Source organism: Pteronotus mesoamericanus, unplaced genomic scaffold (genome assembly GCF_021234165.1).
Source record: "Pteronotus mesoamericanus isolate MK-2021 breed Mesoamerican mustached bat unplaced genomic scaffold, CSHL_Meso_final contig_1189, whole genome shotgun sequence".
NCBI classification, from domain to species: domain Eukaryota; kingdom Metazoa; phylum Chordata; class Mammalia; order Chiroptera; family Mormoopidae; genus Pteronotus; species Pteronotus mesoamericanus.
In genome coordinates, this window is record NW_026555038.1 from 1 (window position 1) to 133067 (window position 133067).

At 41.8% G+C, this 133067-nt stretch overlaps 2 protein-coding genes and 2 non-coding genes across 4 annotated transcripts; 3 read left to right on the top strand and 1 right to left on the bottom strand.

The window, feature by feature from the left end:
- The first annotated feature begins 3802 nt into the window (after positions 1-3802).
- Positions 3803-15398, top strand: EIF4G2 (eukaryotic translation initiation factor 4 gamma 2). Its single transcript, XM_054582648.1, has 23 exons — positions 3803-4103; positions 4361-4372; positions 5742-5868; positions 6194-6259; positions 6747-6887; positions 7424-7526; positions 8194-8325; positions 8415-8481; positions 8564-8715; positions 9075-9185; positions 9376-9459; positions 9551-9649; positions 9890-10031; positions 10125-10285; positions 10652-10765; positions 11362-11487; positions 11625-11729; positions 11821-12036; positions 12122-12380; positions 12836-13040; positions 13155-13366; positions 13450-13571; positions 14570-15398. Exons 1-23 carry the CDS (start codon positions 3803-3805, stop codon positions 14633-14635), a joined length of 3123 nt encoding a protein of 1040 aa, XP_054438623.1. The 3' UTR covers positions 14636-15398.
- LOC129078356 (small nucleolar RNA SNORD97) lies at positions 10818-10958 on the top strand. The gene has a single exon (XR_008529957.1). It is a non-coding gene; the product is annotated as a small nucleolar RNA SNORD97 (small nucleolar RNA).
- A 16992-nt stretch (positions 15399-32390) lies between the features above and the next one.
- LOC129078364 (U6 spliceosomal RNA) lies at positions 32391-32492 on the top strand. The gene has a single exon (XR_008529958.1). It is a non-coding gene; the product is annotated as a U6 spliceosomal RNA (small nuclear RNA).
- Positions 32493-36538: 4046 nt separating this feature from the next.
- Positions 36539-68515, bottom strand: CTR9 (CTR9 homolog, Paf1/RNA polymerase II complex component). Its single transcript, XM_054582792.1, has 25 exons — positions 68259-68515; positions 66728-66826; positions 64389-64628; positions 63765-63882; positions 63204-63293; positions 55403-55551; positions 54376-54483; positions 50046-50153; positions 49695-49931; positions 49377-49466; positions 48871-48999; positions 48583-48766; positions 47338-47426; positions 46231-46416; positions 46055-46142; positions 45739-45887; positions 44564-44680; positions 44259-44404; positions 43244-43315; positions 42611-42746; positions 42304-42450; positions 41726-41883; positions 40593-40689; positions 40246-40358; positions 36539-37616 (listed from the first exon to the last, which is right to left on the bottom strand). Exons 1-25 carry the CDS (start codon positions 68301-68303, stop codon positions 37178-37180), a joined length of 3534 nt encoding a protein of 1177 aa, XP_054438767.1. The 5' UTR covers positions 68304-68515; the 3' UTR covers positions 36539-37177.
- Between the last annotated feature and the right edge of the window lie 64552 nt (positions 68516-133067).

A 133067-nucleotide genomic window follows, 5' to 3' on the forward strand; every position in this document is an offset into this window, starting at 1 on the left:
GGTATGTACCTAGGAACAGGGAAGTAGTCTGAAACCAGATTGCAAAGGGCCAAACTAAGGAGTTCTGATGTTGTTCTATTAGGGGAGACCTACTGACATTTTTTAGCAGGGCACTTATATATTCATATTTGTGCTTCAGGAATAAATAGGTAGAAGGGATAAATGAGGATGGTTTCAAAACTGCAAGCTATAGCACATTAGTGGGAGTGAATTCTTTGAGGCAGCAATACCAGCCTAACTGGCTCTAGGAGAGAAGATTGGGTGTCAGGGAGTGGTGAAAAATAAGACCAACAGAAGAGGTAGGGTAGGACCAAAATATGAAGGACTTCATAGCCAGGCATAAGTATATGAGCTGAGATCCCTGGGTTTCAATGCTCATTTCCCTGCTTGAAGAATGTCCCTTTTCTAGAACCTAGTTCCCTTTTCCTTTCTTTTTTAGCTGTAATGTTATCATTTTCTGCAATATTCTGACAGGCTACAGTGGTTCTCAGACCTTGACTGCACATTGGAATCACTTGGAGAGCTTTAAAAGCTGTTGATGCCTGGATCTCACTCTCAGAGATTCAGATTTATCTGGTCTTGGATGCAGCCTGGGCACTCAGAGTTTTAAAAGGTCCCAGGTGATTCTATTGTGCAGCCATGGTTGAAATCAACTGATGTAGAAAATAGTGAGGCACTAAGATTCTTAAACATAGCAATCATATGTTGTGGCAGGGGGGGAATGTTTTAAGAAAAACTAATATGAGGAGGGAGAGGTGAGTGGAGGTGGGAGAGGGTATATGGGAATAGATGGTGATGGAAATTAATAAAATAAATAAAATAACATAAAACAAAAAAGACTGACGTGAGTGTTCAGGATAAAGGGTAAAGACTATAAGAGACTAACTAGACTTTTCAATAATCCAGGAGAAAATTTTATACTAAGGCCTAGATTAGCATGCATGAACGACGTTGTAGTATAAAAGATGTATGTAGGAAGATTACTTAGACGGAAATAAAAGCAGGACTCAGTAACTGACAGAATATTAAACCTGATCAAAAGAAAGAGAATATGTGAGAGTCAGATTTTTAGTATGGAAAAATAATGGGATCCTTATCAAAACTAAAATAGTTGTGAAACAGTTGATTAATCAATATTATTGATAATGTAGTAATTGACATGTAATTACTATGTCAGGGACTATGCTATGTGCTTTCCATTCATCATCTTATTTAAGCTTTACAACAATTATATGAATAATGTTATTCCTATTTTATAAATCTAGGAACTAGGAAGAGAGAGCAGTTACATAACTTGCCCAAAGTTACATGGTAATAGAAAAGATATTTGAACTAACTAGTCTAATTCCTTTTTGATTACAATAGGAAGATGATCAGTTACATATGGCATCTGTTGAATGTGAACAAATAATTCAAAAAGCAAAATGGCTATAGAGGCCAGACAGGAACATAAATGAATCAAGTGAGACTTAACTATGGTGAAATTAAGAAAAAAATATCTAGATGAGGCTGCTGCTACTCAGCTATACTTGAACATCCGTTGCAATTTCAGGCCCTATATTGCCATATTTTAAGATATTTCTTGAAAAGATGGAAATCTGGATTTGTATGTAAAATTTCCTAAAATTTAAATGTCAACTAACTCAAATGTTTAAAATTACTCAGTGGCCCTAAGTAATTATGGCTGCAATTTGCACCTCTGATCAATATGCTTTTGGAAATTCAGAATTGAAGTTAGTGAGAGATCTGAGTTGGAGACGTACGATTAGGGAATCCTTAAGTGCAGAGGGGATAGCAGATGCTCCAGGAGCTATATATGTTAGAATAATAACCAGCATTTAATATGATTAGTTAAAATAATGTAAAACTATGTGAGTTAACAAGTCAGGACTAGAATAGGCTTTAGATCTTAGAGAAAAATGACATAAAATAGAAGAGTTAAACCTAGCATGATTAAAGTGGGTATTATTGAAAATTCAATTTTCTATAAACTAAAAGCTAAATTCCACACAATGGCTTGAATTTTCATACATCCATGATGTGATGAAAATATATCAAAACTATGAACATCTCTCTCTCCCACTAATTGAAAGATTATGTTTTATCTATATTTCCACTTTTTCTACCTTGGGTTACTTTCTCCCAGCCCAGTTTCTCACATACACTCACACTTGCAAATCCCATATCAGAGAGGGATTTACAATTAGCAAAGATTCTTTTTAAATTGTTAAACCTTTTTAAAATTACTGAGTTGCAAGTTCCTCAGTTAAAAAAACCACTCAGGTTTCAGGGCTCAGTAAATATTCTCTTCGAAGTCTAGACTATAATAGTGTTTTTCAACACTATTCTTTCTACCAGATTAATGTATTAGTCATGAATAATGTAAACAAGTTATGTAAAAATAAAGTATCACATATATGAAAGCATTTTTGCAAACTGTAAAATCCTACAGAAACTAATAAGAAATACTATTCTGGTGTTATTTTGAAAGCTAGAAGGGTCCTGAGGTTATAAAGGGGGAAACTTTTGTATTTGAAACACAATTTGCACTTCCCCCAAAAAACATTTTATTACATGTAACTAACTCCAAGAGTGAATATCTTTCCCAGTTGTTAAAGTTTAAGTGAAGTTGACAATAGCAATAATTGAGGTAACATAATTAAGAGGGGGGATAATCCTACTATGCGGCAAAGATCTAAAGATGCTAGAATTGTGTTTCAAACCTTCGGTCACACCACATCCTAGGAGTCCTGTGATCAGGTTTAAATGTCCTGGGAAAAACTGCAACTTTCTTGAAAATTGTATTAAGGACTAGGTGTTTTCAGCCTTAAGAGCTGTTTTGGCACGTCAAATATAAGTTCGGGTCTTTGAAAATTCTGCCCTTTATCGAATGTTTTCTTTAAGTCATGCGTGTTCACACACACACACACACACACACACACACCCCTACCCCCCCCTACTTTTGATTATACATTGTATCAAGGACTGAACATCCAAAATGAAGATGGGGAAATATCTGTTGGTTGTTTAGAATATGGAAATATGACTCCATTTTTGGATAACTAAAATGTCGAAAACCATGTAACACTTCATTTTACAGTACCTACCCCTCCTTTAAAATATTACCTGAGACGTATAAACAGTTCTCCCTGCCGGCTTTGAAAAGCCTAATCCTACTTGTTACGTTGGGCCTTACATAAAATAGAAATACACAGTGGATAATCTTCAATTTATTTGGGGGGTAAAACAAAAAAACCCAGAAGCTAGCAATTAAAGTCCTCCAACGCTCGCGCTCCGCAAACACTTCTTCCACATTGGCCTGGCATATTCTAAGTATTCCTCCGTGACCGCTGGCCGGGCATATTTGGGAAAAGCTGTTTTTGTGTGAGGTACTAAAACAGACAATAGACTCCTCCCTTTCAATCTTTTCTCATTAACTCTGCAGGGGTGGAATAAATAGAGAGCTAAAAGAACCCTTCTTTACGCACTGGGGTGCACCGACTTGTCTCCTGAACCCTACTCTCCCGGATCCCCTACCCTAAGACAGCCGGAGCCGAACAGCCCGAGACCAACAGTGATTCCAGGCGCTGCGCCCCGGGGGCGCCAGGCCTCAATCCTACAGGCCCGCTCCAGGGGAGCCCCGTCTGCGAGGAGCAATCACGGCTCCTTGGAAGCGCCAAGAAAATCAATGCTGGGACAGGCTACAGATAGGAATCGGATAAGGCAGGAGAAGGGCGAGTTTTCTTCCCACAGTCCAGTGAGAAAACGAGGTACAGGGGAAAGAGGGTTTTACAACTCCAGCATGGGGTACGGACTTAGGGAACAAAGACAGGAGGAAGATAAGACAGCCACGCCAACGCACACTCAGAAAGGCTCTCGAACTTTACGCAAGTGGCCCGCAACTCGGCAGCGCTCGGTTCCCCTTACGCCACTGGCTTGGCCTCAGAGCCTTCGCGAATACGGCTTTGCGCACTGCGGCGGGGCTGCGCCGCAACCGAGCTTGGCCCTATGGCTCCTCCCCGCCATCCTGCGCGGATTGGTGGCGAACAGCAGCCAGGCTGCTGATTGGGTGGCGAAGGAGCCATTCGGGGCGGCTCTAGTGGGTTCCGCTGCTCCAGAGTGATAAGTTCGGCTTCAGACACGCCTAAGCGCCAGCAGTGAGTCGGAGCTCTATGGAGGTGGCGGCGAGTACCGGGTGGTGGCTGCAGCAGCGAGTCCTCTGAGCTGAGAGTTTTCAGCCGTTCCCGACTCCTTCCTCCCCCTTCCCTCCCCCTTTTTTGTTTTCCGTTCCCCTTCCCCCTCCCTTCCCCGTCCCCGACGACCGGATCCCGAGGAGGCAGCTGCAGTGGCAGCTGCTGAGTTCCCGGTGAAGGTGAGTGGAGCCACCGCTGCTGGCGCCGCCGCCGAGTAGAGCGCTTCAAAATGGCCGCCGTCCACAGGCCACTTCTTCTCGAGTGGTACAAAATGGCGGCCGCAGGCGGACTCGGGCGGGGCGACCCTTTTTAGCTCTTCTTCCGCGCTTCGGGCTCCTGGATATTCTTCGCCTTTGTTCTCCCTTCCTGTTGCCGACGGAGTAGAAGACAGCAACCCTGGTGACCCCGGCCGTCCTCGTGGCTGCGGGGCTGGGATCCGGGCGAGTCGGGGCGCGGGTGTGTTCGGACTGGGAGAGAGCGTGGCGGGGCCGCACGCGCCACAGCGGGGAGGGACGCGGGCCGGCGCAAGCGCCCGGCCGTTGGCGCGGGACCATCCGAGGCACAGGAGTCCCGGAGACCGGCCTCCCAGCGGGGAGGTGTGTAAAGTCCCGATGCCGGCCAGGAGCGGCAGGGCCATTCTTAGTGGGGAGAGCGAAGGGCATTCCCCGCGTTCCCTTCCTTAGACTGGAGAGGAGAAAGGAAACAAGGATTTATGTCCTTTTCCCAGTTAGGAAGGGAATGGAGAGGCGACTGTCTGTCCCGGGGGGATTTATGGGGTGGGAGGGGGCCCTTTTGGAGGCAGTGGGTGGGAAGGAGGCCGCCTTCCCGTCTGGAGAACAAAGAGCCGGTCGCTGCTGGGCCGGCCGGGGCGGCCACCTCTCCTCGCCGAGGCTTGCCCCCGACGGCTCCGTGGGGAGGCTGTCGGAAGCACTTCCCTAACTCAGGCCCGGCTGGGAGGAATCCACTACTCTTTTGTTCCCAGGAAGGGAAGAAATGGGGCGGAGGTTCCTGCTGCCATGTTGTGGCCCTCGTCTTCCGCCCGTTTAGTACCCGCTCCTGTACACCCTTGTCCCTCTCGCCTGTCTTTCCTGTTGCCCCCTGTGCCGAGGAGTTAAAAATATAGACAGTGAAGAAAACTGCTAGACAGTGTGGTTGTCCCTGATCTAGTCACTTTCACTTGTCACTGGGACTTTATTACATTTTTCCACATAATGTACCCGTGTTGATAGTTAGATTTTCAATATTACTGATCTCAGGACTCAGTTTTAAAGGAGGTAGAATGTGGCTTTTTCAAAGACTCAGTCTTAGCAGTTGAGATTTCTGTGAAGATTCTTTTTGTGTCCTTGAAAACAAGGGGATTTCCAAGTGGCTAGACAAAACAAAATTTTACTGCCCATTTGTTTGAGTACCTTGTATTTTAGTCTTATGAGATCTGCAATGCAGTAAAAGTTTGATCAACTGCAGTGCTACGATCTGAAATAAATTATAATTGGAGGGTTTAGATTTGTGTGTTGGCAGTGTCTGATTTTGGTACTTTTTTCATTCTAGGTTTTTCATTTCTCCCATCCCCATCCCTCCCCACCCCATCCATTAATATTATTCTTTTGAAGACTCTTCATTGTCAAGCCGCCAAAGTGGAGAGTGCGATTGCAGAAGGGGGTGCTTCTCGTTTCAGGTTTGTGTCGATTTATTTTGGGCGATTGTTAGAAACCGATCACAGAATCAAAAGAATCACCACGCCAAAAAATTCTGAATAAATATGCTGTACATTTAATTTATAACGTGTTGTGTTTATTTTTATTAAAGTCCTTAAATTTTCATTATCTCCTATTGCCATATGAAAAATAAATGTGATCGATTATTTGGCTTTCCATTTGGCCCACGTTCAGTGTCCGTGTGTGGTGTAATTTCTAAAATACAGAACAGTTAGTGAGATGCTTTCTCTCTCTAAATGAAAGATATTTGGGGTATAGATTTTTAAAATGTTTTCTTTTAATTAGTGCTTCTTCGGGCGGAGGAGGAAGTAGGGGTGCACCTCAGCACTATCCCAAGACTGCTGGCAACAGGTATTGTAAAGATATAAAAACAATGAGTTTTTCAAATAACAAATTTGTATTAAGTCTTTGTCATGCATAACAATATAGTTACAGCAGTAGATACCAGCAATCCTAACCTTATTGGCCATGATTTTTGCTACATAACCTAAATTTAGGTTAATCATGCAACATGGTCCATACAAAACGAGAAAATGTTGGTTCCCAAGGTGTGGCGGCATTGGCATCACCTGGGAGTCTGGTATTGGAAATGTAAATTACCAGGCTCTGCTCCAGACCCACTAAAGCAGAAACTGGGAGTGGTCCCAGCAGTCTGTTCTTAGAAAAGCTCTTCAGGTGATTTACACGCACACTGTTGTTTAAGAAGCACTGATTGTGAGATTTGGTTGTAAGGGAATTGAGTGAAATTTCTGTATTTAGAAGGATTTCTGATTAGTACGACATTTGATTTGTGTGGCTGGATGCAGTGTTTTAAATTGTCATAATTAATTTTTACTAGCGAGTTCCTGGGGAAAACCCCAGGGCAAAACGCTCAGAAATGGATTCCTGCACGAAGCACTAGACGAGATGACAACTCCGCAGCAAACAACTCCGCAAATGAAAAAGAACGACATGATGCGATCTTCAGGAAAGTAAGAGGGTAAGTTTATAGGTCTCTTTGATCCTTTTACTAAAAGGAGGAAAGAAGGAGGGATTAGCTGCATTTTCTTTTGTGGAAAGGCTGTGTTACTCAGAAGACAGTTTTCATGCTCAAAGCATGTATTTTAACGAATGCCAATGTTGACAGTTTTAAAGAGTAGTACCATCAGTATTTGGGGGCTGAGTTGCTTTCTGCCTGTTGTGCTGACGTTGCCTGTCCGATGTGTGACGCAGTGGAGCACACAGCAGGCCGTAGCTCCTGCACCTAGCCTTGATAACAAGGAAGCTCTTGTTCTCTGGGTTTTGAGCATGTACGAAAGAGTTGTCAGACAGTCAAGGACCCCCAACCAGGTACAGATATTATAATCTAAATAACAGTGATGGGGTTTATTTAAACATCCCTTTAGTTAGATGGGTAAGAAGAAATGCCTTGATGTTTAATGGGAGATGATAGAAAAAAAAATTTTAAAGTTGTTACTCAGCTCAGTAATTCTTGATGTTTGCTGACACTTAAAGTGTGGTTCCTTTTCCCCCCAGCATACTAAATAAGCTTACTCCTGAAAAGTTTGACAAGCTATGCCTTGAGCTCCTCAATGTGGGTGTAGAGTCTAAACTCATCCTTAAAGGGGTCATACTGCTGGTAAGTTAAAAGTTGACTTAACTGAAAGGGGGAGGAAAATATTTAACAAACTCAAGTTGGTTTCTTTACACTTTTTTTTTATTGCTTAAAACTATGAGATACAAACTAGATAAAAGTATTTCTAAATAATGATGATTTTTTAAAAGACCCACTGATTAGTAATGGCTTCAGATTTAAGAGGCGAATTTTAAATTGTTCATACTATATATGCTTGGAAAGTTATCATAAGCAAGCTGTTTGCATTTTTTTCACGCTGTGGGAAACACCATATTTTGATCTTGGGGATGAATTGTATGATAGTTGATACAGCATTCCAGTATCGTTTACATTTTTTATTTTCAGCATATTTTCAACTTTGGGAAATGGGATGGGTTCTGACTAGTATGAGATCTGTATAACTACTTGTTTAATACGCTTTAATAGCTGACATTTCAATACTTGAGTTTTTCCAGGCTGTGTACTATGTGCTTCATATGTATTATCTAATTTGGTTTACATAGTAATCCTTACAAAAGAGGTATTCTTATTCCCAAATTATAAATGAGGCATGAAGAATTAGTAAGAAATGTGGGATTTAAGATTATTAAGATTGCAGAGAATTATTAAATTATAACAGAAGGGTTCTTTAAGTTACTGTATTTAGTTTAAAAAATGTTGTTTCCTATAGATTGTGGACAAAGCCCTAGAAGAGCCAAAGTATAGCTCATTGTATGCTCAGCTATGTCTGCGATTGGCAGAAGATGCACCAAACTTTGATGGCCCAGCAGCAGAGGGTCAACCAGGACAGAAGCAAAGCACAGTAAGTGGTAGTGTTTGCCTTGCCTATTTTAAAGTTGATTTAAAAGATTTTGTTAGTAAAACTTGCCAAATGTCTTTTATTTCTAATAGACATTCAGACGCCTCCTAATTTCCAAATTACAAGATGAATTTGAAAACCGAACCAGAAATGTTGATGGTGAGAATTATATTTGAAGCTTAATAGTACTGTACATTTTCAATTTAATTTTGAATGTTGACTTTATTTCTATTTTTTCCAGTCTATGATAAGCGTGAAAATCCCCTCCTCCCTGAGGAGGAGGAACAGAGAGCCATTGCTAAGATCAAGATGTTGGGGAACATCAAATTCATTGGAGAACTTGGAAAGCTTGATCTTATTCATGAATCTATCCTTCATAAGTGCATCAAAACAGTAAGTAATTTAGGCTTAGATGATAACTGGGTACACAGTTATTTGCCGGAAATGAGTCAGTTATATTGCACTGCCTCCCCCCGCAAGAATGTTAGTAGGCTAAGTATTTTAGATCGTCAGCAAAACTTATTACAGTGTTTTAGACATGGAAGTAAGTATGCAGTATAGTGAGGTGTAGGGGTAGAACTGATCACCAACCCATGTTAAATTGCTTAATTTGGAGGGATTTCTTCAATAGGGACCAAATAGAAAGTACTGTGTTAGATACTGTGGGAACTATGAGTCAGTGCAGACATTGAGGAAAAGTACTATATCTAAACAGAAGATCTTTGTTAACGGCAGGCTGTTTCTTTTGGTAGCTTTTGGAAAAGAAGAAGAGAGTCCAACTCAAAGATATGGGAGAGGATTTGGAATGCCTCTGTCAGATAATGAGGACAGTGGGACCTAGATTAGACCATGAACGAGCCAAGGTATGTATGTTATTAACAGAAATAATGTAAGTAGTTTGTCTTTTATTCAAATCAGGTGACTTCTTTTGTGATATAAGGGATTATTCTATTTAGTCATTAACTTTGATTGTAATCTAGAAGTCTTTAAAACCCTTAGTAGTATACATTTGCCATAGCACTTTCTTTTAACTATTTTTTTCTCTCTCACTAGTCCTTAATGGATCAGTACTTTGCCCGAATGTGTTCCTTGATGTTAAGTAAGGAATTGCCAGCAAGGATTCGTTTCCTGCTGCAGGTAAAACTGGTTTCTTTCATTATGTTGGTGAGCTCACTTTTTCTGTTCAGAGTATTAAGTGAAATTTATTAAAAATATTATTAAATTTAAGGATACAGTAGAGTTGCGAGAACACCACTGGGTTCCTCGCAAGGCTTTTCTTGACAATGGACCAAAGACGATCAATCAAATCCGTCAAGATGCAGTAAAAGTAAGTGTTTAGGGGGGAGGGGGGTGGTGTGTGTGTTTCTTATATCATGTGCACTTTTTAGATTATAATGGCCAAATGACCCTCCTTACACTTTTTTGAGACTCCCCTGGTGGGCCTCGGAAATTATATAAATAGTACTCTGGTAGTCTACAAGTATTTCTGTTTCTTTCCCCCAATATAACAATTTTAGTTTTGCATAAAATGTTGAAAAGAAGTATTTTATTCACTTTGTTTCTAAAGGATCTAGGAGTGTTTATTCCAGCTCCTATGGCTCAAGGGATGAGAAGTGACTTCTTTCTGGAGGGACCTTTCATGCCACCCAGGATGAAAATGGATAGGGACCCACTTGGAGGACTTGCTGATATGTTTGGACAAATGCCAGGTGATTTGGAACAAAACAGTGGTTGGTTAAATTTAAAAATCAGCATAGCATAGTAGTAGAGTTGTAAAAAGTTGTCGATATATGTGTTTTAAGGTAGCGGAATTGGTACTGGTCCAGGAGTTATCCAGGATAGATTTTCACCCACCATGGGTCGACATCGTTCAAATCAGCTCTTCAATGGCCACGGGGGACACATCATGCCTCCCACACAGTCACAGTTTGGAGAGATGGGAGGCAAGTTTATGAAAAGCCAGGTAAGAAAACACTTAATGTTCTGGTAACAAGTATTAAATCCCGTAACGTGTGATTTAGTTTTGCTTTTTAAAAAATGCAAACACTAGGGTTATGTGTGTTTTTCTAAACCAAATATATATCTGTGGCACTTACTTGAAACTGGATGAAATGCTTAATCCTTAAGATTAGTCAAGTACTAGTAAAATCACATCGCTTTATTTGAAGGTTAGGTTAGATTTTTTTATTCTTCCCTGTTTCATCTTGTACTTTCTCTGGGCAAATCCAGTTACGCTTTCCTTATGGCTTGGCTCATCCCTTTGGTACTTTATTACCATAATTTGTGGACCCCTTTTTATCTAGACTCTCTCTCTCCCTTTCTGAAATAGGGGCTAAGCCAGCTCTACCATAACCAGAGTCAGGGACTCTTATCCCAGCTGCAAGGACAGTCGAAGGATATGCCACCTCGGTTTTCTAAGAAAGGACAGCTTAATGCAGATGAGGTACATTTGCCTATGTTACTTAATATACCACAGTTGTCAATTTAGAAATCTATTGCCCGATGATTATAAAAAGATGCGTTAAGAGGACTTAATGCTGGAATTCTTTACCTTCTTTTTCTCTTTTCTGTACTGTTTTTTCTTTCTTTTGTATATCCAGCGTCCTATGAGCGACGATTATGAGATATGAGGGCAAGCCTCTTTAAATAAAGTCTTTAGTGAGAGCAGGAAAATGTTGAGATTTTGATTGTGATTTCCCTCTAAATAGAATGACTAAGAATAAAGCAATGTATTTTCTAAACTTTTAATCTAGTTTTCTGGTTATTTAAGTGATGCTAATCCTAGGAGAAATCTGATACAAATACAAGATTTAACAGTCTTATTCTTGTGTGGATCAGATCTTTAGTTTTATTGTAAGAAATTAAACCTGTTCACATGGAATGCCTTTTTGGTTATTAGTTAAACTTATATTCCTGTCCTAGATTATCACATTTGTATAGACTGAATTAATCTTAGGATTTGAGAATGTTGCATTTAGTAACCTACTCAACTGCATTTTGTTAACTTGGATATCTATTTTAATTTGTTTTCAATTCTAGATTAGCCTGAGGCCTGCTCAGTCCTTCCTAATGAATAAAAATCAAGTGCCAAAGCTTCAGCCCCAGATAACTATGATTCCTCCTAGTGCACAACCACCACGCACTCAGACACCACCTCTGGGACAGGTATTTGACCATAATATGATTACTTTCTCTACTTAGGACTTTCTGAAGATGTCTGATGATTTTTTAAATGTATTCCTTCTAAATTCACAATTTTTTAAAAATTTGTTACTAAACATAACGATGTTACTATTTTTTAGACGCCTCAGCTTGGTCTTAAAACTAATCCACCACTTATTCAGGAAAAGCCTGCCAAGACCAGTAAAAAGCCACCACCTTCAAAGGAAGAACTACTTAAACTAACTGTAAGTTGCAAATAGTTTCGTAGTCTAAATATGGAGTACATTCGAGTTTTTTAAAAAAGCGCTTAAGACATGTGGATTGTGTTCTTTTCAGGAAACTGTTGTGACTGAATACCTGAATAGTGGAAATGCGAATGAAGCTGTCAATGGTGTAAGAGAAATGAGGGCTCCTAAACACTTTCTCCCGGAGATGTTAAGCAAAGTAATCATCCTATCACTAGATAGAAGTGATGAAGATAAAGAAAAAGCAAGTTCTTTGATCAGTTTACTCAAACAGGAAGGGATAGCTACAAGTGACAACTTCATGCAGGTAAAACGCTTTCCTGATTCTGTGAGAACTCTTCCCATTCAAATTTGACAGCGAACAAACTGACCATGTGTATATTCCTTTTAAGGCTTTCCTGAATGTATTGGACCAGTGCCCCAAACTGGAGGTTGACATCCCCTTGGTGAAATCCTATTTAGCACAGTTTGCAGCTCGTGCCATCATTTCAGAGCTGGTGAGCATTTCAGAACTAGCTCAACCACTGGAAAGTGGCACCCATTTTCCTCTATTCTTACTTTGTCTTCAGCAACTAGCTAAATTACAAGATCGAGAATGGTTAACAGAACTTTTCCAACAAAGCAAGGTCAATATGCAGAAAATGCTCCCAGGTAAGAGAATGCTCAACATGTTGTTCCTTAAATGCAAACTCTAGATTCCTTGGTACTTTGAATGGATTTGTATAGATCAGACAGTGTGGTTATCCTGTCCACATAATGGTAGGCATTACCTACCACAAATAAGATTTCACTTCCATTAAAAGTTAACAAGTTTTAAGTACCTTAATTTGCTGCTTTTTTAAGAAGGTTTTATACAGAGGGGAAGGGAGGGAGAGAAATACCAATGTTTGGTTGCCTCCCACATGCCCCCACTGGGGACCCAGCCCACAACCCAGGCATGTGCCCTCATTGGGAATTGAACCAGTGACCTTTTGGTTCACAGGCTGGCACTCAATCCACTGAGCCACACCAGCCAGGGCTGATTTGCTTTAAATGTCAGGAGTTTGGTGAACCTTGTACATTGAGGGAATCATTACCTGATGATGCAAATGGCTTTGTCTCTTCAGAAATTGATCAAAATAAGGATCGCATGTTGGAGATTTTGGAAGGAAAGGGACTTAGTTTCTTATTCCCACTCCTCAAATTGGAGAAGGAACTGTTGAAGCAAATAAAGTTGGATCCATCCCCTCAGACCATATATAAGTGGATTAAAGACAACATCTCTCCCAAGCTTCATGTAGATAAAGGGTTTGTGAACATCTTAATGACTAGGTAAGATAAAATCGGTCTTGTATCAAAAGTCTGCAGGGCAAAGGATTAAGAATTGTCTGTTTCTTAAGGTGGAATATTGGCTTTTGCATTCTAATACGATCTCTTTTTCTGTAGCTTCTTACAGTATATTTCTAGTGAAGTAAACCCACCCAGTGATGAAACAGATTCTTCCTCTGCTCCTTCCAAAGAACAGTTAGAGCAGGAAAAACAACTGCTTCTTTCTTTCAAGCCAGTAATGCAGAAATTCCTTCACGATCATGTCGATCTGCAGGTCAGTGCCCTGTATGCCCTTCAGGTGCACTGCTACAACAGCAACTTCCCAAAAGGTGAGATGACCAATAGCAGAGTAGCAAGTGTGGGGTGATTTTTAAACTGTGTACTAAATAATGAGATTGCATTCTGTCTTTAGGCATGTTACTCCGCTTTTTTGTTCACTTCTATGACATGGAAATTATTGAAGAAGAAGCTTTCTTGGCTTGGAAAGAAGATATAACCCAAGAGTTTCCAGGGAAAGGCAAGGCTTTGTTCCAGGTAAATCTTTTGCTCGAGAAAAACGGTGTTTTTTCTGATTTACTTGGTATTTTACCAAAGAGCCTTTAAAACTGAAATACAAGCAAAATAATCGGTGGTTTGTACCTCATTCTGCACTGTTACCCACTACTGTAAAGGAGGCAGTTAGTAACAAAATGGAGACCAGCTATGAAGTGAAAGGCCTCAGTCCTAGTGCTGGTTTATGTAAGATGTTAAAGCAGAGGTGGCTAATTTTTTTTAATTTTTTTTTTTTTTTAAGTAAAGTCACTTACAAAGATTGGGTGATTGTGCAAGATTGGGTATGCTTAATGCCAGTAAAGAAGAGATTGCTTCTAGATTTCTTATAGCTTGATTTTCAATCTTACGAAGTGGAATTGTAGCCCTAGGGGATTCTAAAATGACAAAGCAAGTCCCAGTCCTTAACCCCAGAGATTCTGGTTTAATAGGTCTGTGGTACATGATCCGGGTGATTATTACACCAGTTTTCCGGGGGCCAAGCTTTGAGGAACACTGGCCTACAATGCCTTGTGTTTTACTTCACAAACTAGTTTCAGTCAATCCTTGCAGCATTTATACTTTAGCTCTGTTCTTAGAGAATCTGATCATGTGGTTTTGGAATAGAACTAGAAATCTAATTTATAATCTTACATTCTTCCCCTTTCCCCTCCACAGCACTGCTTTAACACATACAGACTTGGAAAGGGCCACTGTCTCATACTAAGATGATCCTGAAATACAGTTGGAGCAGTGCCAAGGAAGGGCATCTAAGCTAACTTACATAAATGGCTTACATGTTATCCCAAATCTAAATAATGAACACTTTTAAAAGTAACTTAAAAGCTAATATACAAATAATACACTTGCAGTATGTCCTGGAGGCTGTTCGCACTTATAAAAGGCATAAAACTTGAGTAGGCTGCTAGTTAGGTCCTGAATCAAAGCTTCTGCTTCTGAGTTTTTCTCTGTAATACCTATTCTTTAAAATTACAAATTCACAGGTCAATCAGTGGCTAACCTGGCTAGAAACTGCTGAAGAAGAAGAATCAGAGGAAGAAGCTGACTAAAGAACCAGCCAAAGCCTTAAATTGTGCAAAACATACTGTTGATATGATGTAACTGCATTTGACCTAACCACTGCGAAAATTCATTCCGCTGTAATGTTTTCACAATATTTAAAGCAGAAGCACGTCAGTTAGGATTTCCTTCTGCATAAGGTTTTTTGTAGTGTAATGTCTTAATCATAGTCTACCATCAAATATTTTAGGAGTATCTTTAATGTTTAGATAGTATATTAGCAGCATGCAATACTTACATCATAAGTTCTCAAGCAGAAGGCAGTCTATTGCAAGGATCTTCTTTGCTGCCAGTTATCATAGGCTGTTTTAAGTTAGAAAACTGAATAGCAACACTGAATACTGTAGAAATGCACTTTGCTCAGTAATACTTGAGTTGTTGCAATATTTGATTATCCATTTGGTTGTTACAGAAAAATTCTTAACTGTAATTGATGGTTGTTGCCGTAATAGTATATTGCCTGTATTTCTACCTCTAGTAATGGGCTTTATGTGCTAGATTTTAATATCCTTGAGCCTGGGCAAGTGCACACGTCTTTTTAAAAGAAACATGGTTTACTTGCACAAAACTGATCAGTTTTGAGAGATCGTTAATGCCCTTGAAGTGGTTTTTGTGGGTGTGAAACAAATGGTGAGAATTTGAATTGGTCCCTCTTATTATAGTATTGAAATTAAGTCTACTTAATTTATCAAGTCATGTTCATGCCCTGATTTTATATACTTGTATCTATCAATAAACATTGTGATACTTGATGTAGTTGAGTGTGACTTCGAAGTTAGCATCCACCAATCTGCAAACAAATAAGACTTAGAATTTTTAAAATCTTATTACTCTGTTTCCATGAGGAGACAGTTTCTCAGGTCACGTTACTGGAAGTAACCAATATACAAACATCTATAAACACATTTTGTGAATTTGGACTGAGTCGTTGCTAATGCATGGTAACAAACTTGGTGCACTTGCCTTCTCATTGTCACGCTGAAGTACACAGTAGCCTCAGGCTAACCACCTTCATGGCCAAGACAGCATAGCTGCATCATGCAAGCATCCCAGCAGCTACTGCTGAGCCCTGGTTGCCGCCTTAGGGGAGAGCCTCTAGGCAGACGAATGAACCTTACTGTGCTGCTGTGCCTGACAGAATCTGGATGTCTGAAATGTTCTGGAAGTTGGCTTAATCTAAGAGGGGTAATGAGTAGAAACAATATTTGTGTCTTCCTGATTCAGTAAAGCGAACCCACTCTATTTTAGCAGTGCTCTTGACTGAAATTCTAACAAGTCAATTCATAGCTTTTGGTGGGTAGGAGTAAGATAAAGCCACACAGACTTGTGCAAATACTTCAGAGAACTTTAGGGACTGCTAGGCTGTGGAAATGAGCTATAAATTGCATTATTCCTAGCCTGCCCAGCCTCCCCATCAGTGGGAATGGGTGAGGACTGAGTTTAACAGCAAGTTGTGTGGTTAGGAAAGTGGGTCTGCTTACACCAGAATTCTAGTTCAGCTAGGAAAGTGGGCTGGAGTGAGGCCTGACAGCCAGGTTTTCACAGCCCCTCCTCCACTCCACCAGTGCTTCAACGCCACCTCGTATACTGACGACCCCTGGAACAACGCCCCTGTCTTGTTACAGACACTGAGCAGTGTATTTTAGAACCTACTATGCTATGGAACATAGTGGATGTACCCAGCATGCACCTTGTATGAGTAATGATGCGTTTAGCATCAGCATACAAGTAGGCAATGACTTGTTTTTCAAGAGTCCACATCTTTAATGCCCCTTTGAAAGAGTTGGCTACTCCACCAGTTCATTTTACATTCACAAACTGCAAACACCAAAGCTTTCTCAAGATCAGTAACCAGTGCTATATACAGTAGGGTTTCATTCATTCTATAGGTGGCCTTTGACAGTAAATAATTTCTTGAGACTTCTAAGACAACAGTTTCTACCTCATTGGCTGTTCTCAGTCTCTAATGGCAAATGCCTGATAGCAAAAACCAAAAGACTTCAGTTGCTTAACTGTCAAATTCTATGCCTAATATATAAAATCTATTGGCTCTCCCTCCAAAACAGTAGAAATCTGTCTCATCTCCTCTCTTCTAGATGCCAGCATAGCCTTAACTGGATTCTCTGCTTAGCCCTTTGCTCCCTTTTCAACACGGCAGCCAGAGAAAGGAATCCTTTAAAAAGAAAGGGGAAAAAAAGCAACATGGCCCAAAACCCACCAAATGGCTTTCCACCTGGTTAGGTGGTTCAGCTGGTTGGAGCATTGTCCAACCAAAAGGTGGTGGATTCAATCCCCAGTCAGCACGTAATTTAGGGAGCAGGTTCACTTCCTGGTCAGGGCATGTACAGGGAGCAAGTAAGCAATGTTTCTCATGTCAATGGTTCTCTCCCACCCCATCCCTTCCTATCTTTAAAATCAATAAATGTATGCTCTGATGAGGATTTTAAAAAGTAAAAATACTAAGTTTGGTCTACACAGACCTACATTTGGTCTATTCTCCCCTGCTCCCTGTTACTCCATACACTTTTTCTCTGCTCTAAATTCCTATGATGATAATCCCTTCTCATTCCTCGCCCGCCACACTGGCCTGGCCTCCATTTGGATCCTGGGAGATGCCAGGCATTGGAGGTTTTCTCTTCCTCCTTAACCCCCAGATAACTGGATGACTGGCTACCTCTGCCTCATCATGTCTTGGCTCAAACATCACATTTACTAGTAAGATCCCCACTGTCTACCGTATTTAAAATGTAACCCCTTCTTTCCTGCTTGAGGAATCTCCATGCCTACCGTTATTACACAACATACTGCAATATTTATATCTGACCCCCTACGGAATGCAAAGAGATTGAAATTTTTTCTTGTTTAGCACCTAGAACAGTACCTAGCACACAGTAAAGTCAAATATTTGTTGAACCTAATCACAAACTAATAAAACTATCCTACATGGCAGGATCTGGACATAGTAGTTGTGGAAAAAACTCAGATGTGAGTTCTAGGTAGATCTAGGATTCATTCCTACCACTTATGAGCAGTGTGAAGTTAGGCAAGATATTTTCAATTGTCTTGATTTTTTTTTTTTTTTTTAATGGGGCTGATGGTTAAGGATTGCTGGGAGAACTAAATAATATGTGAGTCACTAAACTTAGAACCTCATACCTAGCAATCCTCCAATATACAGAGTGGGGCAAAAATAGCTTTACAGTTAGTATGGAAAATGCTACAATAATTAATAGATGAATAAACTCTGTGTCTCATGTACTCACAACTGTAACCCTACTTTTTCCCCATCCTGTGTGTGAATTCACATCTTACCTTCTCAGTAGCTTTTCCAAAACGTTTCTCATAAAAACTTCCATCCTGAGTTTACAATCACCAGCCAAGACCTCATGGGCATTTCTTGGTCTCCTTATTTGACCCCTTGGGGCTTCTCAGTCTCCTTTTCGGCTCCCTTTTCTGTCCTGGCTCATGAACGTTCTGCTTTCCTCCCTCAGCTCACCTCGCTTACTCTTGTAGCACCAGTCGGCATCTAGGTGCTAATGTCATCTGTATCTTGAATCCAAACACCTTTCCTGAATATTAAACTTGCACATCCAGCAGGTCCTGGACATTATCTGAATGTGCCCCAAGCACTTTAAACTGAACATATCCATCATTAAACTCTTTACCCAAAAACCATTTCCTCCTCTCCTGGCTCTCAATGATACCCCCATCCAAGCCAAAAGCATGAGTCCTCTTTGTCCCTCTCAACCAGCCACTGCATTCTATCCATTTAACGTCCATTGTAGCTATTGAGGCAACTTTGCCATCCTTCTCCATTGCTCTACCCTAGTCCAAGCACCGTCATCTCATGCCTGAACACGCTTCAAGTTGGCCTCCCTGCCTCTCTTGCTGTTCTAGTCCATTCTCCACATTTCAGAGTGGTCTTAAGAGTCTGATCTTCCCGCTGTCCTTCAGTGTCTCCTGGTTTCCCTCAGGAAAAAACTCAAGTTTCTTAATGTAACAAACAAGGCCTCAAGTCACTTGCTGTTTCCCCCCTTTCATGTTTTAGTTTTTCACCTCCTAGTCTCTGGGCCTTTGCACAAGCTGATTCCTCTGTGCGGAACATTGCGCTCCCTGCTATTCCCACCTCTTCCTCCCACATTGTCATCTAACTTATTCTTATTCTCCTTCAGATATTAGCATAGATGTTCCACACTTGGAAAGCTTGCCTTCCTCTGCCAAGGTTCAATTAGGAGTTTGTTCCAATCAGGGTTCTGGTTGCCAAGAAGAGAAACTTACTCTGGAAAAACTAAGTAGAAGGTAAATTTATTGGAATTCCACTTCAGGGATCCACAAGAAGCCCAGAGAACCAGATGAAACGAATGGTGACTAGGAGAAGCCGGATAGCCTAAACCACAGGAACACCTTGGCTACGACAATGATGTAACTGCCCCCATTAAACCCTGAAGCTTCTCCTGAGTGAATTCTCCAGTGAATTCAGGACTCTGAACCTGAGCATCAGGTCCAGGTTCAGAGTCCCAGGCAGAAGACCACAATTAATTGAGCTTATATCATGTGTCTACCTCTGGCTGCCTTGGTTTTCTTTAGCAAGCAAGGATCTGGACTTTTGGGCCGCTGTTTTATCAAGCAAGCCCAGACTCCCACCAAGACGTACAACAAAAGCAAGAACGAAAAATTTTGTAAGGGGTCTGGATGGATGACCAAAAAAAAATAAAATAAAAAAAAATAAAAAAAAAAAAAAAAGGAGGCCTCTGTACCTCATTTCCCCCTCTAGCACTATGCTTTGCAGTGACCTCCTGCTTATTGCCTGTCTTTGCGTTGTACTGAGAAGAGTTCCAGGAGGGTTTTATCTGTTACTCATTGCTCTATTCCCAGTGCCTAGCACAGTGCTGGGCACCTATTAGGGGATAATAAGTAGTTATTGAATGCAACAGTGAATCCAGGTTTTGCAGATTCTGAATTTGATACAACTGGGGGAAGTAGGTGTAGCTTCTAAAAATACAAAATTAGGTTCAGGGTCTAGAGAGAGTCTTGTGAAGAGGATGGCCTTGAAACTTCATTGACTTCATGGTAACTATGAAAGACTGACCTTAGTAAATACGGTACATTTAAAACATTTTTGTATCTACCTGCACCAGTGCACTAGATGGATGCTTGTTGAAGTGACTTGAGTCTTTTTATTTGTGCTTCCCTGGCCTTCCCATTTCCCAATGCTTTCAATTCCATTATGAAGCACCCAGTTTCCTACATTAAGTTAATTTATTCACTTGTACATGAAAGTGTGGGCACCTCATCCCTGCCAGACTTGTGTCAGGGGCTGGGACACAGCATGGGTAAGACAGGGTCTCTCCCCTGAAGGAGCCCACTGTTCCACAGGGGAGACAGACAGGAGCAGATCACGTGGACACGGGGCAGGTCATGGGCCACACTGCGATGTGGGCAATGTGTCTTCTGAGCTGAGAGAAGGAAACATCTGGAGAAGCCAAGACTTCAAGGGAGAGTCACTTGCCCAGCAAACATTCAAGGAAGAGCTTTCCAGGCAGAGTTAGGAAACTAACTTTGTTTTCTCCCGGATCCACAGAGCTATCTCCCTACTGCTCTGTGCCGGAAAGACAGGTCTGAATGAGGGGGCATCCATCTTTCGCTGGAGGTGGCTGTGCTGAGCATATTCAGATACCAGCTGGGTAATGGGGCCGGAAGGACTTACAAAGCTCTTTCCCACTTATCCCTCTAGGTTAGGACACAGACTTCCAAGGATGGTTCTCCAAGGAAAGCCAGGGCTCTGGCCAAGGAGATGCCTAAGCACAGGGCAGAGAGGAGAGGAAACAGGACACTGAAACCAACACAGTCTCTCCAGACCCACAGGCTGTCCTTCCCTATGGTACTGGAATTATTCCAAGAGTGTGGAATGCTGTCTCTAGTGCCCACTGCTGGGAATCCAGGAGTAGACACGCCCACCCCTTCTTGGCAGGAGAGAGAATACAAGGGTTACTTGTCCAGTACATCCCAAGGGAAAAAAAGACCAAGATCTATTGGAGATGCTCATCAATGGAAGGAGGGGAAAGTGAGAGATTTGGCCTCAGCATGGTCCCCCTGTCAACTGTGGATGATGCAAAGATGTGATCAATAAGCAGTGAATCTTTGAGGGCTGCTCAGTTCAGCATGGGACATGCAGAGTCACAGACCAGAGCCCCATTACTTAAGAGTTCCATGAGCTTAGGCCAATTGCTTTACCTCTCTGGGCTTCATTTGTCTTATTTGTGAAAAAATCCTTGGTGTGTCTACCTCCTAGGGTCGCTGCAAGGAGCCAGATAGGTAATGAAAAACAGTGTTGGACAGGTGTGGGATTGCTCTACAAGTCCATTCATCTCATTAATATTTACTGAGTACTAACTACATGCCAGGCATCATGCCAGTGCAAGGGATGTGGCAGTGAACGAGATGAAGCCTTCTTTTAAAAAAAAAAAAAAATTGTTTATTTTTAGAAGGTAAAGAAAGGAGAAAGAGAGGGAGAGAAACACCACTGTGTGGTTGCCTCTCGTACACCCCTTACCTGGCCTGCAACCCAGGCATGTGCCCTGACTAGGAATTGAACTGACAACCCTTTGGTTCACAGGCTGGTACTCATTCCACTGAACCATGCCAGCCAGGCCTATTTGTACCTCTTAAACCTCTCACCTCCTCACACATTCTCTCCCTCCCTCCTCCCATCTGGCAATGATCTGATAACTTCTTTTCTCTTGCTTTTAAGAGTTTCTCTTTATCTTTAACCTTTGGCATTTTAATTATGATGTGTCTTGGAGTGGGCCTCCTTGCATCCCTCTTTTTTGGAACTCTGTGCTTCCTGGACTTGCATGTTTATTTCCTTCACGAAATTAGGGAAGTTTTCTTTCACTTTTTTCAGATAGATTTTCAATTTCTTGTTCTTTCCCTTCTCCTTCTGGCACACCTATGAGGTGAATGTTGGACCTCTTAAAGTTGTCCCAGAGACTGCTTATACTATCCTCATATTTTTGGATTCTTTTTTTTTTCTTCTTATTGTTCTGATTGGTTGCTTTTGCTTCCTTATGTTCCAAATCATTGATTTGATTCTCAGCTTCATCCATTCTGTCGTTCCTCTGTAAATTGTTCTTTATTTCAATTAGTGTATCCTCCATTTCTGACTGGGTTTTTTTATGCTGCTGAGGTCCTCACTAAGTTCCTTGAGCATCCTTATAAACAGTGTTTTGAACTCTGCATCTGAGAGATTGCTTATCACCATTTCATTTAGTTCTTTTTCTGGAGTTTTGATCTGTCCTTTCATTTGGGCTGTGTTTCTTTGTCTCCTCATTTTGGCAGCCTCCCTGTGTTTGTTTCTAGGTATTAGGTAGAGCTTCTCTGACTCTGTGTCTTGGTAGTGTGGCCTAATGTAGTAGGTGTCCTGTAGGATTCAGTAGCACAGCCTCCCCTGTCACTCATGCTGGGTACTTGAGATGCACCCTTCATGTGGGCTGAGTACACCCTCCTCTTGTACTTGAGCCTTGATTGCTGTTAGCAGATAAATGGAAGGGATTTACACAGGCCAGTCAGCTGCAAGGACTGGCTGTGACCACTGACCACCAACCTCTGCCCTCCGTGGAGGATGAGCTGTGCTGGGACAGGGTGGTGGTGCTCCAGCGTGATCTGTAGCTGTGAGACAAAGCCTTCTAATGGAGCAAACATTCTGTGTGGAGGGAGGGAGGGAGGGAGGAAAATAAATATACAAATACAGTGTATTAGGTAGTAAAAAGTGTTAACATATAGAGAAAACAGAATAGAAGATAGAGGGAGATGTGAGTGTCACTAGAAATAGGATATTTAGGGAAGGTCTTAGGAGGAAGCCTAGAGGAAGAACTTTTGGGGCAGAGGGGAAGCAAAATCAAAGACCCTGAGATACAAACACACATGACTGAGGAACAATCAGGGGCCAGTGTAGCTGAGCAGAGAGTAGGGCCTGAAGCTGGAACGTGGCAGGAGCAGCAGGTAGACTAGTTTGACATAGCAAGGACTTGGGCTTTTTTTAAAAAAAAGTTATGTTTTATTGATTATGCTATTATAGTTGTCCAATGTTTCTCCCTTTGCCCTCCTCCACCCAGCATCCTCCACTCCCTCAGGCAACCCCCACACCATGGTTCATGCCCATGGGTCATGCAAATAAGTTCTTTGGCTACTCCATTTCCTATACTGTACTTTACATCCCTATGGCTTCTACATATTTGTGCTTCTTAATCCCCTCACCACCTCACCCATTCCCTTACACTCCCCTCCCATCTGGCAACCATCAAAATGTTCTCTGTGTTCATGATTCTGTGTCTCTTCTTGTTTGCTTAGTTTGTTTTTTAGATTCAAGTTGATAGATATGTATTTATTGCCATTTTATTGTTGATATTTTGATCTTCTTAAATAAGCCCCTTTAATATTTCACATAATAATGGTTTGGTGATAAGGAACTCCTTCAGTTTTTTCTTGCCTGGAAAGCTCTTTATATGCCCTTTGATTCTTAATGATAGCTTTGCTGGATAGAGTAATCTTGGCTGTATATCCTTGCTTTTTATCACTTTGAATAATCTTTGCCAATCCCTTCTAGCCTGCAAAGTTTCTTTTGAGAAATCAGCTAACAGTCTTATGGGGACTCCCCTGTAGGTAAATAACTGCTTTTCTCTTGCTGCTTTTAAGATGCTCTCCTTATCTTTAACCTTCAGCATTTTAATTATAATGTGTCTTGGAGTAGGCCTTTTTTCATCCATCTTGTTTGGGAATCTGTGCTTCCTGGACTTGTATGTCTATTTCCCTAACCAAATTAGGGAAGCTGAGGCTGTTGCTTGAGCAATGGGAGGAAGGGAGGAAGGAAGGGAGGAAGGGAGGGAGGGAGGGAGGGAGGAAGGAGAATGAAAGAGAGAGAAAGAGAAAGACAAATTCAACCCAGAGGCAGTGAGCTCCTCCTTCCAGAAAGAGTGTAATCAGGACTGGGTGAGCACATGAGGTGAGGAACAATCAGCCTCCAAATCCCCCTATAATGAGTTGACTTGTGTCCCCTCAAAAGATATGTTGAAGTCCTAACTTCAGGTATCTGTGAATGTGACCTAGTTGGAAAATCAGGTCTTTGCAGATGTAATCAAGTTAAGATGGAGTCATTAGGATGGATCCTAATCCAATATGATGGTGTCCTTATGAGAAGAGACACCTACAGGAACACAGGGAGAAGGTCAGATGATGACAGAGGCAGGGGCTGGAGTAATGTCTTTACAAGCCAAAGAACACCAAGGATTATCAGCAACACTGGAAGCTAAGAGAAGGGCCTGGAAGAGATTCTCCCATTGGCCCTTTGGAGGTTGACCTCTTGATTTTGGACTTCTAGTCTCCAGAACCGTGAGGGAATAAATTTCTCTTGTTGCGCCCAGTTTGTGGCACTTTGTTTCAGCAGCCCTATGAATCTAACATGCAGCCCCCATCCCGGGCTACCATGCAGCCTTCCAGCCCCCTCCCCTCCTGCTTCCTCACAGAAACCTACTGCTGCTTCACTACTCAGCTGGGTGCAAGAGATGAGGGAAAGGTTTGGACGAATGGGTGAATGAATGAATACGCGGCAGAGCTCCATTTAGTTCTGAGAAAAATGAACTGTTAAAAAATTACTGCACTAGTGATCCACTTTAGCACTGAAAAACTAGAAAATAAAAATAAGTCAAAAGAAAAGATATAAAGTTAATCATATTTAAAAATTTCATAATTTGAAGAGGAGTGGCCTTTCTAAGCATGATATCAAGGGCAGTTCTAGATTTTGTGGGGACTGAAGTTTACCTAAGCTGAGCTCTTTTAATAAAAAGAATACAAAATTGCAAATACAAAATTAAGTACAGGGCCTTGGGAGAGGCTGAAGCACATGATGGGTCCCGAAGCATAAGCTTCTTTAACTTCATGGAAAAAAAATCCAGGATCCCTTAGGAAAATGTTGATGGATTTATCTATTAATCTGTTTGGCTCAAAAGAAATAGAAGACAAACTAAGAAAAATATTTGGCATACTCACAATAAAGGGTTAACCACAAAAGTCTCTTAAAAATCAATAGGAAAAAGAGCTAAGTTTTTTTTTTTTTAAGATTTTATTTATTTTTTAGAGAGAGGGGAAGGGAGAGAGAAAGAGGAGGAGAGAGGCAAAAGATAAATCAACTGGTTGCCCCCAGTGGGGCACCTGGCTCACATCTTAGGCATGTGCCCTCACTGGGAATCAAACCAGCAACCTTTTGGGTCTCAGGCTGGTGCTCAATCCACTGAGCCACACCAGCCAGGGCAGCATTAACTGTTTTGAACCCAAGTATGTGCCTGGTCCATGTCATACATTATTGCATTTGATTCTCAAACAGTCCTGGGATGCAGACATTGTTATCCCAATTTGAACAGCAGGAAATTGGAGCTAAGACAGATAAAGCCACCATTCAAATAAAGCCAGTACCCGAAGTCATATAGTTTGCCACTGGAAGAGCTAAGATGTAGAGTCTGAATAGCTCTAAAGCTCATCTCTTCTACCAGACATGGTCAAATTGAAGCTGATTTCCAAAGGTGGGGAAAATGAAAGAAAACATAGCAACCCATAAACACAGATACTTCAAAAAGGGAGTGGCCTGACATTTTAGCTCTAACAATTTGTTTCCAATTATCTGAGGCCCTCTCACCTACTTTTTTGCAGAACGATGTACTATTTATTTGGGGATGACAAATGTGAACACTGAATAAAAAAAGATACCTACTAAGAAGGGCTCCTCGTGGTTAACTGGGCTCAAATTAAAAAAACACACAGCCTAGCAGCCATTTCTGCAAAGTGGCCTCTATTGCAAACTGTACTTCACAGAGAAGCTGGCACCGGACTGCCTGTCTTTGAGCTAAACTGCATGCACTATGTTTCTGCCATCTGAGCCAGCCCTTTAAAGGAGTTTCTGGAATCCTATTTTCAACTGATATGACTGAAGCTTTCCCCATCCAATCAAGGCTGTGTAGCTCCAGCCAATCAGAGTCGCTCTATTCTAGCCTGTCAGGACAGTGCCTTTTGGACCAGTCAAACTGTGAGGATTTGGAGTCCTCATTTGCATAAGAACAGACCAATCAGGAGCCAGGGGTAGGGGCTTCTGTCCATATAAGCCAGCTAGCACCCTTCTGGCTCAGCTGAAACATGAAAGATGTCTCACCAGAGTGGGGCAGGCCAGCACAGCACAAAGCATATTGGCATAGAGCAGAGCACAGCAGACTACTGAGGAGGAGAGCTGTCTAGCCGAAGAGGCGCCTGGCCCCAGGGCCGCCTGGCTCTGGGGCTGCCTCACAGCTGTACTGTTTTCCTAACTATGCTGTATCACAGTTGAGCTGTTTTGCACTGAATAAAAAGTTTCCTTCTTCTCCGCACCCCAAACTGGGGCTTCCTGTTGGCACTGAATTAGTGCCAACGACCATCTGTCAACGCACATTACCCTGACATGGTCCAACCATTGCTAGTTTTCAATATTTATGGAAGACCCTTGGTGGGCTTGGTGAGAAACAAAACAAAACAAAAAAGCACAAAGAAATTTAACACAGATTTAACCACTATTCTTGGAAACATGATCACACAATCTAGAGTTAGCAAAAGTTATAAAACAAGCATTTTAAGGATTGCTTTAAAAATCACACACTAAATGAAGAGTGAAAATACCCACTTACTGTACAAATAAAAAGGCCAAATGTCCTGATGTGATCCAGATGAGCACTTGTGGCTCATGTAATGTTTCCAGTCAGATTCTCAGGCCTGGATCTCAGACAATGCCATGAAAGGAAAGGAAACGTTCGCTCGAAAACCATGTTAGATGATGTGGAAAGCAACTCGAGACCAAGACTCTGGTCAAAGATTTTGTCATGAATTTGAAGAAAGTTATTTTATGAAATGTGAATGTTATTTTATATGTGCTTTCAAATGTGCATTTGTAATTATATTAAATATTATTAGTAGACATTGGACTATTTTGCCTACATCTCAAAAGTTTATAGTTCTTTTTTTTTTTTTAAAGATTTTATTTATTTCTTTTTAAAGAGAGAAGAAGGGAGGGAGAAAGGGAAGGAGAAAAAACATCCATGTGTGGTTGCCTCTTGCACTCCCCCAACTGGGGACCTGGCCCACAGTGCCCTGACTGGGAATCGAACCTTTGGTTCCCAGACCAGCACTCAATCTATGGAGCTATACCAGCAAAGGCCCAAAAGTTTTATAGTTTTAAGTTAATCAAAAACATCTCAGGCAGTGAGGGGACTTTTATAGTGAGAATGGGGCTTTGATTATGTTATATTCAGGCCACCTTATATTTGGGCATATATGATATTTGGGGCTCAAAACACAATTGTCACTTTACCTTTGGAAATGTTGAGCAGTGAACGCTAAGTCACCAGTGTACTGTAGACACTGCATTGTTTAACTACATTGCTTTAGAAAAGCAGTATCAATAACATGCCAGAGAGAGAAAAAGTTGCATCCATATGCCTCATGCACCAGGCCACAGTACAACAGGGCCCTAGACAAGGAATGGGCCCAGCCTCCTGTTCCAGGAGTGACATCACTCCTGTAGTTCTCATGCCCTCTCCCTTCTGCCCCTGAGAAAAGAAATGTGTGTTACTGGAGCTGCAGGAGACAGTACCTGCCAACGAACGGCCCCTCTCTGCAGCCTGAACTTATTACCCATCTTCCCATAATGCCTCACTCCCACCTCAGATCACCAGAGCCTAAGTGCCCTGGTCCTCCACCCTGGACCCTTACCCCATAACTTCTCCATAGCTATGAACTTGTCCCAATTCCCCACCCGCACTCTCTTGACTCCTTCCTCCACACAGTGTGTCCCACAGCCTATCACCAGCAAACATGCCTGTATCCTTAATCTCTCTCTCAATATTCCCGTCACCTTCTTGCTCTGAAGGAAACCTGGCTGTCCCTTGATTCCAGCGCTTCCTCTGCTGTTTTTCCTTTCATACCAAAGGCCCTGGTGTGGCCAGTGTTCGCCTTGCTTCACACCTGTGCTTTCAACCACTTCTGCTCTCCTTTCTTCCAAAGATTCAGATCCTTCGAAGTTCTCACCATAAGACTTTACTACTTCCCTGGTATGTTCACCTTCCTGCGCTTCAAAATAACCATTTAACATCTTCTCCTCTTTCCCTAAGCCTTCTCTGGCTTTCCCCTCCCTTTTCCTTGTCTTTTTACACCCAACCCTACCTTATGAAAAAAAAAAATTTAGGTGTTCCCCCAGCAAGGATGCATTTAGAATGATATACAACCTTGCTACTCAAAGTGTAGTCTCTGGACTAGTACCACCTCAGAGCTTGTTAGAAATGCAAAATAGCCGGCCTCACTGCAGACCCACTGGATCAAACTTTAATGCGCTAGGTTCTTCATTAGCACATTAAAGTTTGATGAGCCCTAATACACAACCTGATATGGACCCCTTGCTGACCACCAATGAGTGCACTGTAGACCCAGCCCCTGAGTCCTAGGACTCAGCTTCCACTTCATCGAGAATCAATTCTATCCTCTTCATTTCTTCCTACCATCGAAACTACCAACTTGCCAACAATTGCCCTGATGCGTGACTTCCCCTCTTTTTTCTCTGGGTGAAAGGTCGTAGTTCTTTCCAAAGATCCCATTCACTGGGGCCAAAAAACTGTGGGGCACTTGCCACCCCACTGCAGGGAACAAGGGGCCACTTGCTAGAGCATGACGGTCATTGGGAGCAGACATTGCCAGATCACGTGACAACGGAGAGCTTCAAAGTTGCCTTGAATAGGGGGCTGTGAAGATCAGCTGTTTGCAATGTGAGATTCCAGCAGGAAGAACCCCCGAGTCCTCGTGGGTGATCAGAAGAGTGGAAACTTGATTTCTGTGGAAAAGAACACCTGGTTCCAATGCCAGCAAATTCAGGCTAGACCAGCAAGAGAGTCGCAGGTTGCTGAAGCAAGGTTTCAATACCCATTAAACTTCTGGCCCTCACATAATTGCTCAAGGCCAAGGAGTATAGTGGTACTCTCTTGTCTCCCTGGCCCAAAAGTGATCCTTTGCATCGCTTCAGTTGCCACTCTAAGCAGCTGGAGGAGAGATAGGTGAGGAGAAGTGTGTCCACACAGGCACAAGCTCACAGGTGGGAGCCAAGACAACTCAGCGGCAGGCCAGGCCAAGACAGGAAATGAAGTCTCCACTTCTTTCCAGTTAAGGAAATTGAAGCACTAGCTCCCATTGGAGAAATCAAAGCAGCATTGTTTCAAAGAACAAAACAGTCCAGGAGAGAACAAAGGTTTTGGCATTGATCCTTCTCTGGAGAAGATGCTATCATAGACGCTCCACCCAACTCAGATGAATCCAGCCTGTTTGGGACTAAAGACCAATTTACAAGTTTGTTTATTAGGATCATGCTCAAGAGTAGTGATCCTTTGGTTGTTTGAGTAACAGTGCCTTCACAGTTGTCAAAAGGAGAACAAACTCTGGTGAGCGGTAAGCATGGTTTCTAAGAAACAGCAACCTGAGGATTGACAGCCACGTGGAGAGCCTGGCAGCACATCCGAGGGTCGCCATGCCTGTGACTCACCAAAAGGCTGCCGCTGATACAAGTGTACACATCACTTGAACCGAATGAATTTGCTAAAACACATTGTAGGCGAGGAGGTTGGAGCTAGCAGAGACCGCAGCGTACAGAGTCTAATCTTTTCCTGCAACCTCTATTTTTAGGTAAGAAATTTGGTTCTAAGAACAAAATATAAATTAGCACCCCCTTTCTTGCCAAGTCTTATGCTTGGCCCTTGGAAAATAGGTGAAAAAGATATAATCCATGCCCTTGAGCTCACTGTCTGGTGGGGGACCTCTGAATAGATCATTTCAATCAATGGGCTGGGGTCATTTAGGGCAGAGGTGAGGCGGCTGACGCACTTCACTCTCTACAGGAGCACACAACAATAACCAGTGTCCAAATTATGGCCCTGAATCATCGAGAGAGTTAAATACCTCACTCAGAAGTTTCATATATGGGAATGGAGAGCGGCGCCACTGAAAAAGGGTACACAGGAAGCTCCTAGGGGTAGACGTGCTATACTACTGTCACATTTTTAAAAACTGTATTTTACTGATTATGCTAATGCAGTGGTCCCGATTTTCCCCCCCTTGCCCCCCCCGCCATTGTCACATTTTATTACATCACATATTCTTCTGTATGTGTGACAAAAAGAATGAGTGAGCTGAGACTGACAATGCTGAGTCTTCTGACTGAACTGTACCTTCTTTTCCCCAAACCCCTCGACATCCAGTGCAGGATCTTTCCATACTGTTCACTCATTTTCAAACAGTTTTCTGTGATTGTCACCAAAAGCATCCTAATTGTAATAGGGCTATAGAATACAGCATTTTTCTAACCTATTTGGCTATCACATTCTTTTTTTTAAGGAGTCTCTTTTAGGGCTAATCTTTCATAGAAAACATTCTGGGGAACACTGGGTTAGAGATCTAGTCAGGAGATAGAATTGATAAGAATTCAAAATTTAGTGACTTCTGGATAAGAAACTTGAAAATCCAGCCTGATGTTCTGCACCTTAGTGTTCTCGTCACTACTTAGCTGTGGGCCACAGGAACAAATACAGATTTGCTCCCACAATGTTGCAATAATGGCAATCTACAATCGTTCAACTATGTCAAGGAAAATGCATAAAAAGTTGGGATATTTTCCAAATGAAAAATGTTACAATAACATTTTTGCTGAAGTAAGGAGAATAAAAAAAAGCAAAAGGCAAGAGTAAATACATATATTTCAAAAGCAAGAACATAATTTACCTATATCTTTGAAAATATTAGGCGTCAAATAGCAGACATGGTTTTCAATTACTTGCAACAGAAAGACCTCGTTACTAGTGTGACTGAGACAGACTAGACAGTCTGTTTAAAATTCTCTGTAATGGAGACAACACACTAAAACCACAAGCCATGCAGTGGAAGCATGTGCAGAGAAGAAAATGACCTCCAGCTGCACTGGAACCAAAGACCGTCCCCTGCCCCACCCATGAAACCAAAGGACAGGGACAGAAATGGAACTTCAACACCAGACCCTTTCAGAAGTGAAGGGTCTGTGTCCCGGAAGGTTCAGTGTGGACCCCCCTTACCATGAATGGCTAAGTTCCAAAGTCCTCCAATTAAAACTTCCACAGCATTTCCAATACCTATTCCTCCTAACCCCTTAAAAACCTTTAATCTAGTCCAGTGAGTGAGATGGATTTGAGGCAGTATCTTCTCGGTTGGTGACTTCTCCACCAATAAAACTTTTCTTACCCTCCCACCCCAAATAAATAAGTAAAATATAATAAAACTCTGCAATGACCCTGGGATATATAACTTAGAAGGATCTCCAACAACCTTATTTTATAGATAAGGATACTGAGGCTGAAAAGTGAAGCATTTTGTCACATCAATGCGCGTCAAAAGCCAGGGCAGCCTTCTTATCGTCAGGGCCTGTTGCAAAGTGAGACCCTGATGCCAGGGGGGCAGTCTGTTCACTGCTCCACTCAAGTCACAGGACACACGGAGATCTACGTGAACTTGGTGTACCTGTAGCACATCCCCTTTCCTGTGTTCCTGAGCTATACGGCAAGCACCATGACTGACGTGTGCTACCGCCCTAACACCCAGAACACCAGAGCATCAGGAACCTCCATTAGGGAAAATCTGCACTGGCCTGTGATCCAAATCCTAGTTTAAGGAGTTGATACTCCTCTCCTTTAAAAGGTCTTTCTTGCCTCCAAGGGCTACATTCTCTCCCAAGGAAGAAATTGTTCATTAGTGGAATGAAAACAAGGGATACTTAAATAGTGGCAGGAAAGTCATATTGCCTGGAGATTAAAAATATTCTTCTCAAACCCTGGCCGGGTAGCTCAGTTAGTTAGAGCATCGTCCCCAGACGCTAATGTTGCGGGTTCAACCTCCGGTCAGGGCATGTGCAAGAAGCAACCAATGAATCCATAAATAAGTAGAACAACAAATCTATCCTTCTTTCTTGCTCCCTTCCTCTCTCTAAAATCAATCAATAAATTTTTTTTTTCTTAAGGGGAAATAGGAAGAAGCAAGAATTTTTAAGAGAAGGACATATGAAAGAATAACCGACCCAGTCCCCTGTTGGTCTAAACAAGACTCAGTGAGCTTGATGACCACTGCCAGACATTCCGAACCAACCTGATCCCAGAGGGGACTTTTCTGGGAACCTACCATATGCTCACCACTGAATCTACCTTCCTAATCCTTGCAACCATCCTATGAATTAGATAGAGACTTCTGCTATAATGGGATAGTTGCTCACTTAGGAAACCTCATGTTATAAAAATAGTAATGTCAGCGGAGGAAGTGATTTAGCTAACAGAGTCAGAATAACAATGTGGTTTTTCTTGCCTAAATTTAGGCAAAATTCATTTTAAAACTTAACAGCTCTAATTATGGTGTGGTACTTGATGTAGTGCTGGATGGCCCATGTTTTTGCCATGTATAATGCACACGTTCTTGCCCAAATTTTTGAGGGAAAAATAAGGATGTGCATTATACATGGGTATAATGGTTACATACCAGGGGCATATAATGCCATGTATAACACACACAAAAACGTGGATGCACATTATACATGGCAACATATGGTAACATCAAAGCCAATGCAATTCACATTCTCCAGTTGTGATAGATCCAACTGAGGCTTTCAAAACTTACAGTGCAGTGCTCACTTCTCAGCGCATATACTGAAATTGGAATGATACAAGATTAGCATGGTCCCTGGGGAAAGATGACATGCAAATTCGTTAAGTGTCCCATATTTTTAGTAAGAAGCACAAATTGGTAGTTAGAAATAGTCACGGAGAAGTAAAGCATAGGAAATATAGCCAATAATATTGCAATAACTATATATGGTGCCCGTAGAGGTACTGAAAATATCATGGGGCACACTACATATATGATTGTCTAAGCACTAAGCTGTACACCTGAAACCCATACAAAATAAAATTAAAAGGAAAAAAGTTGAGGAGAAATGGCTTGTTTTAGATGAGGAAGTGACTTGCCCAAGGTCACATAGATGCAGCGAGATCTGGGCAGATCCTGTGGAGAACTAGGGAGGGGCCGTAGGAGGAGGTTGCCCAAGACAATGGTAAACAGTCTCGGCTGAGAAGCTGAAAGCCTCCAGAACCAGAACCCAAAGAAATAACAAGGGCTGGCACTCTGGGGCTCTTCTACGAGGGCCAGGGGTGATCGTGCTGCAGGTGCCAGAGTTTCCCAAAGGACAGTATTTTGGATGGGAAGGAGCTCTGGGAGCAGCCTAGGATCAGGCTGGCCCAGTGTTCTAGAGGGGACGAGCTGTGAGGCAGAAGCCTGCCGTTCCTCCAAAACTGGGTAGTTTCTTTATTTTATGTTGTTTTAATTTGTAAACTACCCTATTAGAAATAAGATAATTAAAAACTAACAGGGGCAATGCTAGGGGAACTCAGGTGTTCAAGAGTTTAGCTTTCATTGATAGGTTTAAGCGAGAGAGCTGGAACTAAAGAGCTAAAGAGTTTAGCCTTAACGGATAGGCTTACATGACTAATGCCTGTGGGAAGCGATTATTCCAAAATTGTGAAGCTTTTAAATAAAGACTCCTTTCCTTTATCACCAAACCTTTGCCTCTGGAATTTTAGAGGGTGGTGGTGGGCAGCAGGACCCCAACCGCTGTTTGGTAACAACAGGACTTGCCAGCGTGACAAAATGAGATTTTGGGACTGTTCCAGGGACTCCTGGATTCCAGTGTGTCTGCCCTTAACCAGGTATTCAGGTGTTGATGCCTTCTCCTGCTCACACCGACCCCCAGAGAAGGGGAAGGCTGAGGTCCAGGGTCAAGGTGGCAACATAGGAAGATCCTGAGGTCAAGCCCTCCAAGGAGGCATCAAAACTACAGCTACATATCAAACAAGTTCCCCTAAAAAAAAAAACAACCCTAAAAACTAGCAGACTGATTTCTTCAGGCAAATGAGAAACAGAACACATCAGAGAGGATAGGAAAGACTGGCATAATCTCGCCATAAACCCCACTCCCACCCACAATCAGGAGGGAACTCACAACCCAGAGCTGCTCCAAGGAGCGAAGAGTTTGTACCCCATGTAAGACACCCCAACTTTTAAGACTTGCACCAGAAAGATGAGCCTCCAAAACATCTAGCTATGAAAACCAACAGGGCTGGTGCCCAAAAGACCCGGGGACCACGGCGAACTGAGAAACAGGCTTGTGAGCACTCACTCACCCAGGGTCCAGTGCAGAAGTAGCCCCTGAAAGGTGCTGGCTCTAACCCTGACCGGTGTGGTTCAGTGGGTGGGGTGTCATCCCACAACGCGAAAGGTCACCCGTTGGATTCGCAGGCACTGGCACAAGCCTGGGTTGCGGCTGGGTCAAGAGGACGTCTGCAGTTGCTTCTCTCCCTCTCCTTCTCTCTCTAAAATAAATAAATAAATAACATCTTTTTAAGAAAAGAAAAATGCTGACTTTAAGTGAAAGAGGCTCACTTGCTACCTTTAAAGCCCCAGGGGAGAGGGAGAGGCCTGAGGGGATACCCTCCGGGAAGCTGGGCCACGGGCGCCATCTTTTTCTCCTGGGGCTGCCGCCTTCCTGCTCCAGCCGGCCGGTGCCCTCTGTCCTCCTGCTCTCTGCCTTGCTGAAGCTAAAAGGCTTTTTTCTTTCTTTTCATTTTTGCCTTTTTTGATGGGTGCCATTTTTGCCTTCACCATTTTCAGTCCCCCCATTTCCTGCCGTTGCCCTCCAGAGCCCCAGTATCTTCCCGAAGGGAGCTTCTACACGTGGCTGGTGCCCTGGTTCTTACACCTCTGGGCCCAGTTTTTGTGGTTGCTGCCTAAGGGACACCGCGTGATCCCCTGGCTCTGGAGAAGGGCTTGTGTTCCTTGGTCCCACAGAACTCTAACATCAGAGATAGCTCTTGGTCGGCCACCAACTCCTGGGCACTGCACAGACAGCGGGACCCTGCCCCTGCAACCCCAACCCTGCCTTTCTGTGAAAGAGACCTGTTTGCGTGCCTCGGAGCCTGGGCCTAAGGGGAGGGCGCCTGGTTTGGCACACACCTGGGGATCCATGGAGCTGCTCTCTGAGAACAGAGGCCTGCAATGCAGGTGCCTGCAATCTCTGCGTTCTCCCTCTGACTTCATCCAGTGGTATCTCACACAGCTGTACCTCCCAGGGCTCAGCAAGAGTTAATAGGCCAGGACCCCAGTCTTTCTGTGACAGAGGCTATGATTAGCTTATCATCATAGCTGCTGCCTGAGGAGCTGCCTGCCAATGTGCTTCACGTTTTCTTTAGCCAGCCAGCCAGCCAGTCACTTAGGCTGTTTCCATTATATAGGTTGTAAATAACACTGCAACAAACACAGGGGTGTAGATATCCTTCTGTGTGTTTCCTTTTTATCCAACAAATCCCCAGAAGTGGAATTGCTGGGTTATATGGTAGTTTTATTTTCAATTTTTGGAGGAAACTCCATACTGTTTCCCATAGACAGTGTGTAACTGGTGACAGATGTTACACTTTATGTGGTGATCATTTTGCCGTATGAACAAATATCAAATCACACTGTACACCTGAAACTAATGTTATGTCAATTATACTTAGAAAAACAAGGAAGGCTAATCCTGGCATGCAGGCTCAATGCAGGACAATGAAGCTGCTCTGAGTCTGAGGACAAGTGGCAGCAGAGCAAACAGGTCAGTCAGGTTTCCTTTGTCAGATGAGGGACCCTCCCCTTCCTCAGTGGGGCATCCCCCCTATTTGTGGTATCTGTCATCTCCAGCCTCCAAACTCTGGCCGAAGGGGAGCTGCACCTGAAACCACAGTGGCTTCTGACATGGGCAACCACGTGACTCTGGAAAACTAGTGCTTTTCTGCTAATCTGAGGGTACACCTGGGAGAAATATCCATAGTAATGTGGAATTGCCTCCAAAATTGCAAATGAGGACATACACTCAAAAGCGCCTTTTAGCCCAAACCTGGAGCAGGTAGTGAAACAAATTACTATCAGCATCAGGTTAAATCTCTCTATAAATAGCTCTCCAAAGGATGATTTACCAATATACTTTTGTTTAGATACTGCTTAAAGCTGTGAGCTATCAGTTGGAAAATGCTTTTTAACTTTGATAGATTTTTGTTATTTGGGTATGAATTCATCTCAGTTCCATGGGACACTGGAAAAAGCAGACAGTCTGAACCTCACCTTCTGAATCTCAGGCTCTTTACCTTTCAAAGCCTCGCCTCCCTCAGTTGTTTCAGTTCCTAGAGCTGCACATGCGACTACCACTGCCTGTAACACCCTCCCTGGATCCTCCACTTGGCTGTTCCTTGGAGCTATCTCAGCTCTCCCGTCCATCAGGGAACCTGGTCTTGACTTCGCGCTCCCTTGTGCTCCCACAACCTGTGCCAGCGCTACCTGATTTTTCACACCATAGGGACAGTGACCTTACCTTCACCACTAGATTTTTCAGGGCAGGAAAGACATTCTCTCTCTCCATTCTCAATACCTAATAATGTATTCATTACCTGTTGACTATATTAATTACAGCTTTTACCAACTGTATAGTGCTACACAAAAATTTTGCTCTTAAATTGTTAATGACTAAATTATTGAAAATAAAATTCATACTAGTACCTTCGTTTTCTTACATCTTTCAAAAAACTCCACAAATCTATAAAGATGTACAAATGTTTCGAGCAAACCACCTTTGGCATAATTCAGGTTCTTCCAAATATTAGCCTAGTTTATTTCTGCTAAATTTTCATATACAAATGTACTGAGAAAAAAAAAGGCACAGTTACCCATAAAAGTTGGTAAAAGAATTTTATTATGTAGCTTAGGTAGCTCTTTACATTCTACTAACAGAAAAGCATTTTTCTACATCTTATTCAACCTAACAAAGTATATATTTGTGATTTTATCTACATGGCTGCAGTATTACACTACTGAGGAAAACCTTCCTTTCATTTGTACTTTGGTGCAATTATACAGTAGATACTGCTTCCTCCAGAAAATAAAATTCTCTCACTCTAAGATTAAAATGGAACACAGACATTAATGCCAAGTTTCTTGCACCACTTGGTAAAGGATTGCAATAAAAGTCAAAACTGGATGCTGCTTAACACACAAAGAAGATGAGACTTCTGCCACAGTTTCAGTCAAACCTTTGTAGGAATGATTTAGCAGCTGCGTTTATTTTTACTGCAGTTTTCACATATGATAGGTGGAATTGTACCATAATGAAGAAGAGTCACATTCTTCATCTGCACAAGAGATTCAAATATTGGATTCTAGCACAGGAAATGTCTTGTGGGGGCTCAGCAATATACAAACAGATAGAAAAAAAATTGTTTTAGGAAAAATTTCACAACTGTTTGACTAAACATTTGAAACTTTTTTTTTTAATCACAGCTTTCATATATTAAAAGAGTTTCCTCCAGAGATGAGACTTATTTATGAAATAAAGCCTAGTCACTATCATCTGACCCATGTTCTGAGCCCCGATCGGAGGCTTCATTGTTGGATCCCTCTGGTTCTGATTCATTTCCAGAGCCTTGGCCAGAACCCTCATTATCAGATCCTCTCTCCGAATCTCGATCTGACTCGGCGCTTGGAGAGGCCGGATGAGAGTCAGCCTCAGAACCTCCCGAGCGACTTCTCCCAGACTGCAGCGATTCATTGTCAGACTGTTCAGAACCCGAGGGCCTTCTCTTTCTGGATGGCTGGTCACTGTCTGAATCCTCATCTGACCTCTGTCTCTGAGGCCTTTGGGGACTGCCAGCCTCACTACCAGACTTATTCTGGTTGTCATCTGAATCGCTCTCCGAAGAGGCACGTTTCTTCCGTGGTTCACCCTCATCTGAGTCGCTGTTGCTGTTGCTATTGCTGTTGCTGTTGCGGGGATGTCTGGCAAAAAGACAAACACTGGTTAGACACCAGGATTCTGGCCAGCAGAGAGCTTGACAAGTAGAGAACGTTCTTGTAAAAAACAAGGGCATTTAACGTTCTATCTCTTGACCTGGATGATGTTTACACAGATGTTCATTTTGTGATATTTGTTTTGTGTACTTTTTAAAATAAATATGATATATTTCACGATAAAAAAGGAAGAAAGAATAATAAGGCACTTTAGTTATAAGACAATTAACTAGTGAGGGGCGATTCTCATTAGGCTTTATTAGGTACCATTCATCAGAATGAAGCATTTCTCAATTTCATATATAAAATTATGAAAAAGAAGGGATTTTTTTCCCTTTTTGTTTATTTTTATTAACAAGGTAAAACCCAGGATCTCACTTTGCTGTAGAAACTTTGAAGACCAGACTTACTCAAGACAGGAAGTTTCAGCTCAAAGATTTCTGTAGCCTGTTAACTTTTGCTTTGAGTCCCCCTCTCCTTCTCCGTTGTTAGACTGAAGGAAAGGATACTTGTGCCTATGCTTGACATGGTGGTACCCAGGGAATCTTGGCCCCCTGGATGCAATGGAGCAAAGAATGTTCCTTTAACTATTTACCCCCAGAGCTTTGGAGAGGACAACATACTTCTCGTCTGTCATATTCTTCAGTTTTGGTTCCCAAGACAGGTATTCCAAGAAAGGAATATTGAATCCTACTGGGTTCAGTCTAACAAGGGTAAGGGGGTAAATACATGACCTTCTCCTGAAACCTACACACACATATTATGTAACTGAGTTCACTCTGAGAGAATATGAAGAGTGACTAAGACAAGACACTATGTATCATTCCGTACCTATACTAAAGGCCAGTGGCCCCCCGGGATCCAATTCACACCATTCCACCTGGCCAAATAAAAAAAGCACTTGACAGTGGTCAGGACAAAGTTTACCTGATGCAAGGGGCTCAAATCGACGTGGCCTTGGCCTCAGGTGTAGGTTTGGCAGCGGCACAGGCTCTCACACCGGACCTTTCTGGCTACACATATTAACAATGCCCACTCTAAGACCACACTTTGCACTGCTCTGATCACACAAACTTGTAACCAGCGGACCAGGGCAACACTGGGCATGGGCAAAACAGTGTTGTAGGGAAAGGCAACCTCCATTTGTGTTAGCCAGTGTCTTCCGAGAAAAGGGGAACTGCAAATCTCTACGGATGGTTCCCTACAGATCTCTCCCCTGGGAGGCCTGCCTCTCACCACACCCTAGCCCCCCAGCAGGCTAACCTCTCACCTCTGCCTCACCTCTAACCAACCAGGACTATCTGTTCTTTTTGTAACACTCTACTCAAACAGCCTCTCTTTCACAAAAACACGTCTTACAACTTCTCCACCAGCCCAACTCCAGAGTAGGTATGGTCCCTGGAGAACCATAAATGCAAAATCTACGGTAACACTTAACTTACTATAATATGTTTTTTAGCTTATCTGTGATTCTCCACTGCCTCTAAAGCATAAATTCCTTGGAGGCGGGGTTTACGTCTTTTCCCTCTCTATCCCCAGCCCTTGGTACACTATCTCATATAATGGTTGTTCAAATGTCTGTTGTATGAATGAGTGAAATGATGGCTTTCAGAAGAGCAAGGCGTATTACAGCAATTATGAGTCCTAGTCTTAAGATTCCAGATGGGGGGCAAGTTCAGGACAAGTAAAATTAAATATTATGTCACTGGTCATAATGTGAGGAGAGCACTGGACAAGCAGTCTAAGATGAACCCTGCACAAAGTGGGCAGAGCTGAGTCACCATTGCTCAACATGGGAGGAAAGGGTCAAGGAAGTCCCTATCTCCATATGACCAGCATCAGGCTACTCAAAATACTTTTAGCCAGTCAGTGACAGTGTAGCAAAATAATATATTCAGGAGAATGTCATGTAGAAAATTTCAGGTAATATTCATGAAGAAATAAGATTTCAAAATAGGCTTTCTCCTTTAGGGTACAAACACATCATGGGACAAAATCACCAGGTTAGAATAAGATGGGTGTGAAGGTTTCTTCCAACTATAAGATTCTAAGAAGCAGAAGAGAAGACATTTTGGCAGTGACTGCTCACTGTTTCCTTCCTCCCTTCCTTCCTCCCTTCCTCTCTCCCTCTCTTTTTTCCTCCCTCCCTCCCTTCCCTCCTTCCCTTCTAGTCTTTTAATTGTTTTTATTACTCAAACAAGCTTCATTTTAAAATTTGGCTTTCTGACTCTGTGCTTGTGCCTTCAATACTTTCACAACGATTTTCTGCTCCTCAATAAGAAAAGCACGCTCGATCCTGTCACGGATACATTTAGGATACATGGGCCCAACACAGGCCCAACCATGAGGACATGGTTGTTCGTTTTAGACAACCTCATCAGAACTTTCGGTCTCACAACATGTACTCAGCGAAGCGTGCCTAGGCACACACAACATGCAGATTTTGGTGTTTTCCCACCCTTTTTGTTATAAAAATAAATAACTCCATTACCAGGGGTCCAGACCAGCCTACGATGCTGTGTCAAATGCTGGACCATTCTGAATCCCTGTAGACACCACCCCTGGAAAAGCTTGGTTAGCTTTGATTCGGAGAATGTACCAAGGAAAAATTTCCTACCCTTCATCAGCAATCTTAAGTTTATCCTCATCTGAAGAATCATCACTTGATGATATAATGGCTTTGGATTTTATTTTTCCCTTCATTGAAGGAGGCAGACGTTCTGGCTTGGGCTAAAGAAAGAAGATCAAACATAACAAATTAGTCAAGACTCTCATGTCAGAATGGCGTGTTCAGGTGGATTTGCCCTACAGTGATACAAACAGCAAAAAATATATCTCAAAAACAAGAATCTGTGCTTGAAGAAATTGCAGGGGAAGAATGTATACTAGTATACTACAATCTTTTATGTAGTCATAAAATATTGTATGTATGGGGACAAAAAAACCACAGTATTATAAACTTACTGCCTTCTTCTTCTCGGCTCGTGGTGGACGACGCTTTTTCGGTTTTGGGCCATTCTCTGTATCTTCATCATCAGATCCTTCTTCTCCCTTCGGAGGTCTTAAGTAGTGAACACCAAGAAAAAGTTTGTCAGAATTCATTCATACACATAAAGTCTAAGACTACTTGCCATCAAAATGTTATTTATTCTGAATATCCTTTACAGGTGCTGTCTTCAACCGTAACAGCAGTCATAACTTATTCTTGCTATACATGGGTAAGGGATCTGCAGAAACCATGTATTTATGCAATGCTTGCTAATTCACTCTTGAATCCTTTTACTTATTAATCAAAAATAAGTTTGAACCTTGCATTTGGTAGAGTGATATAAAGGATGTGAGAAAAGGCCCAGGTTCCAGACCTCAACATCTCCCTCTCCTCTTTCTTCCTTCCCAACTACTCCTGGCAGGCCTGCTAATGTCCCTGTTAGCTTCAGTTCTATGGGTTTGTGTCTGAATGAGTTCATCAGGTTCTTTCCCAAGGACAGCCATCCAAGGGTTGGGAAGAACAGATCCAGGGAAGATAGCCCATTGGAGGTTCCTGGACAGGGGAGCACCATTGGAAAGGGAACAGTTCAGGGGCACTTCCAGGTGAAAGACGGGCAGGACCCCACTTATCGTAATAGTAGATGGCACTGCAAGGATTAAAAGGCCCTTCTTTCACTTTAATTCACTTTTAAAACACCCAGCAAAACCATGAACTGGGTATCATTATTACCATTGTACAGAGAGGAAGCAGGCACAATGACTTATTGTAAAACTGCACATGGACTGGCAGTATGGACAGACTAGGTTTTCTCATTCTAAATTGCATACATCTTCCAATAAATATTATCAATTTAAAGACATAAGAAACGCAATTAATCCTGACTAACTCTCAGAAAGAAACTGGAGATGTGTGGTGATTCCAGTATGCACGGGACTTTGTAGCGGGGTATATCTTAGGATTGAAGTAGGAAGTAGGATATCAAGAGGCTTTACTGTATGAAAGATCAAGTGATTTCCAGGCATTTGTAAATTCTAAACATAAGCAAGATTCAGAAAACTAAAGGTCTTTTGCCACCTTTATAAGGTAATTTGTGACACATTAACGATACCTTCTCCTCTTTTTCTTCTTTCTCTCACCACTCTCTTCTTCTTCGCCTTCTTGTTCACTACCGCTGCCCTTCCTTTTTTTCTTCTTTTTGGATATGGGCAAGTCTTCATCGGTGTCATCATTGACAAATTCATCAAACTCTCCTCCTTTCTTAGAACGCTGAAATCCAAATAACACTAGAATCAGCTCTTTCCTGGCTGATGGAAAGTGGCTGGAATTCTAAGGTGTAGAAAGAGGCCCTATCTTCTTAGCCTTGTGACAAATGAAGGATCTTATTATACCAAGTCACTTGGAAGAGTGCTTGGTGAGGTCCGTATTTTAGAGACTTCTAATTAGGATAAATGTCTCAAAAGGCAAAAATCATCAACTATTATACTTAGGTCACCATAAGGTAAAATGTACTGAGCGAACACTGAAATGCACTTCTAACTACTGGATGCCATTTAAAGCTCTCCATCTTCAAAGACTGTCTTCAGCTAAGGACTAAGTACAGAGAGAATATAATCATTTCTGTCTTCACTCCTGAAAGTCAAAAGACAGAGACTGGGGCCATCAGGGTCAGTGGGAGGCTTCTCTTACCCGCCCACCACCACCACCTCTTTTCTTTTCTTTTGTTGCTTCAGTCTCTCCAGTAAACATAAGAATATTTTTGGTCTTCTCAACATACTGGGCCCGCTGTTCTAAAAGTTTCTTTTGTTCTTCCTTCTCTTTGAGACGTTTCTCTTCCTATGAGAAAGCAATGGCAGAAAAAAAAACTTCATCAAAATTGTTCTTATCATGAAATAAATCATGACTACTATCAGAAGGACTTCTCTTTTTCACCATACGAAGTATATGTATGCACATAATTCTTTCATTCTAGGATAAGTGAAAAGACAATAAATACCTGTTCTTTAAGAAGTTTTTGCCTTAACAGTTCTTTTTCTTGCTCTTGTTTGGCCCGCAGCTCCCTCTCTTCTTCGTCCTGTTTGCGTGCCCGGGCCACATGGTACTGGGCCTGGCTCAGTAAGTCAGAGCATTGCCTAGGACATTTCAGATTTCAGAGAAACATGAATGCAGCCAGCGTCCTTTCTGCTCAAAAACTGAGAGCATCTGTTTTCCTTACACAAACTGAAAAGTCTGAAGCAGGATCATTAGCTTGTATCTATGGGAAGTGTTAATTAGCAAAATTAACTTTGTTTCTCATAAGCCAATACTGTCAACAATGTTGTTTCCAAATTTAAAACATTCACCCAAAGCAAAGCTATAAGGATTTCAGTATCATCTTCACATGTGACTCAAAGAGTTAGTAATTATATCTTGATTCTGGTAACACAGCTGATGTAGTTTCCCAACCGACCTGAAAAGAACCCTGAAAGAACCCTTTGACAAAGCCGTGGTCCAGGGCAGGGTGTCCGAGGGAGGAGTGTGAAAGACCGACCCCCGTGGGACGAGGACGCTGTTTCCTGCTGTGTCACTCTCCCAGCCCACATGGCTATCACTGCCTCACGCCAAGTCACCATTCCCAAACAGTAATTACCTGGCTTCTGTGGCAGCAAGGGCCAAATCAAATCTCATTTTATCTCCCACTTTACTCAAGTAGCTGAAGTATCTAAAGAAAATGAAAAAATAAAATACTTAAAAAAATTTTAATGAAATAGGTCCTCCAGACTTGTTATCTATTGTTCAAAAACAGTCTGAGAAAGGCTCATATATTAACTGACTTACATGCACATATTTAATACATGAAGGGCTAGCATCTCAATAGGAAAATTATATATGCAACTCACTTAAAAAAAGACTCTCATCAATATGCCACTCAATCTGTTTAATAAAAAACAAGTTCATTAAGAAAAGCCAAGTTACATTTAGTTTTATCAGTAAATTAACAAATAACCAAAAATCAGTTCAAGCAATGAATCTTTACTAAACACTAAATTTACTAAATATGTCAGCATGGAGGTTAGGACGTTCAGGCCATGAAAGCACTGACAATCTACCAAGCAAGGCAAGAAACACTTAAACAAGAATTCAAGTAAGGCTGAACAAAGCCTGAAGAGATGTCAGGTTTTAATTTTACTACACACTGAATTACTATGAAATTATATACATCTTAAGCTGAATAAACCTATTCATTATTTAACAGGGAAGGCCTTAATTTTAGCTCAATGAAAACTAGTACTACATAAAAATATACATTGACATAACAAATAAAACCAACAAAAGTGGAATCTAAAAGTTTCAAGTGTGTAAAATGCGGGTCATATTATTGCCAGGTTGATGAAAGATCTAGGGCAAGCTTGCAAAGCTAGCCAGCCAGTTCTTAGGGTCTGGCTTCATGATTCAAATCTGGCAGGACCCTTGCAACAGTTTTGCACCACCTGGTGGCAGCTATCTGCTCTGGTGTAAAAATCGTGAGAATGATTAGAATAGATTCCCTTTTGGGATTCCCTTTATCTAAAAGGTTCCCGAGGGAAGTGATTTTGGACACCTTTTGAGACACGTGTGTCTAAAGAAATAAAGCATTTCAAAGGTTGTTTCTATGAAATTTTTACCTATGTGCAAGCTCCAGTTCTTTCACAGCATTAAGTACTTCCTTCAGATTACTCTTCTCATCTTTCAGGACAGAGGTAGCTAATCTTTGTAGGACCAAGGCCACATTAAACATAAGAACTGTATCACTGGGTGCCACATGTCTAGCCTATAAATAAAAAACAAGGCAAATACTGCATATGATCTAATGATGCAAAAAGGATTTGTCAAATAAAAGTGTCAAATATGTGAACATGCATAAATCAGAATAAAAAATATATGTGATGGAGCACAGAATTAAGTAAGAATAATAATGAATTCTTTTTACCTTCAGCAAAGTTTGTTTGCATTCCTGCAACTTGCCACACTTGAAGAGGGCCCGGGCCAAATAGAGCACAACTTCAGTGTTCTGGTGCTTATAGAACTTTCTGAGGCAGTTTTCATACTACAATAAAAGAGTAAGTTAAAACACAGCAAGGATCAAATGATATTGTTATTTTGTAATAAAATTGCAAGCAATTTTAAAGTTATATGAAAAAGTATTTTTATCCTTTAAATGGTTAATTTCAAAGAATCTGAGAATGATTTTGAATATTTACCAGGATACATTTTCACAACATAAAAATCTGATCAAAAGAAAAACTACTTACAATAGTTTTTCCGTTTGAAATTTGGACCAACATAGAAAGGATAAGCAGACTGGAAGGCTGTTTGTATCTTTAGGCAATACTATCTAGAACCAGCTATTGACAACTTACTAGAAGCCATGCACCTAGCTCCTCTGGGTTACACTGTCTACTACCTTTTCTAAGGACTGGTGGAACTTACTGGTAGTGGGCCTGAGAAGTCTCATGTTTCTGGCTGTTAACTTTTTGGTAAAACCAGTAATATAGCAACACTCATGTTAATTCTGCTGTGAACATGTCACTTTTTGACCATGGAATATATCTTGCATGGGTAAGATCTTTTTCATGAAAGATGATTAGACAGTTTTTTCCCATATATCCCTAGTAGTTAACTTGCATTTTAAAAGGCCACATTATCAGGAAGGCTCCCCTCCAAAAATACAACTCTGAGACTATCATATGCAACCAGGGTTCTGTAAGAAAGTCCCTGTGACTAGTGCCTTTCTTAATATTCTAAATACAGTAATAATATCTACCTTTCTTAGAAAAAGGTAACTCTTCTACCTATAGTAAGAAGCTTATTTTTTCTGACCCTAATATTTCCCATAGAGCCCAAAAGTCTTCTAACTTTTTAGAGCAGTATGACTCTTACTTTACGTTAAAGCACTCAACAAATACGAAGCCATCAGTGGTGGACCCAGGACCCATATATCTGAACACCAAAGGCAGGCCTTAACATTATATAATTATAAACCTCTGAACAGACACAGTGTCACAAGAGATAGCGTATCATTCCATGATAAGGCCAGAACAGTTAAGAAAACATCTGTTCAACAATGAACAAGACATAAAAATATCTTGAAAGATAAGACGTTACCATCTGAACAGCACTGATATATTGCTTCTGTTCCACATAGATGTGTGCTAGGTTCAACCACACATCACTGATATCTGCTGTTGCTTCTCTTACTTGGGCAAATACATCACGAGCTTCACGGAAATATCCTTTGTGGGCCAAAACAGCTCCTAAAGTTAGAAAAAGATTCACAGTGAAGAATTTTCTGATTGTGGCCAGAAAAACAACTATTTGAAAACAACTGACTTCATTATATTTAGAGGAAAATTCTGATCTACAAACAGTCCTCCAAAAGCATTCATTTCAGGAATTATTGATATCCAAATCCGATAATCACCTATTCCATTAGCGGCATACAGATTCTTCGCATCATTTCTGAGTACTTGCTTGTAGATGGCCAGAGCACGATCTTGATGACGCTTTTCCTATTAAAAACCCCAAACATTACTTTAAAAATTCAAACAAGAATAAAACAAGTATCAGTTTTGTGTTAAAGAGACAGAAAGAAATTACTTTTTCTCGATCCCGAGTGGGCTGATGCAAAGTTTGGAGCCAGACGTTGCCAAGGGCTAACATAGAGTAAGTGTCACTCTGTGTAGATGGTTGTTTTAATATCCTCTCAAATTTCTTCTGGCCTGGACCCCATTCTTGTTTTGCCAAATGAAGATTACCAATCAAAGACCAAGCATCTGGATGGTCCTGAAACACACATAAAGAGAAGCGAAATCTGTAATTTGGACTCAAAGACCAGTCATCTTTCCACAATAGCTGATTACTGAAGAGGTTTACAAGCTACATCTATATACAAGTGTTTTTCAAACTAAGAGTTGAGATGGATTAGTGGGTTGTAAAATCAATTTAGTGTTTAACTATCAGCAAAAGTAATGCAGTAGAATAGAATACAATAAAAATATTAGTGTCATTCATATGGCAAGACCACGTAATGATCTGCAAAACTTTCATTTCAGTTGTTTATATACACACATTTGTGTACTAAGTTATGATGTGAAACCTATTTTTTTAATTTACTGTTGTTCAGTTACAGTTGTACCGCCTTTTCCCCCACTGCTTTCCTCAGCCCCATCCACCCCTCCGGTCCCACAATCAATTCCCCCCTCCTTGAAACATATTTCTTACTGTGGGTAATAATCAAAAAGAATGAATTAATTCCATATTATTTAATGTCTTTAACAAGTAAGTGTAAAAAAAACCAGGGAGATGCCAAGATATTAGAAATTAAAAGGAAAGATTGATTTACTGATGGTGGGGAGGGAAAGATGAAATAATTTTTCTTTTTAAAAATATTTTGTTTCGGTTATTACAGTTGTCCCAACTTTTCCCCCTTTGCCTTCCTCCACCCAGCACCTGCCCACCCACAGTCAATCTCCACACCATTGTCCATGTCCCAGGGTCCTTCATACCTGTTCTTTATCTAGTCTCTTTCCCTTCTTTCCACCATTATCCCCCTCCCCACTTCCCTCTTACAGCTGTCAGTCTGTTCCATGATTCTATGCCTCTGGTTCTATTTTGATCATTAGTTTATTTTGTTCATTAGATTCCTCTTAATAAGTGAGACCATATGGTATTTGTCTTTCAAACCTAAGAGTTAATATTACCAACCTGATTAATCTGAAGAGCTTCCTTAAACCAATCCGAAGCTTCATAAAAGTTTCCTTTATCTCTAGCCATGGCTCCTAGGCGCAGATAGCCTGAAAATATACATTTAAGAGTTTTTGGTTAAAATATTAGCTACAAAGGTCATAATTTTAAAGTCATACTTTTGACATGACTAGTTTTTTATTAATAATTCATACAATGAACAGAGGAAAGTGCCACAGGTGAAAAAATATCAAGCAGCAATATAACTAATTAATAATCTAACAAGTTAAGGCAACTCAGTAACCATCAAGTTTTACTGTACAAAATCTCTGATTTATCTCTTCTACTCCAATCCCAATGTTAGCGCCCAGTTCCAAGTAATGATCTCAAGTTACGTTATTTTAGAAGCTTAGAGCTGTTCTGTTTCCAATTTCTCTCTGATGCATAATATTGTCAAGTTACTTTTTCTTAAAAATCTTCTTGTATATGGCAAAATACATGGACTACTAAGGATTAATTGTGTGAAAACCTGGACTCTAATTATGGCTCTTTCACTTAAATAATAAAAAAAAAGTGCCACATAAATGTAAGTTATTTTCTCCAGAAAATGTCACTCTCCTCAAGAAATCAAGCATGGCTTACTACTACCTATCAATCAATTCAAATTCAGTCTGGCATTTAACTAAAATCTTATTTATTATTGCATCTATAACAGCATGTTAGGGGCCAAGTTAATTGCTCCTTATTTGGCCAGAGTCAAAACACCATAGCTTCAGGTTCTTTTAAGGGAAATACAAGGGAAAAGGTAAATAATTTTTAATTAAAAAACTTTCTAAATTATACAATGCTTAGGTTGTAAAGATTCATGGTAGAATATTTTTAGTAATGATTACTTCAAGAAGAAACACTTCTCTTTGTCACTATTACAAATATTGCATAGATATTTATATGAAATGATAGCAGGACCATCATAAAGGTAAATCGATCACCAAAGAGTTGTTAAAAGTCTAATAAAGGTGGCAGACCCACTACAGACAGCTTCATCTATGAAGTATGGTCCAACTGATTTTTAGTTGTTTTAGTTTCTAGCATAAATGTAAGTAAAGCTGCATATTTTTTTAGGCTACAAATTTGCCTTGAAGAAAAGGGGACATGATAACCTTCAAAATATTTTACTATTTTTTTAAGAAAGACTTTTTTATTAGGCTAAATTTTTTGTTGCTGTCATGGAATTTTAATACATTTTAAAAAGTTTTAAATTCTTACAGTCAACATAGTTAGGGTGTTCCCGTAAGATGTTTTTATAAAGTTTTTCTGCTTCATGGAATTCACACATTGCCTCATACAGCCTGGCTAAATTGTATGACGTTGTAACAGAAATGGCATTATAATAATGTTCATCATGCTCAGCTTCTGCCTTAGCACGATCCAACGATGCCAAAAAATATTTCTATGAGAAAAGAAAATTATTTTGTTAAAAGACTTTGTTGATACATCTAAAAACATGTGCATTCAACTTAATAGCATAAAAGGAGGAGATTTTTATTTTCCTACCTTTGCCTCCCCTAGATTTCCAAGTCTAAAATGGAGAGCACCCACATTATTCAGAATCTCTGGGGGGACATCAGCCTGTACTTTTTCCTGAAGGATCCGTGTTGCTGTTCCATAGGCTGAAAGGGCACCCTGTAGTTTCAAGGTGGACAGAATAAGGCGTAAGTGAAAGGGAGACGTACATTGCACCAGGCTTACAAAAAATACATTAGGTAAGAGATAAAAAATATTGCTGAGCTCTAGCTGGCGTGGTTCAGTGGACTGAGCGCCAGCCTGTCAGGCCAAGGGCCGCCAATTCAATTCCCAGTGTAGGACACATGCCTGGATTTCAGGCCAGGTCCCCAGCAGGGGGCACAGAAGATGCAACCACACATTGATGTTTCCCTCTCTTTCTCCCTCCTTTCTCATCTCTAAAGATAAATAAATAAATAAATCTTAAAAAACAAAAAAACTGGCTTCCTTCTCTTGATAGAAAGCCAAGTGATTTAAAAAAAAAATTGCTGAAATACCTGTATATCAGTCTGTTCTAAGATTTGTGCCAATTCAATCCAAGCTTCAACATCATCAGGATATTGTTCTGTGACCTTCTTCAAATGGCCCTGGAGAAAAAGAGATCATTAAGCTAAAGTATTCCAACTACAACCTGTCAAAGTAGAAAGTGGTGGCTACTCTACTCTGTTTAAGAAGTCAACTGTTACTTCAACTGAAGCTAGCTGAGCTAACGAAACTGCTCTCATCATCTCTCTACTAGCCATAACAAGAAATAAGGAATGAGACTCTAGGTAGAAGTAGATTAACAGGAAGTAGCTAAGATGTCTAAAATGTACCTTGGCAATATCTCTTTTTTCTTGATCTTCTGAGGCAGCATACAGAGAGCCAAGAATTTTCATAGTTTCATAATTATTAGGATATGCTTTCAAAACTTTCTCAAAGCACTGAGATGCATTTTCTTTGTCACCTCGATAAATATACATTTGTCCCAAACCAAAAAATGGCAACACAAAAGAGGATGAGGCAAACTGTGTGGCTTGATAGTAGTACTGGAAAGCTTGGTCATAATCTTCCTAAAAAAATGAAAATAAAACAAAACCAACAATACATACAAAGCTTTTCAAAGACTTGAAAAACTATAAAACAGAAAGGATTAGATATTTAGAGAAGGCTGTAAATGATCTTACCTGAACATGGAATGATCTAGCCAGCTGGTAGCAACTTTCTGCTTGCATGGCCTCTACTTCTGTGTTATGGAATGCATGGAGAGCCAAGTGCTGGACTTTACTATAATCCTGAACAATGAAGATCCAGAAATCAATTGAGTTAATTCAAACAACTCTAATAGTCTCAACTCTAAGGCTTCTTTTAAAATGTTAACTGAATTAACAATAACAGCACTGCATCCAGAAGTACGAATCACACCTCTCATTTCCCTTGCTGATAAATCCGGGGGAGATGGGAACTAACATCTACCCAGTATTTAACGTTTACCCATTATATCTATTACTTTGTTAAATCCCTACAACAATCCTTTGCAGTGATCAGCCCTATTTTTGTGATGAGAAGACCGAAGAGAGGTTCAGTCCCTTATTAATGGTAATGGGAGCAGTTAGAATTTATTGAGAACTACTACATGCTAAGCATTACACTAGGTATGATACTTACATTAGTTCCAAGTACAATCAACACCCTGCAAAGAGTATCATTATTGCCCTTTTATTGATGGGGAAGTGGAGGCTTAAAGAGATAAAGTGTGTTGTCTCAAGTGGAAAAGCTAGAATCTGAATTCAGGTGTTTTTGACTCCAAGGTCACATGAGAGTAGCAACTGCCAGAGCTGGATTTGGATTCAGCTCCATTGGAACGCATGGGTCAGGGCCTTCCCAACAAACCTGACTTTCATTTGGATCAACCAGCTAATCTCCTTAAAGTCCCAGAGTCGGAGTTTCCACTTCAGGAGTAGGAGAACAACCTTCCAATTTTAACAGAAATGTATTTTATTCATTCAACTAGAAATCCAGTCTAAGTACAGCTTTTGTTTGATCAATGGCCAGTTTTGATTTTTTTTTTAAACATTAGGAATAATGCCATTGTAGTCTTTAACAGTAACTGAGTCCTTTTTGTTAGATAAGTATTTAATGTGCATATTACATTTAATTCTACCATTCCTCAAACTCTATAAAGTATTATTGTTTTACAAATGAGAAAATTAAAATTTAAGGAAGTTAATTTATTCCCCCAAAGCCACATAACCATATAATGGTGATGCCTGAATTTGAACCAAGTGATTCAAACCCCACACTTTAATTAGGTTATACAGACTTTTAGCTAAATTTATATATTTATTGTTCAACTGAAATGAGAGTATGAGCTAAATGCTGGGTTTGTCTTGCTATGGAATCTACTATAATTTTCCTATTTTTATTATTCAATGACTCATGACACACTTTTAGAGAATAGTTTTATTTGAACTACTAAAGAGTAGATTCTATTTTAAAATCCTCATTCATATCTTTTTTTGCACAACTGGACTTCTCTTTTGTAGTACCCCCCCACCCCAATTTTTGTCCTTAATCCACTTTGTATTCTGGCTGTTTCTCTTTCCAATCAAAAGATCAAGCTCAAGTCTCAGCGCTTTCTGGAAGTCTATGTTAATTGCTCCAGGAGTCACGGTAGTTCTCACCTCTAAACCCACTTCACCACACAATTACTGACATGTCTGGGATGTTAGTTAACACCTTTTCTTCCCAGATAAATTATTCTTCTGTATGGAAGGCAACGTAGTGTGATGGGCAGAAAAGTAAAAGATAGCATTTCAACTTTACTATCTGCTAGCTGAGTAAATTTTGGCAAGTGATATTACTTTGCTTTGCCAAGCTTCAATTTTCTTATCTATAGAAAGGGAAATAGAAATAGCCTGCTTACCGTCTAGGGCTGCTAAAATGACAAACTAAGAAAACCTATGTTACATGCTTTGTAAACCTGAAAGAAATATATTCAATGCAAGATGACCTCACATCACCTTGCACAGTGCTGATCACAGATCAAATATCCAGTAACACTCAGAATGGCTTGATTTACCTACTTCACTTATGAAATCTGTAAGGTTATATGTATACTGTGTTAAATACAAGTCATTTTTTTTTTAATCCTCACCTGAGAATATGCTTTTATTTTTTTTTTTGAGAAAGAGAAAGAAACATCAATCGGTTGCCTCCCATATGGGCCCTGACTGGGGATCGAACCCGTAACATTTTGGTGTACAAGAAGATGTTCCCATCAACTGGGCCACCCCGCCAGGGCCAAATGCAAGCAGTTCTTTATCTTCAGCAGTGGAAGGTGACTAGCAATGAATATGAAAAACGGAATAATTCTGTTTTGGTTCAAGGAAGCTGTCCTAACAGCTGAGAGCACTGATTATTAGACATGCACCCAAGTATTTAGAATCAATCCTTTGTTCTTTTCCAGTAAAAACCAAACTAACTTGTGCAACTGTTTTATATTAAACAGTACACTTCATTTGTTTGTAAGATACATTTCTATCTTCTCCCTAAATAGTTGCCTTTTAGTACCATAACAATGATAGCATAAAGCTTAATTAATAATTCACTATGAAAGGGGAGTATGCTTCCATAGCAAGAGGGAGTAAAGCATCATGGTTAATAGCTGTGTGACCTGAGGTTATTAACTGTCTCATTACTCATCCATAAAATAAGAAATAATGCTACCCTATACTTCATAGAATTGTTGTGAATATGATATAAATTCAAGGAATGCACTTTTAACACTGCTTGGCATTTAGCAAGCATTGAATGCATACTAACAGCAACACAGTACTTACTAATGGGGATTGATACAGTTTTGTAAACTTTTACCTAAATCACTATTTAACTAGTCTAAAGTTCTTAGTATACTTTAGAACCTGGTTTCCATATGGCAAATTAAACTTTCATGCTTACTGTATAACTTTGTCAATGAAACCCTGGCTTCAGTACTTAAGAAATCTAAAATGCTATTGTTTCTATAGTCTTATTGACAACTTTAAAAATTATATCATAATCAATATGCAAAAATTTCAATGACTCTTTGTTGCCTACATAAGTGGGTGCGAGCTCCTTACATTACACAAGTGCCCCACTTGGATGCCATGTATCACCTATCATGAGTCCGCTGTACGCTTATGCTGGTATGAACTAAACTACAAGGACTATCTCACTGAGCTGTGCCTTTCCTCTTTCAACTACCTAGTGACCTCCTCTTAAAATCCTAGTTTAAAAGATTTTCTTTTTTGGTGAAAACCCCCTTTTAACCATGTGATCACTTTCAGTTCTCTACCACAGTAGGGTAAAGACCTTTATTTTTACATTCACATTAGTTTACATATTGGTTTTCTACAAAACTTCTTGAGTGCAGAAACCATGTCTTACTGACCTCTACATTCCTACCACAGAGTTGGGTACCATATAAAGAGTCAGTAAATGTTAAATGAATAAATAAATGAACAAATGTACCCACCCCCAGATACAAATTCTAATTTGAAGCAACCACTATGGAAAGCAATATGGAGGTTCCTCAAAAAATTAAAAATAGAATTATATATGACCCAGCAATCCCACTTCTGAATATTTATCTGAAGAAATCCAAAACACTAATTTGAAAAGGTAATGCACCCCTATGTTCATTACAGCATATTTACAATAGCCAAGATATGGAAGCAATCTAAGTATCCACCAATACACCACTGGGTAAAGAAGATGTGGCACATATATACAATGGAATATTACTTGGCTCTAAAAAAGAAAGAAATTATACCATTTGTGACAACATGGATCAACCTATAGGGTATTATGCTAAGTGAAAAAAATCGGACAGAAAAAAACAAATACCGTTTAGATTTCATTCATATGTATAATCTAAAAAAACAAATGCACAGACAAAACAGAAACAAACTGATAGATACAGGAAAAAAAACTGATGGTTGTCAGATGGGAGGGAGACTGGGGAGCTGGGCGAAAAAGGTGAAGGGATTATGAAGTACAAATTGACAACTGTGAAATAGTCATGGGGATGTAAAATACAGCAAAGGGAATATAGTCAATGATATTGTAATAACGATGTGTGATGTCAGGTGGGTACAAGACTTAATGGGGGAATCATCTTGTAAGTTATATAAATGTCTAACCACTACGCTGTATACCTGAAACTAAAATAATATTGAATGTCAACTGAAAATTGATTAAAAAAGTTTTTTCTTTTAAATTAAATTTATTAGGGTGACATTGGTTAATAAAATTACATAGGTTTCAAGTATATAATACTATATCATCTGTATATTACATTCTATGTTTATTGCCCAACATCAAATCTCCTTCTGTGGCCATATATTTGAACCCCTTCTACCCATTGCTATCCCTCCACCCTCTTTCCCTCTGGTAACAACCATACTGTTGTCTGTATCTATGAGTTGAAAAAAAATTTTTTTTTAAGTAAAGAACTTAAGAAATGACTTATCCTACCTTTTTGAAGAAAAAGTGATTTGCCAAGTGGTTCAATACCATAGGGTTGCTAGGGTCAATAGTATAGGCTCTGGAAAGAAGCTGGACACCGTTTTTGATGGAATCAGCCTAAAAGAAAAGCAAGGATGACAGGGCTGAGTGAAAACATTACTTAATTTGACTTTTTCTCTTTTCTTTATAGTCTGAGGAAATAAGGTTATATAAATCTAAGTTCGGTACCAAAATATAGCTCTTGTTTTAGTTGACCTTCACCAGGAATAAAGCATTTCAAATAGTGAGTCAAATTCTGAGAATTTAGTTTTCTTAAAATTAATTGCAGAAGCACCTCCACTGGAAACCTTGTCTAGGCAATTACACACAGGGGAAGGCATGACGGGGAGCTTTTTTCTCAATACAGCATAGAACTTCTCTAAAAGAAAGCCTTTTATTCTTTCCCTTTCCTTTCTCCTTATAAGGCTGATAAAATGAAATGCCTGGGGATTAGCAGCTATCTTGCAACTATGAGGTGACAGATACCATAAGGAAAGGCCACGTATTAAGGGAGGAGAAAAAAATATAAAACCCTGGGTTTGATGATTCTGAGGTGCCAAATTCAAGTCTAGCTGATTCAGTATATTTAAGTTACTACAGTGCGTGCTTTTTGTTTGTTACTTGCAATCGAAAGCATCCCAAACTCATACACAGTCAACAATCTCATATCTGAGATTCTGAAATCCAAAAACCTCTAATAATTAAGGTGGCTTTTTTTTTTTTTTTAAATCTTGGTGCAAGCTCACTCAGTGGCAAACTTTACCTGAATCGTGGGGGCTATCCTATTAGTGTGAATAGTCACTCATTTGGCCAGAGAAATATATGTTCGCATTTGGACTTATGTCCTAATAGCTGGGTGTTCTATATTATGTAGTGCAAACACCATATTACAGTTCTATAACCTGAAATCTTGATTTCTAAAACACTTTGGCCTCAAGAGTTTTAGATAAGGGACCATCAGCCTGACAAATGAGCCAGGATTGTTTCACTCACATACCTCTTTATTGTTGAGCTCTAGAACAGCCAGTCCAACCAATGCTCCCACACATTTGGAATTGAGTTCCAGGGCTCTGCTGAACGCAAGACGAGCTTTCTCCAGTTTGTTAAGTTTCACAAAACAATGGCCCATTCCTAAACGAACTTCCGCTAAAAAAGTGAAATCAAACTTGAGCATTTTTAAGATTTAATTTTTTAAAATGCTTTGCTTAAACACCTTCCATTTATGAGTTGCAAAAATCCTAAAATTAACCTCAGTATAACTACATTAGGAAATCTCGTAGTATATCATAAATTTGATTTCACTGACGGTTACTACTCTCATTATCTCCCCAACCCTGACCCTTCATCATGGACACCTATCTCATTGAAGAATAAAACACCTATAATACAGGTGTTTTTCTTGTCTTCCAACACTCTTGGCTACACTTGACCTTCAATATCCTAATTTTTGAAGAGCAGTTTTAAAATAGAGAACAAAAAACTTTCTTAAGACTGTAAATAGTGTGACAAACTATATGCACATACTATCACTCCCTTCACAGCTATACTTACACACACTACCCAGTTTCAAGGCCATGCCAAAACACAACCACATGCCTACCTAAGGAACCTTTCCTCTGCTCATTAGATCCTACCCCTTCTCATCTATTTAAGGATAGTGCTCCGGCAACCCTCCCCTATTTTTCCTTCATCATCAAACTTCCATTCTCTACTAGATCATTCTTATAAACATCCACCCATCTTTAAAAAAAATCTTAATTCCATTTCCCTTTCCAATTGTCAACCCTCCCATTTCCTGTTCTTCCCTTAATAACAAAACTTGAGATCTATCTACACTTGCTACCTCTAATTCCTTTCCTTCCATTTTTTCTTGAATCCACTCTGAGGATCTCACTCCCACCATTCCAGTAAAACTGCTCTTATTAAGGTCACTAATAATCTGTATGCTGCAAAATCCAATGATCAATTTTCAATCCCTATTTTACTTTGCCTAACATCAAAATTTGATACTGCCCGACACCTTCTTCTTCTGAAAACATTAAAAAAATTGTTCTATTTTTTGCCCTGACCACCGTGGCCCAGGGTGCAAACCAAAGGGTTGCTGGTTCGATTCCTAGTCAGGGCATATGCCTGGGTTACAGGCCAGGTCCCTGGATGGCAGCATGCAAGAGGCAACCAACTGATGTTTCTCTTGCACATTGATGTTTCTCTTCCCTTCTCCCTCCTTTCACTTCTCTCTAAAATTAAATATATAAAATCTTAAAAAAAATAATTTATTTCAAAAATTTTTATTTTTCATTGACAGTTGACATTGAGTATTATATTAGTTTCAGGTATAGGGCACAGTGGTAGACATTTACATAACTTACCAAGTGATCACCCTGGTAAGTCTAGTACACACCTGGCACCATACATAGTTATTACATTATTATTGACTATATTCCCTATGCTGTACTTTACATCCCTGTCACTACTGTCAACTGCCAGTTTGTACTTCTTAATCCCTTCACCCTTTTCAACTAGTGCCCCAGTCTCCCTCCTCTGTGGCAACCATCAGTTGTTTTCTATGAGTCTGTTTTTCATTTTTTTTTCATCTTTAGAATCCACATATAACTGAAATCATATGGTATTTGCCTTTCTCTGTCTGATTTATTTCACTTAGCATAATACACTGTAGGTCCATCCATGTTGTTGCAATGGTAAGATTTCATTCATTTTTGTGGCCAACTGATATCCCGTTGTAGTCCAATTTGTTAATTTTTTCTTTTGTTTCCCTTGCCTAAGGAAATATATCAGGAAAAATATTGCTAAGAGAAATGTTGGAGAGTTTATTGCCTGTATTTCCTTCTGGGAGTTTTATGGTTTCCAGTCTTACATTTAAGTTTTTAATCCATTTTGAGTTTATTCTCATAAATGGTACACGAAGATGGTCTAGTTTCATTTTCTCCATGTGTCTTAAAGTTTTTAACCCATTTGAGTTTATTCTTGTAAATGGTGTAAGAAAGTGGTCAGTTTCATTTTTTCCATGTGTCTGTCCAATTTTCCTAATACCATGTACTGAATAGACTATTTTTACCCCATTGTATATTCTTGCCTCCTCTGTCATATATTAATTGTCCATATAGGAGTGGGTTTATTTCTGGACTCTTTATTCTGTTCCACTGACCTATGTGTTTGTTTTTATGACAGTATCATGTTTTGATTACTATGGCCTTGTATTTTGATATTAGGTAGTGTGACACCACCAACCTTGTTCTTTCTCAAGATTACTTTGGCTATTTGGGGCCTTTTATGGTTCCATATAAATTTTTTTATTTTAATCCTCACCCAAGGATATGTTTATTGATTTTAGAGAGAAACATTTATGTAAAAGGGAAACATCAATCAGTTGCTTCCTGTGTACACCCCAACCAGGGATCAAACCCACAACATTTTGGAGTATGGGACACTGCTCCAACCAACCAACCGACCCAGCCAGGGTTAAATCTTTGGATTATTTGTTCTAGTCCTGTGAAGAACACCATTGCCATTTTGATAGGAATTTTACTGAACCTGTAGATTGCTTTGGGTAATATGGACATTTTCATGAGGTCAATCCTTGCTACACTTGAGCACAGTAAATGCTTCTATTTATTTGTATCTTCTTCAGTTTCTTTGTTCAATGTCTTACAATTTTCTGAGCATAGGTCTTTTACCTCCTTGGTTAACCTTACTCCTAGTTTTTTGCTTTTCTGATGCAATTATAAATGGGACTGTTTTCTTAATTTTTCTAATATTTCATTATTGGTATATAAAAATGCAACTGATTTCTGAATATTTATTTTGTATCCTGCTGCTTTACTGAATTCATTTATCAGTTCTAGTAGTTTTTCAGAGGAATCGTTAGGGTTCTCTTCATATAGTATCATGTCATCTGCAAATAATGACAATTTTACTTCTTCCTTTCCATTTGGAAGCCTTTTCTTCATCCAGAATTCTTTGGATTTCTTCATTTTGTCTGATTATTGTGGTTTGGACTTCAAACACTGTGTTAAATAAGAGTGATGAGAGTGGACATCCCTGTCTTGTTCCCGATCTTAAAAACGCTTTTAGTTTTTTCCCAATTGAGTATGATGGCTGGGGTTTGTCATATATGGCCTTTATTATGTTGAAATGTTCCCTCTATTCCCACTTTACTGAGGGTTTTTACCATAAATGGGTGCTGGATTTTGTCAAATTCTGTATCTATTGATGCAATCATATCATTTTTATCCTTCATTTTGTTTATGTGGTGTGTCACATTAATTGATTTCTGTATATTGAATTAAACGTGCATCCCAGGAATAAATCCCACTTGATCATGTATGATCTCTTTAATGTGATGCTGAATTTGGTTTGCTAATATTTTGCTGAGGATTTTGCATATATATTAATCAGGAATATTGACTTATAATTTTCTTTCTTTGTAATGTCTTTGTCAGGTTTTAGAATCAGGATATAGCTGGACTCATAAAATGAGCTCAGGAGTCTTCCTTCCTCTTGAATTTTCCAGAATAATGTGAGAAAGACAGGTGTTAATTCTTTGAATGTCTTGTAAAATTCACCTGTGAACCCATCCAGTCCAGGACTTTTGTTTGTTGGACCCCTTTGATTATTGAATCAGTTTTGTTGCTTGTAGTCTGTCTATGCAGATTTTGTTTCTTCTTGATTCAGTCTTGGAAGACTGGATGTTTCTAGGAATTTATCCATTTCTTCCAGATTGTCCAACTTGTTGGCATATAATTGTTCACAGTACTGTCTTATACTACTTTTTCTGTGGTGTCAGCTGCCACTTTTCTTTCTTTTCTGATTTTATTTATTTGGGTCCTCTTTTTTTTCTTGATGAATCTGGTTAAAGGTTTATCAATTTAGTTTATTTGTTCAAAGAACCAGCTCTTGGTTTGGTATTTCATATTTTTTTTTTAGACTTTTTTATTTTCACTCTGATCTTTATTATTTCCTTCCTTCTACTCACTCAAGGCTTTCGTCTGTTGTCCTTTCTCTAGTTCCTTTAGGTGTTAAGGTTAGATTGTTGAGATTTTTCCTCTTTCTTGAGGTAGGCCTGATAGCTACGAATTTCCTCCTTAGGACTACTTTCACTGCATCCCATAGGTTTTGGGTTGTTTTGTTTACATTTTAATTTGTGTCAGGGTATCTTTTTATTACTTCCTTGATCTCATTGCTAATCCACTCATTGTTTAGTAGTATGTTATTTAGCTTCCATGTGTTCAAGTTTTTCATTTTTTTCCTTGTAACTGATTTATAATTTCTTAACATTGAGCTCAAAGATGCTTAGATATGGTGTTGATCTTCTTAAATTTATTGAAACTTGCTTTGTGGCCTAACAGGTGGTATATCCTGGAAAATGATCCATGTGTACCTGAAAAGAATGTATATTTTGCTGCTTTAGGATGCAATCCTCTAAAAATCTATCCAGTGTTGTCCCCAGGGTGTTAAAGTCCCCTACTATAACTGTACTATTGTTGCTCTCTCCCTTTATGTCCTTCAATATTTGCTTTATATATTTAGGTGCTCCTATGATGGATGCATAAATGTTTACAAGACATACCCACTTGTTGGATTGGTTCTTTTATTATTATGCAATGTCTTTCTTTGTCTCTTTATTATAGCCTTTGTTTTAAAGTATATTTTGTGTGTCATAAGTATTGCTACCCAAGCTTTTTGTTCTGTTTCCATTTGCACGAAATATCTTTTTTCATCCCTTTTCTTTCAGTCTTTGTGTTTTCTGACCTGAAATGGATCTCTGTAGACAGCATATACCCGGGTCTTGTTTTCTTATCCATTCAGCTACCCTATGTCTTTTGATTGGATCATTTAATCCAGTTACATTTAAAGTGATTATTGATAGGTAGATAGTTATTGCTATTTTATTATTCATATTTATATTCCGCTCTCCCCCCACCCATCTTCTTCTTATAAAAGTTCCTTTAACATTTTTTGTAATATTGATTTGGTAGTGATGAACTCATTTTTCTCATCTGTGAAGCTCTTTTGGTCTCCAATTTTAAATGTTATCGTTATTAGGTAGGGTAGTCTTGGTTATAGGTCCTTGCTTTTCCTCACTTTGAATATTTAATGCCAATCCCTTCCAGCCTGCAAAGTTTCTGTTGAGAAATCAGCTAACAGTCTTATGGGAGCTCCCTTGTAGGTACCTGTCTTTCTCTTCCTGCTTTTAAGATTCTCTCTTTGTCTTTCACTTTTTCCATTTTAGTTATAACGTGTCTTGGTATGGGCCTGTTTGGGTTCATCTTGTTTGGGACTCTGCACTTCCTGGACTTGTGTCTGTTTTCTCATCAGATTAGGGGAAATTTTCAGTCATTATTTCTTCAAATAGGTCCTCAATCCCTTGCTCTTTCTCTTCTCCTTCTGGTATCCCAAAGATGTTAGCATTGTTATGTCTGATGTTGTCCCCGGAGGTCCCTTAAACTATCCTCATTTTTAAAATTCTTTTTTTGCTTCATCTATTCTACTGTTGATTCCTTCTAGGGTCTTCTTCATTTGTTATTGTATTCATTTGTGACTGGTTCTTTGTTATGGTTTCTATGTCCTTTTTTTATGCTTACTATCTCTCTGTTGAAGTTCTGAGTTCATCTACTCTTCCCCTAAGTTCCATAAGCATACTTAGAAGCATTATTTTGAGCTATGTATCTGACAGAATGCTTGCCTCCATTTCATTTAGTTTTTTCTGGAGATTTCTCCTGTTCTTTCATTTAGGGTATTTTTTTTTTGTCTCCCCATTTAGGCTGCCTCTTTGTTTCTGTGAATCAGACAGATCTGCTGTCTTCTAGTCTTCACAAAGGAGGCCTATGTAGTGTCTTGTGGGGCCCATTCTCCCTGATCACTTAAGCTGGGTGCTCCAGGAGTACCCTTTGTGTGAGTTACGTGTGCTCTCCTGTTGTAGTTGAGCCTTGATCACTGTTGGCACATCCACAGGTGTTGACCCTCAGACTGACTGTGAGGATTGGCCACAAACACAATGCATGAGCTGCTATCTGAGGGTTTCCCCATGTAGTGGAATTTAAGCCAGCAGGGTGGGAGGCCTGCCAAGATTTCCCTTTGGGTGTGCTGCTTGTGAAGCGAATCAGTTGGTGCTTTCTTGTAGTCTAAGGCCAGCCCCCTGCGTGTTTTTTCTGGGATCTCTAGCAAGGGACTTGATGCAAATAAACGTCAGATGCTGCATGTGACTGGCCCTGGGCTACCTGTTAGGAGCTACTACTAATCAATCCAGAGTTGGTGGCTGCCTCTGCTGGGCCTCAGTGTGCATGGAAGAATCTAAGCTGTGAACCCAAGATGCCATCAGTACTGGGCCTGGGGCAATATAGCAAAAGGCCAAGGCAAACTGAAACCTACTATCACTTCCAGCTGTCCATTTGCACAGCGACTGAAAGAACCCCAGGCAGTAGGTAAGTATTCACCAGGTAGGTGTAACTGGTGTTTACCAGGTTAGCATAGTTTCAAACTTGGCACCAGTGCTGGGTCTAAGGCCATTCAACAAAGGTCTCAAAAGTACAATGAAGCCAGCTGCCACCTGACTGGGGCCTTTGTGGTGGGGTGGGTTCTCAGGGATTCATCATGGTGGAGCTAGTAGAGTTCATCAGGCTAAAGGAGATTAAGATCTGGCCTATGAAGGGAGGGTTCTGCACAGGAAAGGTGGTGCCTGCCAACCATGTGGAAAGACAACCCTTACCCTAAAGTCATACAACTTAGTTTCTCCCTGTGTGTCTCTGGCATGCCACAAGCTTGACTGGCATTTCTGGAGAGCTTTTCTGGAAAGACTACAACATGGTACCAGGCTGGCTGCCTCTGACAGAGCCCCCAGCCATGCAAGAGTTGGCCTGGGTGGGGCCCCAGGGGGTTGTCAGGGTGAAGCTAGTGTAGTTCACCAGGCTAATGCTATGTGAGGGGAGTGCTTAACCTAGGAAAGATGGTGCCCATGGACTATGAGGTAGGACTCAACAAAGGGGCATTGGAGGCTGTCCCTCTAAACCTAACCCTGAAGCCATATAACTCAATTTCTCCCTGTGTGACTATGGCCACCATCCCTCCACTCAGGGTGAATGCTTACAAGAGTGGGTTTGTGCATTGTCCCTTTAAGAGGACACATGAGTTTCTGGAAACATTTTACATTTGATTTCAAGAATATTGTACTTATTCTCTTTTCCTTCTCTATTTCTGGCTGCTCCTTCTCAGGCACCTTTGCTGATTCTTCTTCATTTCTATAACCCTTGAATGTTAGAGTGCCCTAGGACACCATCGCTGGACCTCTTTTCTGGCTATTCTTACTCTTATGATTACTGTTTCAATGATGCATTTCCCTGGTTAACCTTTCTACGCAACCTACCCCCAGTGCTTCTTGTATTCCTTTTCTGCTTTATTTTTCTCCTTAGCCCTTACCACTATTTTATATAGTATACATTTTATTCATTTTGTATTTCTCACTGGAAAATAAATTCCATGAGTGCAGGGACTTCAGTTCTTTGCTGTATTCCCTAGGTCTAGAACAGCGACTGGCACATAGTTGGTACTCAATAAAATTTTCTAAAATAATGAGATTTTAGAAAGAAAAGTAGTATATGGAAAAAAGACTATAGTATGATCTACTATTCAGCTTCTGAATCAAACATGTTTTTAAAAGTCTCAATTCTGCCATTTCAACAATCCTACAAGTATCTTTTCACAACTAACTTTATAAGCAACTGCCAAATCCTTAATATTTTAAGTCTAAAAATGTTATTTTAGACTTAAGGTTTTCCCCTTACCTGGACATCCTGGGTTAGTACGTAATGCTTTTTTATAGTAAGCAAGAGCTCCTCTGTAATCCTTCTTGTTGAATGAAATGCAAGCTTTACCTGTAACAATTTTTAAACATAAACATATACTAATTAAAGAACACAAGTCTCATATGCTCTATACTCACCTAAATCAAGTACATCTCAACAAGAAATACCTGAGAATGGTGAAAGTGATTTCTTATTAAAACTTATTTTCCATGAGGGTATATTAACTTATACCTATAAATAGAAGTCCTGTCTTTATATTAAATGTTAATAATATTGAAAATAGCTTAGAGTTGTCCAAATAGAGACTGTTTACTAGCTCTTTAGAAGTGGATAACAAACTGTTTTTAATTAATATAAATTTATTTCTATAATTTCAATAGAAACAATGATCTATTGCAGATAGTTACATTTTTATAAGGTAAAGCTCTTCTACTTTGGTGTCCAGCCCATTACTTAAGGAGCTATTTATTACAAAGAGATATATTTCAGGCATAGGCTGAAAAATATAGATCCATAAGGTGGTTGCTGAAAATGACTTACCAAGAAGGGCTGGAATATTATTTGGAGACTGGTTGAGTACAAAATGAAACTGTGCATCAGCCTGATCCATTTTGTCACCTTCAAGTAGGCAGAAGCAGGCTCTTCCCAACAAATGGTTCTGAGAAAGTAATGCATCATCTTAGACGACTTTGCCAAGGACTAATCACAATTGAACATGAGCGTATAACACAAAAATGAAAAGCATATAGAAAGGAGGTACAGCATCACCAAAATTCCTCTACCAACTATAAGGTGTTTGAAATAGTAATAAGCAATTCTTAATAACAAACTGAGAAATTACCCTCAAGTGCAACAAGGTTTCTGTGAAAAGAACAATGACAAAAAGAAAAGTTCAAACTCCTTAAAATATGCTTGAAATCACCTGGAGATATTGAAATTACTAACTAAACATGTGGATAACTTTTACCTGTTAAATTACTTCAACAGTACAAGGATCAAAGAAATTCCAGTTTTAACAAGGGACCCCTCTTAATTTTGACTATTTATATCAACTAGGCTACTTTAGGAAAAATCTTTCAAAATAATCTATTGCCTATCACACACATTTTGCTTTCATGTGGTATTTTTCCTTTCATAAATTCAAAGAAATATGACTTATTTTACCTGATCATACATAATAATTTTATCAGCCATTGTATACAACAGGGTTGCCTGTGTAATAAGATCTTTCTTATTGTCCTTATTCTTTTCCTTCCGAGCCTGCTGTACATAGTAGGCCGCCAATGTATCCAAGCACGTCATCTGGTCTTTTTCATGGTCTCTGTAGTCCAAATTGCCATCTATACGTGCTGCTTCTAACAACTTTACAAACTCTTCTGTTTTTCCTTGCTTGTAGTATTCCAGCTATAAGGTAAAAGAATCAAATAAGAGTTACTAAAGCATATGTCCACAGAAAAAGCTGTATACAAATCTTTACAGCAGTTTTATTTGTAATGGTTGAAAACTGGAAACAACACAATTGTTGATCAAAAGGTGAAGGGGCAAACAAACTGTACTTTATCTGTACAATGGCTACTGTTCACCTATAAAAATGAAGGAACTGTTGATACATACTACAACATAAATAAATCTCAAAATAATTATTTTGTGTGAAAGAAACCAGGCCAAAAGGAGTACATACTATATGATTCCATTTATATAAACTCTAGAAAATGCAAACTTAATCTTTAGCAACAGAAAGTAGATCAGTGGTTACGTGGGCACTGTTGGGGGCAGGGGAGAGTTTGGAAGAAAGTTTTAGGGGCGATGGATATATTCATTACCTTGATTGTGATAATTATATCACAAGTGTTTACATATCCTAAAACTTCTCAAATGGTATACAAAAAATATGTGCAGTTTATTATAGATTAATTATATCCAATTACACTGTAAAAAATTAAAATCATTACAAATGCTTCCAACTTCTTACCCAGCAATATTTGATTTCAAACTAAATCAGAGCCCAAGAGAGAAAGCAATAATGAGAGATATAAGGAACTGCAAATGGAAAACTTACGTTCTGTAACTTTGGGCTTGTTGAATAACTTCTCTGAGCATATGTCATTTATTAATAATAAAAGGAATACCAATGATTTATTAACCACCTACTATGGGCCACATACTATGCTAGGAGCTCCATATACATTATATCCAATCTATACAACCATCCTTAAAGTTAATACTAATGCCTGCATATTTTAAATGAGGAATCAGGCTGAGAAGGTATATTATTTGTCTAAGGTCACATGGCTAGTTAGCAGCCATGTTGGAATTTGAACAAAGGATTCTCTAATCCCAAAGCCTACACACTTTTCTCTGTAGCAATCTATAACCCATAATGTTTCACCAATTTATTTTATCACAGGTACCATGCTAATCCTCCAAAAATCAAATTTATAAGTGCTGTTAAAGGAAACATTTGTACTTAAAAAAAAATCAGAGTTACCTTCTGATTTTAAAAATGTGTGGTGAGCATTAGTGACTTATTCTGTATAGGCTAGGAAAACTTAGCACTTTAAGTCAGAAAGGCACTGTTTGTCACTGCAAGTACTTCTCTGTAAATCCACATCTAAGGAACTCTTATTAAGAGGCTTGAGAGGGAGAGAAACATGTGTGAAGAGAAATATCAATCGGCTGCCTCTTGCACGTCCCCTACTGGAGACCTGGCCCACATCCCAGGCATGTGTCCTGGCTGGGAATGGAATTGATACAAGCCCAATTCCAGACCTACCTCTCTGACCCTTCAAGGCAGCATTAAGACCCTCCTATGTATGGTTACATAAAAGTAACTTGTGGCACACTTGCTTAGGAATAAGGATTATAGTGTTTATTACACTATGATAATCATTTATTATAATGTTCCCATAGAAAGGAAACATTATTATACAGCTGGTGCTGGAGAGGTTGGAGGGTGGTAGAATTTTAGGCTCTCTAAGGTGATTTTTCCTGAGAATATCCAGTAGCATTTATGTTAGAGAAGGGACCAAACAGGGCAAATAACTTAAGCCTGAGATAAACTTCATCCATAAGGGCTTTTGTGAGCTAGCCTGAAACCTAATCATTTTCTAAAATATTTTATGGGAAACATTTTATTGTTATAGGAGACAATGTTAAGTAGTAATGTTTATATCCTGACACCTTGTCTTTTCTCAATTTATCCTTAAATATTAAGCCAGTCTTTACTGAATAATCAATCACTAAATAATCGGATACTTAATATAGAGTACTATTTACCTTAAACGAATTTTGCTTTACCAAGATACACTAATTTACCAGTGGAGTACCACATCATTTAGGAAACTGACCTTTTTGTTCCATAAATGGTAATAAAATTAACTTCCACACATGGTACAATTAACTTATTTATCGTGCACCCAAACTGGCCATTACTGTATCTGAAAACAAAACCACATAGTTTTCCAAGACAACATATAAAAAATATTTGTTGCATGAATACTGACCGCCAAAGCAATCCATATGTGCAGTTGTGTGTGCTCCTGTTTCAAAATACTGATAACTTCATCTCCCTCTGGTAACTGATCGAAGTCAAGTTCAATGACCTAAAACAAAATGAAGGTTTTTAACTTCTTTCTTTTTAAAAAACATTTATTTATTTTATAGAGAGGGGAAAGAAGGGAGAAAGGGAGGGAGAGAAACATCTGTGAAGAGAAACATCAATCGGCTGCCTCTTGCACGCCCCCTACTGGAGACCTGGCCCACATCCCAGGCATGTGTCCCGGCTGGGAATGGAATTGACAACAATTTGGTCCCCCAGGCCAGCACTCAATCCACTGAGCCACACCAGCCAGGGCCTTTTTCATTTTTAAATCCACATTTCTTTACTGCTTTTCCTGACTATACATCAATATGGATATATGTAGGGTTTGTGTTCACTTTCAGAAGGGCTGAGCAACTGTACATACTGAGTAGCACATGTAAGTCGATTATACAGTAATATTAAAGAAAATGCATAGAGAAGCAAACAAATCCTGTTAGTTGTCTTCAAATAACCAGGACTATAAAATACCTACAAACGCTTTGTTTACTCAAAAATAACAAAGCCAAACCTGCTTGACATATAATGCGGGCAAAGTGCAGGTAAGCATACAGAGGCTCTGATGTCATAGGTCTGACAATCCTCGAGGCAATGCAAAGTTGAATGCCACTGTACACATTAATCTTGAAGGCAGCATTTGTGTGTCACAGACACTTTTGAATGTGGGTACAAAAATAGTAGTAGGAAGATGTTCAGAATTAAATAATGGTGATGGTGACACATGTTTGTGAATATTACTAAAAAAACCACTGGACTGATTTTATGGTAGGTGAATTATATCTCAACCAACCAACCAAACAAAAATAAAAGTATGAGATATCCAATAAGAGAATATCATTGCTGAAACTTCACTCAGATAAGTCACAGGCCACCATGAAGGAAGCGTCGGGAAGGGAAAGGAGATTAATTCCATCAGAACTCAGAACAGGCTATATATCATGAGGGCTCTATTTCGCTGATGCAGCACCTGTGTGATGAACACAGTGCACCATGACAGAATCGAGTTTCTAAGGGAGAAAGGGCGACATCCTATATTTTCCCAGGGAAAGATAGAGTACTTGGTTTGAGCGGCAGAGCGATCACGGTGACCTCAGCAACCACCTCTGTGAACTGTGAGGTGCTTTACAGTTTGTTGTGCACTCTCACACCCCTGCGCCCGCGAATGAGGAAAAAGGCAAGACTACTGTCAAACGAACAGGTTGGAGAGAAACTTTCAAGAACTCCTGGTGTAGCCTCTAGGCTGCAGGAACACAATGTTCTCAACCTGGGAGGACGCAAGGGCTGGGGAAGAAGGTAAACAGAGCTTTCGCTGGTGATTTCGACCTGGGCTCCTGGGGGAGTGTGTGCTCTCGCTTCCTAAACGAAGCTGAGAGAAAGCGGGAAGAGGGGATCGTGCCAGTTCATCGCCCCAAACCTCCCCCATACGCGACACTTACCTCGTCAGTGTCCCGGAGGGGAATCTCGATGGAGCCCCGCGACATGCTGAGATCAAAAGGCGAGCGGGCGTCTTGCCCCGCCGCTCCGCAGCTGGTACTCCTGGCTTCTGGCTCGTCCAAGGTTAGCAGCGGTTTGTGGTCCGGTAGTGTTGACTAGCGCTCTGCGGAGCCACCAGAGGTCCGGTTTCTCCTTCCGTCAGCCGCTTAAACAACGAGCAGCAGACAGCATCTACCACTTCCGGAAGCCCCGCCCCCTGCCCCCGGAAGCACTCTGGCGGAGGACCTATAGGACAGCAGAATCTGAAGCTTTCTTTAACCTAACCTCCACGCCCCTCCACTGGCCAGCTGATTCAGAACCAGAGCCCCTCTCTCCCTACACTAGACTATGTACACCAAAGGACGGACGCCCCGCCCCGAGGTGGGTGGGACGACGAATGAGGCGCAGGTTCCGGGCCTGGCCACTGACTGACGTGTGACCTCTGGCCAATGCTATATCAATCCTCAGAGCCCCCGACTGGCCTCTGGAGTGGGCGTGGCCAATCAGTCGTCTTTTTTAGATGGCTGTGACTATTTCAGTCACTCATTCTCAACCCAATTTTTGGTTCCTCGGTTAGCAGCTATTATGAACGAGTTATGCCTATACTACATTTGTAATCAGTTTAAATATAAATGTTACATTTATTCTCCAGTCATTGTTGATAGTTAATGTATTTTTTGTGCGATTTTTTTTGTGGAATTTTTTTTGTGGGATTCTTTGAAGCATATAAGAATCTGCTAGATTTGTGACTTTATTAAAATTGTTGAAGAATTTGATTAAACCTGTAGCCAATGTTTTGATTAAATTATAGAATTTGATTACATATGTTTTAATTGCCATTTTCATTAATTATAGAATATAATTAAATTAGTCCATAATCAATGTTTTGATTAAACCAGAGAAGAATCTGATTAATAAATTTGTAAACAGTTCAGTTTTACCTCCCAAACTGTCTCTCAGATGCATGTATTATCTTCTTTTCATCTCCACCATCTCCATTCTAGCCCAAAGGATTATCATCACTTTCCTGCCTGTGTTGCTGCAGTAGCCAACTCTTTACCAAAACTTCATCAATTCTGCCCTCAAACTCCAATCCAGCTTCATCATGTTACACACTTATCTTTTATTTTTAATTAATTTATTTATTTTTTCAAATACATTTGTCTCTGCCTTCCCCTACACACTTATCTTTAAAAAATAGCAGTTTAATGTTTGTTTTTCCTTCCACCTCCATAAAAACCTTTAAATGGAAACTTTATTAAATTTATGTTTTGATTAGTTGCATAACTATTTCAACATTTGGAATTGTGCTGTCCAATACAAATATAATGCTAGCCATGTAGGTAATTTAAAATTTACCAGTGGTCATATTTAAAAAGTTAAAAGAAATATGGTTATTTTAGTAATATATTTTATTTAACCCAATGTATCCAAAATATCATTTTGACATGTAATCAATATACAAATTGAGATAATTTACATTCTTTTCATATTAAGTCTTGGAAATCCAGTATGTATTTTAGTTATATACTTAATTCTGTTGTTTAATTTTAAGTGGAACTACTGGATCTGTATTAATATTTTATAAAATATATATTTGAAACAAGAGATTCACATAGTTGAGTTTTCCCAAACATATTTAAAAGTTTTCCAATAACTGAATCTACTACCAGTTTAAAATTTAAAAATAAATAAAATTTAAAAATCAATTACTCAAGTTGCTTTAAATATATTTCAGTTGTTCAATAGCCACATATATTTAGTGAACACTGTATTGGACAGCACAGCACAGTATTTCTAGGAAATACTGGTTAATGCATTTTGAGGTTTATACGATGAGCACTAAACAAAAGTACACATAGTGACGAATATTATTCTCTGTGCCCAAAGCCCCATTGCCTTAAAGACCCTGGCAATGCCTTTGAGTTAGTTTTTCAGTTACCAGAAACTGAAGGCATCCTAACTGATAACAAAAAATACTGTGACTGAATAATAGGAGAACTCAGTTGAGATTAGAATTTGGAGAAAGTGACATATAAGCAGCAACTGGGAAGGCAAGTAAAATTTGGCTATGTAAAGGCTATAGGGGAGTATGTACCAGACAGAGACAGTGGGTTGGGGAAGAGCTTTGTGAACCTGAAAGAAGGTGTTTTATGTTCCATGTGACTGCAACATAAAAATGAGGTGGAGAGAAGTATGAGTTGAGGCTGAAGACATAAGAAGTAACCAAATCATGCAGATTTACCTATGTGAAGCAAAACCAGCACTTTGCCCTGCTTCCAATATGAGTAAATATACACAGTCCACAGTAAAAAAAAAAAAATGCTTAGCACTCTGAGGTAAACCAAAAAAGAACAGTGTCATACTACCCATAGTTTGCAAAGCGAATGAAACCTCCAGCGTTTCCCACATTACTGACTCCCTAACAAAAGGAATGTTTTTTTGTTTTGTAATGACTTTTGCAATTCTAACTTTTGTTAAGTCTGAAGATATGCAATAATTTGGAGGAATATGGCAATTATATGACAAAATTGTTCTTTTTCCATAAACCAACAAACTATAAACCTTATGACCTTAGGGTGGGAGGTGTTTGATGAACAGTACTTCTAAGGCCTGAACTTTTACGAGTGTTTTTCTAAGGAAAGATTTTTAAAAATGTTTTTGTTTCTGAGACTTCTTTTGACATAGGGCATGTTAAAGAATTTTGATTTTATCTTAGGTGTTATGTAACTGAAACGTTTGAGACGATTTGTATGTGTATCAATGAGTATATGATAGAGAGAAAGAGAGAGAGTGAGAGAGAGAGAGAGAGAGAGAGAGAGAATTGGTTTTGTGGTTTTAAAAGATTGTTCTGACCACATTGTGGAGAATGGATTGAGTGTTTGAGAGGAAGTAGAGAGACAATTTAGGAAACTACTGTACATGTGACATGTGATAAATAGCTAGGAATAAGTTTAGAGTATATATTATATATCCCTCCACTTCCCTCCTCTGCCACTACCATATATAAAATTATATATGATACATACAATATATTTTATATATAATAAACATATGGAGGCTTCCAGTTAAGATGGTGACTATAGGCAGACATGGCTCACCTCTTTACACAACCACATCAAAATTACTACTAAAATATAGAACAACCATCACTCAGAAACATCAGAAACCGAGTTGAATGGAAGTCTGACAACTAGAAAATCGGGTTGAATGGAAGTCTAACAACTATGGAATTGAAGAAACCACATCCATCCAGACTGGTAGGAGAGGTATGGACATGGAATGGGCTGGCCCCACACCCACATGGATAAAAATTTGGGAGAGATATCTCAGGAGCGAGGAGTCCTAGACACACACCAGGCCCCCCAGCCCAGGATTCCAGTGAGAGGAAGACAAGTTCCCCCAACTTCTGGCTTCGAAAACCAGGGGTGATTGAATCAGCAGAGGAGGCTGCTAGAGCTTTAAGCAGTTCCTCTTGGGGAATACACACATGGACTCACCTACTCAGACTAACTCCTTCTGGGCTCCAGTACCAGGGTAGCAGCTTGAAAGGCACCAGTGGTGTACAAGGAGAGACTGAAATGTCTGGCATCAGGCTGAGCAGAAGCCATTGCCTCTTTGCTGAGCCATTCCTCCTCCTAGAGCCAGTAGGCTGATGTCATATCTAAGACTATATCAACCTGGCTAACATTGTGTGACCCACCTTGGAGATCCACAGAGGCTCTACCCTCTCAATTTATGGGCTCACCCAAGCTGCTTTTCCATAAGAATTGCTCATCTTGGCTCCTAAATCCTGTCAAACAAGCAACAGCTGGCTTCAGTGAGCCCTAGCAGCAGCTGGATTAGAGTCACAGCTTGGCTTCACGTGGGAATCTCTAAGCCCAGCACAAGTAGCAGCCATCTCAGATTGCTTCATAACTGAGGGAGGGTGTTCCGGATAAAACACATGTGGGGGATGACCTTGGCCTGCACAACGTGGGAAACCCCAGGGCCAACACACCCAGTGGAGAGCTACAGACTGTGCTGGAGCACCACCATTCTGCCCCTGCACAACTGATCCTCCATGGAGGGCAGACGGTGGTGGTAAGTGGTCACAGCCAATCCTTGCATCTGACTGGCCTGGGTAAATCCCTCCCACTGACCTGCCAACAGTAACCATGGCTCAATGACAAGAGGAGGGCCTACTAAGCCCACACAAAGAGAACACCTCAAGTACTCTGCTTGGGTGATGGGAGGCTGTGCCACTGGACCCTATAAGACACCTACTACATTAGGCCACACTACCAAGATAGGGAGTCATAGCAGCTCTACATAATATATAGAAACAAACACAGAGAAGCTGCCAAAATGAAGAGACAGAGAAACATGGCCCAAATGAAAGAACAGATCAAAACTCCAGAAAAAGAGCTACATAAAATGGAGATAAGCAATCTATCAGATGCAGAGTTCAAAACACTGTTTATAAGGATTCTCAAGGAACTTAATGAGGACCTTAGCAGCATTAAAAAAAGAAAAAAAGCCCAGTCAGAAATGAAGGATACACTAGTGGAAATAAAGAACAACTTACAGGGAAACAACAGGAGGATGGATGAAGCCAAGAATCAAATTAATAATTCGGAAGATAAGAAATCTAAAAACAACCATAAAGAACAAAAAGAAGAAAAAATAATCCAGAAAAAATGAGGATAGCATAATCAGCCTCTGGGCCAACTTTAAGCGGTTCAGCATTTGCCTCCTAGGGGTACCAGGAGGCGAAGAGAAAGAGCAAGAAATTGGAAATCTATCTGAAAAAAATCATGAAAGAAAGTTTCCCTAATTTGGTGAAGGAAATAGACATGCAAGTCCAGGAAGTGCAGAGTCCCAATTATGATGGAAGCAAAGAGGCCCACTCCAAGACACAGCATTATTAAAAGGCGAAAGTTTAAAGATAAAGAGAGGCTCTTAAAAGCAAGAGAAAAGGCGTTACCAGAATGTTGCCAGGTGGGAGAGGGGAAAGGGAGAATGGGTGAAGAGGTGAGGGGATTAAGAAGTACAAATAGGTACTTCATGACCCATGGACATGAACGATGGGTGGGGGGGAATTGCCTGAGGGAGTAGGGGGCACTGGGTAAAAGGGAGAAAAAATCAGGACAACTGTAATAGCATAATTAATAAAATATAATTTAAAATATATAATAAATATATATTATAAACTATAAAAATATATTCTTAATATAGTATACATATGTTATATACAATATACATATATAATAGAAATTATAAAATATAAATATTCATATTAATCACTAGACTTGTTAATGTATTGAAAAAGTAATCTCAAGGACTTCCAGGTTTCTGGCATGAACAACTAACTGGGTGAATGGAGTGTCATTTTCCAAGATAGGAATGATTAGTGGATGAGTGCATCTGGAAGATCTGGAGCTCAGAAGACAGTTTCTGAACTGCATAAATAAGTCTGAGAGCCACTGTTGTATAGATGAAATTTAAAACTCTGACATTGGATGAGATAATCTAGAGAGAGAAATGTAGACTGAGAAGAGAAGGGCCTAGGACAGAGCTCTGAGGGATTTTAGCATGTGGTGGGCAGATAAAGGAGGAGGATCAGTGGAAAAGATGGGAAAAAATCACCTGGCAACGAATGGGACTTAAACGGCACCTCTTGACACAAGTAGCTACAAGCAGGTTTTTGTTTTTCCCTAACTGTAGCAGATACTGGGTAAGTTAGATGGTTTTAAGGTGTAGATCCTAATAGGACAAAGCCACTTTCTCAGGCCCTCTTCCCCAGAGCTAGCTGGACCCCCATAGAGCATGACTGACCCTAATTGCTTTATGAGCCTTTATTCTCAGGACTAGAAAATTCCTGAAACACCCTGAAGACTCAGAAGCTCTGGGAACTTAGGGAACAAGACGTACCAGACAACAATGACCACTGGACCCTGGACCCTAAGACAACATTGAAACAAGTTACAGCCTAACTGAAAACATCCTGCTGTACAACCACCCTATTACCTGATAAAAACTCACAGCCCTAACCCCTCAGTGCTGGTGCTGGTGCTGGTGCACATCTCTGCATCTAGCCCTTTCCCTCCCTCGGGAAAGTAAAAATAAGTCCTCCTCTCTGCACTTTCTTCTTTTTGTGAATCCTTTTGAAACCAGAAAAGCTGAATTCGTCCTGCCAGCCCCGATAGGCAGAGACAGGGACCGAATCTTTATGGGCACTTGATTCAGATGGCCAGTGATCTGAGAAGAGGGTAGGTTTGTACCCTAACAGACCCTCTTAAAGTCCATTTTAAACTGACCCTTTTTATGAGAAGAAACGTGTAGGTAAGGGGATTGGAATTCAAGGAAAAAGTTGATTCGATAACAGCTGTAGCATTCTTTCATCTGTGTCCTGGGCAGTGGGCCTCTTACCCTGGAGCGCAATGGCTCAGATACTGTCTTGATTGCTGGCAGCCCTTCTGAGGCACAGAGCTGTAACTGCTCATGGTCTCCTGGAGTCTAACGCGTCATACCTTCAGTTCCTGAAACAATAACTTTTTATAGACATTGATTACTAAGCTTATTAGCTATTACCTGAAACTAACATTTTTCCAACATTTGAGTCTCCCATCATTCCACCATGGTTAGTCTAAACTATCTTATTTCTACGAGATCAGTTTCATATGGAAGTACTCATTTTGTTGTTGAGTATGTATCTTAACATTAAACCATATGGTAGGTGGCTTAGGAATATATTTAATTGCAGGTCCACTTAAGGGGACTCATTGTACGCAACAACAAGCTATGATAAAGCACAAAAAAGTTTTTAGCAAAACTGAAAAAAGTTGCACACTCTCCAGCTGGGGCTATATTAGTGACTTTTGAGGAAAAACATTTCCCTGTTCTTTGGAGTTACCACAGGTTCCCAATTATAAATATTAAAGTAGGTTATTTTCTTATTGATATGCTTGAACAAAGTATAATTTCAAAGGCTTTCCAGGGGAGTACAAACACCTATAACACATGTAGTGACTTTGTTCAACTCAAGTTCCTCCTGCAAGATTCAGAGATGTTTAGAACATTTTCGCTAAATATATCCAAATATTTTTTATCTCATTTGAAAGGAACAAGTTCTCTATAACATAGGGTTAATCAAAAGTAATGAAAAGAATATAAGTCATTATTTTCAAAATTATGACTTTCCAGTCTCCTTTAAGTTCAGCGGTCCATTGTTCCTCCAGTGCTTTCTTGACTCTGATGTGATGAATCCAAGGTTTTATTTCTGCCAACTTCACCACAGTCAGGGGCAGTGAGGAGAACGTCCTGAGGTTCAGTCCACTGTTCTTCCAGTTGGCTTTTTGGAGATGCTGTCATCCAAGTCTTGAGCAGCACCTTATCCCCAGACTCAAAGGAATGTAGCCTTACCTGTGGGGGAGAGGTCTCTAACACAAGCAAGGTCATTCATTACAGCTAAGGTCTGACTCAGATGTACATTTTCTTTACCTTCACTTCTTGATCTATATGCATATCTACTACCCCAGTCATAACCTGAAATTGTCTCCTGTACACAATTTCTTGAGGACTCGGTTGAATCCCACTTGGAGAGACCACCCTTATCCTGAACAAGGCAATAGGTACAGCTTGATCCCAATAGAGATGAGCTTCCTGACACAGCTTGGCTATATTTTTCTTCAAGGTGTGATTCATCTTCTGTACCTTCCTAGAAGCCTGAGGTCTCCATGCCCTGTGGAGTTTCCACTTGATTCCTAACAATTTACTAATCTTCTGTGTAATTTCTAAAACAAAGGCAGATCCATTATCATTCTGGGTGCTGCTGGGTAGGCCAAAGTGAGGAATTACTTCCTTTAGTAAGGCTTTCACTACCTCAAGGATTTCTCTGTTCTAATAGCATAGGTTTCTACCCATCCCGAAAAAGTGTCTGTCTTCACGTGTGTCTATGTCCTAATTTCCTCTTCTTATAAGGCTACCAGTCATATTGGATTAAGCCCCACCCTAATGACCTCATTTTAACTTAATTACTTTGTTTAAGACCTGTCTCCAAATACAGTCACTTTCTGAGGTACTGGGTGGGGAGCGTTAGGGCTACAAAGTAAGAATTTTTGGGAGGATACTATTCAGCCCTAACAGAGCCTATCAAGAGGATAAGTCTTTGAAGTTGCATTTTTAAATTATTGTTTTCTCTGTCAATTGTTAAAATAAAGCTTGTTTTGAAATCAGAACATAGGATCATTAGTAAAACATTTTAGGCTTATAATTTCACATTACTTTTGTCTAGGCAATTGTTTTATAATCTATGCCTCAGTTTCTTCTGGATTTTCAATAAAAATTCATCTCTAAAACATGAGCCTATTTTCAGGAATTTAAAACTACATAAAATATTCCCTTAGGTAAGAATTGGGAAGGTAGAGGATAAAAGGCCTAACTTGATTGTCAATAATACTTTGATTGGAATCTTTGTTATGGTAAGTTAGGGTAACCAGAGAATCTGCCTGCCATAAACACCTAGATATGCTAGAGTAAAAAACAACAAGAACTACAAAGTAAATGTCCTTGTAAACGCATAGCTGAGAGAGCTAATAATCTGAGCAGTAGGAATTTAAGCATCTGGTAAAACCACCCAGATAATGGTCGGTATAAGCAGGATGCTGTTCTCCATTATTTCAGGGACTTGAGTTTTAACGCTCACGTGAAGACAGAATTAGCAGCTTTGGACCCATGCTGGAAACCTGAAAAGACTACAGCCTAAGTAAGAGTGGGTGGGGCTAAAGTAAAAATCCCACCAATACATATTACAGAGTGGTTATAAAAGTTGCAGATGGGGTGGTAGTGGTGGTGGAGGCAGACTGTGAAAGAGGTGGAAGAGTCTGTTGTGAACTTGCAACCACAAGTCTACGTCTCAGGTAGGGTTGGTGTTTGACATTACCCACTGGTACTGGAAGTTCCCAAGGCAAGAAATCAGCATAGAAATTATTCCTAAGTGTGTGGTATCCATGGGATGCATGGTGAAGTTACTTACTTCCTCTAATGAGATTAAACCAGAGTAACAGGCGTTGAAATTTACTTGTGTGAGCACTTTACATGCTGAAACTCATTTAGTATTCAGAACAACCCTATGACATGGGTACAGTAATATGTCAATGGTGTGGGTCATTGAGGGTGGGTATATATGTCTCCCAGGACTGATGTGAAATAAAATGAGGTATAATGTGATTGCTTATGTGAAACCATTTTGGAAACTGTGACCCTGTGCTTTATTCCTTGGGATTTTCTCACTTCAAGTAGGACACAGACTCCCAAACTCTTCGCTTTCTCTTTCTTTTTGTCCCCAAAGATAAGACACACAAGATCCCTTCTTGTTTTAAGGATTTTATTACTAATCCTTATTGAAGAAAGGAAGGAAAGAAGATGGAATTTGGGGTGGCTTTGAAAGATGGATAGAATTTGAATAGGAAGAATGTGGAAAGAGTATTTCAAGCAGAGGCTTTTGAGCAAGATCTTAAAGGCAAGAATAACAGTCTTTAGAGTTCAGTGACATGTAACCACATCTTGGCATTATAACTGACCAATTTTTTGACATCCATTGTGATCCTATCTTCTCCAAGAAGCCTTCCTTGTTAACATCCTTCAAGAATCTACCTCCTTATTTTTCTTATTGTCTCCAAAAGTAGCTTGGCATTGAACTATGTTAAGTTTGGAAGAACAGCATATATCACAGTATATTTAAAATACATTTTTTACAAGAGAATAAATACCCTTCTCCTATCTTTGACCTTCCTGAAAGTAAGAATACTTTTTGAATAGTCCCTTCCTCCAGTGTAAGGAAACTAGAAGGTGCTAAATACATTCATAGACTTTGAATTGCTTTATAAAAACCACAGTTGGAAGCAGAGCAAAGGCTATTGCTTCCAAAGCAAAGGTATACATGGAATTTGCATATTACTGCTTTGTGTATATGAAGCTCTCTGCTTCACTGTTTATTTTTTTATGATTATATTTATTTACTTTGTTAGAGAGAAGAAGGGGGAGAGAGAGAGAGAGAGAGAGAGAGAGAGAGAGAGAAACAGCAATGTGTGAGAGATACTTGGATCGGTTGCATCTCGCACAGCCTCAAGCAGGGACCTGGCCCACAATATAGGCATATGCACTGACCGGGAATCGAACAAGTGACCCTTCGGTTTGCAGGTCGGTACTCAATCCACTGAGCCACACCAGCCAGGGCTCTGTTTAAGTGTTTAAATAAGTATGTTAAAAATATTTTCAGATTCTTAAAGAGCAAAGATTGTTTTCCACATCGCTTCCTAAAAATTATGAGAAACATTTCAAATTCAAAAAAGATGGGTTGTTTTGACTGAATTATCGTAGGTTTTGTATATTAAAAGATCTTTGTTTAAAAATAAGTTTTGAGCTGTTCAAAAATACTTTTACCTGATTCTTTGTGTATCTTTATGTAAGTTATAAACACATCACCATGTTTTGGGACTTGTTAGTACAGAGAAAAAAATTCATGTGCGCTCCAGTGAGAATTCTTTATCCCTGGATGACTTTATGCCTGAAGAATTGTGTTATAACAGTTTTAGAAATCCTTTCCCAACTATCCTGTCCATGGGGCGGCATAGGTGGTCAAGGGCCCTGGCTTAGGGAGGAAGCCCTTAGAGCACGTGGGCCACTTGCAGGCTCAAGCTTTTGTGGAGAAGGCTGTGGAAAGATGGTTCGCAGGCTGACGCTGCCGGGCTACAGAAGGTCAGTGATCTGGGCCGTAGCTGGGTCAGGCTCCAGCAAGTGTCCTCACGTCAATCCCAGAAAATGGCAAAGCCTCTCCCTCCTGTAGCGTCTCTCCAGTGCCTTCGACTGGCAGTGCCTCACATCTTGCTCACTTTAAGGGAGACATGCTTAAAGGAACCCTGTTGTTTAGCACAGAGCATATATCGAACGGTGCATTTAGAGTTGAGAAGCCATGATTAAATAACAAAGAGTTGAGTGCCAAGTTTAAAAAAAAAAAAAAAGTCCTGGCTGGTGTGGCTCAGTGAATTTGCACCGGCCTGCAAACCAAAGGTCACTGGTTCAATTCCCAGTCAGGGCACATGCCTGGATGGCCGGCCAGGTGCCCAGTCAGGGGCATGTGAGAGGCAACTGATCCGATCGATGTATCTCTCGCACATTGATGTTTCTCTCCCTCTCCTTCTTCCTCCCTTCCCAACTCTCTAAAAATAAATAAATAAAATCTTTTAAAAAAAATTAAAAATAATATAAATCCAAAGTAAAAATTCCTTCGACTTTACTCCAGAAAAATACAAAATGCAAAGGGAGAATCTCGCTCCTATTCGGTAGCCGAGGTGGGGCTTTTATCGGAGGGGAGACACTGCGATGAAACGGGCTGAGCCCAAACAGACTGCAGACCGAAGGGAAGGGGTAGAGGGGTTTTAAGGCGGTGGAACAGACCCTCAGACGGGTGAGTCACCTTGCTAGTCTGTTCCAGATGTCCAGGATGTAGGTGTTTGCGAAACAACAGTGCCCTCAGGTCAGGGATGACTGATTTGGCCACAGAAAGTCCAAGCGATTTATGGGCCTTGTTTCTGGGGAATGCTTGAAGGAGCGAGGAAAGGGGCAGAGGGCCTTCAAGCGGTTTTCAGCAGGATGCCGGCAGCTATGCCTCCGTTGCCTATGATAATAGGGAACCTCGTGATCAGGTACCTGGCTGGTGACCCATAGCCTCTTTGTGTCAGCTCAGGTCCTCCAAGTCCCAGCACATTTTAACAGCGTAGGCTCTTTTCTATTTTATTTGGGAAGGGAGTCACCAAATTTCTTCTGTAACTACTTCAATGCTGACAGGAGTCACAGAGTCATCCTTAGATCATATCTAGGAATTGAGCCTGGGCCTGTATGGGATTCTGATTCTGCAAGTAGAGGATGGCTCCAACTTGTTTGTTGAACTGGTCTCATGCAGAAGATATAAACCTGGAGTACAAAGGCTCAGAGATCACCTTGGTTGCTTGTGATCTGTTCGGGAGCACAAAAGTCAATGCCTTGTGGTCTGGAGTCAGGGTGGGCTGTACCTTCAATTTCTGAAACAATAGCTTTTTACATGCATTAACCACTAGGCTTATTAACTATTACCTTAAACTAAAATTTACCAGCATTTGAGTTCCTCATCATTCCCCTCACTTAGTTTTAAATTATTTCTATAAGATCGGTTTCATATAGAAGTACTCATTTTGTTGTTAATCGCGTACTTTAGCATTAGACCATCTGGCAGGGGGCTTAGGAATACACTTAATTTCAGATCCACATATGATAAAGCACAAAACAGTTTTTAGCACAGTTGACAAAAATTGCACTCTCTCCAGCTGGGGCTACATTAGTGACTTTTAAGGAAAACATTTCCCTGTCCTTTGGAGTTACCACAGGTTCCCAATTATAAATATTGGAGTAGGTTATTTTTGTATTGATATGCTTAAACAAAGTATAATTTCAAAGGCTTTCCAGGGGAGTACAAACACCTATAAGACATGAAGTGAAAGTCTGTTCAACCCAAGTTCTTCCTGCAAGACAAAATTCAGAGATGTTTAGAACAGTTTTGCTAAATATACCCAAATATTTTCATCTTCTTTGAAAGGAACAAGTTCTCCATAACATGGTGTTAAACAAAAAGTAATGAAAAGAATGTAAGGAGTTGGTTTCAAAAGATGACTTTTAGGTCTTCTTGAGGTTTGGGGGTTCATTGTTCCTTCAGTGCTTTCTTTACTCTAGCGTGATGAATCCAGTTTTATTTCTGCCAACCTCACCATAGTGAGGGTGGTGAGGAGTATGCCCCAAGATTCAGCCCACTTTTCTTCTAGTTGACTTTCTGGAGATGTTATTCTCCAAGTCTTGAGCAGTACCTTATCTCACAGGAATGTAACCATATACCTGCGGGGCAGAGGACTCTAATACAAGCAAGGTCATTCATTACAGCTAAGGTGCGACTTAAATGTTGTACATTTTCTTTACCTTCACTTCTTGATCTATATGCATATCTCCCACCCCAATCATAACCTGAAATGGTCGCCTGTACACAATTTCATAAGGACCCAATTGAATGCCACTTGGAGGGACCACTCATCCTGAGCAGAGCAATAGGTAAAGCTTAATTCCAACGGAGATGAGTTTCTTGGCACAGCCTGGCTATATTTTTCTTTAAGGTGATTAATCTTCTCTACCTTCCCAGGAGCCTAAGGTCTCCATGCTGTGTGGAGTTGCCAATTGATTCCTAACAATTTACTAACCTTCTGTGTAATTTCTGCAACAAAAGCAGGACCATTATTGATGCTGTTGGAGAGGCAAAAGTGAGGAATTATTTCCTTCAATAAAGCTTTCACTACCTCTGAGGATTTCTGAGTTCCACCCTTGGGCCCTTGGCATCTGGGTACAGTCTACTTGCCAGTGTTCAAATGGGCTCTGTCCTTGGTATTGTTTCCCTTCTTTCTTTTGATGAAGATCTGTCTTGGGGTTCTTCTGTCACACAACACATCTAGCAATTACTTTTTGTATGTCTTTAGAAATCCCAGGACCTGTGAGCCACAGTTCAATATATATAGTTCACTCTTACATAGTGAGTGACCTCATGCAAATGCTTCGTGACTGGCTCTACTAAATGTTCAGGAAGCAGTATAGCTCCTTTCCTATCCTTTCTCCATTGACTGTCAGCTCCGTCTTCAGCAAAACTCCACCTCTAAGTCTGCAGTCAAATATTCAGGGTCAGATTGTGACAAGTCTAGAATAGGTACCAAAGGCATTATAAAGGTTCCTTTAGCAGCCTCCTTCATTGCTCAATTAGCCCGATTGTTTCCTCTAGCCACGTCAGCGCCCTCTTTCTGATGCCCCAGGCAGTGCATAACTGCTCCCTGTAAAGGTACCTGAACAGCCTCTAACAACTTTAAAATTTCTGCTGCATGTTTCATCTCCAGTTTATTGGTGGTTCATGGTTCTTTTTCCTTCCAGATGGAACCACGTGATTGCAAAATTAGGAAAACTTACCTTGAGTCAATATATACATTCACTCTCTTTTCGTGCAACAATTCTAGTGCCCTCATCAATGCAATCAGTCCAGCTTTCTGAGGAGATGTTCTCGGCATCAAGGCTTTGACCTCTACTATTCCTTCAAGTATCAGAATTGCATTCCCAGCCTTTCTTTGTCCATATAACTGCTTCCATCTGCATGTAAAGATCAGTCTGTCGCCTCTAGAGGATGGTCCTGTAAATCAGTTCTGCTAGAGTAAACTTCATCAGTTATCTCCGCACAGTCATGGACTGGTGGCTCTGAGTCAGGCTTCGGAAGAAGGGAGGCTGGCTTTAATTTAGAGTTTTGAGGGAGACGTGGGGCTTGTTAAGAAGCATGGCTTGGTACCTGCCCATTCTTCCAGCAGCGAGCCACAAATATCCCTTTTGCTCCAGCAAGGGGTTGTACAAATGGTATAGGCTGTCCCAAGGAGAATGAGAATCGATATCTTATATATCTTTCCCCATCAACACATCCAGACCTTCTTTATTCTCTTTAACTTCTGCACAATACTGTGTCATGTGGATGATGAATAATTTATATACCTTTAATGGACACTTAGGGTTTTGCTTTAATAAAAGTTCTGCCAAGGAGTTTCCTGTACATATATATGGCTAAATTTTTGTAGGTATAACCATATCTAAATTCTTCGCTATGGAAAAAGATGTGTGCCTTTTAAACTTTGGTATTTATTACATTAACCTGCAGTAAGCATGCATCAGTTTGTACCTCTCCCATCGAAGGTGGATAACAATATTAATTCCCTCATCCCTCCCAGCATCAGGGCAGCCTTGTACCTGTTTGATAAGTGAAGAAAAGTTTCCTTACTATTTCAATTTGCATTTCTTTACTTTTACATGAAGTAGAGCATCTTTCCATATGTTTACCATCTTTTGAATTTGTTTTTCTATAAACTATTTCTACATTTTGCACAATTTTCTATTGGACTTTTTTTCCTTATTCAATTTTATTTAAGGTAAGAAAAGGAGTTCTTTGGCAAATGTCTTAAACATGTTTTCTTTGTTTTGGAACTTAGTCTTTTGATTTAAGTTTAAGTTGTTACTTTTTTCGTACCAAAGTTACATTACTACTTCGACAAATTTATTAACTTTTCCCTTTATGGCTTCTGGATTTTATAGCCTTTCCAAAATGTAGAGATATAATAGCCTTATCTTTCCTATACTAGTATTAAATTAACTCACATTTTTAGATAATTTATGATTTATTTTTACATTAGGTATTTGATCCCCTGGGATTGATCTGGTTATAAGGAGTAAGATAGAAACCCAACTTTATTCTTATCTCAGTAGGTACTGACTAATAATGCTATCACCATTTATTAATCTCTCCTTTTCCCAGTGATTTGAAATTTCACCTTTACACCTTTATAATATATTAAGTTCCCTTGTGCATTAGAATCCAGTTTCTGATTTCTGATTTTCTTTGATTCCATTAACTTCTTCTCCTATATCAAACTGCTTTGTTGATTGACGTTTCCAAATACTTTTTGATATCAGATAGACTTAGAAGTGGACATGCTTTGGATGGGGTAGGTGGAGATTTTGCTAACCAGTGACATTTAAGCTGTAATTTGAAGCATGAGAAGTAGCCCACATCATAGACATGGAGGCAGGGACATTTAAGGTGGAGGAAGCTATTTATTCAAAGGTTGGGAGGCAGAAGACAGCTTGACATTCTTTGAAGGAACTAAAAAAAGATCAGTACTGTGATTATAGTAAACACGGGAGAGAGAGAATTGAGATGGGAGATGTTGGTTTTGTGTTAAGCACAAAGGGAAACAGTTAATAGATATGAAGTAGAGAAGTGACGTGCTCCAGTAGACTATAGCATCATCCATCGCTCTGGCTGTTTTGGAGAGAATGGGCAGGTGGAGGGCAAAATTGCAGCGGAGAAGGCAGTGAGGAGGCTGTTGCAGTGTGCCAGGCCAGAGGTGGTGGTGGGCAGGCTACAGTGTGGGCAGTGCAGACGGGGAGAAGTGGGCAGATTTGCAGCACACTCTGGAAGTAGAATTGGTAAGGCTTGTGGATAGCTTGGATGTAGGATGCGTAACAGAAAGGACTCAGAGCTGAATCCCAGGGAACTTCTTTTCATTTGGTACCTTTCTGGACCATTTAATTTTACCCACCTTTTGAATGTACACATTTTAAAATGGAAAAATGGCAATAGTTGTGGAATGGTTGAGGAACTATTAAAAAAATATCATATGCTGGCATATTTACATTATAGTTTTAGCAAGTGGTACCATTTGCCGAGATGGGGAAGACTAGTGGAGAAATAGGTTTAGGAGTGAAGAGGAGTGGGTTTGGATTATATCAAGACTGTAGGGCTGGCTGAGATGTTAGGTTGAGATGTTAGCAAAATCCAAAAGCAGGTAGCAAATAGGCAGTTTGATACATGGATCTGGAGCCAGGAGGAGAGCTCCAAGGGAAGACACACACCCACATATGTGTGTTATTTAGAATCATAGGAATGGATGAGATGATGGAGAGACCAGAGAAGAAAAGAGAGCCCAGGGCCCAGCCATGAGAAACACCGGCAGTTAGAGATGGGTGGAGAAGTAGCCAGCAGTAGATCGGGGAGCAGCCAGGGGTATGGCAGGGAGAATGGGAGGTCACAATCTCAGAAACCCATCCCCCAAACTTCCTACGGTTTCCACTCACTAAGAGTGAAGTCTTTCTACCCTGTCCGAGGCTCTGCCCTCTCTGGTGAGTGTCTCCCCTCCACCCTCTGTTCAGGTCAGCTCTAGCTACTCCCAACCTCAGTCACCTTCTTTGGGCCGTCATAATGGTCTTCTAGTTGTCTGCTTGGAAGGCTCAGCCCCAGATCCCTTATCCTGTTCTCAGTGTGACTCCTATTCAGCTCAAGTTTTACTTCATTCTCATCCAAGTAGCTTCCCTTGTTATAGTCTCTCCCAGCATCTTATCTTTCTTATATGAGAGAGTTTTTTGGAATTTCTTTTTGTATTCTTCACCCCAACAGGGCGACTAGCAAACAGTAGATACGCAATAAACATTTGACTCATGAATGAATAAGCCCTTCTAATCTTCACCTTAAGGTGAGAGTTTTAAATCCTTTCCATCTTTAAAAAAATTTTATTTCATAATTGAGCACCTGAGTAGTGATGGGTGAGTTTAAATATTATTCCTGCAGCTAGACTGAAGTGAACCCTGAAAGACTTGGGAAGGAGGGCTCCCGACCTGGTCCCCGGTGGCTGGTGAACTGCCGGGCAGTTTAAGCAAGGCACCAGCAGAGAACAGCAGAGGGCAGCAGAGGGCTGCACAGGACTGAGTGGGGGAGCGTGCGCGCATGCGCGTGTGCCTGTTGACGGGAGGGGCTGAGCAGGGTGCCAGGCAGCAAGAGCCTGCACTAGACTAGGGTGACCTTCTGCCTAGTACTTTGTAGGAGTGTAAAATGCTTTGATGGAGAGCGTCGCGTCACCTTTTTATTCGTGTTTGATTGTGATGATTCTTATCACACAGAGTGGAACAAAGCCATTTTACTGTGAGCCTCTCGTTGGGAAGGGCTGAGTCTCCTGGAACACTGATGGGCGTAGGAGGGAAGGCCAGGGCAAAATGGGGAGTACAGATGGGATTTTTAGTCTTGGCTGCAAGGAACAAGTCTCTTGGAGACTGTTCTGCAAAACGGGGAATAAGGTGGTGTCGGTCAGTTGAAGCCAGGCAGGGGCTGGGAAGGCTCAAAGGCAAGACAGCACTTTGGGGAAGATGGGAGGTAATTACTGGTTCAGCAACATACATTGTTAGAAATAATTTTGTATGTTTCTTATACTCTCTGTATTAATATCATTTCTGTTCTTCTTTTGTTAGTCAAGTTGTTTTTAAAATATCCAACTTATCACATGTGCTTAGGAGAAAATGGGTTTTGTACACACATTAGCTAGACTAGAGGGTCAAAGAGGGAGCCGCAGAGGTCAAGGTGAAAGGCTCCAAGTGGAAGAGGCATTAGTTTGAGCACATGGTCTTCTCAACTAGTACACACACAGACACTATGCACACAACATATACACACATATCCACACACCTCACACCCAGCACATCACGCATACACACACTGATACACACAACACAACACACCCACACAGACACTGATAAAGAGATTTTGTAATGGAGATTAGTCTAGGATCAAATCAACTCTTGGCTTCAGGGGCAGGTTCCAACTGGCCTAAGTCATAAACATAATTCCACCCCCCTTGGCCTTCCCCCGGCCACTACGATTGCTTTAGGAGTGGGTCTGCAACCACCTGAGTCCATCATATATGAATGATGAAGTGTGTAGCTCTGGAAGTTGTCAGCAGCCATCCTGTTACCATGAGAAAAAGCCTGTTTACAAAAAGCTGATGGTGGCGGGGACGGGGGAGGGAGGTGAAGGATTTGCAGCCAAACAGATTTGTAACCCCCCAAACATGGGGGCCCTCCAAACAACCTGTGCCAGAGAAGCCCACACCACCTCTGAACTTCAGATTTTGTGAATCAGTGCATTGCCTTAGTTGTTTAAGGCCTCAGGTTGGGTTTCTTATATCAGAAAACCTTATCAAAGATCAACTCCTCACAGAACTCTTCTATGGGAGGCCTGGGAAGGGTCCAGCCTCTGCTTTAATAGGGGGAAGGGCTTCCCAGCCCTTCTTCGGCCTCTTGGTCCTCAAAGTGACCACGATAGACCTGGAACAGTTCTCGAAGTGTTACATGCATAACAGAAGAAGAAAATAATATTTAAAATCAAGACTGACTGTAGCCCCTTTGCCTAATAAGGAAAGTGACACAATTCCAATCTGTAGGGGAATAAATCTCTAAATGGATCTCGTCCCTTGCAGAGGCTGAGATGAGATTCAAGCCAGTGGTTTTAAATTTCGAAAGGCAGGCAAACTTGGCTGATGTGGGCAATTTTATACATATACAGTTGACCCTTGAATAACATGGATTTGAACCATACAGGTCCACTTACATGCAAATTTTTTTCAATAAATACAGCTGTGGATGGAAAACAGTATTTTTGCATTCTCAACCACGGATTTCCAATGGAGAATCAACCATAGGGTTTGCAATTTGAGACCAGTTAAATCTGCAGAATCTGCAGATGCGAAGGGCCAGCCATAGAGTCAAAAGTTACATGCGGATTTTCAACTTGAGAGGGCATTGCCACCCCTAACCCCCGCTGTTCAAGGAGCAACTGTATACTCATTTAATCCTGAGAGGTGAGCATAATTTATCCCTTTTTACAGATGATGAAGGAGGCTCAGAGAGGTGTCACCGGCTCAGTGTCAAACAGCTATGAAGTGGTGAATTTGGCCTCCCACCCTGGGCTCTTTGGCTCTCACGATCATTCATGGACTCCCTCCTGGGATGGCTCGCCTCCTACCACACTCGTGGCTGCCTCCTGGGTGTGGTTCAGTCTGGCTGGGCTTTTTGGGAAGGGGGGTGGAAAAGAGGTATAAAGTTTTCCTTATTTGTATATTTAACATTTCATGGGGGTTGTGATAGGAATGGGGAGGACGGAGAATCTCTTACCTCAGAGTTCTGACTGTGGTAGAAAGAAGAAGAAACATGGACTTTAAAAAGCCAACCCCTGCCAGGAAGGAAGTGTGACACAGTGGCTGGCACACAGCCTCAACTACACCTGGCCAGGTTCAGGTCGCAGGGCCACACTGAATTAGCTCTGTGGCCTCAGGAAAGTTTCTTAACCCATTGCAGCTTGAGCTTCATATTCGTTAATGATGCCTGCTTCCTATAGTCTTCATGTAGGTTAAATAAGAAACCCAAGTAAAGAACTTAGCACAGCGCCTCCATCTCCCTTCTTCCCAATGGCAGCTGTTATCATACTATCGCAAAATACATAGTGCTCTGCACACTCCTGCGGGGCACTCTAACGGCCACTTCGGGTCCAGATTGTAATACTCAAACATGCTGTAGTACAGGGAAGGCAGAGGTCGGCAGTTTATGCCCAATGCTTTTCTTTTTGTAAAATTTATAATTGTGGTAAGATACATGTAATGAAATCTATCGCTTTAATTATTTTAAAGTGTATTGTTCAGTAGTGTTAAATACACTCACAATGTTGTGCGACCAATCTCCAGAATGTTTTTCATCTTGCAAAACTGAAATTTTACACACATTAAACACCACATTTGTTCCTCCTCAGCCCCTGGCAACCACCTCTCTACCTTCCATCTCCATGAATTTGACAACTCTAGGGAAATGGAATCCATATTTGGTTTTTTTGTAACTGGCTTATTTTACTTAGCAAGATGTCCTCAAATTTCATCCATGTAATGTGTCAATTTCCTTCTTGCTTAAGGATGAGTAATCTTTCATTGTATGTATGTACCACATTTTGTTTATTCATTCATCTGCCAATGGATACTTAGGTTGCTTTTACCGTTTGGCTCTTGTGAGTAATGCTGCTATGAACATGAGTGTGCAAATATCTCTTCAAGACCCTGCTCTCAATTCCTCCAGGTATATACCCAGATGTGCAATTGATGGATCATATGGTAATTTTTAATTTTTAATTTTTTGAGTAACCATCATACTGTTTCACATAGCAGCTGCACCACTTCACAATCTACAGCTGTGTACAGGCTTCCAATTTCTTCACATCCTTGACAGTACTTATTATTTTCCATTCTTTAAGAATATGTGAGCCATCCCAGTGGGTGTACCTCAATGTGGTTTTGATTTGCATCTCTCTAATGATTAGTGATACTGAGCATCTTCACACGTGCTTGTTCGCCATTTGTACATCACCTTTGAAGGAGTACCTATTCAAGGCCTTTGCCCACTTTTTTAAATGAGGTCTTTTTGTTTGTTTGTTGATTTGTGTGAGTCCTTTATGTATTCTGGATGTTAACTTTATATTAGATATATAATCTACAAATATTTTCTTCCATTCTATGTGTTGCCTTTTCACTCCATTGACTGTGTCCTTTGATGTACAAAAGTTTTACATTTTGATATACTCATAGTCCGATTTATTTATTTTTACCACAATGCCTTTGTCTTTTTTTTCTCCCCTGGGAGCAAGTTGGTAGGAAGTGAGGTAAGCTTAGCCATGTTCTGCCTCTGTTATTGCCTATTGGTGTGAAAAAGGAGAAGGAGCTCCTTATTACACAAAGACCAACATCCTTCATGAAAACATCAGGACAGAGGGACTTAAAGACATTTATTTACTGAAGACTCTGGAACTGAGAAAGCCTGGCATGGAAGGATTGGCTGTCAGAGAGCCTGGTGCCACCTCTGACACCTGGCCCAGGAATCAAGCTGGAGGTGGCAGAAGATGTGACTACTGTGGCTGTCCAGGACCTGTTTTCAGTTTGTCAAGGCTGCAGGGTAGGGTGCCCTTTCAGTAGGGTTCAGGGAAGGTCTGCCCTGGGAGCTGATTGGAACTCCGATGAGGCAAGTAAGGCACTGAGGGCACAAAATTCAAGGAGACACTCACTCTCAGAGGCCAACCCTGCACTTGCAAGAGCTAGAGAGGGAGTGCATCCTATAATTTTGGTGCCCTAAGCACCTCCCTTGCCTCACCGCATCCTGGCTCTGCCTGGGGCCAAGGAGAGGTGGCTCAGCACTTCCGCTTCTGTTTCAGAGTGAGGGAGACAGCTGTGGTGACCAAGGATACCCAGTCTGTCTGGACCACATCACAGGGATGAGTGCTCAAGCTAGAGTCTATGCTGATTCGCAGGCCCGGTCGATCCCGATTGTGACAAACTCTCAGATTTCTTCTCTGGGTGAATGATCAGACCTCAAGGTTTGATGCAAAATAGAGTGTGTTCCTTTCTCCTCTTTACTCACAGAGTGAGCTTTGGCCCAGAAATGGACCCATGATACTGTATTCATTATCTATGCCAACACTTAGTTGCTCAAAACAACAGCATTTACTATTGCACAGTTTCTATAGATCAGGAATCCAGGCACAGCTTGCCTGAGTCCTCTGTTTCAGGGTCTCCCACAGGATGAAATTAAGGTGTCACCAGGGGTATTGACATCTCAAGGCTTGACTGGGAAAGATCCTCTTCTCAAATTCATATTTCTTTTACTGGGACTCAGTTCCTTTCCAGCTGTTGGCTGCAGGCCTCTCTCAGTTCCTTGACATGTGGCGGGAATGTCTCCTCCAATGTGGCAGCTTGCTTCAGCAAAGCCAGAACACTAAGAAGCCAGGAGAGTGAGAGAGAATGCAAGCAAGGTGCAAGTCATAGTCCTTTGTAGCCTAACCCTGGAAGTGACACCCCATCCTTTTGCCATATCCTGTTTGTTAGAAGCAACCACTCAATCAATTTACACACACACTATGCATACCACACACACAGAAGCACAAACACATAACACACATATAAACACACAGAGAGACATAAAAACACAGATGAGGTTACACCAGGGCATGGATGCCAGAGACCAGACCATCAGGAACCATTTCAGAAGCAGCCTACCAAGCATAGGAGTAGAATTAAGCAACTAGCATTTATTGAGTCCAAACATGTGTCAGGGCAACTCATAATGATCCCACAAAGTCCTCGCAATAAGTTTGTGAAGTGACTGGCTTCAGCTATCCTCTTCACAGAAGAGTAGAAAAAGTAATAAGGAAGGTGTTTGAGGCATGCAAGGCTAGTGGCGGACCCATCGATGCTTTACTCTGAGGAAGACAAGTCTGAGTGCTTTGAGACACTGCAGGTGGGTAGGAACCCTGGGGTTGGAACTCAGAGGTTAGTCAAGTTTGTAGTGTAGGTGGTGACTGAGAGACAAGCAGACAACAGAACCCAAAGCCACCATTTGAATGGGAAAGATGGAGAACACTCTTGGGACAAATGAATGGGGCACAATGATGGGGTCACCAAGACAAATCCTCAGAGGCTGTGGTTGTGACTGGATTTATAAAGCAGCTGCACAATGGCTATTGCAGAATAGTTGAAGATGTTGGAAGAAATAGTGAAAGACTCTTACAAGAGGAAGGCATCTAAGAAACAGCTTGTGTGTCTCCAGAAGGTTGGCAGTGGGTATAACAGCCCAGCAAACATCATTCTGGATGACAGCCTCAGGCAGAAGCTGGCAGATGAGGTGGTTCCTGAGGTAATCAATGGAAGTGAATGTTGGTCAAAATAGGAGCTCGTGTACAGAGAGGATGCTGAAGTGGAGACCATGCAGAATATTTGGAATTTCTAATGGATGAACCTGTCCATTTAATTTTTCTTGCATGAGCTCTGGGAGTGGAGGTGGAGTATCTGTCCTGACATGAACTGAGCAAATAACTTAGCCACTGTAGGCCTTGGTTTCCATACCTTTAATATGGTGGTAATACCTACGCATAGTGTGTTGTAGGAATTAAGTAAGTAATGGGTATACATTACCTAGTTTATAATAGCTGCCTAATAAAAGTTAGTTCTTTTCCCCACTCAGTCTCCTTCCTCTCTTCCTTCATTCAAAATAAAAGGAGAGGTGTATACCCAGCAGACTGGCACTCATCTTCACTCCTACCTTGCAGTGGATGTGCAGTACTGCTCAGGCTGGAAAGCTAAACACTGCATTTCCCAGACTCCCCTGCAGTTGGGGATTCAGAGGCGGCTAAGGACCAACCATGAGGGGTACTTCTGGGAGATCTGGGAAGCCAGGCAGAAATCAAGATTCTGCCACTCTGCTGTTTCTGTTGGTTGTGCAGTTGAAGGACTGATTGAGCTTCCTCTGATGGCATGAGTGGACGTCCTCATGTCCTGTCACTATTCTCATGGATATTGGAGGCTAGAGTCATCCATTTTGCTAGTGGCCTTGTGGCTGGAGAGGTGTTGGTTCTAGAGTGAGCAGCTTTCTTGGTGGCCCAGGTCTTCTTTGGGAGGCTTTTCTGAAAGTTCAACCTAAAGTCTTTTCTAAATCCCTCCAAGTAGTTCTGTAATATATCTTGTCATAAATTCTTTCTTGCTTAATCTAGCCAGAGTGGATTTTATTCCCTTTCTCTAACCAATACAAGTGGGATGGAGAGACTTTTACTGACAAATTCCTCATAGAGAAAGCACTGTGTGTGTTTTGTGAAGGATGCTTTGACAAGTGCTTAGAGAGGGGGCAGTCTTCTCTCCCACCAACCCTCCCCTCATCTTCACCGCAGGCTTAGATGTCAGCTGACAATAAAGGTCAGAAACTTTGTAAGTTGCTCCTGAGGAAGAAGAGGGAAAGAGACCAAACTGTGAAGAGAAGGCAGGACTCAGTGGGTGGCAGAAGACCAAGTTCTTACAACATGATCCTTTTCCAGGACCCCCCTCCCATGTTTTGTAAAACCTGTATAAATGCTTGATGTGATTGATTTTTGTTGTGGTGGTGGTAACAAAAGAGGTGACTGAATTTCATGTTGGGGAAGATATAGTATCTTCCAACTTTCAACCGTTGGGGAAGTATAGTATGGGGACAGAAGTTGTATGTGAAGAAGCCAGGAATTTGAGAGCTGGGAGGTCCAGGAGACCAAGGTCCCCGCAGTGAACCTGCAGAAACACTGGAGAGGCTGGTAAATCCCTAGTCCATGGGACTCAGAAGTCCAAGGCCACCTCATTTGGATATCAAGGAGCAGAGGTCCTCGGCAGACATCTGCAGTACACACGGACAGCATTAGGACTGGTTCCTTCACCTTTTGCTTGGTTCCTTACCTTATGTCTTACTCTTCCCCATGAGATCTCAAAATACTTAAGCACCGCAATCCTTCAAAATTCTGGTCATTTTCTCATTTAAATGCCTTTTTATTTTTTATTTACCTTCTCTGTAAGACTGTTAGCATCTGAAAGGGAAAGGCCTGGGTCTAATTTGGCTTTACCCTCTGAAGTTATTACATGCACTGTGTTGTGTGTTTGTGCCTGTGTGCATTTTTCTGGGGAGAGTACCCAGAGCTTTAATCATACTCTGCAAGGGGTCCAAGACCTAGGAAATATTTAGAAGATGCATGAGGGGGTCTTTTTGTGGGGACATCTGGATACTGTGTCTTTGCTGCTGTTCAAAAAACAGTCATCTTCATCTCAGCCTCAGGCTTGTCGTCTGCAGAGCGTGTGAGCTCATGGAGCACTAGGGCTCCTGGGCTGGGCAGGAAACCTAGAATAGGTTTCTGGTTTCAAGATTCTGTCAATTAGGAGCCCAGCCAAGCAGCACATGTTTATAGCCTCTTCCCCAGGACGCCTTGTCCTATCTTCAGAAAGATTTACAAGCTAAGCTGACACCAGGCAAGTCCCACTGTGGGTGGGATCCATGGTTGTTTTGTGCTTTCCAGCCTGTCATTTTTTTAAGCTATAAATATTTATCAAGTGAGTGTGGGGATGTCAGTCTCCAAAGAGTGTTTGGGGTTGTGTGTGTGTGTCGGGGGTGGGGGGCAGGGGGTGGTGCTGAAAGAGCAAGAGCCACACAGAGGCTGGCATGTGATGTTGATGCATTAGCAATTGAAGACAAGGGCAATAAAAACCCCAATAGGAGGGGCCAGTGTCTCCACAGCCCAGAGCTGATGGGGGTAAGCTCTGTCCTACCTGCACATCTCAGCCCAGAAAGCACAGGCAAACATCGGTGAAACAAAACTGGGTTCTTGGTAACTACTGAGTTTATGAACATTCTAGGGTTCCCATGTTTATCTCTTAAGTGAATCCAGTGACACCTTCATTTGGCTGACAGCTTTGGCTGTGGGTGTGTAGATGGGTTCAGTGAGGGAGAGAGGAAAAGACTGGAGAGGACAAGATTGATTTTTTTGTTGGCATTTTGTGGTTTTTAACTTGGAATAATTGGTTGTGAAAATGAATCTGCTTTATTCTCCGTTGCAGCTAAGATTCTACCATCCTGGCATTTTCCAAAGTAAGATCAACTGTGGGGGTAGAAGTGGGAGTGCGCACTCAGTTAAGGCTGGAAAAGAGTTGAAGAGGAATAGACACAGGAGAGAGAGATTGAGGAAAGCTATCTACGTGCCCTTCATCTCCTTCCCCAACCCTAGAAGAGTTGGTGGAAGGCCCGCACATTTTCTGCTCTCAGGAAACCATACCAATTTGCGCAGCTGCTACACCAGAACCACGCCACACAAGTCATGCAACCTCACAAAGGGATGTCTCATTTTTTCTCTGGTCACCTTGGACGAGTGTCAGAATGCTGGGGCCATTTCCACCAGTGCTGCAGAAAAAGCAAGCACCTCCAGGGCAGCCTTGTCAGCAGAAGCTGTGGAAGGGATGGGAGCTTGACCCACACCTGACTTCTGCCCTCCAAATCATGCTTTTGTGCATCTTCCTGCCAGAACCTAAATCCTTCCCAGGATGTTGCCTGCAAGGCAGTCTGGGAAATGTAGTTTTATCTTACCAGCTTCTGCGGAACAGGAAGGCACACTGGAGGCAGGTTGCAATGGGTGCTGAGCATCAGTTCATCTTATTTGACACACTCCTACTCCATGCCAAGGTCCACATCAAATCCTACTTCCTGTCAGAAGCTCCTCTCTCACTGTGCCCTCTCCCCTAGTAGAAAATGTTCTCCTCTGTTCCCAGAGCTTATGTCATCTGGTATAACATGCTAGTTTCCTTTGTTAAGCTTCAAGTTTCATGAGGGCGGGGATTTTGTATGACTCATGTCTATGTTTCTTGCACCTGTACACGTTCTAATAGATAATAACTGTAGTGTTTTTAAAATGTATCCACAAACTCTTTGATACTTCTCTCTTCAAAAAACGGAGCCTAATTCCTTTCCTTTTGAGTCTAGGGTAGACTTACTGACTTCTGTTTAATAAATAGAATGCAGGAGAAGTGATGTGTGACTTCTGAGACTGGGTCGTAGAAGACATGACTTGATCACTCTTGAATCACTGGCTCTGGAGGAAGCCAGCTGCCGTGGTTTGCGGACACTCAAGTTGCCCGAGGGAGAGGTCCACGTGGGGAGGAACTGAGGCCTCCTGCCAACAGCCACCAGTAACTTGCTAGGCGTTTTCTTCTCCCAGGAGGGAAACCCCCATCTGACCTGGCAGCACATTTAAGGCTCTTGTGCCTCCCTCAATCCATTAAGGTCGTTAAAAACTAGAGCCTGTTGACTCATCCTCTTTGTTTCCTATAAGTTGAAGTTTGGTGAAAAGGAGAAGGAATTGAGGGTGGATAAGACAGAACTGAGGCTGGATGTTCCCTGTACTCATTCAGGGTTATTGAATGGTTTTGGCCAAACCTGATTGATCCTGCCAAGCAAGGAGAAAAGGGTATCAGCACCTTAGAGTCCCCTTTCCTCTTCTTGTTGAAGAGGAGCTCGTGGTCCTGGTGACCCTTGGGGTGTCCGGCATGGCTCTCGCCAGAGGAAGGAGAGCCTGTTGAGGGGGAGTCCTTCTGGCCCAGGCTATCCTCGTGCACTGCACGCAGGTGAGGGTTCTGGAAAGTTGCTCCGCACCATGGACAGAGGAGGGTTGTCACCCAGCAGCGATGCAAGCGGCGCTAAGGCTGGCTGTCCAAGCACTGCCTCCAACAGGAAGGCCTGCCCTTTCTCAGCTTCTAGAGGCGTTTGGGGACAGGTGAGCAGTTGGCCTCAAGAAACCAGCTGAGGATAAAAATTTGCTTCTCCAGGAAGGCAGGGCCTTGGTGACTCTTGGCCTGTTTTTTCCATGCTGGAATCAACCCTATGCCTATTTTTCTTACTTACACAATCAATACACTTTCATTGTAAAATAAAGTTCAAACGACTCAGTTATAGGGAGTGAAACAGCAAATGTTCTCCTTCATAGCCCACCCCTGATCTTCCTTCCTTCCTGTGGGTAACTACCACTAAAAGTTTGACATGCAGCCTGTCAGACCCCATGGAAACATAGGTATCACACGTTACACATTTCCCTGCAACTTGTGTGTGTGTGTGTTTTTAATTTGATGATAGATCATAGACATCTTTTGGCATGTCAGTCCACACAGACCTAACCCACTTCTTTTTATCCAATAGCTAATATACCATAGTATATGTGAAAGGAAGAAAAAAAACTATGCTAAAAATAACCATTTTCACTGCCTTCTGTGGAGCGAGGTATGAGAGCGTTGAATGGAGCAACGGGGAGAGGAGGGACCTTGCCTGGGGAAGCAGTTACGGATGGCTGCGTTACTCTTTATAACAGAGGGGGAGGATTTTGGAGCCTCCCTCGGAGGCCATCTGGAGTGAAGGGAAAGGGGACAAGGAAAGTGGGGAAAGTGAGAGTTTGTTGACAAGATGGAATATGAGTATCCTGCAAGTAACCCCTCTGTACAACCCTCACACCTTTAGTAAGTTTACGAAATGAGTGAATGAATATATTCCCCACCTCTTGAGTGTTTCCTTAGAATAACAATGCAAGGATGGTTTTACTGAGGCAAAGGGTTAGAATTTCTCTGTGGTTCCTGTGACATTGTTCAATTATATCTCAATATATCCTAAGATATACTATAATTATCTCATATTCCGTAAGAATCATTGCTGTTACTTATAATACTTCCCTGTGTGGGGAAATTGAAAGGAGCCCCAGTTTAAGGGGTATATTTCTAGAATCTGACAATTGAGATGATCTTTACAAAGTCTGACAGACCCGCACACGAACGTGGATGCCTGCTATGTTGCAGTCCCTGTGCTACATTCTGATGCCAAGGAGGCGGAGCTGACTCAGGTATCCCCTCAGCTCCCAGCCTCACGGAGCTGACACGTTGGGGGTCAAGGCATGCGTACAGAGAGTGGTCACAAATGCTACAGAAGCAGTGAGGTTGTGGCATCTATGCCCCATTCCCCACGTCCATACATTTCTCTGCTTATTGATTATGGAACTCTTTCTTGTTGAGCCCAGTTGCTTCCTCAGAATTCTTCTCAACACAGTGCTCCAGACAGCTACTATCAATCAATCAAAAGTGGATTGAATGAAACACATTTCCCCTCCCTTGTGCAGGCTCAATCTAAAATAGGATTATAAAATTTTGCCTTTTCTAGAAAATTTGTTTTTCAAAATGTGCATTAGAGTATATAACTAATGACACTTAAAATGCTTATCCATGTCCCACCAAAGCTAGGTGGGCACACTTGAGAAAAGCTGAGGTCAGACAGGAAGCAAGTCCTCTGTCATTACCTCTCAAAGGCTGGCCTTGGTCCTATCTGGTGAGCCTGTAAGCTCATATCTGAGATCCCAGCCTCTTGGGGAAGCAGTGGTGGCTGGCTGATAGTGGCTGGGAGATACTCAGGAAGTGTCTGGGCACATCTGCTGGGCACATCTGCTGGGCCCATTAACATACTATCTGGGAGGAGGCCAGGGTCCAGAATCAGAAGAGAAATGACAAAGGCCTGTCTGCTTAGGGGCTGTTAAAGGCCTTTCATATCCCTCAACAGTATGGGTCTACAGTAAGTTAGTGATGCATTTAAGGCGTTGAACATGAGAATGGGGCACTCAAGTCAGCAACAGCTCGAATTTCAGGCAGGATCTTCCTCGCTGTGCAGTTTTGACTGGGCACTTTCTCCATTCTGCTTCATATTCAGGCCTCCTGGTCAGAGCAAGTCAAATTTTAGGCTAGTTTGTTTTCCAGGTTTGCCCTTGTTCAGGTTCTGGAGTCCAAGAACTGTGAATGCCATCCTCCAGCCTGATTCCTGTAGCCAGAACCTCCTATATTTTCCAAGACCCAGGCTTCAGTTGCAAGAATGATTTGAAAGTATCAACAGGTTCTGTGCCCTTTGGGGTCTTCTGTTTACCCCTACAAATGCTTCTTGGGTCTCTGCTAACAGTTCTGTTTTTATTACCATGAAATAAAATGGGAGCAGTGGGTAGATTTGGTCAACTCAGTGGGCCCCCTACTACATTCCAGATACAAGGTCTAGGCCAATGGTGCACTTCCAACTGACCAGGCCAGAGCAATAGGACAACGACCAACCTCTTCTTCCAGAGCCACAATTACTAGATTATTTATTCATGGCTCTTCAGGAATGGACCTACATCTATTTGGTAGCTCCAGCTATTCCACCTCTTAGGGACATTTCATTCTTCAAAAGTTAGACATTGGATTGAGTTTTACTTTTTTGTCTTTCCACTATCTGGAATTTTTGTACCTCTACTGATGGTCTGTGATATAGAGAGTCCTTGATTAGGCCTTTGGCCTACTGCTCAAACAAGGTGACAAGCCAACCTCTATAACTTAGTTGTCATCTGGGGCCTTCTTAGTATTTGAGCTCTGGGAAAGTTGGCTCCCAATCCCAAATTCTGAAGTTCGAGGGAGTCCATAACACTCCCCAAGTCTACTGAAAATTCTCCTGGGCTTCTGTTTCTAGGCTGTTGCAACTGTTTAAGCCATCCCGATTCAAATATCAACCTGAAAGCACAGTTCAGCCCTTCACTGGTGTGCACAAGAGATGTACTCACAGTGAGTATTTGAGAACGTAGAGCGGGAGAGGGGTCACATCACGCACTCCAAAGCCTCCTAGATGACTTTTCCCTCCTATTTCTGTCATGTCTTCCTCCAGAGTATCCAGAAGTTTCCTTTCTCCTTTACTTTGCAGAGCATTCCCCCATCTGACACCTCTTTTCTAGCTAACACTCAGATCTATAAATCTCCACTTTCTGCCCCAGCAATTCTCAGGGTTGACTTAGCAGGGCTCAAAGAGGAGCTCTTGATGCAAGGGGCAGAGTCCTGTGCTAGGGGCTATAAGCAACAATAGCCTTTTAGAAGCTCTGCTCTGGGGGGACTGGATTGGACAGAGGAAAGAGTAGAGACAAGGAGACTAATTAGAAGGAAGTAGAAAAGATACATGTTTATTGAATGAATAAGTAAATGAACATTCCGCTGTGGATCATAAGCTGTGGCTTTGGTCCTCTGCTCTGGCCAAAGGTTATTCTCTGCAGCCTATACCATGTTCCTTAAGGACTCTGGAAGAGCCACGTTGTCAGGCTTCTGGAAGAGCAAAACCCTTTCCTTCCTGCTCTCCTCCCCTGCCCCGACAGATCCCCATTCTCTCCCTCCCTGGTAAGCCCCTTTGGTTGTAGCCCCGGAGACCCTATCCTATTTTTCTCTGCGCTCTCTGATGCTTGGCAAGCTTGGTCGCAGGCCAGTACTAAGTCTGTTTCTGTGCTTTGGTAAACTTTACTTCTTCATTTCTTGTAGTCTGAGCTGTCTTACTTAATAGCATGTACTCTCTTTTTTCCAAAGCCTTTCTGGCTCACATCCCATCTTTAGCTCACTAGAATCCCTACGCCAACTCCCTCCATCCAAATTTAAGGCACAAACAGGCTCCTGTGGGCCATGGGATGGCAGCTTACATGCAGAGCCAAGGTGGCTGCCAAAGCCATGCACCTTTGAGAGGGTACCTTCTCTGTTTAAGCCCTTGCGGTTCGTGGGGAACCCATCACCCATGTGCCCCACCCTCAGAATCATGCCTTGCCATTTTCCATTCCTGGAATGCTTTCACCGTTCAGAAAATAAAAAATAACAGGCATTGTTTCCACCCAGGAAATGTGAGGAAGGTCCTTAGCATCTCTCAAAACTAGCTTTTGGAGAATCCCAAACAGGCCCCGATGCTTTAAGATATCTTTTGCTTTTAATCCAGATGAAGGAAGGAAGATCACAAAAGAAGGCTTGTATCCAAAGTGAATTCTTTTGTCTAGTCCATGGTTTATTTTAAATGTGAAAGTTCAAGGTTATGAAAACAAATGGATTGAACAGGGCATTTGTGAATTCTGAAGCATAGACATCTCTCCATGTTTGGAGGATATGCTCAGAAATTTGTTTGTGCAATTTTAGTCATTGTTGAAATAAAAGAGTTACTGAGACTGTGGAAATTGCACCCAGAATGATTTGAAAAATAAATAAGTGATGGTGCAGGGCCCAGAATCCCAAGGAGGGAAAGGAGAGAAAATATGGTTGGTGTTATCCTCATGTGGCCCGAGGACAACTGGTTCCAAAACCTCTTTCTGACATAAACCATAACTTGGATGAATTTACTGATTGAATGGAATAAATTGGGCAGGTAAACTGCTCTCAAGAAGATTGATCTACAGACTTGTTCTTCCTGCTTTTTTTTCATTCTTCCTTACCTGACTTTGTTAAGATCTCTTTTCATGAACTTGATTTTAGATTACATTGGCTTGATCAGGCAGCTTTGAGAGAGAGATGTCCTGTGGGAAAAAATAGAATTCTTCTTCAGTACTTTTTCACATTGAAAAGAAGAGCATGGGTCTTGGGGTGTTCAGGTCCAGCTCTTTCATAGAGCTGCTGTATGATCTTATGTAAGGTATTTCATTTCTCTGAGCTTCATTCTCTTAACTGGAAAATGCACACCAAATATTTTTTGAAAATATGGTTTGAGAATAGGTGATGTATACAAATGTCTGTGTGTGGGACCCAGTGCAAAGTAAGCAAGATATGATCTAACTTATAATTGAAACAAATCATTCTGCCTTCTTCATGGGGGCAGGAGAGAAGTTAGAAGGTTACTGCATTGATAACATGGCAAGAAATTATGGTAGCCTAAACCAGGTGGCAGAGGTAAGAATAGTAAGAAACAGTCTGATTCTGGACATTTAGTGACAAGAGAGCCAACAGGATTTTCTAATGGATTCCCTATGGGGCATGTGGGGAGCAAGAGGGGAATCATAAACAACTCATGCTTTATGCTTGAACAGCTTGAAGAGTGGACTTGCTCTTTACTGAGATGGAGAAGACTGAGGCGAAGAGCAGGTATTGGGGGTCATACAAGTGAAGCTGGAGTTATGACTTTGGATATATGACTTTGGAGTTTGGGAGAGAGGCCCAGACTGGCCGTAAACATTTGAGAGTCTTCAGAGCATAGATGGCATTTAAAACCATGAGCTCAGATAAGATCCTCTTGGAAATGAGTGTGGATAGAAAAGAATCTAGATCTGAGAACTAAGCCTTAGAGCAGCCCAGTGTGACACATCAAGGAAATGAGGAGAAACAAATGCATCTCCTCACCTCCTCTCCTCCCTTCCTCCCTTTCTGCCCCCTCTTCTTTCTTCTTCTTTTATCATTATGAAAGGGGACTGTTCTATTTAATTCAGTTAGCCTTCACTTGAACAAAGCTGCTTACAAAACTTTTTTGGGTTTGCTTTTAAAAAGTGATATATGCTCTTTGAAACTTCAAAGTCTTTTAAAAAGAAAAAAACACCCAACTCTGGACTGTAGAGGAGACCTCGTGGTGCAGGCATTGAACCAGCAAGTCGAGTGCATCTGGAGATCAAGTTCCTCTCGGATTAGTGAAATTGAGCTTTTGTTAGCATTAATTTAACGGTGGAATGTCAACTTGCAAACCTCAAAAATCCTTTTCTGCTTCGCATCTCTTTCCCTTTTTCATCCAAAAGAAAAACTATGTGAAGCCAGAAGGGAGAATCTGAGAAAGGTCTGACTCTTCCTTTGGTGAGATAAACAATCTGTTGCTTCATGGCACCAGCACAGAAATCCTGTGGTAGAAGAGCAAGCTAAGACTACAGTGTTACTCAGGATAGTTTAGAGGAGGACAAGGTGGGAATAGCTGAATTCTTGTGGTAAAGATCTGGGAGCCTCAGTGAACCATGGGTTTTCTATGAGTCGAGTAAATGACATGATTGTTAGCACAGCCACCACAATTGTAGGCTGAATTCAAAGAGATCTAGTGTCCTGGCCATAGGAAGTCAGAATCCCTTGAATAAAGAGAGGTCCAGTTGGATGACATCAGCATCTGAGTTTATTGGCCACCATATTAATCTCATGGCCCCAGTTAGGACTGGTAGATCAGAGATACCTGCACCTAAGGTAGCTAGGAACTTAGGAAAACTGTTCTGAACAGACAAGCAAAGACAGGTGCTATTGAAAATCTGAAATAATAGAGATGATAGGTGATTGAGGGGAGAAGAGGGCTGTAGCAGAGAGGTCATCTGAGACAGAACAAGGTGGTGTCCAGAAAAAGCAGGAGTAGAAAGGAAGAGAAAGAAGAGGAAGAGGAAGAAGAGGGGGAGGCAGCTGATGCACAGAGAGAGGGAGAGAGAGAGAATGACATGGCCTTTGGGAAACAGATATTAGGACAGATACACAGACTGGGGGCCTCAGGTCTTGCTGGCTCTCTGCTCCCTGGAGTCTGGATCTACTTCCTTTCCTGATCCTGGGTTCTGTGAGGGGGTCAGTTATCACCGACGCAAGCCCTCTTTCCCTTTGAGCCAGCAAGAGTGGGTTTCTGTTCTTTAAGAACTAAAAGAGTCTTACAGTTTCCCCACCCCTTCTGGCCATTAGACTCTGCCCACTCCAGTTCTGTTCACCTGTCAGTCCAACTTGGAATTCCTTCTTTCTTGCCTGACTTTCCCGGTTCTACTCTGCACTCAAAGCCCAGCTGAAGTTTCTACCTCTTCCACAAAACCCTTCCTGGCCAGGCCAGATTCCCCCAAATCCTCTTTTCCACCTGATCTTCTATAGTTTTTCTGGTCTCCCAGTTGGTCCCGTCTTCCCAAGGGCAGACGAGGTAGTGGTCTCTTGCGGGCATACCCAGACCTCATTTCATCCTCTGCCTGGTCTGGTCTGTGCTTGGAACTGAGCAGAGCCCAGCAGGTAAGTGTCCATTGGTTTATTTACTGAGCTCCCCAACTGGCTGCTTCCAGGCCTCTGCTCCCTCTTAGCAGGGGTGTGGTGCCCAGCAGACTAGTGCTCCTTAGGCTTCTCCTCCCTATTGACTCACTTCCTCTATCCACAAATCAGCTCAAAAGTCCTCTCAAAGACCTAGATGCTGTTTCCCCTCACTCCATTTCTAGTTCTTTCATTCTTCCCAAGTTAATTTGGCCATCATTTTTGGAACATCTAACATGTTCTCAGACATTAAGGTAGGCACTAAGGCCATTGTACAAAGAGGCAGTATAAGGTAATACTTCTAGAGTTTAACTGAATTAAAATCCAAGCTTGCTCTCTGATAACTGGTAACCTTGGTCAAGCTACTTAGCATCCCCAATCTTTAGTTTCCTCACGTTTGGATGGGTTGATGTGGATGATAATAGTATGCCTGCATCATGGGGTTTTAGTAGGGATTGAACGAGATTATCCATTTGAGGTTAGCACATTGCCTGACACATGATAGATATTCAGTGCATTGCTGTTGCTATTGATGTTATTACTAGTGTAGAGATGCATAGGGTCCCTGTCTTCAAGGACTTCACAACTAGGTAGGAGAGGCAGAGAAGTCCCACTGTCAGGTGACAGATGCCCACTTTAGAGTTCCACTTTGGTATGCTCCGGCCTTCCAGTCGGCTATGAAAGGGATGCTGTTTGGCTGGGATACTGATTCTCATCAGCTCCTTGGGTGTGTTGGTTGCGTTCAGGTCTGCCAGAATTCCCAAATGACCATGAGCAGCCATGAATAACCCTGTCTATTTGCCCCATGTGCAGGTATGTGGACCATGGAAAGCTTTTCTCTGATGGGTATGTGAGGACAGGGTGCAGGGGAGCCCAGAGGAAGGGAAAATATCATCCAGATTTCTCCACAGAGCAGTACTGCTTTCTCTGAAATCCTCCTCTGACCTCTGTCTCCTTATGGAACACATAAGGTCACCCTGGTATCACAGTCCATCCTCACTCATATCCTCCTACCCTCGGCCTACACACTCATGCAAACACATTGTTGCTGAGTAATGAAAAATTGAGCTTTATTGCCATCACATCTAAGACCTGCCTCACCAAGAACCCTTTACTAGGACCCTGCAAATTGGCTTCTGATGCCTTTGGTCTATCTAAACAGCTCTTTCAAAGGTCCAATAGCTGGTTCACAATCTTCAAGCTCTCCTGGAGATCCATCTTTATAAAATCTATTCCACCAGTCTGGATGTCTGGACCTCTCTTAAGCAACAATCGTTGCAATCTTGTATTTCTAACCATCTTCTGGACAACTCCACCTGGGTATCTCACCAGAGGCTCAAACTGAACTCCTATCTTCCTTTACCAATGTGCTCTTGCTCCTGGTTTCCCTATGGCATTAACATTCTCTGTCAATATCCAGAGATCAAAACTTTGGAATCATCTGATCTCTTGTTTCCACCCCACTCCCCACACATGCATGTAGGGCACAAATTCATTAAGTCTTTCTCTTCCTGCCCATCCTTATTACTGCTGTTACCACTTCTCTGCAGAGTTCTCCATGTTCAGTTGTCCACATAGCCATTTCCCTTGGGATGCCTCATAGTCATCTAAAACCTAACATGTCCAAAATAAAATTCTTGAGTCCTGTTCCCTCAGCTCACTTTCCTACCTCCATAAGTGACATCATTATATGCTCAGTTTTTCAACGTGGTTATCTCTGACATCTTTTTCTATCTTGAGGGCCACATCTTCATGGGGTGTGTCAGGAGCACTCAGGCTAATGTTCAACCCAGCCAACCCACTGTGGTCATGCATTGTTAAAATATTGAGATACTTTCCTATAAGACCCCTGACTGCTCTCCTCATTACCCCAGTTGCTGTGGACTCTTTCCAGGATCCTCAGGATCTCCCTATAATCTGACAACTAAAGGGTCGATGCCTGGTAGTGCAGGAGACCTCTAGGACCCACCTACTCCTGCAGGACATCCACTGGTATCCATTCTAATTGGCCAGTGCCTAGGCCAAAGGAGTTAAAATTAACTATTTTGAAGACAATCCCCAGTGTTACCCATTTTAAGAAAGAGGAAGCTGACACTGGAGAAATTAAATAATTTCCCCATGGTTCCTTGGAATCTATCTAGCTCCAAAACCCACTCTGTCTTTCTAGGACATTTAGCAATAATCCCCTGACTTGCTTCCCTGATTTAGAACAATCTTCCCAAACCCCAGCTCTCAGTATGCACTGTCTCTGCTTAGAAACCTCCTGGGGCTCCTGGCCCCCATGAAGGTTAAGTCCAAATCCTTAATCATGGAGTTCAAGGCTCCTTCGTAGTCTGACCTTCTCAGTCCACCCCCATGACAGAACCTCTGCCACTGCACCTCTGAGCACTTTCCCGTTGCCACTCCTGGGTCTAAGCCACTTTTTCCTCTAGAAACACCCTCCCCGGATCAACTCTCCATCTCTTGAAACCTTGCCCTGTTTGGATTCATGACTGCCTCAAATGCCAACTCTTCCAGAAAGCAAACCTTTCTTAATGGCCCCACTTTGTTGGAATTCCTGCAGCACTTGGTTCAGTTCAATGATCCCACCCCAGCCCACCCATGACACTTACCATGCTGTTCCTTACAGAATAGTTTTACTAATAGAACCTCACCCAAGCATACTGACAGACAGCTTGCAGACCACTTTCACATACGCTTTGTCATAGATATTACTTTCTTTCTTGAGTCTTATATGATAAACTCCAGGAGGGCAGGAGTCATGTTTTGCTTATAAAAGGAGAAACTTTATTCAGGTAAACAGGTTGCAAACTGGGGAAAAGCAGCCTCCTGAAGAAACCAAAAGTGTGCTCCCTGAAGATAAAAGGGAGACCTGCTAATAAGGAGAAGGTGCATTCTGGTGCCTGATTGGTCAATTTTTATGCAAATGAGGAATCCATGTTTTCACAGTTTGATTGGTCCAGAAAGCACTGACATGATTGGTTGGAATTGCACATTCCGATTGGTTGTTATGGAGCCTCTCTGGTCAGTAAAAATGTAAATTAAGATATAACTGCAACTCCAATTGGATGGGGTAGGTCTCAGCCCATTGGTAGAAATATGGTTCTAAAAACTTTGATCTAAGGTTCAACTCAGAAGGCAGGAGCTCAGCAGCTCAGTCTGTGACTTTTCCCTGGTATGCAGCATGTATGAAAGACCTCTATTAACAATGGTGCCTAGACTTTGATCGTGAATTTGGGCCCAGTTGACTACAAGGACTCCTTTTTGATAGGTATACTTCTTCTCAGGGTAAACATGGGGTGGGTAAGTCACACTCTTGAGGCAGAGTGGAGACAGTGGATCACGACGTTTACAGTAATTGCTCCTGCCATGGCTGGCCTAAAGGAAAGTTAGGATGCCAGGATTCTTTCTCTTCCCAGCCCACTGCAGATCACCCATGGGTTCTCATTTTATTCATGAATTATAATCCTTTACTTTCGTTAGATATTTTGATGCTCATATTGTCTCAGATGTGGCAATGAGAGCCCCTTCAAGTGATCCTGTGTCCTTTTGACATGACACCATCATCTCTCTTGAAGAAGTTACCTGCTTCTTGGCATAATAAGGTGTTCCAGACTCATCTTGTACCCCAGCCCTAGAAGTACCCATTTCTCCAAGAAGCTCTAGATCTTTTTATTGGAGAATGATATTTTTAAGCTGAAATCTGGGTGCAGAGTGTTCTCATTGCAACTGGAACATCATTATTTCCTGGACCTCTCAGTTGAAAAAGCTAGGGAAGAGATATATGTTTGTGTACATACACAGGTGTATATATATCTACATATTCATCCATCCATCCAGTTCATTCCCATACTGTAATTCCAACACAGCACTGCATAGCTAAATCTAGTTTTTCTCCTTTCCATATTTGTAACTCTCTCTTTTGACGAGAAACTTGACTTTCACTATTAACAATGTATTTACTAACTTACTCAGTCTTAGAATTTACAGAAAGTATTTTCAGAATTGCTAATCCATGTCTATTAAAAAAATCTATTCAGTATTCATTTGCAGTCCTTTAGCCTGAAGGCATTTAATCCAAATGCCGCATACAAAAACTACTTGAGATAGTTTCTTTTCAGCCCTTTCTGCCCACATTTTCAACTGTACTCTATGTTTGCTCCATATCTCACTTCTACCCCTGTCACACCTAGCCTTTAAGTGCAGGGCCTCTCTGGGGCACCAGAGCACCTACAACGTCTTCTCTGTTGATTGTCCAGGGCTAGGCTGGGGCCCCCTCCTCCTGGCTTCATTAGTCACCATTCCTCTGTCTTCTGGCCAGTTCCAGACATATGTTCACTCATGCCCCTCCAAGTCTCTTTGTGGCTAAGGAATTATTCTTTCTTAAGGGGTCCTTTGTTATCATTTTAATGGGATCCTGGGAGAGAAAGGAGACAGACAACTTATGCTCCAGCCTCCTGTCTTGAACTTGATGCACAAACACTCTAGAATCAGAAATATCTGGGTTTACAAACTGAGACACTGCTCAGCTCCTCAACTTCTCAAAATCTCAGATTCTTCATCTAAGATATGGGGGTGAGGAGCCCTACATCACATGCATTTGGTGAGAACTGAACTAGACCTTATTAAAGACCTTATTAAAGACCTTAAAGTGGCTGACACAGTGTCTGGCACCCATGTTCAGTAAACGATACCTGTCATTGTTGCCTGGATGCAATTCCCGCTGGTTTGGTCACTGATCTGTCCACTTGCACTTCCAGGGCCCACTAAATGCTGGGCATTGCACAGACTCCCTAAGTATAAATGGGGCAGGGAGGGCAAGACTCCCAGAGCAGTCATCTCAGCAGGCAGTGCCTGAGCCAGCATTGTTCTTGGCAAGATGCAGCTTCTCCTGGCCTGGCTTCCTTTGGTCTTAGGATGTACTTTTGGCCTGGGACTTTGAAATTCCTTCCGTGGCCTTGAGTTGAATGCCTATGGAGAGAGCCTCCCCGAGCTGTGTGCCAGTGTGCCTCCACCAGCACGCTGTTCTTATGCTGAGGAAACATGATTGTCTCTGATGGGCCTGACCGATGAGCTGAGGGTTTTGGTAGAGTGAGGCCAAATCCCTGTGTGGCTCCAGGAATGGGGATAAATATAGCCCAAGTAATTGCTCATGCTCTTTTAAGGACTAAAAGTCTGCTTCAGGCAAGCTGTGAAGCTCCATGACCAGGACAGCAAGGGACACAGTTCCTTTTTTTAGAGCTATGGTCAGCACTCCTTGTACACTGCTGGATCCTGGGCTCTGTGATGCTATTCCCACAGAACCAAGGGGTCACCTTCACAACACCCCTTGAGGGCAGGGCTGGGTCTGAGGTGTCCCTACCATATCCCATTATCCAACACAATGTCTGGCGCACTAAAGGTGCTCAGTGAACATTTTAAATGAATAAATGAGCAGCGAAAGGGCTATATTTTTAAAATAACCCTTAGAATAAGCTCTATAGCCTTGTAAACAGTAACGTACTAAGGTCAACTTCCTGGTTTTGACATTGTACAACAGCCATATACGATGTCAACCCTGGGGGAAAGCTGGGTGAAGGGTACATGAGACTGGACTCTTTGTACTATTTTTGCAACTTCCCATGTGTCTGTAACTATTCCAAAATAAAAAGTAAAAAAAAAAATAACCTTTAGTCAGGCTCTCACCAATACTCTTTGACATTTGGAGGATGTGGTGCTGAAGGATGAATTGATGAAGTCCCTGTCCACAGCAATGTTCTTTGCAGGAGATGTCCACAGCAAGAACATTGTTTCATTATTTATCTTTAATGTAAACACAAGATTTATTCTTACAACTCAAAACTTTAAATGTATAAATAAGGTAGACAGTGGATACTCTTTCTCTCCACTAGGTTCCCTCCCCATAGGCAACTAATGTTAATGTTATTTGTTTCTGGTGCTAATTTTAGTGAGATTGTGTATATACACATATATGTACTTGTAAGTGTATATGTGTTAATATATAAGTACATTTGTGTATATATTTATATACCATTATGTTGTATTACATTTTCCACTTGACCAAATATCTTGGAGGCCTTTTTATATCAGTACACAAAGAGCTTCCTTATCCTTTGTTACGGCAATGCCTACTCCATAATGTCCATAATTGGTGGACATTATGTTGTTTCCAATCTTTTTGCTTTTATGACAAAGCTGCAATCAACCATCTTGTTCATTTGTCATTTCCCAAGTGTGGGAGTGTGTTTGTAGAATAAAATTTTAGAAGTGGAACTGGGTCAAAGTATATCAGCCTTATAATCTTGATAATGCTAAACTACTTTCCGTAGAGCTTATTCCATTCTACGCACCCACCGATGATGTTTTTAATGAAATGCTTGTGTTAATGAAGTGATTTTAGACATTATTTGGTGACCTCTCTGAGAATCTGGTAAAAAAAACTATGGGCCTACACACAAGAAAAACACAAGTCACACAGTGTTTTGCATATAATTTAATTGGCTCAAAGACCCTTGAAGTCTAGCCATGACCTCTAGTTTAAGAAACCCTGGCTGAATGGGAGGATATATGGTACTGAGGGAAGAGCATTAGGGTCAAACGACGTAAGTTCACATCTTACTTCTACCGCTTATTGGCTGTGAAACATCAGGCAAGTTGTTTTTCTTCTTCAAATCTCAGTTCCCTTTTTGTTGGAAACATACAATAATTCTATTTGACAGGGCAATTGTGATGATACACACATACATACATATGCACATGTAGAGCACCTAATATAGTGGTTGGAACAAAGCAGGTGTTCCATATACAATTGGACACACACACATGCGTGCACACACACCTGCATGTACCCTCCCTCACATGCGCACAGACCCGCTGGTTCCATTTCAGTGTATGTTTCTAGCTGTCTCTGTAGTAACTCCTGCTGGATTCTCAAGATCAGTCTTTGGAGCATCATTCCCCAAGTGGAGCCCTCGGACCAACAGTATAAGCATCACCCAAGGACCTGAATTAAAATGCAGATTCCTGGACCCCACTTTAGATATGTGGAATTAGCATTTATGGAAGAGTGTTCCAAGCAGCTTCACACTTGGGGATGCTAATGCACAATGAAGTTGGAGAAACAGTGCTAAAGAGTTTGGTAAATCCCTTCTAGTACTTGTACCTGCAATAGGACTTACCGCCATGTGGCTTTGCCAGTGGGAACCTGTACCCAGTAGATGGTAGGTGTAGACACCTGAGAAAAAGCATGATTATTATCCAGTCAGCCTCCTCTGGTTCCATCTACAAAAATACAATTATTTATGGGTATGACAGGCAGCATGCACTCCATTCCCATCAGGAATTGCTTTCATAATAAGCAGGGATGAGACATAGTCGAAGACTAGATGCCCGCGGGCCATGGTCTGTGCCTGTAATGACTCGGGTGGCTGATCCACGGCCAGGAGCAGGGATGAGAGCTGCACAGTCAGGTAGCGTCACAGGAGGGCTTGAGGCCACAAGCCTCGGAGCACCAATCCCAAGAGCTCTCAGCATGGCTGGTGAATACACCCTGGGTGACGTGTGATGACCCAGGGCTAGGGTTGCCAGATTTAACAAGTAAAATATAGAATGCACAATTACATTAGAATTTTAGATGAAAAACCCATATTTTTTAGTATCAGTATGTCTCATCCAATACTTGGGACATACTGATACTAAAAAAGTTATGTTATTTATCTGAAATTCAAATTGAAGTGGGTGTCCTGTATGTGCTCTGGCAACGCTACGCAGGGCTCCTCCGCGCTGTCTCTAACCTCAGAAGAAGGTTGCAGCCCCCGTGCGACCATGTACTGCACTCAAGGTAGGAGAGGAAACAGCAAGGATGGGGTGTGGACTTTCAGGCGACGGGGAGCCCTTCCTCATCTGTGTCTGGGAAGTAGCAGGAAACAGATTTGTGCTGATTGGCATCAATAAGTTGCTGGCATGGTGCTAAGCCTTTCAATATTTTTCCGTTTAATTCTACAACCTTATGAGTTAGGTGTCATCACTATTATTCCCACTTCAGAGATGAGGAGACTGAGGCTCCTCAATGTCAAGACAACAGAGCTGCTGAGCAGAGGAGCGGGGATTGAAGCCCCTGCGGCTCATGCCAGGTCTCAGATTAGCTGAACCTCCCAGACTCTTCTCTCTGGTAATCCTAAGGGTTTAAGGTGGGAGCAGCTCCCATCCCCAAGTCCCAGGGACAGGAAATGCCCCCAGTTTCCCCTGGCTCTGGGCCGGGATCTTGTCCAGGTTCACAGGCTTGCTGCGGCTTCCAGGCAGGGAGGCAGATCTGCAGAGCATCCTTGGTCCTGGCCTGGCAGGGACGGTGCCCAGTGGCATGAAGCAACCATGGACATTGCCATGCACTGTATGGGTGCCCATGGGACGGACCCAGGGCACGTTGCTGCCTCGCAGGCCCAGTCTGCCCTGAGCCCTGGGCCGGCCTAGTCCGCTTGCCTGCCTTTACTCCCTGAGAAGGGCCAGAGGGTGCTCCCGGAGGAGCTCTGGGCTCTAAGTCCCAGCCCCTTGGAGGAGGCGGGCGGCTGAGGCTCCGCAGCCAGAGGCTTCTCAGCTCTGAGCTCTGCAGCCAGATGTAACATTGACCTTAAATGGTAAAAGCTCCCCAGAGTGAAGAGAGGCTGGCCAGAGGAGGAAAAGGGAATAACTCAGTTTTAGGTAAATCGTGCTATATCCAAGAATAACCTGCCTCTTCGGCTGGGAAGCGGAAGGAAACTTCTCCTCCTTAAAGGTACAGGGTGCTGGGATGGGGGCGCTTGACTTTAACTTTCCAGGGGTGTTGGCTTTGTTGGGTGACATTTCTGCTGACTATTTTTATGCCTTAATTTTTAAATAAGAAGTGAATCTTGCCAGTCCTAACAACTAATTTGTGCTCCTTTTGCTTGCTGTTGGAAAGCACGCATGAGTTAGGGTGAAATGTGGGTTCTGAGGGGAGACTCCCACTCCCAGGTTTCCTTTGAGCCTCTTTGGGACAATAAGAGTGTCCCCAGATTATGCAAACCTGTACTACCTGCTCCCCTTTGCCCAGCCCTGCTCTGCTTACTGTGCCTCCCTCTGCCCCCTCCAAACCACCCACCCCATGCCGCCACCCTGTCCCCTTGGTCCCTGTGCCCTGTCTTCATCCTTGCCCTGCTCTGGTTCTGTTTCTGCCCCTTCTGTCCTGGGTTCTAGTCACAGCCCCTGTTTTTACCTCTGTCCCCATCTCTCCTTCTGTGTCGAGCTTTGCCCCCTGGCACCCTTTCTCTGCATCCTAGTGGGGGTATGTGCCCGGCCTGTGCCCCAAGCTCCACTCACTTCCAAGAGTTCCGTGTCAAATCTGTTCCTGTAGTGAACGGCACTCAGCCTGGCTTTCCCCAGAAGAAAGGCCAGCGGGAGCCTGAGGTGCGCCCGGCTGTCTTGCTCCCTCCTGCCCAGTACCGGCTGTAAAGTCTAAAGGTGCTGTGCAGCCTGAGTAGCAGTGTGGGGCCTGGCACCCCCGGCAGCCGCTCCTGCCTCCCAGAGCTTTGCAGCTGCTGTCCTCTTACCACTCTTCAGGCCGCCCAGTGGGGAGTAAAGCAGCCCCGGGTTTGTCTGAGCTGGGTCTCCTGCAGGAAAAAGGAGGACGCTTCCCAGAACTGCGAGGCTGGGAACACCAGGGAGTCAGGGCCTGCTAGGGGCTGGGGACAATGACAGGCTGGTGAAACAGGTGGAGTTACCTCCCCATCCTCACCCCAACACTTTCATGGGGAGGAGACTCAGGTTAACTGGCTTGTTAGGGTCAGACTGCTAAGAAAGAGCAGAGCTAAGACTCTCACCCAAGTCTGTGTGCCTCTAATTCCAGCGCTCCTGCCCCGCATCACAGATGTGAGTGAGCACACTCTGCCTTGAATACGTCTAGTGAGTTTTGACCTCACGGACAAAACAGTTGTCATTGTTATATTTGTTTGGTCAATGATTCAGTGGGGTGTGTGTGTATGCACACGTGTGCAGGCACATGTATGCGTGTGTATCCACAGCAGACGTACCTTCCTGTGTACTTGATGGTAAGGAGGACATTCCTGCATTTTCTCTAAGATCACCTAGAGGTACACTCCTGTGTCAGTTGCTACAACATGAGCAATGATCCCCATCACTGTGTTTCTGGAAGAAAAATAAAAGCAAACTCCTTGTGCTTACTATGCATCACTGTTCTAAGCATGTCCCACTTAGTAATTAAAGACTTCCACAACTCTGCAAAGGAAGGATCACCATTACTACTCTCATCTTGTAGATGGGGACATTTTAGCAGAGACACTGCACAGCTGGCATTTGATCCCAGGCTGCCCATCTCTGGAGGCTCTGCTCCTAAGCACCATGCTCTGTTCATCTCTGGTTGGTACCAGAGCAGTGGGGAGGCATTAGCTCTTCAATGCTCCACCTGAGGTTTTCTGTGTGTAATGTTGTGGGCTCTTTCCAGTAATGCTATGAGGGATGTAGCTTTACTTCAGTTTCACAGGTGAAAAGGAATGTTAACTGACTTGCCCAAGGCCACCCAGCCACCAAGTGACAGAGTGGGAGATAATTAAGACCAAGGAATATTTTCTGTTTGAAACTACTTTCTGGGGGGCTCATAGTTTCAGGGCGAGGCGTTCTGTGTATTTCTGTAAGAGGAAGCTGGATCTTGTGCCTGATGGGCTGACCAACACTTCCAGCCCTCAGCTCCCAAACAGTCCCCACCTCTTTCCTCTAAGTGCTGGCAATAAAGGTAGATGGAGGCAGCCCACACCTCCAGCAGGGGTGCAGACTGAGCCCTGTGAGGGTACAGGTGCGTCTCATTCTACATTGCGTGTCCTGCACGCAGAACGATGCTGGAAGTGAACCATGCCCCAGATCTTTGTTTTTTTCTTATGAAGAAATGGACATAATGTTTACAAAGTGTGTTCTGGTTAAACAGGGCCCTGGGTTTATAGTGTATTGGGTTGGCCAAAAAGTTCATTTGTTTTTTTCTATAAGATGGCTCTAGTAGTGCTTAGTTGTCTTTAACTTTATTCAAAACAATTTTGTTAGATTGTGTTGTGACAGCCGTCAGTGCATTTTTTAAAAAAGAAACATCACAATTGGTGAATTTTTGTGCAGCCATTTTAACATTGAAGATGGAAGAAAATATGCAACATTTTTGGGCATCTCATACTTTATTATTTCAAGAAAAGTAAAAACACAACTAAAATGCAAAATAAAAGATTTCTGCAGAGTATGAAGAAAGTGCTGTGCCTGGTGGAACGTGGTTTGCGAAGTTTCATGCTGGAGCTCTCTCACTGGACCACGCTCCATGGTCGGGTAGACCAGTTGAAGTTGATAGTGATCAAGTTGAGACATTAATTGAGAACAATCAACATTATACCACATAGGAGATACTCAAAATATTGAAATCAATAAAGTCATTGGTTAAATTGAAAAATGTGCCTTTTATTTTACAGAAAAATCTAAACGTACTTTTGGGCCAACCCCTGTGTAAGCCTGATGATCGGATTCTTCTAGTCTGGCTTGATAGAATGCAAAGTGGGGGTCTCAAGTAGTCCACTCCCTCCCTACCCCGCCACCTCTTCGGGGTAGCCCCATGGAGCCACTGGGAGCCCCTCAGTCACCCTCTCTGTGGCTTGGCAGTCAGCAGAGGGATTTGTTTGCTTACTGAAGAGGAACAGAGGCATGAATGGATGGGGAGGAGAGGTCCCGGAGCCCCACACTCTGCCCCTGCCCCTTGGGGAGCTCTGTGAGTCAGGGAAGGGCAATGGAGAACTGAGTTCTTGTGTGATAAATGTAAAATAAAGGAGGAGAGAAAACAAATATAAATGGAGCTCCTACTTTGTGCCAGGATCTGTGCTAGAATTGTTATTTCATTTAATCCTTGTGTTAGAGGCGAGGATACTGCTGCTAAAAGAGGTGAAGTGACATGCTCAAGAGCACACAGCTGGTAAGTGGTGAGTGCAGGTTTCCAGCTCAGGCTGCCTCTATCCGCAGTAGGCACTTCCTACGTTAGATGCCACCCTGCCCCTAGTTAGCAGCCTGGCTCGTAGGGCAGTTATCAAGTGTCACAGTCAAAACGATGGAAAAATCAAGACAAGAGGGAAAGGGGATATTGTGTTTGGCCTGTGGGCCTTGGAGTCCAGGCTCTGAGTTCAGGCAATAAGCCAGGGCGCCCTCACTGAATGGGCCTTCAGACCCAGAGCCATAGCGGAGGCCAAGCGACCTAGGACGAGCCCTACCTGCTCTGTGAGGGCCTTCTCCAGGGCGGAAGGAAAGCAAGTGACAGTCAGCCAGCCAGACAGAAAAACTCTCTCTCAGTTGGCCATGGACATAAAAGCCAGATTCTGAAGGCTGGGCTTATTCAGCTCTGGTTAGCTTCTTCCTAGTGTTTTTTTACTTATAATTTTTATTCAGAAATTTTCCTGACAACAAAAGCAATGTATATTCTTTTTAGATGTTCTTGGAAAATAGGGAAATTAGTATAAATAAGAAATTTGGAAATAAATACAAAGAAATAAAAAAAAAATCCTCCAGAATCCTTTTACTCAGAGATAAATATTATTAATAATATGGTATGTTCCTCTCTTTCTATGCTTCTATATTTTATAAAACTAATGTCCTAATTATATGTAGTTTTATAGTCTGCTTTTTAAACATTTTTAAAGACTTAATTTTTTAGAGCAGTTTTAAGTTCACAGCAACATTGAATAGAAAGTACAGGGGTTTCGTATATTGCCCCTGCCTCCACACACACATAGCTTCCCCTACTGTCAACGCCCCCGACCCCACCACGGCGGCACATCTGTCAGCTACAATTCGATTAGCACATCATTCTTATCCAAAGTCCATCGTGTACATTAGGGTTCATTCTTGGTGGTGTACCTTCTGAGAATTTAGACAGATGTATAATGACATGTGTTCCCCATTAGAATATCACAGAGCACTTTCATTGCCTTAAATCTCCTCTGTGTTCCACCTAGTCATCCCTCTTCCTTTCCTAACCTGTAGGAAGCACTGATCTTTTTACTGACTCCATAGTTTTGCCTTTTCTAGAATGTCATATCATTGGAATCATATAATGTGTAGCCTTTTCAGATTGGCTTCTTTCACTTAGTAGTGTGCATTTATGGTTCCTCCATGTTTATCATGGCTTGATAGTACTGTCCTTTTAGCACGGAATAATATTCCATGGTCTGATGGACCACAGTTTATTTGTCCACTCACCCAGTGAAGGACACCCTAGACTACTTTTTTAAGTGAACATTCTACCACGATCATTTTTCCATCATTAAAGACACTTCAAAGCATGATTTTTCAATGGTTGTCTAGTATAGAATAATTTTAGCTGTGCAACAGTTTTATCATCATTCCTTTTGTTAGGCATTTACAAATGTGGTTTTCTTTGGAGACAGTCTGAGCGGCACACACGTGATGGCCTTTCCATAAATTTATGGACTTTGGAATCTTGGCTCTCAGAGACAGTTTGTCCAGTGTGGCCCACGGTGTGGGCCGCAAGATGATGTTAAGTGGCATACTGACTCAGCCTAGACACGCAAACTCACATCAGGGAAATGACGATTGATCCCTTTTCAGTTCTTTTCCGCCCTTCAGATGAAGGAGAAAGCCTCCATCTGAGGGAGCCCAGGGAGGAGGAGCTGCGGGACTTTCAGTGTTAAAACGGGAAGTTCTGGGCAAATCGGGACAAGGTGCTCACCCAGCCTGAGCCTGGAGTGCTTTCTGCATCTCGTGGACACTTGCTTGCCTCCCTTCCTGATGAAATGAGAGCAAGCCTCAGGCCTGGGGCCTTTGTCAGGCAATAGCTAGAATTTAAAAAGTTTTCACTTAATTCACTTTTACAACTCTTCTCTATTTGTGGTATAAGTGGTACTGATTCTTCCACTTGCATTAGGAATATAAGTTTCCTTTTTAAATAAATGTAAACTAACACTTATTGAGCATTTACTATGTGCTAGGTGCAGTTTTAATATTTCGGCTGCAATGTCTCTTTTAGTTGTCACAGCAACTCCGTGACTCAGCTACTATTATTATCCCTGTTATACAGATGGGGAAACGGAGGCACGGATAGGGTAAGCACTTTCCCAACAACACAAAGCTGGTAAATGGCACAGCTAGAATTTCAACCCTGGCTTTCTGACTCATTGTTCATCCAATTAAAGAATATTAAATCAATAAACGTATAGGTGGCACACAGATGTGGCAGAAATTGTGAGGGCGGTGTGCAGATGGCTGAGGTTTAGGCAACACTGGCTTGGAGGAAACTGGGTTCTGTGAGCAGGGGTACCAGTGAGTACAGGTGGGAGGGAAGCTGAACCGCTCTGGCAAAATCAGGGAAAGTTAGAATCTGCGGGCTGGCAGGAGAGGCTGAGAGGACGGGAAGATACATTGCTCACAGTGGGGATCCAGGTCTGGGACGTGGCGCAGAGGGGCGGGGGTAGCTGCCCCGGGAGGGGATACACAGAGGCCACAGGGAATTCTGACACTGAGAGACTAACAGGGAGGATGTTTCCAGACAGCTCAAGTCTCCTGATCCATCAGAAAGAGGACAAAACCTGAAGACATCCTTGACTTTGCTCATACAGGTGTAGCCAAAAGGGTGCTGGCCCTGAAGTGGGAGGTGAGTTCAGCGTTGACCAGCTCTTCCCTCGCTGCCGTGGTGGGAGGTGGTGTCGCAGGCTGGAGGTGGCGCAGTGCCGCTGCTCACTTGCTGTACCCCTCGGGCTACGCCTAATCTCTCCGAGCCTCAGTTTCCTCTCCTGAAAAATGGAGATAACGATAGTGCCCACTCTGCAAGGTTAAATTCCTCAGCCCAGAGTCTGTTCTTAGCACCCAGTAAAACGTTAGCTAATATTTTTCTGCCCTCTCTCTGTCCCTCTTCAGAGATTCCATCAAGGAGACTTTTGCATTGTGTTTAAGGCTCTGACTGCCCATAATTTCTGGGTCCCATTCTCACCTCCATCAATGCCCCAAAGACAGTGACAGACTTATTCTCTAGACAATTGGCCCCTCATTTTGGTGGGGTCTTTAAGGGTGCCCACTAAAAATCACCTCCTTTCTTTGATTAAGTTCTAAGGCTTGTTGAAATATCCGTATAACACCACCCTTATGTCAGAGAACTGGTATAGAAGAACGTGGTTTATATCAGCAGGCAAGTGGGCTTTCCAATACTGAATGAAGCAGGCTCACCCCCAGCCCTACGCGCGGTGCTGTCGGTGGAGGTAGGCCCCTTTCGGTCTGGGAGCTGGAGGAGCTGGTACCACAGAATGTGTGATCCCTGCAGGCAGCTCTTTCTAAGACAAGGGGAGAGGAAAGACAGTGAAAGTCTTCCAATGTCCATCTATGTGCCACTTTCTAAGGTGAAATGAAGATAGCATCTAAGCAGGGGATCCAGGATCTGGGCTTGGCTCTGTCTCCTAGATGTTGTGTCCTTGAACAAATCCTTTGTCCCTTCTCAGGCCTTGGTTTTCTCATCTGGGAACTGTTCACTGCCCCTCCCCCCAAAACCTGGTGATTCTCCACAGAAGTCCCATGATTGAAGCCATCCCAGAGCAGTCATTGTGTCAGACACTGCGTCCGTGACTAGGAGGGTTGTAAGTGTTTTAGAAGAGTCAGCTATTTTTGTTCATTCTCTCAAAGCCCCATGCAGTGCCTTTAGGCACAGTCAGAACTAGTGTCAGGTCCAAAGTAAATGGAAGGCTGTGTCTTCAAGAAAACATTTACTGCTGAAGGGAATGCCTATTCATTCTCTTATTAACAAGGCATTTGACTCATGCTTTGGACATTTGCTGCTCAGATCAGAGATGACAGTCTTTATGTTTGTCGATTACAAAAGCAGCCTCTGGAGCCTGGTCCCACTTCACTCTCAACGTGGGGCCAGCTGCCCCACGCTCTCCAGCTCTGGGAGCAGGTGGGTATGCCCTATGCGGGGAGGGGGAAAAAACTGGATTTCAGTCCTTTGGAAGAGATGAACCCCACAGGCACCAGAAAGTGGGGGCCTTTCAGGAGACATTGGGTACCCCCTAAGAGCCCCTTAAGTGGAGAAGTTCTGGAGAACTTGAGGAGACCCCAAGAAATGGTTCTAGCAGCTAACTACCATCTGCTCTGCAGGTTCTCAGATGGGATCTCATGTGATCTCCCCAGGGCCCTTGGAGCCACGTTACCTGTTGTAACCTTTCAGGACTTCAATTTGGTGCACTCCACCCCTCCCACCCCACCCCCAGGGCCATATTAGGGTTTTTAGGGGCCTTAGGCACTTTTGCCTTCATAGGTTCTTATTAAGAAATTAATTTTACAACTCTGTTGGTATAGATAAATTTATCAATGTCATCTATTAAAACATTTTCTTTGACCAAACAGTTGATTTTATCTTCTGATTTCAAAAGAAATGAGGACATTTTCATGGGCACTAAACCCTGTTCCTACTGTACTTACTGAATAAGTCAGCCCTGCCCCACCTTACCCTCCAGAGCATGGTCTAGGGACCCAAAGCATCAGTGTCAATGGGGAGCTCGTTAGACATGCAGACTCGTGAGTGTTGTCTCAGACCCACTGAGTCAGAATCTGCCTCTTAGCGAGGCCCCCAGGTAATTTGTGTTCACGCTGTAGCCCGAGACGTGCTGCCCAGCACAGTGAGAGCCGTGGTACTCCTGGGAATACCTGAATCACAGGTCCCACGGGCACTCCAAATTACAGTGAATCCTATATGGAAGCTACATCTGGGATTAAAGGACCACGTAAATGCCAAGAAATCCTGGATGGCCCTGTCTTCTAAAGCCGTTCTCCCCTCTTACCCAATCCATGGGAAGAAACAAGACCTACGGAGCGCGGCTGCAAGTGCTTCTTAGTTATTTCTTCCAGTTTTCTCAGGAGCACTTGGCCTCCAGAGCTGTCTCAGCAGAGGAGGAGATGGATGCAAGAGGCGGGCAGCTGTCTGCCTCAACCTAAAGGTGACACACAATCTGTTGACCAGAGCTAGTCACATGGCCCCCGCAAGGGAGTCTGGGGAGTGCAGAGAAACACAGGAATAGTCAGGGAACACTAACCACCGCTGCCCCAGGCAGAGAATTAGTAAGGCAAATAACAGCCCCTGCAGAGCTTGGAGGCCTCCAAGAGGCAAGGAATTACAGAAGTGTAATGCGGGCAAGGAGAGACTCTGCACTGGCAGAGAAGTCCTAGAAAAACTGGGAGAATTAATTCAGAAGCAAAGGCACGTCCTCCCCCAGGGTCTGTCTTCCGCAACAAGGGGCGAGGAAAGCATCAATTGGGCAACAGAAGAAAAGGCTTGGGCAACTAGAGTCATCCAGGAATTCTTGACAGCTCACTTAATGCTGGACATATGTCCCATACAGGGTTTTCTGTTAGAGAGCTTCTTGCTACAGCATGGAGGCGGCCATCCCAACTTGCATTAGACTTAAGTTGGCAGGATGTACATTCGGCACCACTGACATTTTGGGTCTGTTGCAGCAGCCACTGCTAATTACCCTGGTTTACTATCCAAGCACCCTTGCCATGGACACCTTCTCATTTCCCCCAAAGGGGAGGACACTTACCACCTGTCAAGGATGCTGTCCGTCCCCTGCTGCTTTGTCATCCAGCTTTTCTGACTGTTTAGTGCTCTAGCCCCACCCCTCTCTGTGTTTTGTTCCTGGATTGCAGGCCTGTTACCTTCTATGCTATCGGGAAGGAAACTTGAGATCCTATTGGAAAGTGAGGAAGTTGGATTTAGAATTTTGGTCTCTGACTCCTAGGTGCCTGTCTACGAGGAAGAGAACATGAAGTAGAAGTCCTTCCCAGCCGTCAAGGGTTGGAAGGGTTATTCCTGGGGAACCATTCCATCGTGAAATGAGTTTCACTCTCTCTTCGCCGCCGAGAGGTTTTATGAAATGAGCGGTCGCTGGGGCCAGGGGGCGGGAGTGCCAGATGTAGACTGCACCGCTGATGGATGTGGGAAAGCCCCTTCAGCAAGGCTCGGAAAGGATTCAGAAGGCCAGCTAACATTTAGTGGGCACTGATTATGTGCCAAACATTGTTCTTGGAAGTGTATGGATGTTATATAATCTGCATGAACATCTTTATCCACGATTTACAAGTGAAGAAACTGAGCCACAGACAAAGTAACTTGGCCAAGGTCATACGGCTACCACAGGGCACAGCTGGGATATGATCCCAGGTAGCCTGGCTCCAGAGCCCCCCCGCACAACCACTTTACTCTCTCACCTCTGGACATTCACTAATCTGAGAGGGTCTCCCACCAGGGCTTCCAGGAGGACACACTGAGATAGTCCTTGAAAAACCATTCCCTGGTCAAATAAGTCTGGAAAGCCTTCTAAACTTTCTCTCCCTCTAGGAGATTTATACTGCATAGTCGCCTCTTCTCTTTCCCTTTCCCCTCCTCCTCCTCCTCCTTCTCCTCCTTTTTGCATAGTTGCTTCTTTAGGGCTAGAAAGTCCTGCAGGACAGAAACCTGTAGTCTTAAACTGAGTTCCCCAAATGCACTGAAACATGGAAACCTGTATTGGCACAGCTCCTAACAATATCACTGAGGATGAGGGTTGCAGAGAAGAGACTTTGGGGAAAGGCGGCTAGGGACATTCTTGTCTGAGTGGATGCAAGGTGGGTCATGTGGCATCTGGAAAGCCCTCGCTGCTTGCAGAACTGCCGATGCCGGTGCTGGCGGGGCCAGCTCAGCCCCAAAAGCTTCTCCCTGGGAGTGGCCAGAGTGCAACAGCATGGGTTCTGCTAGTTTCCAATCCTGCTCGGCTACCCATAACATCTGTTACTTTGGAAAAGTCACAGCACCCTGCTGAGCCTTTTTTTCCTTATTTGCAAGCTAACATTCACCTCCTACTATAGTTGGGGGATTTAGTGAATGAGTATGCCTAAAGTGTCAGGGACATGGTATATCTTTGATGTATGGTGAGTGTTGTCATTATTATCTGCTGCCTACTTTGCTTGCTTTACTTTTTATGTTTTACTCCCATGTGGAAGTCGGAAATACTAGGGTTTGAGGCCTCCAAGAGGCAGGCTGGGCCCAATTCCACTGTGTCAGACTGGAGGTCATTGTGCCTCTTCTCTGCTCCAAAGAGGTCAGGGGGCTCCCCAGTCCAAAACATAGCTTCCCCCTGCAAAAGGAAAGGGGGTGCTCTTGGGTTGAGCTTGGGTAAACAAAAGAACAGGGCAGAAATTTCAAGAGCTGAGTGTCAGCTTGTGGGCCACACTCAGACTCGGATTCATACCGACATCAAAAAGGAGCATTAACCCAGGATTCCAGAAGGTCCCAGAGGACCCAGAAAAGGCAAAAGTACAGCAGAATCTGCCCTAGGAAAAAAGTTTTGAGTATAAAGGAGCTCCCAGCTGGCAGAGTGTGTGTGGAAGTCTGTGCCAGTGTTGACCAGTCACCTAGCAAGAAGGATTTCTAAGTAATGGTGAATCTGATAATAAATTTCAGGTTATTACTTTTTTTAAGAAAGACCTTGGAGAGAGAGGGAATTTGGAGAGAGGAACACTCTGGTGATGTAGAAAGGGTGTTGGGCTGGGAGCCAGTCTCAGCTGGGCCCTGATGGCTATGACCTGGCCAAGTTACTTCACCCCATTGAGTCTCGGCCTCCTCATCTGAGAAACAGACATAGTAGCATCTACGTTATAGTATTGCTGTGAGGTACAAATTTAATAGTGGATCTGAAATAGCTTACTCAGTAGAAAGGACTAAACAATAAGAGGCTGATATTAAAAACTAGGAACACTCTTTAAGGCTGGCAATCAGGAGGCAACAATCAAGATAAATATTTCTCTTCTACAAAGCTGGTGGTGAAGTCAGCCAAGCAGACGCAGGGTGCTGGTGAGGATTGGAGACGGCAAGTAAGTGGAGGAGGCTTCCTGTTAACCAGCGAATTATGACCAGCCATTCCACTCCTACATATGCACCAAAAAGAACTGAAAACAGGTGTTCAAACTAAATCATGTACGATAATGTTTATAGCGGTCCTATTCCCAATAGGCAAAAGGTGGAAACAACCCAAATGTCCATCAACAGATGAATGGATAAACAAAATGTGACATATCTATGCAATGGAATATTACTCAGTCATAAGAAGGAATGAAGTATTTATATATGCTACGACATAGATGAATCTCGAAAACATTATGCTAAGTGAAAGAAGCCAGACACAAAGACCACATACTGTATGACTCCATGTATATGAAATGTCCAGAATAAGCAAATCCATAGAAAAAGAGAGCAGACTTGTGATTTCCAGGGCCTTGTGGGTGGGGGGAAGGAAGGAATGGGAAGCAAATACTTAATGTGTATGAAGTTTCCCTGTAGGGTGATGAGAAAGTTTTGGAACTAGATGGGAATGTAGACTGGTGTGGCCACTGTGAAAAACAGTATGGAATCCCCTTAAAAAAACTAAAAATGGAACTGCCTTTTGACCCAGCAATTCCACTGCTGGAACAGTACCCTAAGAATCCTGAGATATCAATTCAAAAGAACCTGCGCACCCCAATAGTCATAGCAGTGTTATTTACGATAGCCAAGTGCTAGAAACAGCCTAAGTGCCCATCAGTAAACAAATTAATCAAAAACTGTGGTAAATTCCATTTACACAATGGAATACTACACAGCAGAAAGAAAGAAGGAATTCCTACCTTTTGTGACAGCATGGATGGAACTGGAGAGCATTATGCTAAGTGAAACAAGCCAGGCGGTGAAAGACAAATTCCATATGATCTCACCTATAAGTGGAACCTAATCAACAAAATGTACAAGTGAGCAAAATAGGACGAGAGACATGAAAACAAAGAACAAACTGACAGTGACCTGAGGGGTGAGGGGAGGGGGATAATGGGGAAAAGAAGGGGAAGGGTCAAGTCAAGGAACATGTATAAAGGACCCACAGACAAAGACAATTGAGAGGTTGGGGAGGATTGAAAGTGGAAGGCCAGGGATGGCTAGGGCAGGGGAGAGTAATGGGGGGAGGGGGAAATGGGGAAAACTGTAATTGAACAATAAACATTTTTAAAAATAAAAATTAAAAAACTAAAAAAATGTTTTAGAACTAGAGAGCAATGTTAGGTAGACAACATTGTGAATATACTTATTGTCATTGAATTGTACACTTCAAAATGGTTAAAATTGTAAATATTATGTTATGCATATTTTACCACAATTTTTTTGTTTGTTTTCTGATGAAGTTCAGAATCCACTCTCTGAGAGTGTGGTTGAGGGGAAGGGTGGGGGATTTAGAGTTTGTTCCTGAAACTGACATCTTGTGTCAACAAACTGGCCAAGGGCTGTGCAAGCAAACCTTGTGCAAGAGTCCCAAGGAGGTTCACGATTGAGTAAGACATGGTCTTTGCTCCCAGATTGTCTATACAGCGCATTATTCCCACATGAGGACCAAGTGACAGGTACTCTATATAACAAGGGAGTAAATTCAGGGAAGTGAGACATTTATTCTGCCTGGCCATTTGTGAAGACTTCTTGGAAAAGTAGATAGTTGAGTAGGTGGGATTTTGGCAGGCAGGTTAGAAGTGGAAGGTTTTCCTGCAGAAAGCACAGGCTGGAAGAGTCGGGGGAGTGTTTCAGAGTGGGGAATGGATTGATATGAGTCGGGCCCAGTGTGCGTGGAGCCGTAGAAGAGAATCTTGAGATACACACTTAGAACAGAATTAGGTTTGCTAAGAGAGTAGATCTTAAAAGCTCTTATCACAAGAAAAAAATTTTATGGTAACTATATAGGGTGATGGGTGGTAACTAACAAATCAATAGTTGTGCACCAAAAACTAATGTTTTAAGTCAATTATATCTCAATTTTTAAAGAAGAGAAAAAGTGGGAATTGGGGTCGGACCGTGGAATGCTCTGAAGGTGGAGCTGAGGAAGTGGGAACTTGGTTTCTGGGCAGTAGGGAGTCAAGGAGTCCTGTACGGTGAGGAGTACGATGACCGAGCCTGAGTTTCAGAAGCTCCAGTGTGGTAGAAGATGGGCTGAAGGGAGCGAGACTGGGGGCAAGGAGATGAGCTGTGACGTCATCTCTGCAGGGGTCAAGGAGGTCCTCCCAGAGCGATGTCAGCGGGCAGGGGGAAGCTAAGGAAATCTGGTGAGCTTTGCATTAGCCAAGATGCTTATTTGCTTGGAACAGAAATGTATTCAAATTTGATTAGACAATAACCAGAATTTTCTTGATCCCATAACTGAGAAGCCCAGGGCAGTTTCAGATATGGCTGGATCCATGGGGCTCATTCTCTCTCTTTTTTTTATTGTATTTTTTTCCATTGCCATTTAGCCCCCTTATACTCTCCTCCCCGCAGTAATCACTACACTGTTGTCCATGTCCGTGAATCCTTTTACCATTTTGCTTGATTCCTCCACCCCCGAAACTTGCCACCCATAGCTCTCATCCTGCTCTCCGTGTATGAGTGCCCCTATTTTGCTCATTAGTTCAGTCTGTTCATTAGATCGCACACATGAGTGAAATCATGAGGTTTTTGTCTTTCTCTGACTGGCTTATTTCACTTAGCATAATGTTCTCCAGGTCCATCGATGCCGTTGCAAGGATAAAAATTTTTTTTCTTTATTTTTTTACAGCTGAATAGTATTCCATTGTGTAAACGTCCCATAGTCGTTTTACCCACTCATCTGTTGATGGACACTCGGGCTGCTTTCATATCTTGGTGATTATAAATAACGCTGCAATGAACATAGGGACACTTAAGTTCTTTCAACTTAGTGTTTTGATATATTCCCAGATATATTCCCAAAAGTGAGATTGTTGGGTCAAAAGACAGATCCATTTTTAATTTTTTGAGGAACTTCCCATACTGCTTTCCACTGTGGCAGTACCAGTCTGCATTCCCAAGAACAGTGAAAAATTGCTCCCCTTTCTCCACATTCTCACCAGCACTTGTTGTTTGTTGATTTATTGATGGCAGGTGTGAAGTGGTTTTAATTTTCATTTCTCTGATGATTCGTGATGTTGAGTATTTTTTCATGTGTTCATTGACATCTGTATCCTCTTTGGAGAAGTGTCTGTGTGGGTCCTTTGCCCATTTTTTAAATTGGATTGTTTGCTTTTTTGGTGTTGATTTTTGTACATTCTTTATAAATTTTGGATATTAACTCATTATCAGATGTATCAGTGAATATGTTCTCCAATTCCATGGGTTTTCTTTTTTAATTTTGTTAATTCCTTTGCTGTGCAAAACCTTTTTAGTTGAATATAGTCCCATTTGTTTATTTTTTCATTTCCCTTGCCTTAGGAGATATATCAGTAAAAATATTGCTATGAGCAATGTTCAAGGTTTTACTGCCTATGTTTTCTAGAATTTTTCTGGTTTCAGATCCCTCCATCTTTAAACTATCCTTGTTATTGGGTCTCCTATCAGGTGACCTGTCCCTCACAGTGGCACTGTGGTACTTGCAGTTCCCAGTTTACATCCTATCCTTTCAGAACCCCCAGTATTAATAACTCCCCCAATAGTTCCAGAGAAGTCACAAAATTGAATTCATTGGCCCCGTCTGAGTCATGCATTTATGCCTCAATTAATTACCAGGGCCAGTGGCATGGGCATTTTGATGACCCAGCACTGTGTGACAGGCCCACTCCCACAGTGGGGTCTGCTACGCGCACCCCAAGCAAAGGAACGAAGAAGATGCTGCTGTTATGAGGAGGGCCGGAGGGGAGGCTGGGGGCCAAACAGGCAGAAACTGCAGATGTTTTTTCAAAGCACCAACTCTGTCCCAAGTAGTTCATACATCTCATTTCATCCTCTCAACCATGCTCAGGAGGAAATGGAGGCCATAGACAAGCTTGTGCTCCATCCCTTCCCCTTGAGTACTTTCTCTGTTCTGAGATACACGGCATCTCTAAGGGGGCAAACGGAGCCACCGAAGAGGGTCACAGCTGAGAAAATGAGAACTGAAGTGTGTGATCTTCAAGCTGAGACGCTCAAACTGCATTTCAATCAGACACCCCTGGTAGTGGTTACAGAGCCGGACCGCTTACTTGTTAGAAGATGAGAGGCTGTTGGCATGAGGCAGGGGAGATGCTCATTGTCTGCATCATTCCTGTCCCCTGGGCAAACAGCAAGGAATCATGATTGATCGGGGACAGTATGAATCTCTAGACATGGGGTGTAACCTGGTGTTCATTCAGAAGCATTCTTTGCAGACAAACATCATGAACACCACAGCATCCCTGTCTTTGGCAAGACATTGAAGGGGAGGGTGATGGGGTGTTTGTTAGGCAGGGGAGAGGGAATAAAGGGCATTCCACACACACAGCACAGGATGTGCAAAGGCACAGAGGCATGTGTGGAGTGACAAGTCTCCATGGTGCCAAAATTCCCTGAGAACCCAGAATAATTTTGTAGAAAGACAAATTGCTGTGGAAATGGCTCCTTCTGGCATTGCAGCAAACCAGAAGCTCAGGCCTCCCAGGTGTTCCGCTCCTCAGTCCTCATTTTTGGCAATTAATTCACAACTAAGGACAGAGAGCCAGCCATCCAGGCCACTTCTCCAAGGGGCCCTTTCTGCCCTTCTGAGTCATGTGTCAGGTTCAAGGGCTTTGGCTTGGTAACAACAAGCATAAATCTTGAGCATTTCCTGTTGGGGAGCAGCGCAAGTGATGTAGAGTTGAGAAGGACTGGGCAGGAGGGAAGGGAACAGAGTTTAATTGTTGCCCAGACCCAAACAGGGTTGTGGCATGAAGCTCTCTGAGTGAATTGAGATGTTTTAGACATGCTGACATTCCCAGGGGACTGGCCCGGCCCAGGGTGGAAGACAATTTTAGATGCTCTGACTACTATTTTTGGAGCCTGGATCACATTAATTACTGCTCCAAATGGTAGGCAGCCCGGGAGGTCTTCAGGACCCAGGCCCGTTTCCTGGCACAGCTCTGGTTCAGCCTGCCCAGAACCTGCAGACCAGTGCCCCTGCCCACCACCCCCAAGCTCTGGATTGCTGTGCATTTCCTAGTTATGTGGTGGCACACAGCACCCAAAGTGGCCAACACCAACTTCTCCAAAGAGGATCCTTCATAAATGAATTCAAAGCAATGCGCCACCATCTTAGGATGTGACAAAGGCTATTTCAGCAAATTGTGCATCCTGGACCCTGGCTAAGTCTGGAGTCAGCAGAAAAGGGATCAGAGCAGGAGACATCCAGAAACTTCCTTGGCCTTCCCTTCTCAGAGTTGGTTGACTTGGGCAGGGAGCAGACACTGCAGAGAACAGAGTCAGTTTTCCTGTTGAGCTGAGATTCCGTCTCACATGCCTGTCAGCAGTGGAGAAGCCACAATATGGGAAAACAGGCATCACATGCCTTTATTGGGCAGGCCTGGATGGAGCGAAAGGAGAGTGGAACAGAATGTGTTCTGGGAGCTTTCCAGCTGAAAGCCCAGAGGAGCAGTGCTGGTGGGCTTGTAACAGGTCATGTGCTCTGTTTCCAAAGCCAGTCCTCACCAATGAGGAGGGAAGAGAACAGGACATCTCCAGACTTAGGGATGAATCCTGTTCTTGAACTTTGTATCATAGAGACTTTAGGGGGAAAATAAAAGATGTCATTCCCATTTGTGCCCATACTTGTAAAAATACAATGTATATTTGAATGCCTTTGTTAGAAGAACTTTTAAATGCCTCAGAGGAGAAATGGTGCATCCTGCAAAAAATGATTTGACTTTCGGGGACGTTGCATGTTGAATGTGGTGTAGTTATAAGTGTGTATGGCATGTGTGTATGTGTGCATTCTTGTATCCTGTACTTCCAGAGCATCTTGAGTAACTGCATCCCAGCTCCCATTACCCATGTTTGCAATGGCCTGACTGCTGCTTGTCTCTTCCTGCTGAACTTGGCTCAGCCCACCTGGTTTACTACCCCTAGAGAGAGAGTGGCAGTTAGTAGGTGCTCAGAAAATGAGCTGAATAGAACAATGGACTAGTGATCTGCACATGCATCTCAGTGAGTTTCTCTTTCTTCTGGGGACATAGTCCTTTTTTCCATGCCTCTGTGTGTCTGTCTCTGCATTCATGTCCCTCGCCCCTGGATCTTTTTCTATTTCTTTTAGTCTATTTGTTGTCTTCTCTTTAATTTCTTACCACATAGCCCCATCCTAGACACATTCGCATGTACTCCATCTCTTTTCCTTAATCTGTTTTCTTAAATTACATACACTTGTGAATTTTAGAGACAGAAAGAAACTTAGAAATCATCTAGCTTAATTTTTGTCTTATATGTTTGAGAAAACAGTGTCCAGATTGGTCACAATGTAGTAGGGACAAAAGCTGGTTTCCCCCTTCCTTCCTTCTTCTCCTCCTCTTCCTCTTCTTCTTTAGAAGTTTTATTTTTAAACATTTTATTAAGATATAATTCACATACTATGCAACTAACTTATTTCAAATGTACAGTTCAATGGTTTTTAATATATTCAGAGACTTGTGCAGCCATTACCACTATTTAAATCTAGAACATTTTTATCACCCAGAAGAAACCCTGTACCTATGAATAGTCACCTCTCCTTCCCCCCATCCCTCCCACCCCAAGGAGGTTTGCTCATTTACTCTCTGTCTTTATATTGCTCTATTCTGAACATTTCAAATAAATGCAATAATAAAATACATGGTCTTTTATGATTGGTTTTTTCACTTTGCCTAAAGTTTTCAAGGTCCAGGTCCATCCATATTTTAACATGTATCAATACTTCATTTCTTTTTATGGCTGAATAATATTCCATTGTATGGACAGACCACTTTTGATTCATCCATTAATTAGTTGAACATTTGATTTGTTTCCACCTTTTGGCTATTATGAATGGGGCTGTTATGAATGTTTTGTACACATTTTTGCATGGACATACATTTTCATTTCTGTGTATATATACTTAAGAATAGAATTGGTGGATCACATGGTAAATCTATGTTTAACCTTTTGAGGAGCTATTTGTTTTCCAAAGTGGCTGTATCGCTTTACATTTCCACCAGCAATGAAAAAGGATTGCAGTTTTTCCACATCCTTGCCAACACTTGTTCTTCTCCATCTTTGTTATTTTAACCATCCTAATGGGTGTGAAGTAGTATCTCATTGTTTTGATTTGCACTTCCCTGATGGCTAATGATATTGAGCACCTTTTTGTGTGTTTATTGTCCATTCATATATCTTTTTTTGAGAAATGTGTATTCAAATCTTTTGTCCACTTTAAAATATTATTTGTCTTTCTATTACTGATTTGTGAGACTTCTTTATGTATTATGGATACATGACCATTTTAGATATATTATTTGCAAACTTTTTCTTCTATTCTGTGGGTTTTATTTTTACTTTCTTAGTGGTATCATTGGCAGTGCAATTGTTTTTAATTTTGATAAAGTTGAATTTATTTGCTTTTTTCCCCGTTGTTACCTGTGTGTTTGGTATTTTATCTAAGACTGTATTGCTTACCTAAGGACACAAAGATTTACTCCTATGTCTTCATCTAAAATTTTTACAGGTTTAGCTCTTCCATTTAGGTGTTTGATCCACTTTGAGTTAACTTTTGTGTATAATGTGAGGAAGGGGTCTAACTATATTCTTTTAGACATCATGTCCAGTTTTCCAGAACTATTTGTTGAAAAGACTCTTTTTTCCTCGTTGAATTATCTTGGCACATTTGTCTAAATCAGTTGATTGTAAGTGTAAGGGTTTATTTATGAACTCTCAATTCTGTTCCATTGATCTATATCTACCCTTGTATATTATCCAATATTGTCCTGTCTCACTGTAGTTTTATATTGTTTTTAAATTGAGAGGTGTGAATCATCCCTTTTTCCCCTTCTTTTCTCAAGATTATTTTGGTTATTCTTGGTCTCCTGCATTTCCAAATGAAATTTAGGATCTGTTTGTCATTTTTTGCAAAAGAAAAGGCAACTAAGATTTTGATAGGGATTGTGTTGAACCTGTAGGTCAATTTGGAGAGTACTTTCATTTAATAATATTAAGTCTTTTGATCCAGAAGACATGATGATATTCTATCTATTTAGGCCTTCTTTAATTTTTTAGACAACGTTTTGTTTTCAGAGTAAAAGTTTTCCATTTCTTTTGTTGACTGCATTCCTAAGTATTTTGTGATTTTTGTTGCTATTATGAATGGAATCGCTTTCTTAATTTTACTCTCAGGTTGTTCTTTGCTAGTGTATGGAAACATAATTGATTTTCGTATATCAATCTTGTATCCTGCAACCTTGCTAAACTCATTTATTAATACTAATAGCTTTTTAGTGGGTTCTTCAGGATTTCCTATATACAAGATCATGTCATCTGCAAATAGAGATGCTTTTACTTTTTTAAAACTGGAATCCTTAGGGTCTATTTCAGAGGACTTTTATTTTATTAAAAGGGTCCTGAAAGGAAATTTGTGATTGGTCTAGGAAAAAAAGCAGTTATTTTCCAAAATTCATTGATCCCAATTCCAAAGATTAGATGTTTGAAACAGACATGAACTTAAACCTGATATGGCTAAGAAATTCCATCAACAGCTATATTAGTTTGCTAGGACTATCATAACAAAATACCAGAGACTGGGTAGCTTAAACAATAGAAAGTTATTTGCTCACCGTTCTAGAGAAGTCCAAGATCAAGGTATCAGCAGATAATCAAGTGTCTCCTCTGGTCTCCCTCCTTGGCTTACAGATGGCCACCCTCTTATTGTGCCCTTACACAGTCTTTCCTCTGTGCACACATATCCGCAGTGTCTCTCTGTGTCCAAATTTACTCCTTTTATAAGGACACCAGTCAGAATAAGTCAGGGCCCACCCTAATGGCTTTATTTTAACTTACACCTGTTTAAAAGCCCAAACTCTACATACAGTCACACCCTAAGGTGCTGGGGCCCAGGGCTTCAATATATAGATTTTGGGAGGACACAGTTCATTTCATAACAATAATTTTCTTGGCTTTCCTCTGAAAGATATGACCTCTGGTTTGTTGTAATTAGTGGAGCCAGAATTTGTTAAATAGCTCGTGGACCACAACCACCAAATGAGAGTGATCTACAGTCAGGATTAAAAGGCACTGCTATTGTCCCTGGGCTCAAGGATCATTATGTGTGGGTCTGCATGCTTCTTGAGCTCATTTTACCAGGGTTCACTCTACAGCCACGTTAGGGAGGGTTGATGACCAGCTATCAGACTCACACTTGCGCATAATGCCTAGGACCTCTAGAGTGTCTGCTTTAATAAAGCAAAAGTAATTCCAGATTCTGCTGTTAAACAGTATGGTGATATACTCACATGAGAAGTCCTTCTGTGAAGTGATATTTGAAGTTAAATGCAAAGACTCCTGTAAACGTTCAAGTTCTTAAATGTAAGCGCTCACTCTAGTTTTGTTCTCTTTTGAGTGGCTTGTCAGTTTTGGCAAATCAGCTCAAGATGAAACTATTCTTTGCCCTGTAATTTTTACAGGAGCCAAAAGCAAGCTGTTGCTAACGTCAATTAGCTTTGCTGGTAGGAACTGAAAATCAAGATTTCCCCCTACGTCACCGGAGCTGAGGACTTGCCCCACCTTGGCTGAGGTCATCTTCCTCTTCCCTTTGCAGTCCCTGCTCCCTTTTTCAGTCTTTTATTTTTAACTTTCTCGTCCACTGAGTGTTTTTGTTTGTTTGTTTTTTGCTTTTTTACATTTGCCCACAAACCCTTTTAGGAAGCAGGCAGTTATAAATCATCTATATGGAAATCAATAAAAACCAGTACGATCCACAGTAAGACTGATTTGCCTCAAGATAACTCAGATCCTACAGGCTCAGCAGTTATGCCCAAGGGAGAATTTTCAAGGAGGGTGAAAGGTGAGGAGGCACTGTGTTCTGGAAGAGTGGGTGGGCTGCTGGCTTCCAGAGGCTCAAGGAAAGAAATGGACTTTGGCCTCCATCCATGCACTTCTCATTTGGCCTCAAGGGAGAGCTCTGTGTTTCCATTTCATCCAGCTCAGATTTTTCCAGCCACATCAGTGGCATTTTCTTATCTCCTGAGGATCTGCTTCAGAGCGAAATTGTCTCCTTTAGGCCTCCCGAAAGGGTCGTTAGGAATGAATTGCCATATTTGCTGGCAAGGGGGAAGGCAGGCAGCACGTTATTGCGGCACAAAGGCATGGGAGACCAGAGAAGCTCGATCAAGCTGTCTGTTGTCAGGCTACTGCTTTCCTCACCC

Excerpts from the sequence above, each read along its gene's own strand:
- EIF4G2 (XM_054582648.1), top strand. The coding sequence starts at position 3,803 with ATGGGGTACGGACTTAGGGAACAAAGACAGGAGGAAGATAAGACAGCC. Across the intron at positions 8,326-8,414 it reads CAGGACAGAAGCAAAGCACA|ACATTCAGACGCCTCCTAAT; the intron begins GTAAGTGGTAGT and ends TATTTCTAATAG. Across the intron at positions 11,730-11,820 it reads AAGAACTACTTAAACTAACT|GAAACTGTTGTGACTGAATA; the intron begins GTAAGTTGCAAA and ends TGTTCTTTTCAG.
- CTR9 (XM_054582792.1), bottom strand. The coding sequence starts at position 68,303 with ATGTCGCGGGGCTCCATCGAGATTCCCCTCCGGGACACTGACGAG. Across the intron at positions 55,552-63,203 it reads TACTAACCCAGGATGTCCAG|CGGAAGTTCGTTTAGGAATG; the intron begins GTAAGGGGAAAA and ends TCACTTTTTTAG. Across the intron at positions 54,484-55,402 it reads TAGAGCTCAACAATAAAGAG|GCTGATTCCATCAAAAACGG; the intron begins GTATGTGAGTGA and ends CTTTTCTTTTAG.